We start from the raw sequence: 144,179 nt of genomic DNA on the forward strand, positions 1-144,179 counted from the left end.
ATAATCACGACAGTAGTAGGGCAACAAGGGCGTCACCCCAGGGTGGGCGTCACCCCAAAGTAGGTCACCCCGGGGACAGCGTCACCACAAATCCAAGATGGCGGCCGTGACGCAAGTACGTGACGTCAGCTGATGATGCAATTGACGTCAGCTGATGATACAAATACCGTTATCCAAAAATGGTGGGAAGACAGGTCAATTGGGCTACCTGCACTAACCTAAGTCACCCCATTCTACAAACTTATGAGAAGTTTTAACTTTGGTGGGAAGATAGGTCCATTGAGCTACCTATACTAACCTAAGAAAATGGTGGGAAAGAAATGGCAGTTGGACTACCTCCACAACCTAAGTCATATCGTCCTAAGAACTGACTGGAAGTTTGAATTTTGGTGGGGAGACAGGTCAGTTGGGCTACCTCTACTAACCTAAGAGAATGATGGCAAAGAAACAGTACTCAGCCTACCTCCACTAACCTAAGCCACCTCTTCCTAGGAACTGGACATAAGTCTTTCTTTAAACAATTACAAGCAGTACCATTGTGAATTATATTAGCCATTCTCTTGGAAAATTTAGTTTAGCAGAAATGGTACGGTGTCGCTCCACTAGATGCTGCTCATTTAATTCGAATATAATTTCTATAAATTTGTTTAAATTTGTAAAAAGTTCTTTAAATTTATTTAAATGTCTATAAATTTGATTAAATTTATTTAAATATGTTTAAATTTATTATCTACCTGCAGCATTAGTGTTGTGTTATCACCACAAGAGGTCGAGATATCAGTTTCTCAATATTTTAATATCTTTATTACATATACTGGACATAAGTCTTTATTTAAACAATTACAAACAGTACAGCCATCAAGTGTGTTCGCCATCCTCTTCGAATTTCGAGTTTTTTGCTCTAACAGCTTGCATTCAATTCGAATATAATTTTTATAAATTTCTTTAACTTCGTTTAAATTTCTTTAAATGTCTGTAAATTTGTTTAAATTTATTATCTACCTACAGCATTAGTTTCGTGTTACGACTACAAGAGGCTGAGCTATAGATAGCTGTATTACATACACTCATTCAGCTTTGGACATAAGTCTTTATTTAAACAGCTGGAACCACTACCACCATCAAGTGTGTCTGTTGTCCAAGATTGCGGCTTTTGGCGGGAAGATAGGTCAATTGAGCTACATCTACTAACCTAAGAAAATGCGCGAAATAAATGGCACTTGAGGTACCTCCACTAACCTAAGTCACCTCTTCCTACGAACTGGACATAAGTCTTTATATAAACAATTAGATGCACTACTACCAACAAGTGTGTTGGTCATCCCCTTAAAATTTCGAATTTTGCTCTAAGACCTTACATTCAATTCCAATATAATTTCTACAATTTTTTTTTGTTACCACCACAAGAGGCTGAGGTATCGATAGCTGTATTACATGCACTGGATATAATTCCTTATTTAAACAATTATATGCAGAACCACCATCAAGTGTGCTCGCCATCATCTTAGAAAATGTTCACCAATTTGTTCTTAGAAAATGTTCACCAATTTTACTCTAAGAGCTTACATTCAACTCGAATATATATTTTTTTTTAATTTACTATCTACAGCATTAGTGTCATGTTACCACAACAAGAGGCTGCACTTCATGAAATGTCACATTGTCCTCAGGCTCTATGTGTGTGTCGCTAGCTAATAATACGATCGACAGCCGACTAGCCTACTTTCACACCTGCTGACGTCAGCTGAACACAAACATTCTCATTTTCTCTAAGAAAACTCAGGCCCATCTGCGCTAGCCTTACGTGAGGCCAAAGTACCATAAAGCTTTACATAGGTAAGAAAAGGGGTTCGCTACACTTTCAGCCACCTAGTTTCAACTACTTTTCAACTACTTTTCAAGGTCATCCAACCACATTTCCCGCATACATCGAGGGACAGATGTCACCTAGTTTATTACGCTGATACAAAACACTCACCACACTCTGGAGGGAGGGAAAATAGGTCTGTAAAACGAACCGACCTGTTCTGAGACGCTGGAGAGAGGAAGGAGTGTACTTTATTTATTGTTTGGACAATTTATTTAGCTACAGATTTCACCTAATTTATTTATTACACTGATGCAAAACACTCACCCTAACGTGGTTGGAGTCACAGTATACAGTTTACAGATCTCGAAAGTACTCCTAAAAATGCATTACGCTGTACCATATCTGTACCATTCTTATCAGTTGACATACTCTACCCTTTGCTATCACAGTATTCCATGTCAAACCCAAGCCTTCCTTACTACTGGACATAGTCATATCCTTTACACACATCTCAGAACATAAGCACAGACTTTATAAACCAGATGCTCCCAATTTAGAAAATAATTCTGCTAAGGAACGTGTTATGAAACCAGTATTTTCAACCCCCTCACGCCACCGCAGCTAGATATTTATCTAGTATTTGTAAAGCATTCTCTCTCTCTATACCATGTCAGAGGTTCCGAGATATATTGTCTGGGCTATAGGCGATGCTTGATTGGGAGGGATTACAAACAGTGGATGATGTCATAAGAATTGTACACTAGCTTTTCAGATCTCTAGTACTACGCTATCCGCTAGAAATGCAGTATCCGATTTTGAATCAAGTCCTCACATTCAAGCACATACCTGCTTAGGATCCTATGGAGAAGTCCTTTATTACAGCCACTAATGAATCATATTTCTAACACTCTCGTATCTCGAAACGACTTACCTTTCTCGAGCCGACCTGCTACAGTTTTAGTTAGTCCCCATGCAAGTGCTGCCATTTCTCCAGCTTTACGAATCTATCGTTCCAACTTAAATCGAAACTGAGTAGGAGTTGGGGGAAAATGTCTCTACCATCTTCTGCAACCCATGTAGAAACAGGCTAAGCTGCGTTTCTGCGACAGGATAGTGTTTTAACCATTCGATGGAAACTGGAACTGCTACAAGGACAATGATTTTTCCTACCGCGCTGCGGTGCCCCCCCTCCCTCCCAACTACATATAAGTACTACAGGTCTGCGTCCATTCACATCTATCATCGTTGTTCTGTACCATCCAACAGAGAAATATTACCAACTATAAAAGCTCCACTAACTTCATCTGACAGGCAACTCAATAAGATTTTCACCGCATCTCTCTCCTACCATATGTCAAAAACAAAATACCGCATGCCTGCAGGCATCGAGCACATGTGATGATCCTATTAAATATACACGTCTTGATCAACTGCACACTTCAGTTTCAAGTTTCACCACCTGTACTGTAGGACAATGATTGTTTCCCGATGACTATACTGTAAGTCGCAAGAGATGCACCCTGTGACCCTGTCTCATTGTTTGAAACATTAATTTTTCTGCTCTAACATGCTTTGTACACTGTCAAACATTTTATTTATTTTTCCCCTCCATGACTTCGAAGTCTATGTCAAGTTCCAAACTGACATTAACACAGCCTCTCGCAGAAAACTAGACCTCCCCCAGTGACATGATTGACATCAGCTGTCAGCGTGAGTACTGCTACCCAAGATCACGGGAGAGTGCTGTGCCACCCTGCCAAACCCCCCTTTGTGGGAAGTTTGAATTTTGGAGGTGAGATAGGTCAATTGGGACACCTTTAGACTTTGCATGGTGTAAATAAATTTTTTACCATTGTTACTATAACACACACTCGATGATTTTAAATAAAATTCACTTGCAAGATAACGAAATTGGAATAGCTTTACCGCCTCTGCGTGGGTTTCCAAACTACAGTCCGAATCTGATTGCTATGCGTTCCATTTCGACTGATTCCTCATATTGCAGTCAGGTACGTGATCACTGTTTCGGTGCTAACATTCCCCAGAAGGTGTCGCCCCTCAACAAAACTGTTTCTCCAACTATAACAAGGGTTGTCTGTCAATCATTATGTGGTAACCAACAACGTGCCAGTGGACGACAAAGACACCGCCGATCTACTCAAATAATAAGCATTACAATTGATTATATGAACAATTTTACCAATTCTGAATTAATTTCAACTCCAACCAGTAATGTGAGAGCACGTATCATAGCTAAACCACCCCTTCTCCACTTTTGCGAATCTGGATAGATGACTGTGCAGTATGTCCGCACTGCAGCATCGGTCCGTATATACAGGGTTATTACAAATGATTGAAGCGATTTCACAGCTCTACAATAACTTTATTATTTGAGATATTTTCACAATGCTTTGCACACACATACAAAAACTCAAAAAGTTTTTTTAGGCATTCACAAATGTTCGATATGTGCCCCTTTAGTGATTCGGCAGACATCAAGCCGATAATCAAGTTCCTCCCACACTCGGCGCAGCATGTCCCCATCAATGAGTTCGAAAGCATCGTTGATGCCAGCTCGCAGTTCTGGCACGTTTCTTGGTAGAGGAGGTTTAAACACTGAATCTTTCACATAACCCCACAGAAAGAAATCGCATGGGGTTAGGCCGGGAGAGCGTGGAGGCCATGACATGAATTGCTGATCATGATCTCCACCATGACCGATCCATCGGTTTTCCAATCTCCTGTTTAAGAAATGCCGAACATCATGATGGAAGTGCGGTGCAGAACCATCCTGTTGAAAGATGAAGTCGGCGCTGTCGGTCTCCAGTTGCGGCAGGAGCCAATTTTCCAGCATGTCCAGATACAGGTGTCCTGTAACGTTTTTTTTGCAGAAGAAAAAGGGGCCGTAAACTTTAAACCGTGAGATTGCATAAAACACGTTAACTTTTGGTGAATTGCGAATTTGCTGTATGAATGTGTGAGGATTCTCTACTGCCCAGATTCGCACATTGTGTCTGTTCACTTCACCATTAAGAAAAAATGTTGCTTCATCACTGAAAACAAGTTTCGCACTGAACGCATCCTCTTCCATGAGCTGTTGCAACCGCGCCGAAAATTCAAAGCGTTTGACTTTGTCATCGGGTGTCAGGGCTTGTAGCAATTGTAAACGGTAAGGCTTCTGCTTTAGCCTTTTTCGTAAGATTTTCCAAACCGTCGGCTGTGGTACGTTTAGCTCCCTGCTTGCTTTATTCGTCGACTTCCGCGGGCTGCGCGTGAAACTTGCCCGCACGCGTTCAACCGTTTCTTCGCTCACTGCAGACCGACCCGTTGATTTCCCCTTACAGAGGCATCCAGAAGCTTTAAACTGCGCATACCATCGCCGAATGGAGTTAGAAGTTGGTGGATCTTTGTTGAATTTCGTCCTGAAGTGTCGTTGCACTGTTATGACTGACTGACGTGAGTGCATTTCAAGCACGACATACGCTTTCTCGGCTCCTGTCGCCATTTTGTCACACTGCGCTCTCGAGCGCTCTGGCGGCAGAAACCTGAAGTGCGGCTTCAGCCGAACAAAACTTTATGAGTTTTTCAACGTATCTGTAGTGCGTCGTGACCATATGTCAATGAATGGAGCTACAGTGAATTTATGAAATCGCTTCAATCATTTGTAATAGCCCTGTAACACGCGGCGGGTCCACACTCGAACGCCAACTCTGCTCTAGTGCGGATCCTGGAGGTCTTCTGTGACACATGCACGTACACAGTCATACAGAAAACAGGGCAAATGCTCTCCAAATGTGTGGGTGACTGGATACAATCGAGTACTGTGCTATACTATGACTCCCGATCAGTGCATTTGAGCTACATGTTGGCAGCTGTACTAATTTTAAAACCAATTCTAGAAAACAGAACGAGAGATTATTACACGATTGCATGGATAGAACTGCCATAAAATAGATAGAATTGCGAAAAGCGATGGGGGAATAGGTATAAATTGACAGAACATAAATGCTGCGAAATTGAGCAAGTACTTGCGCATCTTCTGGTTGGTGCAGAACAATTTGTACATCGGATCAAGTACGCTGCAGCAAGAGGAATCCAAGAATACGTCGGAATGGAAGCGAATGGAAGCAGTAAATTTTGTCTGTTGAGGCAGCATGATAATGTATGTCTATTGAGGTCTCAATGATGCACGCAGGTTGACTACTATATTTGACAATTTTCAGGAAGATAGGGAACCATCTATCTATAAACGTAAATATATCTGTGGTCAAGTAACATAGCCTGCATTCGACTTACATACAGCCGCGTGCTCTGTATATGATTTAAAGAGCTGTCTACTTGCAATCGTTCACTGTAAACCTATCCTGCATCAGATGATTTCCATCTCATGTGTGATGAAACGTGACACATTCCTCTAAACGAGTTATGATTTATGTGATGTACTTCACCCCTCCCCTGTCGCATCTTGGGTGTAAAATCGAGACTTCAGCTTCATAACTAAGTTAGTGATAGGTGCTTGTGAGGTACTGCAACGCCCTGTGTGTACATTTGCCTGACAGATGTGCTGTTAACAGAATTAGGAATGACTTGTTATTCGTGAGTGTAAATATCGTTTTAGACGTAAATGTGTTCGGAGAGGTGATGAGTTTCTAAGTCGAACGTGAAAAACTATATAGATTTTTCCTCATAAGACTGGATTTTGTCTATTTTCGTGAAAAATAGGACATTTATTGTGATCGGAAATGTTTATAGGAGCGAAGTTGATGTTAAATAAATAATAATCGAATGGTGAACGGTGACTATCGTCCGGCCCTGCTCGAGCATACTATGTGATGTAAAAACAAAGTCTGTGGGCACGAGGCATTGTGGGGCTGTGCCAGCGATGATTTGTGGGTATTAGGGACGAACAGGATGCACTTGAAGGTGAAAGCAGGGCTTTCGCGGTGAGGCATTTCGGTGAGGCAGGTGCCATGAGACTGTTAGCGTAGTAGCTCGATCGCGTAGTTTGTGATTGTATATGGATGAGAAGGCAGTCTTTTCAGACAAGGATCCCCGCTGGCTTCGGTTAGGGTGATTTTTTAGTATGTGTGTGTAGTGAACTCTGATGTCAAACAGGGATAGATGGTATATGCTTGGAGCTCAGTCGAATAGCAGGATCTAGTGAGTTTTCCCCTAGCTTGTAGGATTAGTGTAGAGTTTGAGAGTTTCTGTCGCTGGTTTCGAGTGGTACAATTTTTTCGCAAACAGGATAACACGATTAGTCAGTTTTCTGCACATTATTGCGGTTCTTGTGCAGTGCTACGCATATAGTTGTGTAATTATAGCATGATAAGGTGAGTTGTGTAGTTAGTTTTTGCTATTTTAAGCCGTCCTTATGCAGTGCTATGCACATAGTTATTTAATTAGGACCGATCTTTGTGATTAATTATGTAATTAGGATGGATATTTGGGTCACTTTACCGCATCTGGGAAGTTTCCATACGTTAGGCTTTCCATCCAGTGGAATGGGGGTTCGAATGGTTGATAAGTTTTACTTGCACTGAGTGTTTGTACATTGAATTATTTTCTTGTTTAAACGTTGTGAGCGTGTTTGCATGCATTATTTCAGTGATGTGCATTGTGTGTACTGGAGTATTTCGGTTGTGTTGTTTGAGGGAGGAGACCAGACAGCCTCATTGGATTAGGGAAGGACAGGGAAGGAAGTCGGCCGTGTCCTTTCAAAGGAACCCTTCCGGCATTTGCCTGGAGCGATTTAGGGAAATCACGGAAAACCTTAATCAGGATGGGGGTCGAACGCGGGTTTGAACCGTCGTCATCCCAAATGCGAGTCTAGTGTGCTAGTCACTGCGTGACCTCATAATTTACCAGTTGTTTGCGTCTCTACACCTCAGTGTAATACATTATTTAGGAGTACTTTCGAGATCTGTAAACTGTATATTGTGAGTATTTCTAAATAAATTGTTCAAAAAATAAATAAAGTACACTCCTTCCTCTATCCAGCAGCCCAGAACAGGCTGATTCGTTTTTCACACCTATTTTCCCTCCCTCCAGACCGTGCAGGATGAGTGTTTTGTATCAGCGTAATAAACTAGGTGACATACGTCCCTCAACGTACGTGGGAAATGTGGTGTAGGAGACACCATACCAACTCTACTCAACAAAATTTTCTAAGAGGATGGCTAACAAAATTGATGGTGGTACTGCTTGTAATTGTTTAAATGATGACTTATGTCCAGTTCCTACGAAGAGATTGCTTGTGTTAGTGGAGTACCGTTCTTTGTGGCCATTTTCTTAGGTTAGTAGATGTAGCCCAATTGACCTATCTCCCCACCAAAATTCAAACTTCCAGTCAGTTCCTAGGAAGATGTGACTTAGGTTAGTGGACGTAGTCCAACTGCCCTTTCTTTCCCTTCATTTTCTTAGGTTAGTATAGGTAGCTCAATTGATCTATCTTCCTGTCAAAATTCAAACTTCTCATGAGTTCGTAGGATGGTGTGACTTAGGTTAGTGGAGGTAGCCCAGTTGACCTATCTTCCCCCCATTTTTTGATAACGGTACTCGCATCATTAGGTGACGTCAATTGCGTCATCATCTGACGTCACGTGAAATCACGTACTTGCGTCACGGCCGCCATCTCGGATTTGGGGTGACGCCGCCCCTGGGGTGACCTATTTGGGGTGACGCCCGTCCTGGGGTGACGCCCTTGTTGCCCTACTACTATCGCGATTATCATTATGGCGAAGCATGTTCATCGGATTACAAGAACTACTGGCCCCCTTAATTCCCATTGAATTTGGCGCATTGTTCGTTTGTGGAGGCCTGTCATCCACGCCTTCCACAGTCTGTATTGTCTTGTTTTGTAGGGTTTGTGGTCTCGACTCGGAAACAGATTGATTCCAACCGTGATTTCTGTTCGGCGGATTCTTATTCTGTGGACTGTTTTGTCTCGATTGGTTACCATGGTTCTGCGTGATGACCACTGCTCTGCGTGTGACCCATTCCTAACATTCTGGTAACCAAGGGGAACCTATTATTCCGGTTTCTACGCTGGACTCCAGCACCGGTATGAGCTTGTTGTTATGGCTGCAGGAATGCACTGTTGGCGCGCATCGTTCCCGTTCGTGTATCGCGTGTCGTCATGGATTAAATCTAACGCTTCTACAACAGGCAGAAAACACTCAATGTCATCTTCGAGCACGTGGATTGACTTTTCACTTATGTCCACAGGTAATTTGCCTTTTAGTATTCCGATCATATCCTTGGGTGCGCAGGGATTATCCCAGTATCGCGTCTTATTAATGTACCACTCGAAATATTTTCAAAGGCTCCTTTGCTTAGTGTGGCACATTTCAGGATTGAAAACTTTCCATCATAGGTGGGCCTGTATGTGCGGTGACCATACTTGACCAAGAACGCATGCTCTAACCGATCGTATGTAGAATATTGTTCATCTGTTGCTTTGGCCCACAGTGCAGATTCGCCTTGCATATAAACTGCTTGAATTGTAATTTCTGGTGATCTGTCCATGATGTAGGCAACAGTCGTCTAAAACTTCTTATAAAGGCAATGGAGTGTGGAAATATCTTTTCAGGAATGAAAATCTGAACTTGTCGGTGATTCAGTAATTCTTCTTCCAACAACACCGCGCTTAAAGTTGTTGCTGCCTGGACAGGTATCAGGGGGGAATTTCCATACAGACTGTAAGTTCCAATATGTAGCAGAATAGTATGTGCTTTCTCTCGTCCCTGCCGAATTATCATGCGAAAACGACGGTGGAGATGTTGCCACAAGCGGTGACTCTTGTATGTGTCAGGCTCTTGTATCTGTCGGATTTTCCGTTTCAACTCATTGACTTGTTGCCGCCAGCCTGGAAGCTCGTTTGTTAAAATATTTTGCCTCTGGTCGAGATCATTACGAATAGATTCGCCTGATGTTCCCGGTTCGGACAATATTTCCGCACCGACAGCTTGCAATGCGGACCATATTTCCTTCTCCACTTTATGAAGTATGCCCGTATTGCGCTCAGAAAGCCATTAATAAAAAAAATTGATTCTGCTTGGTCAAATGTGTCGTTTTTGTCGCACAGAGGTGTGAGTACCTTTCAACTCTTACATCTTCAAACAGGCTTTTAACTTGAAGAGGAACTTCACGTTATGTGACCTGCAGACTCATGGTCTCGGTTCTCATCTGCGTGAGACTCGCATTTAATTGACCGTTTAAGTCTGTCACCACAGTATTAAAAATCACATGTATATTTCTATAGACGGCTTGATATTTCGAATCCAGTTCAGTGCTTTACTCACTAAATTTAGAATTTCATTCATTTCTTAAGTCTTTTGACACATTATCAAATGTCTCTTGAATATTTCTCGTTAAGTATTCAGATTTTGTATTTAACTCAGTAGTTATGTTTTCTGAGATCTTTGCTGCCAAGTCGGCACTATGTTTTGTAGTAACCTCAATCAACACATTTGCTAGCTTTTGGTATAAGTCATGATGCAATCGGTTGCTCAATTTAGGCAGTTGCTTCACTCGTTCCTGGTTGCATACTCCCTTACACAAATAGGTTGGAAACATTAAATGTTTTTGTGGAGCTCGTTTCCGAAACATACGTTTTGCAATCCGTGCTCCCCATTATTGGATCGGCAGCATTGTCGCCATCGACATGCGTTTGTCTTTGCGTTTCATCTTCAGTATTAATGTTGGAAAATTTCCGTATTTCGGCATTTACAATAGAAATGACATTAAAATTGATATTAAAAATGGTGATGAAATTAAACTACGTAATGACAACGTACTGATGTCTAAATATTAAGCGCAGCTGCAATAATACAGAGCGAAACATTAGAGAAATAAGTATGCCACCTTGTCACGGTGTAGTGCAAAGGTAAATATGTATGACAACTTTTGGCAATACTGAAAATTGACTTTATAAGGAAAAGTAACACTTATTACACAACTTCTTTAAAAATATACCAAAACATAAGCTACTGAGCAACTGCTTAAAACCATCAAACATGTACAACAGGATAAGTGCGTTGATTTCCCTCACCTTTCCCACAAATGTGTAATTTTGAAAGCCCAGAATTTTACAATATTCGTTTTTCCTTTATTGTTGGCCAAGCAGCTTCTAATCAATGATCCGATTTCTTCCAATTATAACAATTTTTCACCATTTCGGCTCTCGAAATATGGTACATGAAACGTAGAACACAGTACAGATTAGTATAATAGAAATTTTGTCAGGCCTCAAAGTGAGCGTCAGAATGACACGTTGCAACCCTTAAATAGAATCAAAAACACTAATTTCAATTATATATATGTTGTTGTTGTTGTGGTCTTCAGTCCTGAGACTGGTTTGATGCAACTCTCCATGCTACTCTATCCTGTGCAAGCTTCCTCATCTCCCAGTACCTACTGCAACCTACATCCTTCTGAATCTGCTTAGTGTATTCATCTCTTGGTCTCCCTCTACGATTTTTACCCTCCACGCTGCCCTCCAATACTAAATTGGTGATCCCTTGATGCCTCAGAACATGTCCTACCAACCGATCCCTTCTTCTGGTCAAGTTGTGCCACAAACTTCTCTTCTCCCCAATCCTATTCAATACCTCCTCATTAGTTATGTGATCTACCCATCTAATCTTCAGCATTCTTCTGTAGCACCACATTTCGAGAGCTTCTATTCTCTTCTTGTCCAAACTATTTATCGTCCATGTTTCACTTCCATACATGGCTACACTCCATACGAATACTTTCAGAAATGACTTCCTGACACTTAAATCAATACTGGATGTTAACAAATTTCTCTTCTTCAGAAACGCTTTCCTTGCCATTGCCAGCCTACATTTTATATCCTCTCTACTTCGACCATCATCAGTTATTTTGCTCCCCAAATAGCAAAACTCCTTTACTACTTTAAGTGCCTCATTTCCTAATCTAATTCCCTCAGCATCACCCGACTTAATTAGACTACATTCCATTATCCTTGTTTTGCTTTTGTTGATGTTCATCTTATATCCTCCTTTCAAGACACTGTCCATTCCATTCAACTGCTCTTCCAAGTCCTTGGCTGTCTCTGACAGAATTACAATGTCATCGGCGAACCTCAAAGTTTTTATTTCTTCTCCATGAATTTTAATACCTACTCCGAATTTTTCTTTTGTTTCCTTTACTGCTTGCTCAATATACAGATTGAACAACATCAGGGAGAGGCTACAACCCTGTCTTACTCCCTTCCCAACCACTGCTTCCCTTTCATGTCCCTCGACTCTTATAACTGCCATCTGGTTTCTGTACAAATTGTAAATAGCCTTTCGCTCCCTGTATTTTACCCCTGCCACCTTTAGAATTTGAAAGAGAGTATTCCAGTCAACATTGTCAAAAGCTTTCTCTAAGTCTACAAATGCTAGAAACGTAGGTTTGCCTTTCCTTAATCTTTCTTCTAAGAAAAGTCGTAAGGTCAGTATTGCCTCACATGTTCCAGTGTTTCTACGGAATCCAAACTGATCTTCCCCGAGGTTGGCTTCTACTAGCTTTTCCATTCGTCTGTAAAGAATTCGTGTTAGTATTTTGCAGCTGTGACTTATTAAGCTGATAGTTCGGTAATTTTCACATCTGTCAACACCTGCTTTCTTTGGGATTGGAATTATTATATTCTTCTTGAAGTCTGAGGGTATTTCGCCTGTTTCATACATCTTGCTCACCAGATGGTAGAGTTTTGTCAGGACTGGCTCTCCCACGGCCGTCAGTAGTTCCAATGGAATATTGTCTACTCCGGGGGCCTTGTTTCGACTCAGGTCTTTCAGTGCTCTGTCAAACTCTTCACGCAGTATCATATCTCCCATTTCATCTTCATCTACATCCTCTTCCATTTCCATAATATTGTCCTCAAGTACATCGCCCTTGTATAGACCCTCTATATACTCCTTCCACCTTTCTGCTTTCCCTTCTTTGCTTAGAACTGGGTTTCCATCTGAGCTCTTGATATTCATACAAGTCGTTCTCTTATCTCCAAAGGTCTCTTTAATTTTCCTGTAGGCGGTATCTATCTTACCCCTAGTGAGATAGGCCTCTACATCCTTACATATATATATATATATATATATATATATATATATATATATTTCAATTAAATCGAGTGCTGTCAGGCCTCACAGTGAGTGTCAGAATCGCGATGTGATTGACATGTGTAATCACACCTCCAAACTTATCAAGAGGTCCGAAACGAATAATACGGTCTGCTGCGATTACGGGCAGCATGGGGTTCACGCCTGAGCCTCAGGACGTGCGATAACAGCGCATGTCGGGTGTTTCAAGCGTCAACTTCGCGTCTTAATATCTCGGAATGTAATGGGAACATTGCGATGTAATCAACGCCATTGTGTATGTGCTTTGTCATGCTATGGATTGCTGAAGAAAAAATATTGGAGGTCCATTAAAAAAAACATAAGTTTGTGTTAAAAAACACATACGCTTTCGTTTTAGAATGTTTCCAAATAAGTGCATTCATGGGCCCCAGCCCTACATTGATACCGGTGAAAGTCGTTTTCCAATAGCTGTTATTGTTCCAAAGATATTTTGGGTGGACAAGATAGCTGGGACACCCTGTATATATATATATATATATATATATATATATATATATATATATATATATATATATATATATATATATATAAGATGAACATCAACAAAAACAAGACAAGGATAATGGAATGTAGCCGAATTAAATCGAGTGATGCAGAGGAAATTAGATTAGGAATCAGGAATTGAGACACTTTAAGTAGTAGATGAGTTTTGCTATTTGGGGAGCAAAATAACTGATGATGGTCGAAGTAGAGAGGATATAAAATGTGGACTGCAATGGCAAGGAAAGCGTTTCTGAAGAAGAGGACTTTATTAAAATCGAGTATAGATTTAAGTCTCCGTAAGTCTTCTTTGTAAGTATTTGCATGGAGTGTAGCTATGTATGAAGTGAAACACGGACGATAAACAGTTCTGACAAGAAGAGAATAGAAGCTTTCGAAATGTGGTGCTACAGGAAAATGCTGAAGATTAGATGGATAGATCACATAACTAATGAGGAGGTACTGAATAGAATTGGGGAGAAGAGGAATTTATGGCACAATTTGACTATAAGGAGGGACCAGTAGGTAGGACGAAAAAGGGATCACCAATTTAGTATTGGAGGGTAGTGTGGAGGGTAAAAGTCGTAGAGGGAGACCAAGAGATGAATGCACTAAGCAGATTCAGAAGGGTGTAGGCTGCAGTAGTTACTTGGACATGAAGACGCTTGTACAGGATACAGTAGCATGGAGAGCTACATATAACCAGTCTCTGGACTGAAGACCACAACAACATATATAAAGAAAGGGTAGGTGTCACCAGATGATGGTTGGGCATATTGTCGTCCACAGTATCTACGGCACATCGTGCTAATGCTTCGTACCTAGTTTGATATAAAGCTGGGGACGCAACATATAAGGAAAAGTAACCACCACCAAAAACTTTTAACTGGCCATCGGGTCTGTGTCCGACTGGTGTAGGCTGTACTACGACGTCATTTTTACAAGAAAAATGACCGAAACATTCTCTGCATAGCTTGCGTGAAAATCTTGCAAGATATAAATAAAATGACAAGGCCAAGTATCTCAGGGACGTGTAGCGTAAGACGCAATGAAAAGTAGTTACTGGACACGAAAAGTGTTCGGTCATTAATGTTCATTAACAATGTGCCGTTGACGCCTCTGTTCTAGCCGCAATCCTCTGAAAACACATCATACAAATTAAAAATCATATGAAAGTGACATGGTTTTTGTTAGAAATTAAAGGCAGAATGACTTTAACTTCATACTATTTCAAGAAAACCTGTCATTTACATAATAATCTTTACAATGAGCACAGCAGACTCCAGTGAAGAGTGTGAAGTTTTAGGAGTCGATACACTCACGTAAATGCGTAAATTTAGAGTAAAGGTGCATAATCGTTTACAGAATTATTTCACAAGCGGTTCATACATACAAAAGAGGATGAAACAAAAAGTAATAATACAAAGTTCACAGTACTGGAGCCCCCTTTTTTTGCAAATCAAGCACTAAAGAAAATGATAAGTATAGTCCAAAAAAGAGTGACTTTGTGGTATCCTGAGGTTAATAATAACGTAATCAGGATATAATTTTGGATCTGTGGACTGAAATCGCAGATGTATTGGAAACCACAAATAGGCAAAACCTTTACTGGAAATTTTAGGCATAGATTATAGCCTCAAAAAAAAATAGTTTGTTAAGTGAGAGGGGTGGTGTATCTAAGGAACTTGTAGGATTTGGGTAACGAGCACGATGTTCGTGTGTAATGTGTAATGACATGTGTAATGACTGTCGACGTTACCGATTTACATAAACAATATTTATTTATACACATTATACGGACAGATACAACTTAAACCCTTGGTGTCCCAGAACACACTGCCCATGGTCCAGAGATACTGTTTTTTTTTTTTTTTTTTTTTTTTTTTTTTTTTTTTTTTTTTGCAGCGATATCCAAGGCACGGAGTGCTGAAGCTGTGTTGCAGTGTGGTGCTGGTCGTCTCTGGGGTTGTTGTCTAGTTCGAACTCAAATAGATGTCTTGGTCGGTGCAGCGATCTGCCTGTTCTTACCGTCAGTACTGGCTAAGTAGGTGGTACTGGAGGTCCCATCGTTAGGTCACCTGCCGGTGGTTCTATGTGATCCTGTGGTGTGGCTGTAGGTTGATTCTGGTCCGGTTTTCCATGTTGTAGTCTGGGGCTGGCACATGTAGGATGCCATCCCTGGATAGCGTAGGTAACAGTTCAACTGTGTCGACTGACTGTGGTATCAGTGTGGAATGGTACAAAGATCGCAACATCGTTCTCTTGTCGACCTGTCGATTTTCGTACGTGGCAGATACCATGATCATCGTGACATCTTCTGGAAGGAAGTGCTTGACATCGACTGTGGCGGAAAATGGGATTGTGTCGTGGCGTGAGGTCAAAATGTCGGTATTGTTCTGCGGTATCTCCACTGAAGTCCATGCTGGCTTCAGTCTATTGACGAACACAGTAGTGGGTTTGCTGGCTAGCATGATTTCGAATGTATTGAGTCCCCATCTTAGTACTTTATATGGTACACTGTACGCTGGGTGCAGCACTGGCTTGGCAGCATCTGTGCATAGCATCATATGAATGCAAATCTGTAGATTTTTGTGCACAAATACATTCGGTGTTGTGTGGTGCGATGGCGGTGGGACTCTGATGCTGCGTATCCGTTCTCTGACCTGTCGTATGAGGTCTGGGAGTCCTCATTGAATTCGTCCGTTGTCTGTGTGACAAATTCTGCCAGGAGGCTAATCGCTTTGCCATAGGGGATCTCTGCTAGCGAGGTGTCGAAGTCCTCTGATACCCAGCAGCACCCAGAGTAGGACCTCTGACCATTCTTGGCATATCAAAGATGCTTTCAGTGTATGGTGCCAATGTCCCACTAGGCCATTTAACTGTAGATGGCAGGCTGTGGTATGGAATCAGTGGCAGTCGCAGAGGCGGCACAGTTCCGTAAACAGGGTCGATTCGAATTGTCTGCCCTGATCGGTTGTTAGCGATTCAGGGCAGCCAAACCTCGCTATCCATAGGTCGATGAACGATCTCGCCACTGTCTCCACTGATATGTCCCTGAGAGGAGCCGTCTGCACCCACCAAGTCGTGCGGTCGATGACTGATAGGGTACAACTAAATCCGTTAGATTCAGGTAGTGGCCCACTAAATCTACATGTGCATGACAAAAACGGCCCCTTGGGACAGAAAAGCTCCCTAACGGCGGCTGGTTGCGTCGTCCTGTCTTCGCCCTCTGGCAAGGAATGCACACTCGTGTCCAAGTGGCACAATCCCTCTTCATATTCAGCCACACACAATGCTCCGAAACTAGTTTCATTGTGGGGTGCACTCCGAGGTAAGCTAAGTTATGGAGCTCGTCTAATGTTGTTCAGTGATAGTTGGTCGGGACGGAAGGTTGGTGCTTCCCCGTTGACATGTCGCACCAAAATAGATCGTTGGTTCTGAGCACTGTGCATTGTCATAGTTGTAATCCTGTGTCGCTGCCTGAAAAGAGTCATTCCAGGTCCATTCTGATGCCTTTGCGTCCGCGAGATTATCGATATCCACTTGAGTGGTCACAACCACTAGACAGGACAGGTAGCTTGCAACCATATTGTCTGCTCCGAACACGTGGTGAACGTCTGTTGTGAACTGTAAGATGTGCTTCAAGTGCCTAAACCGGTATGGTGTGGCCTTGGCAGACGGATTCTTTACTGCATCAGCTAATGGTTGATGGTCTGTATAGATAGTAAGTGGTCTGTGTTCAATTTTGTCGTGGAAGTAGCATACCGCTTCGTATATGGCCAGTGGTTTGCAGTCAAAGGTCGACCACTTCCTTTGAGAGTTTGTCAGTTTCCTTGAGGAAAAACAGAGAAGTTGTGTCATCCCTGGCACTTCCTGCTGTAAATACACCGCTTATCGCTCAGTCGCTCATGTCTGATGTAATGATAATGTAAGTAGGCTGTTTAGGATTTTATATTGGCAACACCACGTGGCGCTCTGTATGAAAATCACTGGCTGTGCTGTGTGCAGTCTGTGGCTAGTTTGCATTGTTGTCTGCCATTGTAGTGTTGGGCAGCTGGATGTGAACAGCGCGTAGCGTTGCGCAGTTGGAGGTGAGCCGCCAGAAGTGGTGGATGTGGGGAAGTGAGATGGCGGATTTTTGAGAATGGATAATCTGGAGGTGTGTCCATCAGAAACAGTAGATTTGTAAGAATGGATGTCATGAACTGCTATATATATTATAACTATTAAGGTAAATACATTTTTTGTTCTCTATTAAAAGCTTTCATTTGCTAACTATGCCTATCAGTAGTTAGTGCCTTTCGTAGTTTGAATCTTTTATTTAGCTGGCAGTAGTGGCGCTCGCTGTTTTGCAGTAGTTCGAGTAACGAAGATTTTTGTGAGGTAAGTGATTTGTGAAACGTATAGGTTAATGTTAGTCTGGCCCATTCTTTTGTAGGGATTACTGAAAGTCAGATTGCGTTGCGCCAAAAATATTGTGAGTCAGTTTAAGCACAGTCATGTATAATTTTTCAATGGGGACGTTTCATATATTGACCCTTAGCCGAGGATACCTCACTGGAATCTTCTGATTTTTTCTTGTAGTTTGTGTAATTAGTGTAGCTTTAGTTTATTGCTAGCGCGTAATTGTAGAGAGAATCTCCTTTGTAGTTGCAGTCTTTCATTGTTGTACAGTAAAACAGTTGTGGCATGCATGTAAATTTGCACCAAGTATTTCGCAGCTGCGCTTGCAATTAACTAGATATTTTTTTCAGTGCTATGTTAATGTGTTCTCTTATTTTTGCTCTTCAAATTGTGCTTTTCTGTGTTATCGTGTGAAATATTGTGACAATAATGGCGTGTAAAAAACGTAACACTAGGCTCCAAAGTAAACTGAGAAATAATAGTGACGACGAGCGTGGCTTATCAGCACCACTATGTAATGAATTAACAGACATTCAAAGTAGTAATTTGGTAACTGTGCATAGGGAAATGGAGCGGGCGGCAAATAATGGTGTAGACAGTGAAACAAGTAGTGAACAGGGAAGCATTATCGATCGATCGGTCGGCAACAGCTCGCCTCGGGAATCCAAAATGACAGAACACAATATTGCAAATACTGTAGACTCAGGTTTTGGGTGCTCACCGTTTTCTCAAATAAGTCAAGACACATTTTCTGCTCGTCAAAATGTAAATGTTGCCGGTGCAAATGCACTGCCGAAAAGCATAGAGGAACAGATTCCAGACACTAATACATTATTGTTGCAATTAATGCAAAAAATGAAACAAAATCAGAGACAAACACAGCAACAGTTAGACACAATGGAACAAAATCTTGAAAAGTTAGACACAATGGAACAAAATCTTCAAAAGTTAGACACATGGAACAAAATCTTCAAAAGTTAGACACAATGGAACAACACCAGAGACAAACGCAGCAAAAGTTAGACACAATGGAACAACACCAGAGACAAACACAGCAAAAGCTTCAAAAGTTAGACACCACACTTGAACAAACACGTGAAGATTTAACTACTGAGTTACATAACATTGAATCGAAATGTCAAAAAGTCTGTAATGATGTAAAAACACAAATTTGTGAGCATTTTCAACCTATTTTTTTCGCGGCATGAAAATGCATTACAGAATCACGAAGCAGCCATAAAAGAACTGCAAACTATTGTTCATGAAAATCATGAGACCTTGCAAGCTAAAATTGACTCAGTTGCATCTACCAATTCGGTTACGCAACTTGCAAAAACTCAGGAAAACTTAAAGAACACAGTAGATACTCTGAAAATTGGTTCAGAAAGACACATGGAGGAAATTAGTTCAGAGAAAGTAGTGGAACTTTCGATCAGCTAAATAATTTATCTACGAAGGTAGATGATAATCTGAAGGACGCAAGACCAGTAGTCTTCAATGACACAGAAGAGTACGAACAAATTAGGAAATTCAAACAAAATCAGAATCAAATTAATACACAACACCAAAGAGAAATCCGGGAAGTACAAGATCAGCTGACACACGTAATACAAGAATTACGTATTTCAGAGGACACTCGCGCTCCAACACGGGAAGAGGGACTTAGAAATACGGAAAAGCCGCAAAATAATAACACAGCGCATTTCGGAAATTATGAAAGAAATTGGCAAGGGGCACCGAATATTGAAATGGAACCGCCGAAACGTCGCAACAATGACCGACATGCGACTCGCCGACACGATGATTTTGACTATAAGCTGTTCATTACTACACGCAAATTCAAAACATTTAAGAATTCTGGCAACGACGTTCATCCACAAGCGTGGCTTCATCAATTCTCTCATTGTCCCCCCCCCCCCCCCCAACTGGTCATTAGAGCACAGATTAGAATTTATGTGTGGCTATTTAGAGAATGAACCAGCTGTAAGAATGCGATCGGTCATTCGCGATTGCCACAGTGAAGGAGAATTTTATCATGCCTTCCTCTCAGCATATTGGTCTCAAGCTACACAAGACCGAGTAAAACATAGCATCATAATGATGAAACATTTCGAACAATCTGAATTTTCCAGTCTTGTGAAATATTTTGAAGATATGTTGCACAAGAATCAGTACCTGTCAAACCCCTACTGCCCCTCAGAACTCATTTGCTTAATCAAATTACCTGAACATTTACGACATATTATTTTGGCAGGACGTTGCAAAGACGACATTGAAGCTTTTCAGGGCCTGTTACAAGAATTAGAAATTGACACTGACAATCGCGGAACGCGAAAACAGGAACACAACAATTACAGGTCACATCCGTCGCAATTCCGCGATGAAAGGAATAATAACTGGACACGACAAGGCTATTCTCACAACACAAATCGCGACCAAAACAGACATCACCCGTATGACAACCGTTGGCAGAGTAGTAATAATTACAGGGAAAGATCACCTCTCCGCAGTAGTGACTATCACAGAGACAATCAGAGAAACAGTCAATATGGGAACCAAAATAATTATTATCAAGGGAGACAGAATAACTTTAGACGCAACGGTCCAGCGCGCAGTTACGATTCAGGGAGAAATTCTCCACCATGTGACCGACAAGAAAGAAACTATGGAATCTGCCGACATGACGACAGACGATATGATCTTAACGACAGACCTGAATTGCATCAGAACTGGCGGGATTCAAACAGGGCGGAGCCCTCTCGACAAGGTGAATTTGTAGAAGTTAGGTCTCCAAATCCCAATAACGACGCGCGCCAACAAAGAGACAATAGGCAATGACTCACACCGCTGGCAGCCACAAAACGTACTTCTGAAACTCACGACGCAGCTGTTGTAGCTATTAATTACGTAAAAATGGAAGACATTAGGGACATCTTACTCCAGGAACACGATGTAAAACATAACATCATTGCATATCCTGTGATTCACATTACAGTAAATGACGTAAAATTTACGGCAGTACTTGACTCTGGCAGTCCCATTTCAGTAATTAGTGAAACAGCCTTTAGCAAATGCAACAAATCGAACGATTGCCCTACACTTCCGTAAGATTAAATTACAAGGTGCGATCGTTGGAAAAAGTGTAGATGTACGCCAACAAACCAACGTAGAATTCTTTTGTCAAAGCCATAGCTTTTCTATGAACTTTCTTATTGTTCCATTATTGCCGACGGAAATTATATTGGGAGTAGACTTTTTGAATGAATACAAAGCAATCTTAAACCTTCACGATGCTGAAATAAGTTTAGAGAAAGAACTTAAGTCAATAGCTTTGAATTTTGAAGATTGGATCTCAAACCATGACGAGGAAATTAATCGGCTTTACCTTCTGTTAGACAACAGGTCGGAATTTTCTACGGAACTTGACACTAACAATCACTCTGCAAGTACTGACAGGGATGATATCGACGACATATTTGATACTAATGAGTTAATTCAGAATAAAATTCAAACAATTGAGAATTGTAATGACACTGATAGGCAAGACCTTTTTGAGATTTTACAAGCACATTCCACAGTTTTTACTCACAAAACAGGAACAATCAAGGGATTTCAATACCAATTTCGTGTTCGTGAGCATACTAAATTTTGTGTTAGACCATACGTAATTCCAGCACATTATATGGACCGTGTTAGAACAGAAATACAATCAATGCTTGACGAGGGCATTATTGCGCCTGCAGTAAGCTCATACAACAATCCATTACATGTTGTTGAGAAGAAAAATGGATCGATCAGACTTGTCTTAGATTCGAGACAAATCAATACTATCATTATTCCTGAAACAGACAGGCCGCAAACGATGGAAGAACTTCTTCAAAATTTTAATGGTGTAAAAGTGTTGTCTTCTGTTGATCTCAGATCCAGCTTTTATCAGATCGAACTTCATCCAGAATGTAGAAAATACACAGCTTTCCTTTGTTTCGGCGTTTGTTATCAGTTTCGGAAACTTCCTTTTGGTTTGAACATTTCTTCGGCAGCATTCATTCACGGGCTAAATTCCATATTACCTGAGTTCTTAAAACGTCACGTCACCTTATATGTGGACGATATTCTGATAGCAGAAGCCTCATGGGAACAACACAATCGCATCCTCAACAGCGTGTTACATATTTTTGCAGAATCTGGAATTACAGTTAACTTGGAAAAGTCTGAATTCAGTAGGACAAAGGTGAAGTTTTTGGGACATATTATTTCTTCTGAAGGCATTCAGCCGGATCCTGAAAAGTTAGAAGCAATCAGAGCCATTCCAGTTCCATCCACAAAAAAACGAGTTCGCAGTTTTCTAGGTCTCATAAATTTTTACCGTCGTTTTCTGAATATGCAAATTCTAGTTACACCAAAACTTAGTTCTCTCACTAGAAAAAATACTATTTGGAACTGGGACGAACAAGCACAGTTGGAATCCAATTCTTTGAAAGAATCGCTACTTATCGCGCCAATACTAGCTCATCCAGATCTGTCACAAGATTTCTGCCTTAGCACGGATTCTTCTAAAGTCGGTCTTGGTGCCCGTTTATTTCAAGAAGCCATAGAAAATGACACTACTGTTCAGAAAACCATTGCTTTTGCTAGCTGAGTGCTAACAAAATCTGAAAAAAATTATTCCAATACTGAATTAGAAGCTTTAGCTATCGTTTGGGCATGAAACAAATTCCGTTTCTTTCTTTCTGGTAAGCACGTAAAAGTATACAGTGATCATCATGCATTACAATTTCTTATGTCTTCAAAACTAAATCATGACAGGTTACAACGTTGAGCATTGTTTCTGCAAGAATTCCACTTCACAATAGTCTACATTCCCGGCAAGGAGAACATTGTTGCGGACGCACTGTCATGCGCACCGGCTGGGCTTGAGAAAAGTAACACAGAAGGCAACCTCGAGAAAAATTTCAGTATTCTTTACATTCAGAAAGTCGCCTTTGAAAACTTCATCACCACATCTTTAAAGGACATTGCTCATGAGCAAGATAAAGATCCGATTTGGAAAGACATCAAAAGTAAATGGCAGGAAAAGACGCACACTCAGATTCGGCATTATTATCTGGTTAGAAACAACATACTCTTCAAACGCTGCACTGTTGATGACAAGCTATGGGTACTTTGCATTCCAGACGATTTTGTTAATAAGCTCATTTGGTACATTCATTTCAGCTACGCACATTTTGGTCCACGAAAATGTTATCATATTCTTCGAACGACTTGTTATTTTAACAGTATGGAAAAGAGAATTCAAAGAGTCTTGTCTATTTGTAAACTTTGTCAAAAGGCGAAACCATCTACTATCTCACACCGTGCTCCGTTGTTTCCTATCATTCCTTCTTAATTAAAAGAATTTGCTGCAGTTGATCTCTTGGGACCCCTTATCAGAACATCGAATGGATTTTCGTACGTTCTAGTCGCTGTTGAACATACTTCAAAATTGGTTTCTTTCACCCCATTACGTAAAGCCACTGGACGGTCTGTATCCAACGCCTTTGTTAAAAATTTCTTACGTGAAGTTGGCCACGATGCTAAAGTCATTTCAGATAATGGACCGCAATTCAGATCTGCTGTTTGGTCACGCATGCTTCGGAACCGTAAAATCAAACCTGTTTTTATTTCATTGTACTCACCACATTGTAACCCCCCGTCTGAACGGATTATGAAAGAAATCAATAAGCTTTGCAGACTTTATTGTCACAGAAAACATCAGCATTGGGACAGATATTTACACTTATTTCAAAATGTGCTGAATGAAATGCCTCATGACTCCATTGCTTTACCACCTACTCTTGTACTGAAGAATGAAGAACCACCGAACAGAATCAGAGAGCTTGTACCTTTCCCGAATACACATAAATTTCGACACAAAGACATAATTGATTTGGCTATTAAAAATATAAAATCTGCAGCAGACAAAAGAAAAAAACTACACAGTAAAGCAAATGCAAAGAAATTATATATTGGTCAGAAAGTTCTCATTAAAGCTCATTCATTGTCACATAAGAAGAAACACTTGAGTCACAAATTCTTTCTGATTTACAATGGACCTTACAGAATCCGACATATACCACATGATAATTGCGTTGAAATTGAAAATCTGCGTACTAGGGAGAGTAAAGGATTGCACCTCATTTCATATGTAAAACCGTTTATTGAGAAATAATCCGTTTTTTTTTTAAATTTAGTCTTTACTATAAAATTTTTCACTTCACGTTACTAGTACTCTTTGTCACACTTAGAAACTGTTAACATGTAACTATGTTTTAAAATAAACTATCCAGTCTATAACCTAGGGAACATATTTAGACAGTAATTGCGAATGCATTGTTATAGTGAACAGACGACACAGTGTTATTGTGTGTGTACTTTCTTGCTTGTTAGTGGCATGATTACGTAACAACCATAAGGCTCACATACTTAGAACATGTACCGGTACTGCTAATGAGATTTTAATGCAACATTTTGGTTTATTTGAAAATATATTCTGGATTTAAAGTACTTTCAGAGAGATATCAGATGACACAGTGGTTAGTTTATTTGACAGCTACACAATTATATCACGACGCTACTAATGAGTGACACAATTTATATTATTGCTTTTGCGCTGTATCTGTTTTATATCTGCACAGTTTTTCTGTATTATTCTGGAAAGTAAAACATGTTTTAGTAGTAACTTTTGTGGTATAGCTACAATGAGACAGCCTTTCTCGTAGCACAACAATACGTTACATTATAGTACTTTCTTGATCACGGTAAGGTACGTAGTAACTACGATATCTATACGCAAAGCATTTCACTTTCGTTTATGATGAGGTAAGTACATTGACTTCAGCAGAACTTTGCTTGCAGAGGACGATAACTACGACAGTTCCACAGAATTATCTTACAGCAAGACGCACATTTAGCGCTACAGGACATGCATTTGAGTGATTAATTTTGTACTTAAACCAATTATTTTTCAAGATTTTTGAATTACAAAGAAAGTTTTCCGTGATACATTTCATTCCATTGCTGCAATCTGTAACACCTGAGGGTATAATTACATTTATACTCAGGGGGGTACACGCTTACTTTGTGTACCATGTTTTTGGCAAGCACAAGGAGCCCTAGCTAATATGGTATTTGCTTATAAAACTTTACACATTGGTACCATATTTCTCTAACACAAAATCACACAGCTATCTGATTATTTAACAGAGAAACAAACATATTTTTACTACGTCAGTGACACATGTTTACGCAATTACACCATTGGATAACTTCACACTTATGAAATTGTATTTTGTCTGTACTTTGTGAACTGTTCATATTTTTTCTGAACCATTGTGATAATATGAGAGCTTAGAATGATGTATTTGGTAAGGGATCATGATTTTTGAAGTACGTTTGAGGTAGATGACTTTATTGAAGGTCTTGAAATTATTGAAAGAAGCTGCGACGATTCTGAGATGTGATTGATCTGTTATGATGTTATTATTGCGATGACGATGTGTATTACGCTATTGAGGTACGTTTATGATCAATAAGCTGAGAATCGCACTTTAAAGAGTTATGAAATGTGTGTACATGCGTGAACGTATCACAATGCCACCCAAAATTTTTTGGACTCTGTTATATTGATAGGATTTTGTTTCTACACATTTGTAACGCAAATTCTCGACCTGTGAAATTTTTTAATGTGAGACTGTCACTGTAGCGGAAACTGCTGTCGTAAATATTTCGGTAAGAAAGGTAAGTGACCATGACGTAATGCGTTGTGAGCGGCCAGGTGTGCCAGCCGCCTTGAGAAAAAGCCATTAGGTGGAGATGAAAGAGGCTATTATCCTCGCTATTGACATTTCTTTGTAGAAAGCATCGCAAATACACACACCCAAACTTGAAAACATATGATTACACTGTGGAGCTCTTAATTTATGATATTTACTAAACTGCCTAATGAAATGATGAGAAACATTTTTATATCTATTGTCTTTCTAGTTGAGAGATTTTTTACTGCCTTTGGAGATGCCATATGGCTAGTGAATGACGCTTCACGCCTTGCTTTGCCTATTTTGTTTAATATCTAGTTTCTAGCTACACTGCAGCATTGGTTAAAATAAAATTTAGTGGATTTACTAATATAAATGTTTTCTGTCTACAGATCCAGTAAATAATAATTTTACGATCTACTTCCAAAAAAACGAGGGAGCACAAAACGAAATTTCCCTTCACAGGAACTGCATACATAATTTTCTATTCAAGTACCTGGTAATTTATTTTGTAGAATAAGTTGTGGTGCACCACTTTAATGACATAGATATTAAGATGTGAATATACATTTCCCTTATCTGCATTGTTGTCTTTAGTGTACTATTTTTTCTGCTTGACCTATGTCATGTTTAGATATAAGTTATTGCACTTGCTGCTGCTGTTTGCCAGGCATAGTGCTACCGAATTTCACTTTGCATTACTCTGTTAAGCCAGTTTTACTAATGATTTATTTTTGTTGTTTGCTGCGCATTGCCTTATATTAGATGTAATATTGCATTTGCTTTGCTAATTTATGCTGCTTGCTTTGCCAATTTCCATTTTTTATCATTGATGTTTGTGTTAATTGTTTTGCACTGCTGCATTATCTCGTCCCTTAGTTTAGCATTTGAGCTCAGTAGATTTAACTTAGCTTAAGAGGGGGTAGACTATATAAGAAACTAACTATGATGAATGGAAAGAAATGCATTGAGAAGCTATAAGAAAATGGATTGGCCAAAAAAAGAATTTTGAAAGAGGATATGAACAAAAAGTAGGGTTTAGGGACAACAGGTTTAGGTAGGATTTTCTTGGAAATAAATGATGAGGTAAGATAATGGAAAATAAATAATGAGGTAAGAAATATGTGAACATATAAATACAGAAAACATGCTTTGATAGGATTTTTTTTGGTGGAAACAAATGTTGAAATAAGACAAAAGATCTATGGAATGAAGTTTTGGGTTGGACTGCAGTACCAAATGTTACACTGAAAACAAACCCTGTCCTGTATTTTTGTGTTATTACACTATGTGAATTTATGTTTTTCCTGTCTGTATGTGTTTAGCTAATAAGATTTATGTTGTAGAATTCTTCTGATAATATGTTATTTACCTTGTAAAGATGCTTAGACATTATTTATTCTGTTTTGTTTTAATGCTCATGTGTGAAGTTGATGTTTCAAAAGTTATTCTGATCTTTTATATGTTTACTTTTGTCATAATTCCTGTAACACTGATGTATATGTTATTTCGATTCTTCTGTAAAGCCTGCATTACCACAAATGGTATCTGTATTGTTATGTTCTTTAATTATGTATTTTTACCTTTGTTATTGTATTCTTGTATTATAAAATTGTAATTGACACCAGTTCATCAAATTAAATAACTTGTAAGTTACATTTCACTGCACACGTTTCTGTTGGTCATAGTATATGCACAATATGTGAGAAGTAGGGACTGATAGTGTTTGTACGTGTGTTAATAATTCAGCAAGGGACTGGATAACAGCATTGCTGGTTCTAAGGACATTTCAAAAAAAATTTTGTGAGTGCACAAGTGGTGGTTCATGGACTTGCTATATTGTCCACAAGACTCCTCGATGGTGATTTTGCACCTGCACAGTCACAGCAGATGGCTGCTGGCCATCTCTACAAGGACTGCAGTGGGTCTGCACCTTTAATGACCCACCAATACCTTTACTTCTACAAGGACTGCAGTGGGTCTGCACCTTTGATGGCCCACCAATACCATACTCTCTACCAGGACTACAGTGGGTCTGCTCTGTGATGACCTACCTACGAATATTCTTCAAAACTTCGACTGACTCTGCTGTGGGTTTGCTCCGTTGTGGCCCATTACCTGTCTGCATATCAAGAGTCAGCACTGTCTTTCCGTTGGAAGGACAACACTACTTCTTCAAGACTGCATGGAAATCCACTACTTCCGTGTAAATTTTCTTTTACTGCTCAGACTTTGAGAAAAAAAAAACACTGCAATTTTACTGTGATGAATGATCAGGACTGTCTTTATGGACTGTGAGAAGATTTTAGCTTTTGACCAACATTGTATCAATAAGTGTGTGCATTTGATTTCTTTGTTATTGTACTTATGAAAATTTTTTTCAAATCTGTATTGGCCACTGCCCAAAACAATTTGTAAAATTTTTTGTGGGGAGCATGGGGCTATGTAAGTAGGCTGTTTAGGTTTTTTTATTGGTAACGCCACATAGCGCTCTGTATGAAAATCACTGGCTGTGCTGTGTGCAGTCTGTGGCTAGTTTGCATTGTTGTCTGCCATTGTAGTGTTGGGCAGCTGGATGTGAACAGCGCGTAGCATTGCGCAGTTGGAGGTGAGCCACCAGAAGTGGTGGATGTGGGGAAGTGAGATGGCGGATTTTTGAGAATGGATAATCTGGAGGTGTGTCCATCAGAAACAGTAGATTTGTAGGAATGGATGTCATGAACTGCTATATATATTATGACTATTAAGGTAAATACATTTTTTGTTCTCTATTAAAATCTTTCATTTGCTAACTATGCCTATCAGTAGTTAGTGCCTTTCGTAGTTTGAATCTTTTATTTAGCTGGCAGTAGTGGCGCTCGCTGTTTTGCAGTAGTTCGAGTAACGAAGATTTTTGTGAGGTAAGTGATTTGTGAAACGTATAGGTTAATATTAGTCTGGGCCATTCTTTTGTAGGGATTACTGAAAGTCAGATTGCGTTGCGCCAAAAATATTGTGTGTCAATTTAAGCACAGTCATGTATAATTTTTCAAAGGGGACGTTTCAATAAGATGAGCATCCAGTGAAAGTATTGTGAGTGTGACAATGCGGGATAGCTGAGCTTTAATGTTGTCAAATGCCATGTACATCTTGGCTGTCCGTGTTAGCTTCCTCTTCCCCTATGTATTTTTCCCCTGTAGAGCTTCTGTGATAGGAAGTAGAGTTTCAGCTGCATGGGGTAGGTGCCATCAGTAGAAATTGACAACACAGAGAAATTTACATAGTTATTGGTACTTTGTGGGAGGGGACCAGTTAGTAATCTGCTCAATTTTGTCCTGTGTGGGTTGTATGCCTGTTCCGTCGACTAGATGGCCGACGAACGTGACGCAAGGCTGTCGCAGTTGATGTTTGTCAGTATTAATTTCCACCCTGTGTTGCGACAGCTTGTCGTTACTCAATGCAGGTGTCGATCCTGTTCCTCTGTGGGTTTTGAGAAAATAATTAAATCATCTACATAGTAGTAACAGTGTGGCACATTGAAAAACAACCCATCAATGAATATTTGCCACGTCTGTACGGAATTTTTCAAACCAAATGTCATGAATAAGAATTCATATAAACCGAATGGAGTGGTAATGGGCGTTTTGTGAACGTCCTCCAGGGCCATAGATATTTGGGAGTACGCTATTTTACAGTCTGGTACGCTAAAGATGGTTGCCCCTGCCAACTCGTGTGTGAAATCTTGAGTATTTGGGACCGGGTAGCTATCTATAAACGTAATGGCGTTGAGTTACCGGTAGTCGCCGCAGAAGCGCCTTGTACCATCTTTCTATGGCCTTGTAGTGATAGATGATGCCCATTCACTGTGCAAAGGTCTGATTATACTGTCCTGGTGAAATTCTTCAATGGCTACCTTGGCCGTCTTGAGATTCTGAGGGGCTAGGCGCTGGAGGCGGTGGCATACGGGCAGTCTAAGAGTCGTATTAATTCTGCGGACGGTGCCATCTGTAAGTATGCTAACTGTTTTGTTTGGTGGGGATGGTCCGGGGGTGGTATCCTGTTGTCTGATCTGTCTGCAGGAGTGAGTAATTAGCTCGCTAGAGCAGAAACACTGTCGCTATTCGACTTGCTCCCAAAAGTGTAAACACTGTCACTGTTCAACCCACTTGCGAGAGCTGCGTCACAAGGTATAATAGTCACTGTACTAACCTATGTATTTTTGATAGTGGTTGTACAGTTATCCTGTGGCTCCCGAGTGCGCCTGGCCATGTAGTTGCTGCCAGATTCGTTGCTGTTGGCTGTCCAGTTCATGATGGTGGCTGAGTAGCTGCTCGTTCTCTGTACATATTTTGTTGTTCTCCTTGCAGATGTTCTCATAGGCCATGATCTTTTCATGGAGTTCGTCACACAGTGTTCCACACTGTAATGCAAGATCTGCTGTGGTCTCCATGTCTAAAGGTGGAGAGGGAGGGTTGGTGGTGGACGGCAGACTTTGACTGCAGATGCCCCCTACAGTGTGTAGCCTGTCACCTTATAAAAGCAGAGCTCTAGTGAGATGAGGCTGTAATGACAAAGGAAGTCTGCTCTGAGTACTGGTTCCACCATTTTGGCCACAAAGGACGTCCATGGACGTGGTGTGTGGCCATCTAGCCAGAGCATTCCAGAGGTTGTCCTCATTACCGATATTATTGAATCATTTGCCGCTCAGAGTTGTATGATTGAGGGCTTGTGATCTTCTGTGGTGAGATGTGGGGGTACTGTGCTGATGTCTGTGCCCGTATCGACTAGCAGGTACTGGTGTATCCAGCAGTCATAAACAAACAGTCGTGCGCCGTCTACCTGTTGTGTGGCTTGTTATGTGCTTTGGTATCTCTAGTAGGAAGGCAGCTTGTTGTAGGGAGCAGGCTGGTGTGCCTAGGCCAGTCCGCCGGTGTAGTTTGGGTAGCCACATGACTGTCGGCAGCAGCATGCGTCAATGCTGAATCGCGCGTGAAACCAGCAGTCGTTTATCGTTTTGTTTTGGCTGGGCTGTGTTGTGGTTCAAATGGATCAAATTGCTCTGAGCACTAAGGGACTTAACAGCGGAGGTCATGAGTCCCCTAGAACTTAGAACTACTTAAACCTTATTAACCTAAGGACATCAGACATATCCATGCCCAAGGCAGGATTCGAACCTGCGACCGTAGCGGTCGCGCGGTTCCAGACTGAAGCACCTAGAACCGCTCGGCCATCACGGCCGGCTGAGTTGTGGTGGTCCAGATGTTGACCGTCTCCCTTGTTTGTTTTTATCCAGCAGGAGCTGGGTCTGTACGCCGTGATTGTCGCGGCGATGCAGCGGCCGCGGCCTGCAAGGCGGCTGGGATCCAGTTGTGGGGGAGGAGGACGTTGCCCAGGGACTGCGCATAGTGTTCTGTGCTGTGTCTGCCGCTCTCGCCGTCCTTGTCTGTTATACGCCATATCTATCACTGGCATGGCAGTTGTAGATAGGTGTCCTGCACTGATCAGTGTCCGGTGGCATGCGAGTGCCAGCATCAGCCAGTTGTAGGCACGTTTCCAATGGTGTGTCCGCATGTACTAGAAGTGGTGACTGTATTTGCTCTGGGAACTTGAGTAACCACAGTGACCATAGGGACCGGTCTGGTAGTAGGTTGCTTTCAATTTTCATACGCAGTTTGCACCATAATGCTGATGGTGTGTCATTGCCCAGCATCGTCTCATTTATGGCGAAGTGCAGTTGTTGCTCTGGCGTGCGTGAAAATCGTTGCAATATTAGTGACTTCACTGTCTGATACTTGTGTGCAGTTGGAGTGTTTAGCAGTAGATCACTGCCGGGATCTGCTTGTTGAGAAGTATTAACTGCTTGCTCTAGTCGTGTTCAATCCCAGCTGTCCTCATCATACATTTGCATAAAGCAAACCACACTTCTGGTGAGTCTGGGTGAAGGGGCAGCAGGTGGAGTTTGATAGATGGTGGGTACCAGAATGAGATTTTCACTCTGCAGCGGAGTGTGCACTGATATGAAACTTCCTGGCAGATTAAAACTGTGTGCCCGACCGAGACTCGAACTCGGGACCTTTGCCTTTCGTGGGCAAGTGCTCTACCAACTGAGCTACCAAAGCACGACTCACGCCTGGTACACACAGCTTTACTTCTGCCAGTATCTCGCTTCCTACCTTCCAAACTTTACAGAAGCTCTCCTGCGAAACTTGCAGAACTAGCACTCCTGAAAGAAAGGATATAGCGGAGACATGGCTTAGCCACAGCCTGGGGAATGTTTCCAGAATGAGATTTTCACTCTGCAGCGGAGTGTGCTCTGATATGAAACTTCCTGGCAGATTAAAACTGTGTGCCCGACCGAGACTCGAACTCGGGACCTTTGCCTTTCGCGGGCAAGTGCTCTACCAACTGAGCTACCGAAGCACGACTCACGCCCGGCACTCACAGCTTTACTTCTGCCAGTATCTCGCCTCCTACCTTCCAAACTTTACAGAAGTAATGCTGTGAGTACCGGGCATGAGTCGTGCTTCGGTAGCTCAGTTGGTAGAGCACTTGCCCGCGAAAGGCAAAGGTCCCGAGTTCGAGTCTCGGTCGGGCACACAGTTTTAATCTGCCAGGAAGTTTCATACCAGCGCACACTCCGCTGCAGAGTGAAAATCTCATTCTGGAAACATCCCCCAGGCTGTGGCTAAGCCATGTCTCCGCTATATCCTTTCTTTCAGGAGTGCTAGTTCTGCAAGTTTCGCAGGAGAGCTTCTGTAAAGTTTGGAAGGTAGGAGGCGAGATACTGGCAGAAGTAAAGCTGTGAGTATCGGGCGTGAGTCGTGCTTCGGTAGCTCAGTTGGTAGAGCACTTGCCCGCGAAAGGCAAAGGTCCCGAGTTCGAGTCTCGGTCGGGCACATAGTTTTAATCTGCCAGGAAGTTTTAGATGGTGGGTAGTTCCTGTTGTGTTCATTTTGTGTTTGTCCCAGTGTGTTGTTGCTGTGCAGTAGTTGCATGGCGTTGTTTGGACCAACTGTGGTGGCCTGATGAGGTATGGCCACTGTTTGTTGCACTTGTCGGCATGATGTGGTGCAATATTCCCATTGGAGTTGTGGTCTGGCGTGTAGCGCGGCCAGCCAGGCGGCGACGTCATGCCCATACAGTGGCGAGTGTCGTGGCATGGCTGATATCTCTGTGCCGTCACCTGTGAGATGTATAGAGGCATCTGCAGACTGTGGAGAAAACTAGTTCTGTTGGGTATCACAGTTTTCTGGTGATGTTAGTCCGTGTGTCCACTGTGCACACTGTTCCGTTAGTCGCGTCATGGACATTGCAGTTGCTGATGTGGTGTTGGTGTAACAAAATGTAGCACATGGTGGGTGTTGTAGCAAGTAAGTCCGTGTTAATAACATCACACCCATCGGTTGTAACGTGTGTCGCGGTAGAGGGGATTAAGTCACGTTCGTTCACAGGCCATCGTGACGCTGGACATCTGTGCAGCGTGCCCATGGGATTGGCGGCGTGTCATGTAATCATCATCAGCTGGATAAATTCGTGGTAGATCGTCGGCCCACTCGGTATGGGGTTCACTATAGGCGTGGTGGTGATATCTGGCTCGAAATTGACGCTCTTCATTGTCAGTGTGGATGGTGTAGCAGTCAGGTTGTAATTGTGATATCCATCTTACGGTCGAACTGCTGCTGATGCATCTGTTGTTGCATCCTGGCAGCTATTGATGTGTGGTCGTTGTAAAATGGTCGTGTTGCGTCCATACCAGCACACAGCGGGCATCAGCATATCCCGGTTCGAGCTGGGGTGTGGTGAGTGGTGCGTCTGGCGAGCCCGTGACGCCACGCCCGATATGTACTGTGATATGTGGCACGGCTGCCGTGACGTCACCCACCTGATATGTGACTGCGAAAGCTGTTTGCAGAAATTTGCCATTCTGTTCAAAATCACTGTTAACCAGCACTATCTGACTGTGAGAGCACCAAATACACTGGCCTACATGTTGGTTTGTTGTCACTGATTGTTCGGCCTTTGTTATGTCACTGTGGTTGGTGTCTGTAATTAGCCTGTCAATGCCTGACATCTCAATAATGGTAGAGTCACTCGGCTGATAGGGAGACTTATGAGAAGCATTAGTACTAGCTGGATGTATATCAATTGGAATACTGCACTCGAGAATGGCGCGGGCGGCAGGGTAGCGCCATTGTTCATTACCGCCGATCGTCGTTGTCCCTTCATTATGTAGTCTAACGATGTTAGTGTCCACATAAGCACTCTTAGTACTATTTTCAGTGTTTGTTAAAGGCACTGTGGCTGATGGAATTTCAGTATCATAGTCCTTATGTGTGTGCTGATATGACAATGGTTGCATTGTTGTGTGGGTATTAAACACAAAAGTATTGCAATTTCCGTCTTGTAGCAGCGAGAAGTCGTTAGATAAACACTCACAAGACTTGCTATCGTTGACTGTAGCTAGCTGACCATCGACATGTGTAGGATCCACGTTGGCAAGGTGTTGGATTCTCACGTAGGGCGCAGGTGGAGCAATGGGTCACACGAAAATGTCGCGACGCGATTGTCAAAAAATTTGCGGTTACTAATGTAGGATATGCGTAATGAACACGATGCTCATGATCTGTAATGACTGTCAATGTTACTGATTCACATACGCAATATTTATTTATACGCATTATATGGACAGATACAACCTAAACACTTGGTGTCTCAGAACATACTGCCCAATGTCCAGAGATACTATTTTTTGCAGCGATATTCCTGGGGACGGAAGTCCATAGAGCTTGTATCCCCACATATCTGTTGCTACTGTACTGGATCTTTTTTGTGGTAGGTTGGTATTTGCTGTCTACAAATTATTATTACTGCTTACTGGTGTTTTAATGCCAGTAGAGTAGCGATTTCATTAATATAAGGTAGTGTGCAAATGTGATTGTACGATATTTTTGGGAACTGATGACCTCAGATGTTAAGTCCTATAGTGCTTAGAGCCATTTGAACCATTTTGAACGATATTTTTTTTGCACTTTTTAGTGCTTTAGGTGTTCAGGGTAAGTTATACTAAACTTTGTGCTTGTCTTTTACAGGAGTGATGAATAACAGTAATTGAAGGTTAATTGACCTATGTATGTACAACTTTAAATAAATACAGCGAAACAAAGTATTTATAGCTTGCTTTTCAAGGTCACTACGAGTTATCTCGAGTACATAACTGAACATTTCTTCCGCCCACTGTTATGTTTGTAAAAGTTGCCTGGTTATTCCGATAACGGAGGACAGAATGTACAGTACCCACCACGTTGTTTTAGAGAGAGAAACCCTCATTCATATGCATGCAGCGTGTTTTTAATAGCAAAACCCACTATGTAGCACTTGTCTCCAAGCACAGAGGCGTCATGGTATCCATCCCACCCTAACCTGCGACACAATAACAGAGTCTAACCTAATCTAACCTTCACCCCCTCCAAAAAACTGACGAATAATATCGGACGCTATGTGGTCATGATGTGGCTGTCCACCCCGATAACTGAGTGGTCAGCGTGACGGATTGCCGTCCTACGGGCCAGGTTCGATTGCCGACTGGGTCGGAGATTTTTTTCGCTCAGGGACTGGGTGCTGTGTTGTCTTCATCATCATTTCATCCCCATCCGGCGCGCAGTTCGCCCAATGTGGCGTCGAATGTAATAAGACCTGCACCAAGGCGGACAGACCTGTCCTACAAGGGGCCTCCGGGCCAATGACGCCAAACGCTCATTTCCATGATGTGGCCGATGACATCGGACGACCTCTGGGGCCGGTGTCTGACAACCTTTGTCGGTGCCTCTGTGAACACAGTCTTTGCTGTTGAAAGAACTACACTGGTATACTGTTGAAAATGAAAACTATCCTGAGAAAGTCTGTTAACAAATTTTCAAGTACTGGCTTTAAATGATGACTCTAGGAATATGCTACAACCCCTTACGTATCACTCCCATAGGGATCATGAGGATAAGATGAGATTAATTACAGCATGCACAGAGGCATTTCCCTGGCTCTATACGTGAACAAAACGGGACAAAGCCCTAATGACTGGTACAGTGGGACATACCCTCTGCTACGAATTTCACAGTAATTCGTAGAGTAAAGATGTAGATGTAGATTACTTCCAGAATAAGAAAAATATTGTGATCCAAAGTGAAGCGATTACTGTGTAATTTATTTTCTTAAAAACAACAGTGTAATTTATTTTCTTAAAAACAAAACATTTCTTTTAACAGCACTTGCTGTTTGCATTACCAATAATCTGCTGGATCACGAAGTGGACGTTTCTCGTATGTGGTGCGGTCAGCTGCAAACTCACTCTTAACTCTTACCTATTTCAGACTCCCGTTTCTGAATGCTTTAATAGTAATATAGTTCTGGTGGTGTATTATCTTACTTTTTAAAAATTATCAGTTTTATTGTAATTGTTAATGGCTGAAGGCAAAACAGAATAATTATTTGTGGCGAAATAGTGTATCAACACTGAAGGCCAAATAAATGAATAAAAGTACCAGGTCAACTGAAGAACGGGATACAACCTATCGGCTCTGTCCAATTATGTCATAGATTTCTCATAGTTATTAATGTCTTTGCTGTCGAGCCATAGATAATAAATCGGTTGTCTGCTGTGGATAGGCGCCATCATTGTAAATTGAAATAAATGAATGTGTTTTTAAAAGACAGCACTAGACATTGTGTGATATTTTTTCGTTTGCATTGATTTAAATAATCGGTTCTTTCCAATTCATTCGGTACTTAATTTCATTCTTAGTGAGTTTGAGGTAATTTGGAAGAATAGTTTTTCATTTAGAAGAATTTTTAGTCTTTGATTTTCGTTTGCAGTTATGGATTTTTCTATTCCCATGAATGATGAAGACTTAAAGCAGGCTTTGGGCGTAGGCATGATGGCAACCATTCGATTTTTGCAAATTCCTGGTCTTCTTGCTGATTACGTTTGTTGTCGCGAGTGCGGTGAACTTATGCGCCTGATAAGCGTGTCTGCTTGTCGTACGATTTGTTCATGTGGAGGTGTAGCGCTTAATTAGACGAGGAACTTAGAGGTCAACTGAAGTACAGGATGTCGTTATTTTCCCATTCGATAGTACTAGTATCCTATTCTTCAGTTGACCTATATAACTCAACTGTGGAATGGGACGGAAATTTTATTGTTGTCGGTTTTGCTGTCGTTACTAGCAAGGCTATAATAATTTTCAGTCCATACTACTAGTATCGAAGGCAAAAAAAGTATCACATATTTCACTTTACCTATATAGCTCAACTGGAGCATGGGATACAAATTTTATGTGTGTCTTTTGTTTTCGCCTTTGCGTAGTTCAACTGAGGTAGAAGATGCCAATGTTAAGTAAATCGATTTCTTCGTTTTCGTTTGCACTGTTATCCTATTCTTCAGTTGACCTACATAGGTCAACCAAAGTATGGGATAGAAATTTTACGTATGGCGGTCTTTCCGCCTTCGCTAGTAATACTGTCTACCTAAGAACAGAATGCTAGTAGTAGCGGAGGCCAAAAAACGAATACCTGAAAATTTTGTATCCTGTACTTTAATTGATCTATGTACAGGTCAGATGAAGAATAGGATACTAATGCTAACGAAAACGAATAAATTGACGTACGTTAAATTTATATCCAGTACTGCAGTTAACCTATACAGATCGACTGAAGTTCGAGATACAACTCATATATATGTCAACTGAGATATTTCATGCTAAAGTTACTTGTATCCTTTTTTTCTTTATTTTTTACAGAAGTACTAGGAATCAAACAAGCGATATCCTTAACATTATGTTCGAAATATTAACGCACATGATATATGTCTACCATCCGTTTTCTCCCTACTGCATCCCCTTCTTTATGAACACTTGTCTTTGCTGTTAAATCTGTGTAATAAATCATCTCTGGCAAAGTCTGACCTTATTACTCAAAGCCGACGGATTGTATCCCGTTCTTCAGTAGTCCCAAGTAGCCAGTATATATCTATGGTCTATGTCAGTACACAATATAGAGAAACAGTTGGTAGTTCCTGAGATATATTTTTTTCTGACAGTACAGTAAAGGTCTTTGGTTGCCGGCTGTATGTGATGTGTTGTAGGCATGTGAAATCTTTCCCGGAGAATTATTATATTTTTGAGTCTCTAGAGTTTGTAATTCGAAGAAGTTAAAAATGGAGAATGATATTTTAGACTCTTTAGAAGATCTAGGGTAACAGTTTTTATTGTCAATGTGTAACTTAAAAATGCTAATGTGATATTGATGACCCAACCCAATATTATGAATTGTTATGCAATTTATAGGTACACCGGTCCACTGCTTGACGATTCCTGCTTGGAAAAAGCTTTGGACGGTGGCCCAAAATCCGTCGAGTACACGGCCCTTGTGGAATGGATATCAAAAGAACTCCAGACACTTTACCATTTGGAAGAACATGTTAACGCTATCACAACGGCAGAGGATTCTAGTTCGTTCATGCTAGAACTCAGTAGTTTCTTGAAGGAGTTGGGTAAGCTCCTTTCATTTGGAACATTTATCACACAAAGTATCCAAAAGACTGTACTGATACTTTATAGTAAGATTGACGAAGTCAGTTGATTTGGGAGCACCTATCTCATCGCATAGTTTTCTATTAGAAAGTTAAAACAAATACTAGCATAGAGAAGCTGTTATATGTCCGACAACTTGTACAAAATGTATACTTTACATATTGTTAATGGCTTAAATACGGAAAGCAAATTTTGTTGTGCACATTGCAGTGGTCAGTGTCAGCAGCAAGAAAAATAAATTACTACCATGAATGACCCTTCTAAAGTGGCAGTCCTCCTGTAAGTGAAATATTTCCTTCAGTGTTCAGTTCAAAGCAATGGTTCCTTATTTCTTGTTCTCCTGTGTTTCTACCTCGAGGGACTGTGAGTGTATTGCAGTAAATTACCAGAAACTCTTATTTCTGATTCACAGTCATTGGAATTGCAGACTCCAAATCAAATTGACACTGCCCAACTCAACCTAGACCTTGGACTGTGCCACAAATGTCACCACAACCATGGTTTTGGAGCCGTCTATTGTTATATGAAACATATTATGATTACCTTATTTTTGCCTTTTCTGTCAATCTCCATTATAGAAAATACAGTGTAAATTCTCATCAGTGCCGTACGAGTATTATGATGTGTTTAGTTGGCAATTGTCAGAAAGATATTCACACCAAGAAATGCAAAATATTCACACCAAGATATGTAACTAATTGCAGGACATCTTTATAACAAAAATAACTTTTTGGCATGTATAAATGTTTGGTTAAGGTGGCATGCTGTAGTTAGTAATTCATTTCTGTTGATCGTAGCTGGTTAGGTGATGATAGGCTGTATGATAGCCAGTGAGAATCGCTGCATCTAATGACTTATTTCAAAACCTATGCCTTGCATTAACCGAGATGACCTGGTTTCGGAGATTGTGATTCAGGAACCTAAGAGAACAGTATAAATTTTAAGGAATATTTGTTTTCTGCCATCTTGTTTACTCTTTCAATTCAGGACTAGTTGTCATCGCTTCCCATAATTAGCTGAGCAGCAATGTGAAAGCTGCTGCCACAGTAAATGCACTTTTACTAAATTTTCAATGTTCTTAAAAAATTATAGGCCCAATGTTTTTGTCCGGGGAACGGGAGGACTTAATTTTGAACTCAGCTGTATCGTATTGTGTAGAGCATTGGTAGTCAACCTGATCCCTACCAACCACGAGTAGAACTTACAAATTTCATCATGGGTGACGAGGTGTTAGTGTTTAAAAGTATTTTCTTTAGATTTTAATCAAATTTTGACGAAGTATTTGGTATGTTATTTTTGTTATATATATTTACTTTGAGGAACTCTGCTTTATAAATTTTATTAAGTAGAGTTACTATGCTAGTTTCTAAATGATCATTATTGTGGAGCCAGTGGTCAGTGAGAAGATTTCACTAGTTAACAGAGATACAAAAGTGGGCAGTTGGTAAAAAAGGTTGACTACCCCTGGTGTAGTGTGTTAGGGTTCCCTTACTTGTGCTGACATCTTTCCTGTGTTGACAGACTGAGCCATAGTGCAGCCTGAGTATTAAGTTCTTCATTTCAAGAGTGAAATAGAGGGAAGTGGGGTCATTATAAGCTTCGAATTCTATCCATCTGCTTTGACCTATGACATAATGGTGTCATGGTGTGTGGCGTCACTGTGGTGCTGTGTTTGAGTTGGTTTGTGTTTGTGGATGTCGTGTTGTATTTGTCGGCACCCTCTGGTGGTGGATGTTGACGTGTTGAGTTTAATGTGTGGTATCGAGTTCATTTGTGTCTTGGTTAGCATTGTCAAATGTTAGTTCATTTGAGTCGTGGTTAGCATTCTCATAATGTTGGTTCATTTGAGTCTTGGTAGTCATAATATGGATTTGGAAGTGTCTGCTTTGTTTTGAGAGTTATGGATTCTTCCCTTTTGTTTATGTGTGTGGCGTTTTTGCTAGGTGTGATCAGTTTGGTGTTTGTGTGTGTGTGTGTGTGTGTGTGTGTGTGTGTGTGTGTGTGTGTGTGTTGTTGTTCTTGTTGTTGTTGTTGGCAGCCAACCCAAGTGATTTTGTTGGTAAGTAATTTTTGTTTTGATTTCATGTGTAGTAATTCTGATATTTTATCTGTTTTATATTTATGGTGTTTCAGTGAAACTAGTGACTGAGGGTTTTAGGGCTTTGGATTTGGTGGTGTTTTGTGGGTTATGTAGGTGTGTGAAGTTTGTGGTTGTGATTTTTTTTTTTTTTTTTTTTATATATTTTTTTTTTATTTATGCTATGCCAGTAGGTATCAAGAACTGCATTTGAGCTCCGTAGGTCAAGCGAAGTGTCCATTTCCTGTTTCTGAAATTTTAGGTGTTGGTTTTTTGGTATCGAGGACAGCATTTGAGCTGTATAGATCAAGAGAAACGAGACATTCTTGTGTCGTTTGTATTTTTGTTCACTTTTGTTGGCATGTGTATGCAGTGACGATATCATTGCCACTTTGTATACAGTGGATGTAGGCATTTCCACCATATTGATGACATGGGTCAAATGCCGGGAAGTGACTTCAGCATTTCTTGGCTGTCAAGCTACAGTTTAATTATTAAGTTTTGTATAATTTTCATTGCTTTCACACATTTTTCTCCCCATTTGATGGTGGTTCTGTATTTGTACCCCAACCATGATTGCGGAGTAACTGTAATTACCAATAAAGTGTTACTTTTTGTGGTATCCTGGTTCTTAACTAGAAATTACTTGTAGAAATGTAGGCCTGTAGTTATAACAAAAGTTTGAAATTAAGGTAGGAAGTCAAAATAGTTTTTACCAGAAAAGGTTAGAAAATACGTACTACTCAGCTTACATAAAGCAGTTACAAATGAATAGTATATTTTTAGCTTCATAATTTTCTTTGAAGTGTTAACTGCTCTTGTGGATAGGATTTGTCAGATTCAATATGTATTACATCAATAAGAATTTCATAAAAATGCTGTATCTGCATTCTGTAATAGGATGCGCATATAGCCAACTTACTGGGGGACATATGAGTGAAAGACTGGGATCGAGGAAGAATCGGATGTTACTTCTGGACTTTCTTCTGACTGAGCTACAGGCAGCACGGATGATCCAAGTCAATAAACCAGATGACTCTAAAACGATGCAAGTTGAGTTGGTAAGTTTGATTTTGAGATGATGCATTCACACATCATGCAAAAGTAATTTTCATTATGTCATGGCTGTGTAGTAGTTAATGTATGGGATGTTTAAGAATATAACAGTTCTTCTAGCTAAATGGAACTCACTTGAATGTATCAGTGCTTTCGTTTATATCGAATATCACACACCCCTTACTGTTCAGTGAAAGATATGACATAGCGTAATTAATCTTAAAATTCTTTTATTGACTTTTGAAATCATCGTACATATGAGTTGTTGTATTAAAATGATCTAAGTTCACAGCAGACAACAATAATTTTTTGTAAAAGTTTTTTTATAAAAAAAAATGTTTGAAACATGTTTAGCTTACATTTATATTGTTACAATACACCAGTGGGTACTTGCTATTTCACACTTTAAAATTCTTCAATCAGATGAAGTCATTTTACAACTAAAAAAAGTTTTTTTAGCTTTGATTTAGACAGTCTCATGTTACCTGTTATCTAAGAGACTGGCAACTTTTTACACCATATGAGCCTATTAATGAGTGGACTCTTGTCAGTAGTTTGTGTTTTTTCTTCTTAGCATGAGGTAGTTACATTTGGACCTGATGTGATCATATACGTACTACATTTAGCCTACTTACTTAAAAGTTCCTTGATGAATAAAAAAGTAGTAGGACCTGGCTTTGTTGTCATGTATCTTTTATTTTAGTTTTCTGATGGACAAAGAAAGTGATAAATTTATGCAGGTACAGCAAATGGAGTGAAGTACCTGCATTGCACGAAACCTTCGTGACAAAATTCTCTTGACCCTAAGGTTTGTGTAATCCTTATCACTCTCTTGTAGCTGCAATACTTCTAATTATGAAAGTCTGCAGCACAGCCTCATATTTCAAAATAGGCATAGAATGTCCCATGGTCCCGTTTTCAGCATGCGTATGGACACTAGTTTTGACAGCTGGGTAAAGAGATACCATCTGTTACCTCAACATTAATGTGGTTTAGAGTTTTTAGTTTTGAATCAAAATCGACATTATTGTTATCGCATGAAACAAGAGACAGAGCAGCCAGTCACACAACTGTATAACATCACTATTGAAGGGCTAGAAATGAGTCGCAGGCAGCAAATACGTGGAATAATTATTTCGTAAATGTAGTAAAAAAAATATAGGGACAAATGGTTAGAGAGAGAAATAATGGCAGTACATTGAAAGACAAATCTCATAAAATCCATTGTAGGAACATATCATCAACTTCTCCTTCCAAATTTAATAAAATTATATATTCTCTCAAAAATTAATTCTCCTGAGGTATGTAAACTGCTTTAACATACACATCTTCAGTGCTGAGCTTTGTGTGCATCAATGGTGCTATACTGGTTGTACTATACAGTCAGGGTCACCCAAGCCAGACAGGCCTCATTGGAGGGGCCTTATGAAGTCTGTCCCACAACTTAGGGAATGAAGGACTCTATTTTTCCCACGGAACTCCACCACCAGTGGTCGGGTATGGTTGTGGCGTCCCAAGTTTTCCCGAGCTGGGAACTGGCTTGTGCTGCTATATCTCTTCTGACATAAACTCTGAGCACTATTCTTCGCAGTGTGGACCACAAGGAAGGTACACTCCTCTTAAAAGAAAACAAACCCTCAATAAAGGTGTGCTATGTGCTGATGAGGTGAGTAGATGTTTAGGTAAAACAGTCTTTAGTGGGCAATCCCTAGTTGTGTAAGATTTGCTCAGGCACGCCCGTATCTGTCAGGGTCGAAATTTGTATCCCTTGCGGTACATGGGATCCCTGTGGAGCGATCTCAATTCGGTCTACTCCATATGAGACAAGTGTACCATCAGGTAGTGCCTGCACCCAACCAGCAGAGACTACATGGTCAGTCTTCTCCTTGTGTAATGAGGTGGTCTTCCATTCTGCACAGCTGGAGACACTGCTCCAGGAATGGATCAGATTCATTATGCCATTCTCTGTCATCTGTGTCATGGAGTCAAAGGAAAGCTCCTATCTTGGTCCATCAGATCTCGTTTTATGGAAAGTGTCCCCCAGTTGGATATTCCATTGTGGAAACCAGGCAAGGACCCTAACAGTTACCCCAAGTGTATCCTTTATCAGTTGTCGGGTAAGACTGTCAAGCGCACGGTCAGCCGCCGCTTCGTCTGGGTCCACGAGTCCCGGGGTCACCTGTGCCACTGCTGGTACGGTTTCAGATGCTATTGTTCTGTCCTTGACAATTTATTTCTGTTGGAGATTGTGATATAGGATTCTTTCTTACTCGAAAACCGTATGGTTGGTGTGTTTTTTGACCTCAAAAAAGCATATGACACCACTAAGAGGTGCACGGTCCTTCACCAGTCGTGAATGGGGACTACATGGACATCCGCTAGTTCTCACCCGATCCTTTGTTGAGGAGAATGCATTAGATATCGTGTTGATGATGCCTCGTCTTATCGCTATATTCAGGAGAATGGGGTCCCCCGAGGCAGTGTACTCACACTGTATGCAGTTGCTATCAGTGGCATCTCCTCCACATTCAGAAAGCATATTAAATGCTCTCTGTTAGTGGATGACTTTGTAATCTTCTGCTCTTCCTCCGACCTTAAGGCGACAGTGAGACTTCTACAGCTGACAACTGGGAGGCTGGAAGCTTGGGAAACTAAAACTGCTTTTAGATTCTCACAAGAGAGGACTGCAAGTCAATTTTTACCATGCTTGTCACAATTTCAACCAACCAGAGCTCACAAGGGGGACAATATTGTACATTTCAGGGAAAATGTGCAGGTTTTGGGCACACTATTTGACTCAAAATTATCCTGGCTCCTGCATCTGAGAGACCTATGAACAAAGAGCTTCAATTCATTGAATGTTTTGAAATGCCTCTGCAGAAAGGCTTGGGGAGCCAACAAATCCCGCCTGTCAAATCCAGTTAGATTGTGGTAGTGTGGTTTATGGATCAGCCGGTATTTCGTACTTCAGGACGCTAGTTGCTGTCCGCCACGAGGGCCTTCATATTTTGATCGGAGTGTTTTCAGCTATGTCTGCAAACTCGTGTGCCGAGGCTGGTGAACCACTGCTCTATATTCAGTGGCACCTTCTTCTGGTTTGACACCCTGGAAATCTCAGTGTTGCCTGTCATTGGCATCTACAGGGTGATTCAAAAAGAATACCACAACTTTAAAAATGTGTATTTAATGAAAGAAACATAATATAACCTTCTGTTATACATCATTACAAAGAGTATTTAAAAAGGTTTTTTTTCACTCAAAAACAAGTTCAGAGATGTTCAATATGGCCCCATCCAGACACTCGAGCAATATCAACCCGATACTCCAACTCGTTCCACACTCTCTGTGGCATATCAGGTGTAACAGTTTGGATAGCTGCTGTTATTTCTCGTTTCAAATCATCAATGGTGGCTGGGAGAGGTGGCCGAAACACCATATCCTTAACATACCCCCATAAGAAAAAATCGCAGGGGGTAAGATCAGGGCTTCTTGGAGGCCAGTGATGAAGTGCTCTGTCACGGGCTGCCTGGCGGCCGATCCATCGCCTCGGGTAGTTGACGTTCAGGTAGTTACGTACAGATAAGTGCCAATGTGGTGGCGCTCCATCCTGCTAACTAACCTTTTTCGTAGGACTCTCCATACAGTTGATTGTGGAATTTGCAGCTCTCTGCTAGTTCTGCGAGTCGATTTTCCTGGGCTGCGAACAAATGCTTGCTGGATGCGTGCTACATTTTCACCACTCGTTCTCGGCCGTCCAGAACTTTTCCCTTTGCACAAACACCCATTCTCTGTAAACTGTTTATACCAACGTTTAATACACCACCTATCAGGAGGTTTAACACCATACTTCGTTCGAAATGCACGCTGAACAACTGTCGTCGATTCACTTCTGCCGTACTCAGTAACACAAAAAGCTTTCTGTTGAGCGGTCGCCATCTTAGCATCAACTGACGCTGACGCCTAGTCAACAGGGCCTCAAGCGAACAAATGTACAACTAAATGAAACTTTATAGCTCCCTTAATTCGCCGACAGATAGTGCTTAGCTCTGCCTTTTGTCGTTGCAGAGTTTTAAATTCCTAAAGTTGTGGTATTCTTTTTGAATCACCCTGTAGTGTGGTGATCCACCCCAACTTTGAGCAGCTGTTCGGGAATTGTCCCCATGCAAGCATCCCGTTCGGAATACGTGCTACTGATTGAATCGAGAATCTAAATATATCAGACATCTGAATAGATGGCTAGTGATGGAACAAATTTACACCTTGGCGTATTGAAAAACGAGAGTTTGACACAGTACAAGAAAAGTTGGACTGCAGATTATGTTTTTACAACTGTGTTTTCATTTTCAAGTACATGCTGTTACCACAGTTTTATGTTTGTTTATACGGATGGATCCCAGCAAGAGAATGCCCTCAGTTGTTAAGCTGTTCTCCCTGATGCAGTTTTCCGGGATAACTTACAATCATAATGCTGAGTTATATAGTGTTATGATGGCACTGGAGTGGATTCATAGGCATCATAGACCAAGGTATCTCTTCTGTTCTGATTCGCTTATTGCACTACAAGTGGTCCACAAAATGTATCTGGTAGACCAGTTGATTCGGCTCATCTTTGACTGCTTACTGTGGCTCCAAAGCTATGGGAAGGAGGTGGTCCTTTGCTGGGTACCAGGAGACTTATCTATACAGGGAAATGACATAGTTGACAAGCAGCCAGCGAAGCATTTTGGGATGGTACTGCATGCCTGTGTGCTGTCCCCTTGCATGCCGTCCTCTCATAATCTGACAGACAAATTTTGCAACAGTGGAAAACTGAATGGTTGGAGGTGTTGGAAAACAAACTGTAATCACCCAATTCGACCACACAGGCGTGATGGACTCTGTGCCAACCTTGCTAATGTGCGTATGACACGGTTTTCTCCTCTGACAGGAGAATTGACCACTGTGTGAAGTTTGTGGTATGCTACTTTTGGTTCAGCATATTTTGGCTGTGTGTGTCTTGTGTGCTGATGTCAGAGCAATGCTATGTTTGGCTGGAAATCTCCCAGCCATCCTTGCTGACCCTGACAGCAGTGTTACACGGGTTCTGAAATTTTGTAGACTCAGTCCTCATCGTTAAAGTGCTGGGTAGGAAATAAATGGATAAAAACTACTCTTCATGTGAGGAGTCTCTCCCACCAAACCCTACAAGAATGACATGCTGAGTTTTCGTCAGGACGGTGATGACCGTGATGTTGAATGTCTTGCTTCCAAAATAATCATCATGATAAAAAATAAAAACATCTGGATTTCATTGTTTCAAACAGATTATTAAACATTTTTTTCCCAAATAGTAAGCCCTGTCTTATCAGAAATATGTAATGCATCATTAGCTCTGGGCATTTATCCACAGAAATTGAAGTATGCTGCTGTTAAACCCCTATTTAAAAAGGGTGATAGGAGTGATATCGACAACTACAAACCTGTTTCACTGCTGACATCACTTTCCTTAAGTTTTGAAGAGGTGATGTGTTCTAGGATAGTACCTCATTTGAGCAGTTGTCAACGGGTGCTTGTTGCAGTTAACGACAACTCTGCACTTCGTCTCCACGTCACCAGTGGAGGAATTACTGGTCTGCTGATGTCTTTGAAACAGTTTACCATACTATAAAAATATAAAAACAATTCCAGTTTGGACTTATTGTTTTTGTTTGATTACACTACAAGACCACTGATGATCCATCTAAAAGAGTTCAGAATTTACCCCACCAGTAGCTGAAGATTCCAGTTCTTTTGAAGAGAAAGAATCTAATAGAAGCAGTGATTGTTCTTAGAGCTTTAGTGTTATGACTCCAGAAGTATTTTTTCTTGAAGACAGGAAGATTAGTTATAGTGGTCTATAATTTCCAACTTCTTCTAAACTCCTTTTTTATCAGCATTGAAGAAACAATACTGCATAACACACACTGTCAATTTGCTGCTTAATTAAAAACTATGCACAGTTACAGCAAATTTGTTGCAGCTAGTTAACATATCTCTTCGCATTCTACTGCAGCTCAAGTCAAGACTTCATTTGACGGAAATGGACAGTGTTTCAAAGGAAAATCTTTCCACTAAGAAAGAAATCATCTCTCATTTGAAAGAAAGTGGAGATTCGTTCTTGAGTGTGATTTACAGCATCAGTCGTCAATTCTGTGCTGATCTCCCTGCGGCATTTTTCTACAGTTCTGGCATTGAACACCTTTACTGCAGCAATATTGCCTTTAGCCTCAGTATTTCCAGTGCCTCAGCTATGCAGTATTTCATTCTTTTACAGTTACGTGAAATTCAGTATTTTTTTTCCTTCTTTTATCGCTGTATTCTTTCAACTTCATTTTCATTGTACAGAATTGGAATTTCATTATTACCACGGTAACAGCAGATGCGCCAAGTCAAGTGTGCCAGCTGATTGAAATGCAGAAAACGGAAGAATCAGTAATGTAGTACTGCTTTTTCAATGTCACTGTACACAGGGTGAAGCATTTAATACTGTTTTTTGGAAATATCTGGGCAAAAATACAAATCATATTTAAAAAAATGTTGTAAGAAAAATTATTCATCTCTGAGGACACCAAACTCGAGCTCCTGTACCACTCCCAGGGGGTGGAAAGGGGCTCAACTTTTGAAATCTTAAATAGGGCACCACATTCAGAATCTCCGGGAAAACATTTAACATTTTTCGTTGGGTGAAAGGTGGTGACCTAATGAACAGAAATCAAAATGGGTTAAAAACTGTTGAAAAATATCTCTAGAAATACACATCAGATTAGAATCCCAGGAGGTTAGAAAGGCAGTTATTCCAAAGCTTTGACCAGAAACTGGTGTTTATAACAAAAATCTCGAGTCTCACAACTTAATAGGAATTAGGAATGAATCGGCCTTATTCAGCATACTTTGAGAAGTGCTACATATATTTGATCAAATTATTAGATTTTGGAGAACACAAGAAAACTGTTAGTGCACTAGGTAATTTGACACTTGAATGTTTTCATGGTGGTAGAATGGAAACTGCAGTGTTCCATCCAAAATCAAAATAATTATCCTGCAGAATGCTTTTGTCTTATGAAAAATTTACCTGTCTGACAATTTAATTACTTTTGTTGTATTATTTGGAATCTGTAGTATCTCTACTACTTATTTGCCATGGTGAGCTTGAAATGCGGCTGTTCAGAATATTTTTGGCCAGATGGAGTATCCAGAAGAAGAAGCAGTTTACTAACACAAAATGGAAGCAAAGCATAACACCTGAAAATGTAACATTTCATTTCCCATATTTTCCAGACTGTGATGTAGCTACCTCAAGATTATCTGTATAGAATGAGCTGTCCCAACTTTTGTGCCCACTGACAGGCAGCCGGGCAGATATGGGTACTATTGTGGATTTGTGGCAAATGGCCGGTGTGGTCAGGCAACTTGTGCATGTGCAGAATGCGTGCAATATGGTGTCCTCGTTGATAGCCTACACTATTGTGCCTGTCAGTGAGCACAGTGAGAGGCGGGCACAGCCACTGTTGCCCCAGGGGGGCAACATTGGAATAGCCTGGTGAAGAAGATTGATCTTCTTACAAAATTTGATTCTTGAATACAAACGTATACCATAGGTAACAGTAAACCATCCAGAGTGATTATTGTGTATAAAGCTGATAATGCAGGAGTGGAGTGCTCATGCTTCTGTATCCATTTCCATTTTGAATGGCCGTGTCATTTTAGTGCACATTTCGTTTTCAAAACTTGGTGTTCTGCATTGTAAATGCAAAATTCACTAAAACTAGCAAATTTGTGCCTTCATTTGTCCTTAAGAGCTTCAATCATTTCAGCTTGAATCACTTCATTTTCTTGAAAAAAGTTATTTTTCTTGTGAAGTTTAATGCTAATTTTTTGAAGCTTTTAATCCAACTCTGACAAGCTGTTAATTCTTCTTCGCATCTTTTGTTAGTAAAGCCCAGCCACACAAGATGCTATCACTGACACCAAATGACTTTAATCTACCGTCAGAAAAAAAAATGAAGGCACACATTTAATGTTATCATAATTTCTAATTGGTCTTACAACTGCAACATCATTTTTCCATCTTTACAGTTCACATTCAGAACAAACAAAGTTAAATTCCTTTTGAACAGTGCTCTGATGTTGGTGTTTTGTACTGCTCTTACCTTTTGTTCAGTACACCACTGCTTTTTCCTTGTCCGGTAAGGTTATTGGCATTTCTTTCAAGGTTATCAGTTCATTAAATGGGGTACTATCATTTAAAGATTCTGTACAAATGTAACTGTATCCAGTTTTATCAACGTAAATGAATCCACAACTTGCAGTGTCTAGTGTTTGTTGGTTCTAACTGTTCCTACACTACTTAAATGTGTGTCCAAAACTTAGACCAACATTTTTGAAAATCACATAATCTTCACACACATTTTGTGTGTGTGTGTGTGTGTGTGTGTGTGTGTGTGTGTGTGTGTGTGTGTGTGTTTTTTTGGGGGGGGGGCACACTTACTTAACTCTGTGTGTTCTTTCCAGCATGATTTCATCAGTTTCTTAAAATGACACTTTCCAACTCCAAAGCACATATATTGCTGTTCAGACGGATGTGTTGTCAAATACAAAAACAAAAAGAATTTAGTGAATTGTCTCACGACCAGGATGATTTCGATGTTACACAGAATGCCATTTATTTGCTACAGCACATTGTTAAGGACTTCATTATTGGGATGCAGGGACTGTAAAGAGATTAGCGGCACTAACCAGCCTCAAGTGACATCAGGAAAAGCATATCTTGACACCATGACAACTGTTTTAGCGATGCAGAGAAAATACTGCTTCAGTGTTTTCCTCCATACATCAGCTTCCCATGAAGACGACGACATTGTGCAACATTCCAAGCAGCTAGCCCATTAAGTTGCGGCTGTCTGTGACTGGCAAGGTGCCATGATGCGATTGTACAATATGAGTCAGGCATGGCTTGGGCAGAGTGGCCGGGTGGTTGCAGCAAGCCTTAAGTGCAGGGTGGGTGGTGGTGGCAGTAGCAGCAAGCCAGCAGTGGGAAATCCCAGTAGTGATGGAACTTAGCCAGCCGGGGTGGCCGAGTGGTTCTAGGCACTACAGTCTGGAACCGCATTACCACTACGGTCGCAGGTTCGAATCCTGCCTCGGGCATGGATGTGTGTGCCGTCCTTACGTTAGTTAGGTTTAAGTAGTTCTAAGTTCTAGGGGACTGATGACCTTAGAAGTTGAGTCCCATAGTGCTCAGAACCATCTTTTTGATGGAACTTATGTGGTGTGCCCACTGAGTGAGTTAAGATGGCCCCAGTGAATTGTAATATTTCATCATCATCATCATCATCATCATTTAAGACTGATTATGCCTTTCAGCGTTCAGTCTGGAGCATAGCCCCCTTATGAAATTCCTCCATGATCCCCTATTCAGTGCTAACATTGGTGCCTCTTCTGATGTTAAACCTATTACTTCAAAATCATTCTTAACCGAATCCAGGTACCTTCTCTCCTGTTGGCCTCTGCTGCTGAACCCATGAGTCTCTTCGGTAACCTTGCTTCTCCCATGCATGTAACATGACCCCACAATCTAAGCCTGTTCGCCCTGACTGCTACATCTATAGAGTTCATTCCCAGTTCTTCTTTGATTTCCTCATTGTGGACACCCTCCTGCCATTGTTCCCATCTACTAGTACCTGCAATCATCCTAGCTACTTTCATATCCGTAACCTCAACCTTATTGATAAGGTAACCTGAATCCACCCAGCTTTCGCTCCCATACAACAAAGTTGGTTGAAAGATTGAACGGTGCACAGATAACTTAGTCTTGGTACTGACTTCCTTCTTGCAGAAGAGAGTAGAGAGTAGATAGTAGCTGAGCGCTCACTGCATTAGCTTTGCTACACCTCGCTTCCAGTTCTTTCACTATGTTGCCATCCTGTGAGAATATGCATCCTAAGTACTTGAAACCATCCACCTGTTCTAACTTTGTTCCTCCTATTTGGCACTCAATTCGTTTATATCTCTTTCCCACTGACGTTACTTTCGTTTTGGAGATGCTAATCTTCATACCATAATCCTTACACTTCTGATCTAGCTCTGAAATATTACTTTGCAAGCTTTCAATCGAATCTGCCATCACAACTAAGTCATCCGTATATGCGAGACTGCTTATTTTGTTTTCACATATCTTAATCTCACCCAGCCAGTCTATTGTTTTCAACATATGATCCATAAATAATATGAAAAACAGTGGAGACAGGTTGCAGCCTTGTCTTACCCCTGCAACTACTCTGAACCATTAACTCAATTTACCGTCAACTCTAACTGCTGCCTGACTATCCATGTAAAGACCTTTAGTTGCTTGCAAAAGTTTGCCTCCTATTCCGTAATCTCGTAGAACAGACAATTACTTCCTCCTAGGAACCCGGTCGTATGCCTTTTCGAGATCTATAAAGCGTAGATACAATTGCCTGTTCCACTCATAAAACTTCTCCATTATTTGCTGTAAGCTAAAGATCTGGTCTTGACAACCTCTAAGAGGCCTAAACCCACACTGATTTTCATCCAATTGGTCTTCAACTAATACTCGCACTTTCCTTTCAACAATACCTGAGAAGATTTTACCCACAATGCTGATTAAAGAGATACCTCTGTAGTTGTTACAATCTTTTCTGTTTCCATGTTTAAAGATTGGTGTGATTACTGCTTTTGTCCAGTCTGATGGAACCTGTCCCGACTCCCAGGCCAATTCAATTATCCTGTGTAGCCATTTAAGACCTGACATTCCACTGTATTTGATGAGTTCTGACTTAATTTCATCCACCCCAGCTGCTTTATTGCACTGCAACCTATTGACCATTTTCTCCACTTCCTCAAATGTGATCCTATTTCCATCATCATTCCTATCCCATTCTACCTCAAAATCTGAAACATTACTGATTGTATTTTCACCTACATTGAGCAACTCTTCAAAATATTCCCTCCATCTGCCCAAGGCATCCACAGGATTCGCCAGCAGTTTTCCTGACCTGTCCAAAATACTTGTCATTTCCTTCTTACCTCCCTTTCGAAGATTGCTAATTACACTCCAGAATGGTTTTCCAGCAGCTTGACCCATAGTCTCCAACCTGTTTCCAAAGTCTTCCCAAGATTTCTTCTTGGATGCTGCAATTATCTGTTTGGCTTTGTTTCTTTCTTCAACATAACTTTCTCTGTCTACCCGAGTTCTAGTATGTAGCCATTTTTGATACGCCTTCTTTTTCCTTTTACAGGCTGCCTTGACTGTGTCATTCCGCCAAGCTGTTTGCTTCATCCTACTTTTACACACTACTGTTCCAAGACATTCTTTAGCCACTTCTAGTACTGTGTCCCTGTTCCTTGTCCATTCCTTTTCCAGTGACTGTAATTGACTACATTCAACTAACTGGTACCTTTCTGAGATCGCTGTTATGTACTTGTGCCTGATTTCCTTATTCTGAAGTTTCTACACTCTTATCCTCCTACATATGGACCTGGCCTCCTGCACTTTTGGCCTCACAATCCCAATTTCACTGCAGATTAAATAATGATCAGTGTCATCAAAGAATCCCCTGAATACACGTGTGTCCCTAACAGCCTTCCTGAATTCCTGATCTGTCATTATATAGTCAATGACAGATCTGGTTCCCCTGCCTTCACAAGTATACCAGTGAATGTTCTTATGTTTAAAAAAGGAGTTTGTGATTACTAAGCCCATACTGGCACAGAAATCCAAGAGTTGTTTCCTGTTCCTGTTGGCCTCCATATCCTCTCCAAATTTACCCATAACCTTTTCATACCCTTCTGTTCGATTTCCAATCCTGGCATTAAAATCACCCATGAGCAGAACACTGTCCTTGTCCTTTACTCTAACAACTACATCACTGAGTGCCTCATAAAAACTATCCATCTTATCTTGATCTGTCCCTTCACAATGCGAATATACTGACACAATCCTAATTTTCTTGCTAGACACTGTCAAATCTATCCACATCAGTCGTTCGTTTACATACCTTATTGCAACTACGCTGGGTTCGATTTCTTTCCTGATGTAAAGCCCTACACCCCATTGTGCTATTCCTGCTTTGACTCCTGACAGGTAGACCTTGTATTCTCCTACTTCCTCTTCTTTCTCACCCCTTACCCGAATGTCACTAACAGCTGAAACGTCCAGCCCCATCTTACCTGCAGCCTCTGCCAGCTCTACCTTCTTCCCAGAGTAGCCCCCATTGATATTAATAGCTCCCCATCTCATTACCGTTTGTTTGCCAAGTCGTATCTTAGGAGTCCCTGGTTTGTCAGTTAGAGGTGGGACTCCGTCACCTCCAAAGGTCTGAGGCATTTTGCTCTGATTATTGCCAGCATCATATTTAAAGTACCAGGGAAGCAGGTTGCTAGCCTTACTTGCCCCGAGTCCCATTGGGTTTTACCCCTAACAGCTGAGGCACTAACCGGTGGATTTGATAGTCTTTGCCGTATGAGCACAAAGGTGACCACGACTCGGAATATGTCCGAAATGCCCAGCCTTATTCCAAAGTAACTGGTATCCCGACTGTCGGGACCACTTACTTGGCCACTCATACGTTGCCCGTGGTTCATGAACTAGGACATGACTACAGGAACCCACACCGTGAACCACGTTGTAATATTTACTGAAAATATTTTAACATGTCCTACAGATGTGCTATGAGAAAAGTAGACACCTTATGATTTGTTGTGGTGAGACAACCTCATTGCAAAAGTCATAAAAATGGTTACAGTCATGCAAAGTACTTGAATGAGGCACTGTTTAAAAGCTCTTGATACCAGCAATGAAGATAACAAGTTGTGTTTATTGCCAAACAAGTTAGTAAATATTTATAAACAATTTATTTAATAATATGCAGAAATGTGCCTCAAATAAGATTAATCCACATAAACACACTTAATTAAAACTAGTACGGAAATCTCAGTTTGACTCCATTGATTTCTATGTTATTCAACTATAGTTTGACATTACATTGTATTTAAAACTGTTTTGACTAGCATCAAACTGCACTGCCTTAGTATGTAAAAGTTGGTGTTTTGACTGGTTGGGTTTCAATGGCAGGTGTGGCGAGTAAATACCTTAATGTTTTATTAGTATAAAATCTGGATTTATATATTTTTTTATAGAGTCTCAAACTGACCGTGAATATTTATCGTGTATTGTAAAATGTGTGTATGTAAAGGTTAAGTACAGCTTTCTTGAAAGGTGGTCATGTTATAAGACAATGTATTGATTAAAATTGTAGTCAAGTGACAAAGGTTTTAAATAAGCATGCTGAGCAGAGTTATGGGTCTTTTGTGAAGTTGTTATTGTCTCTAAATGCTCTGCTTGCACAATGTAATTACATTTTACTTTGCTACTTTAAATTCAGTTAACTTATTTTGATGTGAGGCCACCATTCACATACAATTGTGTTGTTATTGTGAATAAACTTTCGATGAAAAGTCTAAAGAAATCGTTGTACACATTGTCATCCTATGTTCTCGTATATTTACCTTCAGTTTTAATTATTTATTGACTATTTGGTGTTTCATATAGCTACTGCTGATACTTGTAAAATGGCTTCATGGTTATGTAGTGCTTCAATTTGGGCTTAAAAGCTACAGTGTAAGACCAGCTCCTATTTCTACAGCTAGCGACACTGTAATATCAGGTTGTACAGTGCCCACAGCGAGCTATTTGTCTGATCCAGTGTATAATAGTACCAAACAGCCAGTCAGGTTTACAATTAGCAAGCTGAACCAAAATTCCAACCATAGATGGGCAATTCCAGGTACCCATAAGCCATAATAATGTCAACGAATGTATAGTGAAGGAGGGCATATTCTATTTCGTTAATGAGTAGAGCTGAGCCAGTGATTACTATGGTAACAAAAGGCATTTAACAGTCATGCATGGATTTGTTGCCTGTATGTATGACAATCATTGGTGGGTTGCACATGTCTTACAAAGGAACAAATGGACAGGCCAGCATCTCCATCTGCAAGGACCGTCACCATCATTTGTGTTACGCACTAAACCAGACATTTGTGTTATCATTAGATATGACATTATCACAAGATTCGATACAATGGCACCAACTGGAAAGATACTTAATCACCTTGCAACAGATATAGCGAACATTAACCATTTAACGTGTGATGTTTTGTAGCCACTTTTTATTGAGTCTTCATGGAAGCTGCACTGTAGATGGTTTATAATACATTGCAGTGAAATAAACCCTATTTTTATACAACATTACTTACAATTCATACTTCTCAATAATTTGGTTCATACTTATGAGCTAATTACCAATTTTTGAAATGGTAGTGATATAGACAAAATAAATTTTTGGGCATGGTGACTGTGGTGTGCCATCTAGATATTTACTATTTTTATAGTGCCACCCTTGAGGAATACAATAAAATTTTTTGGGAAATTGAAGGTGGGTTGTTTCGAGTTATTCAAGACCAAATGTCAATGATTGACCTTGGATATGAAAATCCTTAGAAACCTACCATGCCACGTTTCTATATAAAGCTCAACTCATTAGCTTTTCAGTGATATAAGTTTCATTTCTGTATCTGGATTAGACACGCAAATTGTAGTCATTTGTATTGAGACACATGTGCACATTTCACAAAAGTTCCGAACAGAGCTGGACAATAACTTTATTCGCAGTTGTCATATACCTCTGCAAAGTTTTTGTCTTTTATCTGATTATTGAATACACCGAATTTGGAAGAAATCCAGGATAGTCAGGTTGAAAATGTTAGTTTTCTGTATTGAACTGGCATTGAATTACTCTGTTGTGACATTTTTTAGGTAACTCCCAGTTTATATCAGCACTGAAATTTAGTATGTGGCAACTACAAATGGAAAAAAAATCACAGCAAATTTTGAAATGACAAGTCTGATCACTCCATTATGAGTGAGGAGGCATAGAGGTAAGACACTGGACTAGTATTCAGAACAACAGTGGTTCAAATCCCTAACTGGCCAACTGTATTTAGGCTTTCATTGGTTTACCTAAATTCTAAGAAGGTTCATCCTCACCCAATCCAAGTCTGAACTTCCTCTATAATGACCTAGTCATTGGCAGGACGTTAAACCCTAATCAGTCTTACGTCTTTTGGTTGTTCTTTCCTTCCTTATCTAGGTTTCAGAGGACAATAGGGTTTATGCAAAAATAAAAATCAAACCGAAGAAAATTAAAATCATACCATATTTGTCACTTAGCTTCAAATTCTCTTTACCTAGATTAAAGGGTTGAAATTTGCTTTTAGCTACATTGTTAGTTGTAAACAGCTCTCACACGGAAACATCACCAACTTATACTAAGATTTTAAGGAAGAAAAAGAGTTCTCTGCTCCAGCAATCTATCCCATGTGAAAATTATTCCAACCTCAATATTTTAATAACATTCTCATATTGATATTCTGCAGCTATATGGGATGTAATTGAAAAGAAACAGGAATTGTTTTTAATTTTGCAGGTTTTATATGTCAGATTTAATTTTTTTTCTATCTTATTGGTACACATGTTTCTGATGACTGTTTGCATTTACAGCTGTTTTAAATGTTTGGTTTATTGCTGACAATCAAAAAGGTTATTTGTGTTTTGAGTGCTCAGTGAATTTTTAGTTTAGGAAAAGAAGGATCAAAGAATCTGTATTAAATTTTACTTGAAATGTGGAATAAGTGCAGCACCACATTCAAAATGTTGACTGTGGCGTTTGCTGAATCTACTGTGAGTAAGACAAGAGTTAATAAGTGGTGCAGACTTTTCAAAGAGGGTCAAGAAGAGGACGACCGCCCTGGACACCCTAGCACATCATTTACTAAAGACAATGTGGAAGAAGTAAAAATATTTCCAGAAAATCACCACCAGAGAAGTTGCTGATGATGTCAGCATATCCTTTGACTTGTGCCAATCAATTTTTTCTGCTTTTTGGGCATGAAACATGTAACAGAAAAGTTTGTTCCTAAATTGTTGGATTTTGACCAAAAACGATATTGTGTAGAAATCACTCAGGAATTTCTGCATGAGGTTGACAGTGATTGATAATTTCTAAAGAAGATTATAACAGGTGATGAAACATGGGTATACAGGTATGACGTCGAAACCAATCCCCAATCATCCCAGTGGAAACTGCCTGGAGAGCCAAGACAAAAAGGAATTCAAAAAGTTCGATCACATGTGAAGGTTCTTATCGCTGTTTTCTGTGATTGCAATAGGATAGCACACCATGAGTTCCCACCTTATGGATGTGTAATCAATAAGGAATACAACCTGGAAGCTATGCACCATTTACATGAAGCTATTATAAGAAAACAACCAAACTTGCGGCAAAACTACTCATGGAAATTGCATCACGATTGTGCTCCAGCTTAACCTCAGTGCTTGTTCGTGATTTTTTGGCAACAAACAAAACCATTATGTTCCCCTCGCCACCATTTTCACCAGGCATGGTGCCCTGCAACTTCTTTCTATTCCCAATGCTGAAGAGAACCACAAAAGGACGTCGTTTTGCCACCATTGATGAGATAAAAACAGAATTGCCGAAGATGAACACCATAACAAAAATTTGGTTCGAGAAAGGCTTCCAAGATTGGAAAAAGTGCTGACAAAAGTGTTTTATATCTGAGCGGTGTTACTTTGAAGGGGAAAAAGTTGATGTTGATTAATAAAGATTTTTTAAGAAAAACAATAATTTCTGTTACTTTTTAATCAGACCTCAAATATATGCCTCAAAATCAAAATGAATAAACTTAACCAACTGAAGAATTATTATGAAACAAAGTTAATGATTTTGGATGTATGATCATGTTGAAGAATAGCACATCTCCTTGAAATGTGCTTCATTTCAAAAGCACCAGCTTTAAAATCCAATGAAAATAATATACAACAGTGATGTTAGTAATACTTCGACGCCACATCTTGAGTGACACTTGTTCATTTAATTCACTTACACTGCATTTGTAGATTCTAACAAACATTCAGTGCAGAGAGATCTCTGAAAACAGCTACACTTAGAAACCATGTGCTTGGATGCAATACACAAGACATACTACAAGTGTTAAAACATATTTCATATACCTCTTACTCAATCCGCTGTACAGTACTTCAAGCTTCAATATTAAGTGGGTGCAGTGGAGTGGAACGAATGTCAACCAATGCGTGGGCATGCTTAAAAGCAGTCCTTTCAGAAGTCATAACTGTGTACTATCAGAGTTAAGGCCTAAATTTTCATGCAATATCGATTTCTATGGCTAATACCTTGCAAGTGTTACTTTCTTCTCCTCAAAATGTGAGGTCTTGTTGGGATCTTTCCTTGTCAATTCTTGTCATGGATAGGTAACTACTGTGATTAATGATGGTATTAGAATGCAAGCAATAGGAGATAAACCTCAGCAATTTAATGTAACTGAGGATGGAGCAGGTTTTCCTACACAGTCATTCCTCCTATTTTACTATGTTAAACATGACTAATATAAAAGAGGCGCACACACACACACACACACACACACAGTTTTAACATATGATTTAGTCAGTCATGTATACTTTGACTTATTCCCGTCCCTGAAGAAGGGAGCCATAGAAAATAATGGGTATGTGAGAGAGTGTATGAATTAATTAATTAATCTATGTACTTGTAAGAAAGTTGCTTGCATGTACTTTTATATGGTGAAACATGGTTGCTGTAAAAAGTTGTTGCATACATGACCAATGGATTAATGAACCAAATACTTTTTGTTTCAGAGTGAAAGTTCCACTGCAAGTGACCTGAAAAACATGCTGATAGCATTAAAATTTCCAAAACCTCCAGCAAATATTACTCCAGCCCTTTTATTTGGAAAAGTTGAAACAAAGGTATTTCTTTGAAATGGAACCTTTAGTTCTTACATAATTTTTGTCTGCACGTTACTTGAGTGGATGTTGCAAGATGGTTGTATATCAGTTACTTTTTGAACAGTTATGACAGGCATATCAGTATTGTTCAGTTGGTATTAATACACCATATGTCAGTTTTCCATTAGTTAAATATGATGATTTTGTGCAGTGACCAGCTATCATTATTGCTGTTTCACCAGTCAGTTTTCAGCTGTTCAATTCTCCATTAAACTGAAAGGGATTTAACCTGGTGAAAATGTTACTTCATCTGTTACTGTTACCAGGCAAAGTGAAAAACAGAAAGTTGATTTGCTAGCTGTGATTCAATTGGAAGAGGTATACCATTACTTAGCTCCAATCATGATTAATCAGCCAGTTGCAGGGGAAACTACAGTTCAGTGGACTTTGAACCACAAAGTGCCTTGTCTGTTTTCACTATACACGTCATTGCCAGAGGTGGAGGAAGTGAAAACTGGCGGGGGGGGGATTGTTGTGCCAACCAGGGATTGAATCCCAAGTGCATAGATTTGTAGCCTGGCACCCTTTGATCTGATCTACCAAGCCACGCATTTAATATAGGCCTAAACAAAATAAAAATTGAATTAGATCAATGGAAATGATATTAATACCCCCTACACAAGTGGTCATATAAATCAGGGATATTAATGCCTGCATGACCAAGTTTTTTTATTTTTGGGGAGGGGGGGGTGGGGGGGGCGAAGAGATTAGCATATCTCCAGTCTTATGTATAAATCTTGCAATGGAAAGTAAGTAGTAGAAGAGGTTGATGGTTGCCAATGAGCTACCAAAGCCTAGATTGAGATTAATTAGTTTGCTTACAGAATGCATCCATTAATACATGTTGTTTCCAATCACCAATGTATGCTTAATGTTATCATTCTGAGAGAATCTCAGACTTAATGAGACTCAACAACATCATTTTAAATTTCATGAATAAAACTTCTTAGTAGAATAGTTATTTATTGATGGTCGAAGTAGAGAGGATATAAAATGTAGACTGGCAATGGCAAGGAAAGCGTTTCTGAAGAAGAGAAATTTAACATCGAGTATAGATTTAAGTGTCAGGAAGTCGTTTCTGAAAGTATTTGTATGGAGTGTAGCCATGTATGGAAGTGAAACATGGATGATAAATAGTTTGGACAAGAAGAGAATAGAAGCTTTTGAAATATGGTGCTACAGAAGAATGCTGAAGATTAGATGGGTAGATCACATAACTAATGAGGAGGTATTGAGTAGAATTGGGGAGAAGAGGAGTTTGTGGCACAACTTGACAAGAAGAAGGGACCGATTGGTAGGATATGTTCTGAGGCATCAAGGGATCACAAATTTAGCATTTGAGGGTAGTATGGAGGGTTAAAATCGTAGAGGGAGACCAAGAGATGAATACACTAAGCAGATTCAGAAGGATGTAGGTTGCAGTAAGTACTGGGAGATGAAGAAGCTTGCACAGGATAGAGTAACATGGAGAGTTGCATCAAACCAGTCTCAGGACTGAAGACAACAACAACATGCTTAATGTTATCATTCTGAGAGAATCTCAGACTTAATGAGACTTAACATCATCATTTTAAATTTCATGAATTAAACTTCTTAATAGAATAGTTATTTATTGTTTGAAAATAAGTCTTATACAGTTCCAGAAAAGAGCAAGGCATAGCAGGAAATTACAACTCAGAAATTTTCTTTCCACCGCATGTTGTTCGTCTTTTTGACACACAGCTCACTGATCTTAGTTTCTGTAACTGTGGAGTAGCTTATTAGTCAATGTCTCTGTTTACTATCCAGTGTTGATCGTCAGTAGCAAAGTCCTCATGTTTTCTAATAATGTATGAAAAAGCAGTGACCCTTATTAGACAATTAGTTTCATCACTGTTTATTGTAAGCTAGTACCACGAGGTTGTCCCACAACAAAATACTGAAGTTCAGACTGAACCATCTAGAATATATGGTAAAAAATGTTTCACACTTTGTTACAACATTGGGGGAAATTGTAGGTAAATACTTGTGAACAGAAATTATTATTCTTAACCAGGTATTTATCATGCATGTATACGACATACATTCAACTGTAATTCTTTTTGTGCTAAGTTACCAAAATAAGATACAGATTACTTTTTTGCTCTATAAAATCTGTAAGAGTTAAATTCAGTAATAGTTCCATTTGCAGCTAAGTATACTGATAAAGTAATCCACCTTCTAGGGTGGAGGTTTTAATGTGTTGCAGAGTGGCTGCCTTCTCCATTTTTATTTTCATGGTCAGCCAGCCATGGTAACCTGCTTTGTTGTTTTAATCTCTTCATCCCGTGTCTTGTGTTTCTGTGGTTTTCTTGTCCCCTTTTGTCCATTTACAAGTTTTCTGCCCTTCATCGTTCTTGCGATTTTTCCTTTCATTCCATTTTGAGTTGTCAGTCTCTTTTGTTTTATTCTCACACCTGTGGCATTGTTTTATTTGGAACAAGGGACTGATGACCTTGTAGTTTGGTCCCTTTCCTCCTCTTTTCATCCAACCAACCAACTGTAACTTGCAAATTTTTGCATTGAAACATACTATCAGGCTTCACTCTATTCAGGCATAGACAAAATTGTGAAATACAATATAACATATTAATATAACAGAGGGAAACATTCCACGAGGGAAAAATATATCTAAAAACAAAGTGATGTGACTTACCAAACGAAAGCGCTGGCATGTCGATAGACACACAAACAAACACAAACATACACACAAAATTCAAGCTTTCGCAACCAACGATTGCTTCGTCAGGAAAGAGGGAAGGAGAGGGAAAGATGAAAGGATGTGGGTTTTAAGGGAGAGGGTAAGGAGTCATTCCAATCCCGGGAGCGGAAAGACTTAACAAATGTCTGCTTGTGTCTGTGTATGTGCGGGTGTGTGTGTGTGTGTGTGCTGTGTTGTGTGTGTGTGTGTGCGCGAAGGTAAGTCTTTTCATTCCCGGGATTGGAATGACTCCTTACCCTCTCCCTTAAAACCCACATCCTTTCGTCTTTCCCTCTCCTTCCCTCTTTCCTGACAAAGCAACCGTTGGTTGTGAAAGCTTGAATTTTGTGTGTATGTTTGTGTTTGTTTGTGTGTCTATCTACATGCCAGCACTTTTGTTTGGTAAGTCACATCAATATAACATATTATGATGCCTTGTGCAAACTTGAGGGAGCCATTGGAATTTCGTTGTAAAATTCACCGCTTAACAAATATATTTCAATGTGTACCTTCACTACGACCTGTTGCTGCAGATAAGGCATGACTAAACAGTGCTCCATTAGTTTGTGCTCTCCAATCATGTTTCTGTCTGGTACACCATGTGCGGAATGGGATGAGACTAGAGGATGAGGGGGAAAGAATACTGTGGCCTTGTCACATGCTCACAAGTTTGCTGGCTATATGAATTGGTGTATATGTGGTGGCACAAAAGTCGCTGGACACAGAGAACTGATTTAAACAAGATTTAATTTAGGTTTCATTACAAATACAAACAATACTTACAATTATTTTATATGTTCAAAGTGTTTTCCATCTCCATTAATTCATCTTTGAAGTCTGTGTGGAGTACTGTTACACACTCTTTGGCATAGTGATTTATCACTGTCCAAATTGTGAAATGCATTGTGTGTAGATCTTTAGTTCAACAATGGTCTGGGAGTTATTGAGAATAAACAGAGTCCTTGGTGACACCCCATAGGAAAAAATCCGTGGACGTGATATCTGGTGAACATGGAGGCATGTCAATACCTTCCCTTCGACCAATCACTTTTCTTTGGAAAGTTTCGTTTAAACAGTCGTGGACAGCAGTGGCATAATGTGTTGAAGCACCATTGTGTTGAAAGTAAATTTCTTGAGAGTTTTCAGCACGTCGTCATTACGTAAATGTGGAATGTAAACTTTAAACTTCTGTTTGGTAACATTCTTTGCACTGATCTTTGTGATAAATCCAGGTCAGTTGCTAATTGTCTGATTGATTTTCACTGGTTCACAGTTAAACATACTGGCAATTTTCCTCTGCTGTGACTGTTGTTGGCTGGCCAGATCTTGGTGCTTCCATAACTAATCCATGTTCTTCAAATCTATCTCACATGTTGTACACTTTTTGTCTCGACAGTGGTTTTGATCTAAAGTGTAATCCCCAATCATTAACAACTGCAGTAGCACCACTCTTATAAAAGGTGTTTAACGCAAAAATCCTTTCTTCTTTCTTTAACGTGACAGTTCGGAAAACTACAACTGTAAACGTGTCTCACAGATCACGCATTCAACAACTCACTAGTCTGATTATTGTAACAAACTGTCCACCAACTTTTTCACCACCCTGTATAATATTTATATTGTGTGTTGGCCTTACTATTTTGTCTATGAACTTGTCCTTATTGTTACACCATGCAAAATGCTTAGTATGTGTAGGAAGAACACTCATGGAAATGCTATTAGTGTACCAGGCACAAAAGTGGTATGTTGGGTTTCTCTTGCAATTTTCAGTGTTTCTGGAGATGACCACAAAAGAGGACAAGCATCTCTGTAGTCCTTGGTTTACTGTTAAACAGGCTTTTATAGTTGGTGTTGTCAGTTATATGAATTCTGTAAATCTCAAAGTGTGCAAGAGGTGAAACATTGAACCATAGATATGAAAGACAAAACTGATACTTCCAGTGAAAAATCAAACCTATTGAAAAACAAACACTCAGGATGTGTAACACTTCTTGGAAATCACTCTCTATTAATGAGCACAGCAAAAGGATCCATCTCATACATTGAGACTCCAGAGGACATCAATAACAACCATGAATGGTGTATCTGGCTTGGTGGACAGGGGTTAAATAAATTAAATTTTAAGATATTATTTCTAGAACAAGGAGTTAATGAAGAGAACCATTTTTCCTGTGCCCTCCGGTGTCAACAGCAGTAAAGCAGTAATTATAATCACAAGCAGGTTCAGGTTTTGACAGGTCAGTCACACTTCTAATTATGAAACAATGATCACACTTGTAATTATAAAACAATGAGCTGGTTTGTTTTGGATGAATAATTCACTTGCTTTCTATTAATTGAGCCTACACAATTAAGGAAATTAGCTACTTGGGTAAGCCAACAGCTGTTGTTTCCCATTTTTCTTGTTAAGCACTTATTTCATAAAGTGTCTCATGTTATCTTTTAGGTATTTGCATACAGTTTGAATTATTCCAGGTCAGGTCAAAATTCCTATCCAGGACATGTATTCCAAATCAGTAAGAGTTGCCTCCATTCACATGTCAGCAGTTTTACATAAATTTTGAAAATTGACATAACATTCTTGGGGAACAGATCTGCAATTACTGATTTTAAATGGAATATTATTATCTATCTTGAGTGCATTAATTTTTAAAAGGCCTAATCTTGGTTCAACATGAACCATCCTCTGTGATCTGTGGGCAACAGTAAGATAAGTTGTATTGCTTAATTACGGTCTTTTGCAACTGTAATGAAAATCTTAATAAGACCAAACCCATTTCGCTTTATTCTAAAGCACCTTCAGTGGTCACTTTAACATCATGGTTTTTTCTCTTACAATTTGTTTGCTAGGATCATGAACAGTTTACACGCTTTACGTACTATTGTAAAAGTGTTAATTCGTTTTCTTACTCACTGTTTTTTGTTGTTTCTTTCATTATTCCTGTTCTTCCTTGTGTCTGTGTTGGATCTTAGCACACAGCAGTTTCAACTGCACTAAATACATTCACGTTTTTTTGTTGTGAAGAAAACTGTGCTTGCTATTATGTGTGTTTTGTTTTGCTGCTGTGGGGTGCGTTCATCTTTTGTTTGTTTTGGTAATTGCAGGAGTGTCTGCTATTGTTCTGCGAGTGTTTATATTTTCCAACTACAGCAATAGCAAAACAAAACACATGAAATGGCGAGATGACAGTACTTCTTCACAGTGGAGAAATGTGTGCTAAAATCCAACACATACATGTGGAAGTAAACAACAAAAAAACATGGGTAATGATGAGAATTAACACTGCTTATAGTAGTAAGTAAAGCATGTGAACTGTTCACGACCCTAGAAAACCAAATTGTAGGAGAAGAAAGAACATTATTATAGTAACTACTGAAGGTACTTTAGAATAAAGCAAAACACACTGGTCTTAAGACTTTCCTTACAGCTACAAAAGACTAAACAACATATACAACGTGCGTATCTGCAAGTGCAAAAAGGAGGCTAAAAACAAAGAAGACAGCACGTACTGTAAAATTACTCTATGAAATGCGAAAATGTTGCCATGGCATGCCAACATCAAACATCACATGCACCAGAATGTACCGTACTGTATCAATTACAAGAGCAACCCATCCTTCTGTCAATAAATTCACACGTACATCACGTAATAAAATAGTGGTTTTGTAGAATCCATGTTCTTGAAATATTCCATAAGGCTACTGCTTACAGGTGGCATCTGCTATATTTGTCACATTTAGATCTCACACACACACACACACACACACACACACACACACACACACACATTGAGTCAATAATAAGTTTTGCTTGTTTGATAAGAATGGAGATAATAAAATTATGAAATATTTCTAATTTAAGAGGGGGGGGGCGGTGTCCACATCCTTGGCGTTGCTGGAAGCCTGACATCATGGCTAGCTTCCTCATGTGATGGCCAATTTGGTGTTGTGCTGCAAACAGACCAGTTGTCTGCTGACCATCCCTATTGTCAAAGGGCTGCACAGGAGGGCCCCTTCACCAATGTCAGGCACTGCACATGTCCAATTGTTCCACCACACACTTTCTCTCACCAGTTGACTTAGACACATGTAAGCAATAATCATAACACATTAGTAAGTAATAAATATTTAAATAAACGTGATATAGTTCAGTGTGCTTATTCAGGATTACATTCAGATCTTGCTTTTATGAGTGCAAATCTCAAGTTCCTTCAAACCGTCAAGGAATAATCCCTTTTGAGCCATATGTAGGATGTCCATATTTTGCTCAATGTTCCAACTGTACGTGTGCTATCTCGTTTGCCCTACATACTGTTTACTGCAGTCGTTGCATTTGATCCTGTACGCACCTGAATCCTGAAACTCAGTCCTAATATTACAGATTATATAACAGAGCTCGAATGTTAACATGTTATTTGTATGAAGACCAATTTTGATATTTGTGGTATGGAAACATCTCTCTGTGTTGTTAGAAATAAGTTAAAGCCATATACTCTTTGTCGTTGTTCTTTTCTGAAATGTGACTTACGCTTACTTGTTTTAGGTGCTCTTCTTCATTTTATTATAAATTTTCACCACGTCCTTGCTCCTTTACCCATTCTCTATGGCCACTCGCTTTAGAGCTCTGTTTTTCCTGCTTCCTGCTGGTGTAATAATAATCTTAATAACCTGTCCACAATTGCATTACAACATGCCCAATTGTAGCATGGAGTGTGGTATGAATGGTCATTAATACTATCTGTAGATGTATGTTTTCTGAACATGCTAAATTCATATTTTCTATGATTATTAGTGTTAAATCAAATAATTTATTGTGATTATCTTCCTCAGTCCAAAGTAAATTTAATTTTTGGTACTGAGAACTTTTCATGTACTTTGTTTTCAGTTCATTTTTGTCTCCTCTGTGTCATTAAATCAAATCCTCTCCATACTTCCTGTAATCATGATTTCCTCTTTAATATAAGGATCTTCATCATAGAATTTCTTTTCCAAGGAAAAATAGTTAAAGGAGATATGTGGATGATTAGATTTTATTACACAAAGGAGAAAATGTAGCACATAGAATGAGTCCTCAGCACCCAAAAATTAAATTCTCTGTGGACTTTGAAGAGGATAACGGCATAAAATACTTAAATTTAACCCAACAAAGAATGACAGAAAACATGAATTTAGCCTAGTCAGGATATGTACATGTGTAGATGTTGTTATTAATGGGCACTCATGCCACCCTCCATGATGCTAGTGGGTGTACTTCAATGCAGTGATGTACAGGTTATTAAGATTGCTGCTAGGCCAGCAGGATGTAAAATAAGAACTGAATGTTTTAAAGCAAGTGACTGTGGCAAATGAGAACAGGAGCAAGGACATGGTGAAAAGTTATGAATAATAAAATAAAGAAGCAATTAAAACAAGTAGGTTTAAGTCATTTCACAGTTAAGAATAACAACAAAGGAAGGTATTTGGCTTTAATTTACAATGGAAGGACTTCTGACAAAATTGTGATATGTTCTTGTAAAGCAAATTTTAAAATTAGTTTCCATACAAGTGACATGTTAAAATTCAAGTTTGCCCTGAAATCTGTAACTGTAAGAACAAATTTCAGGACGCAGATGTGTACAGGATCAAATGCAATAACTGCAACAATAGTACATAGGGCAACTGGAGAGGAGCTTTGGAACAAGGTTCAGGGAGCACATAAACTCTTGGACCAAAACATTATTTGGGGCACATAGTGCAACATGAAAGCACTCTGTCATGAATGTTGAGCAAAATTTCGACATCCTACACAGGGCTCAAAAGGGACGGTTCATTAATGTCTTGGAGGAATTTGAGATTTATACTCACAAAAAGGAAGAACTGAATCTAATACTGAATGATCAGAGAGAATTCAGTCACTGCACTTATTTCAACATTTGTATTGATTTACTAATGTGATGATTGTTACACACGAATCTCCAAGGCTGTTGCACATGAATGTCCAGGGCAACTAGTGAGAGAACGTGTGCGGTGAAACAAGTGTGCTGTGCCCAAGATGTGTGAAGACACTTCTACACGGGCCTCTGCCCCACAGTGGTGATAGCAGATGACTGGTTGGCTCGCAGTACAACACAAAAAGAGCCATCACATGAGGAAGCAAGCCACAATGAAGATAGGCCTACAGTAACACCATGGATACAGACGCTGTCTGTCTTTTAAATTATATGTATATATAAAAAAAAAACACAGACAGACACATACATACACACAAAATTCAGCTTTCGCAACAAACTGTTGCCTCATCAGGAAAAATGTAAAAACAAAGATGATGTGACTTACCAAACGAAAGTGCTGGCACGTCGATAGACACACAAACAAACACAAACATACACACAAAATTCTAGCTTTTGCAACCAACGGTTGCCTCGTCAGGAAAGAGGGAAGGAGAGGGAAAGACGAATGGATTTGGGTTTTAAGGGAGAGGGTAAGGAGTCATTCCGATCCCAGGAGCGAAAGACTTACCTTAGGAGGAAAAAAGGATGGGTATACACTCGCGCACACACACACATATCCATCCACACATATACAGACACAAGCAGACATATACAGAGGCAACGAGTTTCAATCTTTGCCTCTGTATATGTCTGCTTGTGTCTGTATATGTGTGGATGGATATGTGTGTGTGTGCGCGAGTGTATACCCGTCCTTTTTTCCTCCTAAGGTAAGTCTTTCCGCTCCCGGGATTGGAACGGTTCCTTACCCTCTCCCTTAAAACCCAAATCCTTTCGTCTTTCCCTCTCCTTCCCTCTTTCCTGATGAGGCAACAGTTTGTTGCGAAAGCTTGAATTTTGTGTGTATGTTTGTGTTCGTTTGTGTGTCTGTCGACCTGCCAGGACTTTCATTTGGTAAGTCACATCATCATATATGTTTCCCTCTATTATATATATATATAATAGAGGGAAACATTCCACGTGGGAAAAATTATATATAAAAACAAAGATGAGGTGACTTACCGAACGAAAGCGCTGGCAGGTCGATAGACACACAAACATACACACAAAATTCAAGCTTTCGCAACAAACTGTTGCCTCATCAGGAAAGAGGGAAGGAGAGGGAAAGACGAAAGGAAGTGGATTTTAAGGGAGAGGGTAAGGAGTCATTCCAATCCACAACCACAATATGTTTAAGACCGAAAACATGGCCAAAGCAGGCCTTTATCTATTTATTGTCTGTGCTGTTAGCTAATTTCAGCCATTGGTCATTTTCAAATACTTGTCACAAGTCTCGAGCTTCATATATTATTTCTCTAAGTAGTCAGTACATATGTAACAGCACACATCATTTTCGTGTGCATGTGTAGTACAAATACAATACAGCACTTCTGGATTGTATTGATGCTACATATGCACATGAAAACGATGTGCCGTAACGTATGTACTGGCTATATGTGATGCTTGAGTTTTGTGATAAGTGCTTGGAAAAGACACAATCAAAATTAGCTAATAGAACAGACACTAAATAGATTAGAGTCTTCTTGGACCGCATTTTCGTTCTTTTAAGAACATATTGTATTACAAGCATTCCGTATCATCTGGCACTTACGTATAAGCAAAGATGTTAACAAAGTGTGTTTTACAATAATGTAGGTATGGAAACAATGAATTATATAAATTGCTGATGAATTTACTTCTTTGTGTACATGCAGTTACATAATTTCTTTCCCTACAGATGAAGGAGGTATTGGCGAAAGCATCTCCTGAATTAATTGGGAAGCCGTTATTCACAGGTGTTCTATCGGACAAACAGTGGCACATCCTAGCTAACTTACAGTCTGAAATGCAAGACGAGTATCGTGTACGGAAAGAACTCCTAATAAAGAGATTAGATGTGACTATACAGTCATTTCAGGTTGGTTCCCTTTAATAAAGAGCAATGCTCTATTCCTTTATGAAGTTTGTAGCTGAACTATATCTAAATTTAGTTAATATCTACAGAAACAGTGAGGAATGTACTAATTATGATTATTTTCAATTTTTAAATCTCAGTTTGATGTTCGTAAATAATTGAAAGTAAAAATTAGTGAGAAATAATTAGTTTTATACATAAGATTTAACATACGTTACTAGATTTGTGCTTCATAATGAACTGTAAAATACTTCATATCATTATCATGAATGTCATATCAAGACTCACTTGTGAATGTTTCAAAATCTTGAAAGTTAACCATACTTTAAGGAATGGCATATTGAAGCAAAATTTGCTGCTGCCCTGTACTATTTTTGTGTAATGCGCTCGAACTCTTTACTTTTATCTTCAGTTTAGTGTATGACTATTGACTTCATGTCGCAGTATATATTCTGAAAGATGGCAGTCATCAATCTTGCGCCAAAGTTATTACCAGTCACTTTACTCAACACAGTTTAAACTAATCTGTTTTGTCGTTGCTTAGTTGTTACGTAGGACTGCACCACACATTTGAAGCTTGTAAATTTCCAGTTTTGGCAGTTGAAACATCTTTTTTTTCACACATCACTGAGTGCTGAAAACTTGGTGCCATAAAACATAACAAACATGATATTGGAAGACTACTTAGTCATTATCAGGGAGTGATAGGTATATGACAATTTGTCAAAAATCTGATTTTTTAAAAATCTACTTATAGCATTTAAATATGGTGGAACGTGCGTTGTGGAATGTAAATGGTGAGTTGTTAACTTTACTGTACAACACTTAAGATACATTTTGGGTCATAGGTCCTTCATCAGAAATGTAAACATGAGCTACAGGGTATCCATAAAGTTCAACTATCATTTCAGAAAACCATAATTTGAAAACAATTAGAGAAGAGAATTGTGATTCATTGTAAAATGTTCAGTAGCTCTAAAAGTTTTTCTTTTCTGTTACACCAGAATTTCAGTGTGCGGCGAGAGATCAGCCATAGAAAATCGAGGTGATATTAAGAGTCCTGTCCATGTATGAGTCAGCATTGCAGCATCAACAGTTCAGATTGCCTCATTGCTTCATACACAGACTGTAGCAATGTCATTGACTGGTGTTGTGTACACATGATTCTTGTCATAACCAGACAAAAATAAATCTAATGGCATGGCATCTAGAGAACAGGGAGCTGTACATTGTGATCTTAACAATCAGTCCAACTCTCAGGAAATGTATGTAAACAGACTGTTTAAATACATGCTTTGCCAGTGGTGCCTTTGCAGACTGGCTTCAATAATTCTGCAGTACCACTGCCAGACTTGAATTCTGTATACCAGATGACAAATTGCACTTTCTCCTTGTTTTGTCATCATTTTCATGCACTCCAAGTAAAATCTGCAACAGAAGAGAGAGGAAAAAAGCCTTTGAGAACTGCAAAATGGTTTATAACAAACCATGAGTCTCTCTCTAATAGTTTCCAAGTTGAGATTTTTTGAATGACAGCAGACCTTCATAGATGCCCTATCTACATGTAAGTTCATGATGGAGCAGTTAAGTTAGATAACCAACAAAAGGATAACGTTCTACGGCTCAGTGTATGGAATGTCAGAAGTTTGAACATGGTAGGTAAGCTAGAAAATTGGAAAAGGGAAGTAATATGGCTCAATGGTGGGGGTTAGTGAAGTGAAATTGGAAAAAAAAGCAAGGATTTCTGGTCAGATGAGTATAGGGTAATATCAACAGCGCTACAGAAAATGGCATAATGGAAGTAGAATTCATTATGAATTGGAAGGTAGGAAAGACATTGAGTCACTGAGAACATTTCATTGAGATATTTGCTGTCATCAGAATCGACAACAATAGTTCAGGTATATATGCCAGAGTTGCAAGCATAATATGAAGAGATGCATTATGTGAGGATATTGAGCGGGGAATTCAGAACATAAAGAGAGATGAAAATCTAATGGGGACTGGAATGCAGTTTAAGGGAAAGGAGTAGAATGAGAGATGAGACAGACAGTTCTGCAATGAACTTCAGCTAGTAATAGTGAATATTCTGATCGAGAATCACGAGAGGAAGAGTTATATTGGGAAAAGGTGGGAGATAGGGGAAGATCTAAGATTACATCATGCTCTGGCAGAGGTTCCAAAATCAGATATTAGATTGTAAGGCATACAGAGGAGCAGACAGAGACTCGGATCACAATTTAGTAATGGTGAAGAGTAGGCGAAGTTCAAGAGGCTAGTCAGGAAGAATCAGTGTGCAAGGAAGTGGGATGCAGAGATACTAAGGAATGAAGAGAGATGCTTGAAGTTTTCTATGGCTATAGATACTGCAATAGTGAATAGCTCAGTAGGCAGATTAGTTGAAGATGAATGAACATCTCGGAAAAGGCAAACATGGGTACAAGAGAGGTAACTGTGAGGAAATGATGGTTAACAGAAGAAATACTTCAGCTGACTGCTGAAAGAAAGAAGTACAGAAATGTTCAGGGAGATTGACGAATAGAGAGAAACAAGTCACTTAGAAATTAAAGAAATAGGAAGCACAAGGAAGTTAAGTTGAAATGGCTACATGAAAAATGTGAAGGAGTTGGAAGGACCGACTCAGCACATAGTAAAATCAAAACAACCTTCGGTAACATTAAAAGCAATGGCGGTAACATTAAGAGTGCAACGGGAATTCCACTGTTAAATGCAAGGAAAGAGCATAGAGGTGGAAGGAGTACATGGAAGGCCTCTATGAGGGGTAGGACTTGTCTGATGATGTGATAGAACAAGAAACAAAAGTCGATAAGGAATCCAGTATTAGAGGCAGAATGTAAAAGTTTTGCAGGGCTTCAGATCAAATAAGGCAGAAGGGATAGATAACATTCCATCAGAATTTCTAAAATCATTGGGGGAACAAAACAACTATTCAGATTGGTGATCAGAATTTGAGAGTCTGGTGATAAACCATCAGACTTTCGGAAGAACAAGTCCACATAATTCCAAACATAGCAAGAGCTGACAAGCATGAGGATTGTCGCACAATCAGCTTAGCAGCTCGTGCAGCCAAGTTGCTGATAAAAGTAATATACCAAAGAATGGAAAAAAAAATTGAGAATCTGTTACACATGGATCAGCTTGACTTTAGGAAAGGCAAAGGCAGCAGAGAGGCAGTTCTGACGCTGCGGTTGATAATGGAAGCAAGACTGAAGAAAAATCGACACACATTCACACGATTTGTCGACCTTGAAAACGTGTATGTGAATAGTGTAAAATGTTCGAAATTCTGAGAAAAGTAGGGTTGAGCTATAGGGAAAGATGGGTAATACACAATATGTGCAAGAACCAAGAGGGAACAATAAGAGTGGGAGACCAAGAATGAAGTGCTTTGATTAAAAAGAGTGTAAGATACGGATGCAGTCTTTCACTTCTACTATACAGTCTGTATATCAAACACGCAATGATGCAAACAAAAGAAAGGCGCAAGAGTGGGATTAAAATATATCAGTGTTAATGTACGCTGGTGATGTTGCTATCCTGAGTGAAAATGAAGAATTATTGCAGGATCTGTTGAATGGAATGAACACTATAATGAGCATATAATATGGATCAAGAGTAAACTGAAGAAAGACGAAAGTGATGGTGGTTAGCAGAAATGAGAATACCAACAAACTTGACATCAGAATTGATGATCACGAAGTAGATGAAGTTGAGGATTTCTGCCACCTAGGCAGCAAAATAACCCATGGTGGATGGGGCAAGGAAGACATAAAAAGCAGACTAGCAATGGCAAAAAGGGCATTTCTGGCTAGGAGAAGTGTACTAGTATCACACATAGGCCTTAATTTCAAAAAGAAATTTCTGAGAATGTAAGTTTGGAGCACAGCATTGTATGGTTGTGAAACATGGATTGTGGGGAAAACAGAACAGAAAAGAATCAAAGCATTTTAGATGTGGTGCTGGAAGTTATGTGGACTGATAATGTAAGGAGTGAAGAGGTTCTCTGCAGATTTCGCGAAAATATGGAAAAAACTGACAAGGAGGAGGGACAGGATGGTAGGACATCTGTAAAGACATCAGGAAATAACTTCCGTGGTGCTAGAGGGAGCTGTAGAGAATGAAAAGTGCAGAGGAAGACAGAGATTGGAATAAATTCAGCAAATAATTGAGGATGTAAGTTGCAAGTGCTACTTGGAGGTGAAAAGATAGGCACAAGACAGAAATTTGTGGTGGGCCACTTCAAACCAGTCAGAAAACTAATGATTCAAAAGAAAAAAACTCTTGTTTGTTGATTGAGATATTATTACTTTGCTCCCGCACGTAAAAATCTTAATAGGAATTCTCTGATTTCCTTTAGAACCACCAAATTGTTTTCAACCATTGTGATGAAGAGTTGAATATATTCAGAATGTTCGATTGTAATGTACTTTTTCCTATAACATATTGTTTAATTAGAGTAAAAGTTTCAAATATTGCTACAACCTAGTTTTCTTAAATGAACATTATTACAAATGTACATATGGTGTGCATTAGATTTATTACTGTTGCAGTCTGTCTAAATCTTTTTGTAGATGAAAATACTTGTATAAATAATAACGATCTGAGGAAGAGATACAGTGCTACATACCATAAAGATAACAGATTAAGTTGCAGACATGCACAACTAAAAGACGCATATTAGCTTTCAACCACAGGTTTTGTCAGAAAAGTGAACTTTACTCATGCGCGCGCGCGCGCGCGCGCGTGCACACACACACACACACACACACACACACACACACACACACACACATTCAGGGTGTACACAGTCTGGAACAACTGGGAAAAACCCGGGAATTTTTTCACCTAGTAGAAAACCAGGCAAAACCCAGGAATTTTTCATTGTTTCTGTTTTCAGTTAAATTTTTATAATTTTGACTGGTAAGAACTGATATTCCAGTGAAAAATTTTACTTTAGCCTGCTGCTAAAAAATAATGCTGCTGCAGTAAAACATAAAGAAGGGAAAGAAAACCAAAATAAACGTGAGTTTGCAAAGGAAATGCGCCATCTCCAAAAACAAAACACAGTGCACACATAAGTGTGCCAACACAAAAATGTGTCAAAGGCCTTAGGACAAAGACTACACAATACTTCATAACAACAAACTGCTTTTGGTGACCATGACGTCACAATGGCTTACATTAGTTTCCTTTGAGCAGTTGCCAGCGGACTTGGGCGCAGGCACAATTGAGTCGCAAGTGAGCAGTACCTGCTCCTGCTTATGGCTACTTGAAGTACGGCTGTTAGCTGTAGTAGTAGCAGCAAGCAGCCAGACACTAGCCGGAAAAATTCTTCTGGTGAACACAAGCTGCCAGATTCGGGCATGCGCAGAGCAGTCTAAGTTGCAGTGGAGAGAGGTGATAATCTCCACGTGACCTGTGTTTAGGTTTAGCAATTTTGCTGTTTCTTCTTCATTTACAACTCTCATGTCAAATGAAAACAAAATGGATTTCTGTATCCAAGAGCTAACAAATGAATTAAAGTACATTGACATACTTATGGAAAGCTGAAATATGTTATTAGTTTTAGTTTCCTGATCTTATTTTACTCCGAGGTTTTTGGAAGTCAAGCATTAATTGCCTTGCAGAACACTAAAGTTATTTTCCTTGATTTGCTAAAGAAATTTGGCTTATATTAATCTTTTCCACACAGGCAGTCAACGTACTTGAAGTGGAGTGTTTCATTCCACAGTGTCAACTGTTTGCTAAATTAAAAGTGCCCGTTTTTATCACATGCCACATGTGGCGTTATGCAGTAGTAAAGAACCAAGCCTGAGAGAATACAGTACTGATACTCCGATAAAATTTGCAGCCCTAAAACCACAATGAGAAGCTTAATATCAGGTCGGTGCTTGCTTCTTTGTGAATCTGGACATACAAATGTGCACTTTCAGCCAAATTATGCATTTTGGTCTGGTTTACGAAATTCAGATGCTCTTGGAGTACCCTATGATGATCTGTTTCGTTTACGGTGTAATGCAAGATCTCTTAATGCTGTAAAGGTATGAATATGTGGCCTTCTTATGTCATCATAGCTGCGCACGCGCAGTAACGCCATTTTATGGCGCACTCTGACAACTGCTGAAATGATTATAACAGGTTTCAGGAGAATATTACAAAAGGTGATTGAAAAGTGTTACTTTCAAAGTAAATTTCATTTTACGCCAGATGAATTACGTTACATGTGCAAATGTACTTTGAATTTCTTAAATGATTCTCATGTAAAGCTTAACACTCTGAGGGCCAACCACTTAGAAGAATTTCGAGCGTAGATGTTTAGGTATTTAAAATTTTATTGGCACATTTGTGTGATGTTTATGAAAGTGTAACACATGCAAAACAGACCAATATTATATGTGAAAGCTTAGCTTTTCTTGTAGCTACACTATGTATATTAATTTAAACCATTAACTTTCCTGTTTATGTGTTCGCACTATCGAACAGTGACTTTGGTTGCTCTTGGCTGACTGTGTCACGTGTCCTATGTCCTGAATATCGGCTATCATCAGCTGGTGAGATCACGTGACATCAGCTATGATTGCCTTACTAAAGTGCATAGCAATCTCGATTTCAATGCTACGGAAACTAACGTGCTGTGTGTGGTGGAATTCAATCATTTACTTTTGTAATATACAGCGTATGTTGCTGCACATCAGATCTTTCCAAAATGCCTGTGGTTTTTTTTTGGGAGGAGTGTTTGTTTTCTAAAGTTTAAGGAAGTTCTACGCTGGTGTATAAAACCTTAACCGTTCAAAGGGTGGATAAGTTTTATGGTTCTGTGAGAAAGTATTCTGTCACTTAACACAGAAAAACTATATTTTTACCCGGAAAAAAGTATATTTTTAACCGGGTCATCCGGGAAAACTCTGGGATTTTTTTTCCCCCCCTTGTCCACGTATACACCCTGACATTCATTCACGCAGGCATGCACACCTCACACTTACGACCACCATCTTCATAATATTAATAGGACAAATAACCATCCTTAATAACTTTGAATTGGTGGCTCTGTTGTGACTATCACCAGATATTTGTGAAAGTGCTACGTTACACCTGTACATATTCATTTCTCTAATTGGCCACCCATATGAATTCCTTCCTGTAATTGGCTGCCCATATGAATTCCTTCAGTAGCACATTACAACACAAATTATTAAGGACTTAATTGATGACATTTCGTGATGGGTCACAAAATGTATTATTTATTACTAGAACTGTTCCTCCTCCAAAAGACAGTTCAAGCTACACTATGATTTAGAAAAATCCCATATGCCTCATCACATGATCAACTTCTTCACACTGAAACTTCAGATACAATGGAAATGAAGCACAATTAATTAGACCGACATATACTATCGAGAGGGATGTAATTTTGCTTCTTCATATGGAAACACCCATAATTAAACACGTCTGTATCTGAAGCGCTCTGCTGACCTGCTGGAGGGTTCAAATGTTATATCCAGTGCTTGTGCAACACAATAATAATTCTCAAACTAAAAAAAAAAATTTTTTTTATTTTACTGCTAGATACAGCTTAATTAGCTGCATGACTGTTGACACTCATTATGTAGTAAAATTAAACAATGAGTTCAGCAAATGCTAAAAAATTGTAAATATGATGATGTGAGCAAATAGTATTCTCTCACTACACTTCTCTGTGGATTTCTATAATGGCACCGAAAGAAGGATGGCGTCACAGCACTCTGACTACAGACTGGTTTGTTTTCTTCCAGTACTGCCCAAGGCTTTAAAATATATATTTCGTGACTTGTTTGGCAACTGCGTAGTTACAAACAGCCTACTAGACTAATTACAGTCACATTATGGTGAACATTTGCTTTATTTCACAAGGAGACGGCACGACCATGGGGTCGGGGATTTGTCCGAAATTTTGTGTGGTGAAAGAGGACCCCTAACACCTCATGTGGTTAAAATATTAGGACGCACTACTCAGAAAATCCCGAGAAAAATTGATCCAAAGTTTCTTAGGTGCCTTATGGGTATAAAATGTTAGTCCATTGCCGAAGCGCCATATGGCCTAGATGGTTAGGGGTCGGACTCTTACGCCAGAGGTCTCGGGTTCAATGTTAGATCCAATACTCTTCTCGTTGTACATCAGTGACATACCTGTTCTGTGTAAATACCACATAGATGCTGGTGACTTGGTTTAAAGCTCAGTCCATCCATTACCCAAGCAGACATGATTGGTCATTCTAGGTTCATTAATCTGAAATTTTAGGTATCCTAAATGGGGATAAATATAAATATGCCTCTATCAGTAAAGAAAACATTAAGTAGGCTGAACACACAGCTATAACATCCAAAAAGGCATTAACATCTCTCCACACCATACAAAAATATAAAAAGCTCTTCCCATTTGAACTGAAAAGGAATGTTTACAAATATATGTTCTTCTGGTGTGCGCGTGTGCATGTGCATGTTCTGTTAACATGTTTGCCAAATATTTTTTTAAAATTATTGTACATTTTTCTCAGAAATAATTGCTTAAATAAATAAGTGTTTAACAGTCCTCATTTTATTGACAGTGGTCAGAGCGGATGCGTGGTAGAGAGGACGAGATTGCATCTATTTTTCTAGTTCGTCGGAAAGCTTTAGACTCTGAGCCAAATGTCCATCTTGCTGATCTTTTAGCAGCTCGAGAAGACCTGGCAGTCATCGAAAAGACAAGCAGTGCTTCAGTCCGCAAGAACACTCAGTCTTCTATCAATAAAGTCATCATAGGCAGGGTGAGTTACGCTTCATGCATACAGAAGCCTATAACATTCAGGTATCATAGTCTCCTGTTTTGTATGCTAAGTTTTAAGTGCAAAATATTTTATGATAAAAAGATCTAATTTTAATTTAGTATTTTTGTCTTAGAAATATTTTTAACATTAATTCATTATTTTAATGCATATATTGAAGTTTACAAAAGTCTGAGCATTCATTTTGTATAAATATAAAAATTTTAATTCATGAATTTTCAGTATCTGTTCTTGTTGTTGTTGTTGCATTTAGTAGACAAGGCAGATTTACAGGCATACTACGTTTTTAACAGTAAACAAAGCTTATGTAGGTCAGCTGACAATTCCTTGGACCTGAATGGTTTGCTTGATAACATTTCTCTTTCTTCTTTTTTTCATATTAGCTAAAAGTAAAGAAATCATTGAACAGTAATTTGAATGTGACTGTTCAGCCTTTGATGTGTGCATATTAGGGTAGTTGCCTGCCCTTTTCAGCCCAGTGAACCAGCTATGTGGGACTTACAATCAGATGTGTAGCTTGGTTGTTTTAATACACCTTCAAGCACTGCCAGGAATTAAAATAACTATAAATAACAGGAAAAGTCCTTCAACTAAATGGAAACTGAATTGTAAGTTGTTGGACATGTAATCAGTACAAGTACATAGAGACACTATTTCATATCTGTATTCCATAATGTTATCCTTATCCAGACAAATGTGTTTCTGGAAGTGCCCAAAGGAATGTGTATTAACACTGCTCCAGCTTGTTTCTGGTGCTGGTGCTTGAAAGAATAAGAAACAGTCTAATGCACACATGTTCCAGAATTCCTTCTGTCCAACATATTGACCATAAAAACCTGTGTTTCTTGCTTGAATTAATCATTCATGAATCTCGATTTTATTTTATTTTATTCCCCCCCCCCCCCCCCCCCCCCCCCACCCACCCAAAAGGAAATATTTTATTGAAGTGAGAGGTCAGAAAAACCTATTTTCAGCTTTTATTTGTATAACTGCCTTACAGATATTTGTGGGACTTGTATTTTTGGTGATGTGTTAATACTTTCTCAAACATTCCTGATGGTTGATCTTTGTTGTGCCCTCCAGGTTCCAGATAGAGGAGGCCGCCCAAGCGAACAGCAGCCACCCCCACCAGAGATGCCTAGTTGGCAGCAATCAAAACCAGGTACATAAATCAATAAATCAAAGTTTTTGTACATATCAGATTAATTAGGTAAGAAATGATTGAAGTTGATGGCATATATATTTGATGAAAGCTGTTTAAATTAATTTTCATCTCTTCATTGCAACATAATTCACAATAATCAGTGTGAATTGGCAGAATATGGCCTTCCACTGTTTTCGGGATCCCTTGAAAAATAGAAATAGCACATTTTTACTTGATTTATTTGGCAACAGGAGCTGCTGTTTCATTTGTCTTTGTATCATCCATTTATCTGGTTCTCTCTCTGTCTCAAACTGTCTTTAATTATCTGGGAAATTTTTGAAATACTTACACCATATTATGATTATGTATAATTCTGATATTGTGTTGCACAGAAAAGTATCTTTTGCAAGATAGGTTTGTTGTTTGTTTGAACAGTTGCTACTATTTCTTTACCATTAGCTGAGTACACCGTTTTTCTTTTTTCATACTTTCTAAATAAATGATGGCATGTGGACAATCATTACTGAAATAAGTCCAAGCTTTACTTTTTTACCTAAGTCATGTGCATATTTTCGTGCTATCAAAACCAAATCTCTCTTATGTAAAAAAAAAACTTGTATTATGAAAAGTTAATTCTTATGTTCCTTGTGTTCTATTGACTGTTGCAAATTTTTTCTTTTCTTGACGTAAGTCATGACAAACAGCTACAGTTTCTACCCAATGGACAACTGTCCCACTGATCACTATTAGAACAGAAGTCCTTGTCTAACGTGTGTTCTTAGTTTTACCATAAGGGTTCACATCACTTTTCCTCGTTATGTGTGAGAAATCATGATTCACTAATTAAATAAATGCATGGAGTAGCTGCTGCTGGAATCTCAAGAAATGCTACTTTGAGTTGATGTATTTTCTATATGTTACATAAGTGGAGAAACACTTTAATAAAAGTCACTTTCATACTGCTGCTACCATAGCACTGGTGTAACGTTTCTGCACTTTCACACTAGTCTCTCTGGTTCATTGTCTTTCCACTACTGCCAGTACAGCCAGATTGTTTGTGTTGTTTTACATTTGTTAGTGATCACTGAAAATATTTTCAGTAATTTGGTTAGGAGCAGTTGGATTACCCACCATACAGCCTTGATTTCACACCTTCTGACTACCACTTGTTCTTGAATTTGAAGTGCATTTTGAAGGAGGACACTTAGACAGCAGTGATGATGCAAAAATGGTATTCAGCAGTGGCAGTCTTCATTGGTGGCATCTTTCTCTGTAAAGGGCTTAGAAAAGTTGGTTTCCACTTCGACAAATATCTAAACAATGGTGGCAACTATGCAGAAAAATGGTTTAAGAAGTACTCGTTTTTGTTAAAAAAAAAAGTTTGAAAAAATGTTTTAGAGTTTTTTCCAAAACAGTAATTACTTTCCCCAGGCATCCCTCATACATATTTTGCAATTTCCATCTCTTCCACAGTAATAAGCCATCAATAAAACCTATGCAGAAAGGTCAGAGTGTGGGATTGGAGCCACTTACACATACAAAGTAGGTCCATGTAGCACGTTTCGTAGAAAACAATGTGCACAAAAATTTTAAGTTTGTAATTTTAGCACATCATGGCGACCTATTTAGTTATCAAGTCTCACTCACGACCACCTCTGACAAAGAGAGTACTTTTCTAAATTTTTATTCATGTAAGGCAGTTGCATCTCATTGCCTAAAACTGGGAAAATGACAACAATGTTGTTGTTGCAGCAGTGGCACCCTTCACTCAAAAGACTGGTTTGATGCAGCTCTTAGCACTGGTCTGTGCTATGAAAGTGTATTCACCTTTGCATAACTATAGCAACTGATATCCAATTGAATGTGCTTACTGTACTCAAACCTTGGTCTCCCCCTTCAGTTGTTACCCCTACCCCTCTCACATTTCTTCCATTACCATACTGATGATTCCTTGATTGGTCTGTATGACCTGTCAACTGATTCCTTTTTCTAGTTAATTTGTGCCACAAATTTCTATTCTCCAGTTGAGCTCAGAGTCTTCATTAGAAATGTGATCTCCCCATCAGATCTTAAACATTCTTCTGTAGCACTACACTTCAGAAGCATCTATTCTCTTCTTGTCTGAATGATCCTGTCACTTTTGTACAAGGATACACTCTACACAAATACCTTTGGAAAATAGTTATAAACGCTTAAATATTTACACAGTGTTAACAAATTTCTCTTTTTTTTTTTCAGAAATACTTTTCTTGGCAGTGCCAGTCTCCATTTTATATGCTCTTTTCTTTGACAACAAGAGGGATTTTGCTGCACAAATTCCAACACTCAGACTATTTCTAATTCTATCAGCATCACCTGATTTAATTTTACTGTATTCCATTACCCTCACTTTGCTTTTGTTTGTGTTAATCTTGTAACCACTTTTCAAGATATTATCTATCCCACTCAACAGTTCTTCCAAGTCCTTTACCATCTCCGACAGAATTAAAATATCATTAGTGAACATCACAGTTTTTATTTTTATGAGACAAAAGAAACATGACTGTTACAAATAAAATAAAATCAAAGAAACAATATGCTTCAAGGTATATTAGATACAACAAAGTTGTTGTTGTGGTCTTCAGTCCTGAGACTGGTTTGATGCAGCTCTCCATGCTGCTCTATCCTGTGCAAGCTTTTTCATCTCCCAGTACCTACTGCAACCTACATCCTTCTGAATCTGCTTAGTGTATTCATCTCTTGGTCTCCCTCTACGATTTTTACCCTCCACGCTGCCCTCCAATACTAAATTGGTGATCCCTTGATGCCTCAGAACATGTCCTACCAACCGATCCCTTCTTCCTGTCAAGTTGTGCCACAAACTTCTCTTCTCCCCAATCCTATTCAATACTTCCTCATTAGTTATGTGATCTACCCATCTAATCTTCAGCATTCTTCTGTAGCACCACATTTCGAAAGCTTCTATTCTCTTCTTGTCCAAACTATTTATCGTCCATGTTTCACTTCCATACATGGCTACACTCCATACGAATACTTTCAGAAATGGCTTCCTGACACTTAAATCAATACTGGATGTTAACAAATTACTCTTCTTCAGAAACGCTTTCCTTGCCATTGCCAGCCTACATTTTATATCCTCTCTACTTCGACCATCATCAGTTATTTTGCTCCCCAAATAGCAAAACTCCTTTACTACTTTAAGTGCCTCATTTCCTAATCTAATTCCCTCAGCATCACCCGACTTAATTAGACTACATTCCATTATCCTTGTTTTGCTTTTGTTGATGTTCGTCTTATATCCTCCTTTCAAGACTCTGTCCATTCCATTCAACTGCTCTTCCAAGTCCTTTGCTGTCTCTGACAGAATTACAATGTCATCGGCGAACCTCAAAGTTTTTATTTCTTTTCCATGAATTTTAATACCTACTCCGAATTTTTCTTTTGTTTCCTTTACTGTTTGCTCAATATACAGATTGAACAACATCGGGGAGAGGCTACAACCCTGTCTTGCTCCCTTCCCGACCACTGCTTCCCTTTCATGTCCCTCGACTCTTATAACTGCCATCTGGTTTCTGTACAAATTGTAAATAGCCTTTCGCTCCCTGTATTTTACCCCTGCCACCTTTAGAATTTGAAAGAGAGTATTCCAGTCAACATTGTCAAAAGCTTTCTCTAAGTCTACAAATGCTAGAAACGTAGGTTTGCCTTTCCTTAATCTTTCTTCTAAGAAAAGTCGTAAGGTCAGTATTGCCTCACGTGTTCCAGTGTTTCTACGGAATCCAAACTGATCTCCCCCGACGTTGGCTTCTACTAGTTTTTCCATTCCTCTGTAAAGAATTCGTGTTAGTATTTTGCAGCTGTGACTTATTAAACTGATAGTTCGGTAATTTTCACATCTGTCAACACCTGCTTTCTTTGGGATTGGAATTATTATATTCTTCTTGAAGTCTGAGGGTATTTCGCCTGTCTCATACATCTTACTCACCAGATGGTAGAGTTTTGTCAGGACTGGCTCTCCCAAGGCCGTCAGTAGTTCCAATGGAATATTGTCTACTCCGGGGGCCTTGTTTCGACTCAGGTTATTCAGTGCTCTGTCAAACTCTTCACGCAGTATCATATCTCCCATTTCATCTTCATCTACATCCTCTTCCATTTCCATAATATTGTCCTCAAGTACATCGCCCTTGTATAGACCCTCTATATACTCCTTCCACCTTTCTGCTTTCCCTTCTTTGCTTAGAACTGAGTTTCCATCTGAGCCCTTGATATTCATACAAGTCGTTCTCTTATCTCCAAAGGTCTCTTTAATTTTCCTGTAGGCAGTATCTATCTTACCCCTGGTGAGATAGGCCTCTACATCCTTACATTTGTCCTCTAGCCATCCCTGCTTAGCCATTTTGCACTTCCTGTCGATCTCATTTTTGAGACGTTTGTATTCCTTTTTGCCTGCTTCATGTACTGCATTTTTATATTTTCTCCTTTCGTCAATTAAATTCAATATTTTTTCTGTTACCCAAGGATTTCTACTAGCCCTCGTCTTTTCACCTACTTGATCCTCTGCTGCCTTCACTACTTCATCCCTCAAAGCTACCCTTTCTTCTTCTACTGTATTTATTTCCCCCATTCCTGTCAATTGATCCCTTATGCTCTCCCTGAATCTCTGTACAACCTCTGGTTCTTTTAGTTTATCCAGGTCCCATCTCCTTAAATTCCCACCTTTTTGCAGTTTCTTCAGTTTTAATCTACAGGTCATAACCAATAGATTGCGGTCAGAGTTCACATCTGCCCCTGGAAATGTCTTACAATTTAAAACCTGGTTCCTAAATCTCTGTCTTACCATTATATAATCTATCTGATACCTTTTAGTATCTCCAGGGTTCTTCCATGTATACAACCTTCTTTCATGATTCTTAAACCAAGTGTTGGTTATGATTATGTTGTGCTCTGTGCAGAATTCTACCAGGCGGCTTCCTCTTTCATTTCTTAGCCCCAATCCATATTCACCTACTATGTTTCCTTCTCTCCCTTTTCCTACACCCGAATTCCAGTCACCCATGACTATTAAATTTTCGTCTCCCTTCACTATCTGAATAATTTCTTTTATTTCATCATACATTTCTTCAATTTCTTCGTCATCTGCAGAGCTAGTTGGCATATAAACTTGTACTACTGTAGTAGGTGTGGGCTTCGTATCTATCTTGGCCACAATAATGTGTTCACTATGCTGTTTGTAGTAGCTTACCCGCATTCCTATTTTCCTATTCATTATTAAACCTACTCTTGCATTACCCCTATTTGATTTTGTGTTTATAACCCTGTAGTCACCTGACCAGAAGTCTTGTTCCTCCTGCCACCGAACTTCACTAATTCCCACTATATCTAACTTCAACCTATCCACTTCCCTTTTTAAATTTTCTAATCTACCTGCCCGGTTAAGGGATCTGACATTCCACGCTCCGATCCGTAGAACGCCAGTTTTCTTTCTCCTGATAAAGACATCCTCTTGAGTAGTCCCCGCCCGGAGATCTGAATGGGGGACTATTTTACCTTCGGAATATTTTACCCAAGAGGACGCCATCATCATGTAATCATACAGTAAAGCTGCATGCCCTCGGGAAAAATTACGGCTGTAGTTTCCCCTTTCTTTCAGCCGTTTGCAGTACAAGCACAGCAAGGCCGTTTTGGTTATTGTTACAAGGCCAGATCAGTCAATCATCCAGACTGTTGCCCTTGCAACTACTGAAAAGGCTGCTAACCCTCTTCAGGAACCACACGTTTGTCTGGCCTCTCAACAGATACCCCTCCATTGTGGTTGCACCTACAGTACGGCTATCTGTATCGCTGAGGCACGCAAGCCTCCCCACCAACGGCAAGGTCCATGGTTCATGGGGGTGGACAACAAAGTATAGAGTAATAATTTTACAAATTCATAATCATATCCCTTGCTTTCCAGTATTTCTGCCCAACTTCCCCCATAGTGACAGACAGATTTTTGCCCAAAATCAGTGACATCAGGCCTCAACCAGAGCAAGCAGTTTTAATTGTCAGGGGAGCGTAGCAGATGAAGGCAATTCTGCTGTTGTGCATTGAAATCTTGCAGAAACTTCTTCTCTGGACCATTCGAGAAGATTGGATTGGAGGGTGCCTTTGCAAGGTTTTTTCCTTTATTTGAGGCTCAAGATAGCATAGTACTAATTACCTCACTCAGACAGGTGCATTGACACACAGGATTGTATTGAGTTGCCCATTGTATCTGCAAGTTTATTACATAAAATTTAATAATGAAACAATATCCATTGCTAACAAGTGTTATTACAGGCCTTTCGTTACCTTCCATTATTTTGCCAGGCAGTACTGCTGACTGAAGGCACCATATACTTAGAGATCACGAATCTGACTGATTTGAGTCACTTTGGATTAGTGCATTAGTGTTGACACTTACCTGTAAGTAATTGTAGTTAAAGCAATTGTATGGCTCAGACTTCTCCTTCAAGAAGTGTGTGATCTCCTCCTAATGTGAAATATGTGAGTATTTTGCAGCTCCAGTCATTCCATTTTTGTCTGTTTATGACATACCAGTGCAGAATGTAGTAATTTATGTTGTGAATATTGAAACTTAATGGTTTCCAGTCCAGGTACTAGGAATGCTTATTAAAATTAACTTTGTACTCGCCCATTGCTTTGGATCTAGGTCGCGACAGATGTAACTCACATGCTATCTGGTGATATATCTAACTTTTCTTTTGGCTATTAGTTACTGGAAAAAACCTCTTTCCGTAGTAATGTGTGGTCACAAAGTAAATTTGGTATGCTGTGTGTGTGACACCTAATTTCTAAACAGATTTGAGTGTTTCAGAACTAAGCAATATTTTTAATATGATGAAGAAGAGTGTTAGCTGGTATCATTGGTTCTAAACACACTTTAATTTCTTAATGGTTAACTGTGATGCAATTAAGTGCACCACACAGTAGTTTTCCGTAACAGGTTTTACATACAGTGCGTATGTGGAGTTCAAAGTTGCTGCACATCCCTATTTTGTGCCTGTAAGCATCTTTAGGGTGTTTTTACAATTGTAAAGTGTTTGCAGGTTTTTTTATTTTTAGTTTATATTTTTTGATGGTATGAAAATGAAAAATTGCCAGTTTAAATTGCTGTCTGATCTGCATTTCATTTCTGTAAGTACTTACTAAAACTTCACACTTTCGTTTTGTATTCATTGTCCTAGAGCCTTCATGTAGTTGATAAATATTATTATTTGGTATAGAGCCCAATTTTTCCGGGCAGGTATCGTACTACACACTTGTTGTTAGTGGTCTTGTATTTTATTTTTATAGCCTCATAGAAATTTTGCAGATGTTACCAGTATAACACTAGAATTATTCCTGTTTTTCTTAGGACCACAGATTTTGAATGTCATAAGCGGGAAAATGTACTACTGAAAATACCTACATTGGTAATAATTCGATTTTTTTGGTGGTTAAAATGCAGAATTAGCCCTTTAACTGACATGGATGTTGATACACATCCCACTACGCAATTCCCTGGGTGCTGTGGACATGTACATGTGTTCCACTTGGGTTTCACTACCATGCTATGGATGTTTGTATGCTTCCTGAGCTGCTGACCTGTCACTGCTGCAGACATTTTACTTCTATACCTCAGTAAATTACAAAAACAACTTTCAAGTATGTATTGTACAATATATGTGCCTCATTTCATTCTATCATTTGCCAAAAACCTTGTTTCAATAACTTGAATCATTTGTGAAATTTACAATTTATGACCACAATTCGCTATGTGCAAGATGTGAATGGGCGTGTCGCATGCTATCGTATATCGGATATAAACCCAAGTACTTGAGAATAATTTGAGATTTAGTTCTGCTCTCAATTTTAAATAAAATTTCAATATCTTAACTTCATTTCATTCACTGCAGTTTATGAGCCAAAATCAACCATATACAGTTTCTGCAGTGTGTTTTTATCTCTGCAAACTCTTTAAAATTCATACACTGTTTTACTTAATTTGATGCAGTTCAGTAAGCATGACACTCAATGAATAGAAATTCAGCTCTTTATCAAGCACATCTGTAAGATGTGCAAAAATAAAAGTTTTTGGCCAAATGTATTGTAAGAATCGGATTGTAAGTATTTCGTGTCAACCAGAATGCTGTCTCACACACATGCACCAGTCTTCGTGGCCAGTACAGCCATAACAAAAGACGCCATCAGCTTGGAATGCAGAGCATGTCTGTCGCAATGAAAGGTTTTAAGGGGATTGTGTTTGAAGTAATATGTAATACCATAATGTCACAGTTGCTGGCATGCTACCTCAGTAAATTATAATTCAAAATGTGCCTTTTCAAGATCATATTCAGAATATAACATGCAGAAACACTCAAAATTTCATCTTATTAAACAAGAAGCAAAAATATTGGTGACATCGGCTAAATCAGTATGTCAGAAATGTACACTTCTGCCATCAGCCAGTTAGAATATAGGGAAGTCATGTGACACAAAAGCATAACCTGTAGCATCCAAAAATATGTACCTTATATGTTATGTAGAAAAAATAAAAACACCCTAAAACTACAATTTTTATTACATTTCGGAGAACAAATGAGTGTTGTTCATTTAGCATCTCTCCGTTAATGAATCACTACTGTTAGTATGACAATATTATGAAAAGGATAGTTGCTAATCACCATGTAGCAGATATGTCGAGTCGAGATAAGCACAACAAAAAAACTAAGCAGTCGAACAGTGGAGACTCCATGTACAATTGTAAGAAAGACTAAGTAGTCTTTTTGTTGTGCTTATCTGCGACTAAGCAGCTCCACTATATAGTGAGTAGCAATTATGCTTTACATAATGCTGTCATTATTCCATCCTGATTTTTCATTGTTTGATTTTACCTAACTACTATTAGTATATTGTACATCTTGTTAATCTAACTACACTGTGACACACCCTAGAAGATAAGGTAGTCAGTGTTTCTTCTTGCCGCGTTATTTGCTGCCATTTTTCAGCTGCAGTTACTTTGTTTTTTTGGCATGATGTCTTTATTAAGTGTCTCATGAAAGCCATCTTTCCTGAAACAGTTTGAGATTGTGCTTTTGTGTGTGGGATGCCAGGCACTTCTTAAAAAATGGATATAACCTTCATCAGTATGAAGACAGGCCAGCCTCTCATACAAGAATCTTCCTGCATTTTTATTTCAGGCATTTTGTAATACCTTGGTCAAGTGACTTGTACAGGTGAGATGAAAAAACACTTCTCGTATATTGCATAGGTGGCCAGCTGCTGTGGCCGAGCGGTTCTAGGTGCCTCAGTCCGGAACCACGCTGCTGCTGCGGTCGCAGATTCGAATCCTGCCTTGGGCATGGATGTGTGTTAGGTTTAAGTAGTTCTAAGTCTAGGGGACTGATGACCTCAGATGTTAAGTCCCATAGTGCTTAGAGCCATTCGAACCATTTTATTGCATAGATGCAACATGTCTTCGGGATGCACTGCACAGTGGTGCAAAAAAAAGGTGATGTTTCCGGTTTCTAATGCCCAATCTTGCATCAGAGACATGCAAGAATTGTTTAAATATAGTTGTTGTTATCCATGTATTCACATTTGGTGTATATTTACATGGAAATATCTGCACATACCTTCAGCAACATGGACTTTTCGCCTTTCCAATTACTTGTGGCACAAATTTTTCTGTTCCACTTTCATAACTACATAGTAAAACAGTCAGCCTCCTTTTACTAAATTTTCCACCATGGCATTTTTCTCCCCCCAACTCAAAAGAGTTTTGTCAGGAAAAAGGTGAAAACATAAGCCTGTTCCTCTGCATTAAAACCATCGTTGGGGCTATACTTTTCTATGATGGAAGAGTGTTTTTCCATAACTGAACAGTGTTGGTGTTCACACTTTCAGCCTCACTTTGAACACATTTATACACCAAATTGTCTGTTACTGAACCTTTTGATCCAACTATTGGGTGCTTCGAAATCTGCAAGTCCCAACTTTTGTGCCAAGTATATTGCTTTGGTGCAATTATCAGTACCATCAGTTGCAATGTTCAAAGCTAGACCTTGTTTCATGCACTTTATTAGCACGTTTTCCAGTTCTGTAAACTGTCACACACTTGCTTTCATTTGCCATTTCCTCCCCCCCCCCCCCCCCCCTCCCCCCCCCCGTTCATGTGTGAATTTTTGTACACTCCCTGAATAATGTTCCAATTTTCTTTGTTTATTAACTGTCTCTGTCTTTTCACCCATGATGTGCTGGTGTACTGTAGAACACAAAAAACAGTCACAGGCTGGAAGCCAAACACTCAACAGAAACAAAGGAGCCCAGTGACTGAATTACTTGCTGTTCAGTGTGTTTGGCAGCTACAGAAGTTTGAAGTTGTCAGAGGTGCTGCTAACTTATACAAAGTACTTCTGCACATCATTTCTAGAGAAACAAATTATCTGTATTACTTGCAATGTTGCTGGCATTGAATGACACTGTCCCTCTGGGTATTTCCACCCAATGCAGCTGCAGATGCCCTACTCCCACCATTCTCTCAACTATCTGTGTCAAAAGTTGCAGTGGCCTAACAGTACTAATACTGTCAAATTTGAACACACTAAGCGGGGAGGAACAATACACAAATGAGTCAGTTAAACACGTAATTAATACAGTTAACAAGATTCCACTGTAATATAATTTAAAGAGCAATTGTCTACATGGACAATTTACCATATTTAAAGTTGCGTAAAATGTTCAATGTGGGTTTCCCAGTACAAATTCAATTAAGCTATATATTAGTTATGACAATATCTGCTTGCATCTTTCAGAATTGCTCATATTGTAAGTAATATCTGTAGAGACTAGAAGAAGATCAGGATTATTTCTTTTATAACCAAGAAAAATGGAGGTGTCTCGGTTTTAAATTTATTTTTTGCATGTGCTGCTTAATTTTAAAGAGCTTCTCCAGAGGGAATAGTGGTTTAGTATGCGTGTGGTGAAGTTAGAGATACTGCCATTCTGCTTTGATGAGTGGTGTCTCTATCAGTACTAGTTTTAAAATTAAGGTCAGGTTGACAGACTAATGTACAGCTGAGTCCAAGGTCTTAGGTTATGTTGGAAGATTATGGTTTGATGGTAAGTTGGCAAATCCAACATATCTGTGACGACAGTGTTTAATTTTTTTATGCATTGCACATTTTGTAGTTACAGATACGTTCCCAATGGAAACCTCCATATTCCCAGTGTAGTCTGATAATTTTAAATATGTTTGAAGTCATTAAATAACAGAAATGTCCTTGACCCAAAATCTCCTTAGTTTGATATTAGTCCCAATACTTTGATAATACATTACGCACAATTGTATGACATCCTCCTGAATGTGATTGCCTTGTTGATAGCATCACTAATTAAGTTGAGGGGTTGGATTATATTCTTTACTGTTTTGTTATAGTGTTAATAAGTTTTTGAGGAGCCAGTTGACAACAATTACACTATTATTACTGGCGTGTATATCAAGATTTTGTTTGTATGGTGGCGGAGTGTAGCATGCAAATCTGTTGAATTATTGATTTTGAACATAACTTTAATAATTTTGAAAACATGTAGAAATTTTTCTCTAGCATCAACAATAATTTACGTAGTTATTTATCTGTTTTTATCATGCAGATACAGGGTGATTATAATTGAGCTTTCACTGCTTGACCAGTTGTCGGCAGAAAACTATTCACCTTATGTGTACTAAACTTCATTGGAATGATTGTGCACTATAGAATTTGCATTGCTAGTAGTGTTAGCGTCATGACTTGCCATTAGTTGCCAGTAGTGGTGCAGTGATATGTGGTTGAATCACAAGCATCAGTGTGTATTACAGTTGCAGTCAGTCATCAGGGGTCTGGAAAAGGTGAGCAGGGTTCTACTCGTAAAGCTGTTTTATCAGAACAACAGCAATAGTGCTGCTGCTCTTCACGAGTATCGCTGCATTAAAGGAGTGTGGAAATGTCCTCTTTCCACACAGGCTGATGGCCAATTGTGCCTCCAGTTGTTGAAGTTACTATTGCCATGGCTGAGAATGCTGCATGCAGTGCACGATCTTCAAGCAGTGTACAAGCTGTGTCACAACAGCTGAATGTTCCGTAGCCACCGTTTGAAAAGTGCTGCAAAATTTGTGAAACGGTATCTCTAGTGCTATTCCAGGCCGTCATGAATGCAGATGTTCATCTCATTCAGCAAAACGTTTGTAACCTAGGATGTAAAGACAGTTTGCAATTAACAAATGTTACCCTCTCATATGGAAATTAGTGTGTCTTTCTTTCAATGATTTATTTGTTATTTCCCTTCCACATGTCTCTACAAATGTTTCCAAAAAGTTTCATTGTCCCATGATACTTTCTGTGGGAGCCCTCTAAGCAGCAGAAGTTTAATTATAATCATCCAAAGTTTGTGAGACCAGGGAACTTGCATTATTATTATTATTTTTTTTAATTTTTTTTGTATGTCTTATCAGTTAAAGATGTGTATTCTTAATAATTTGTTTGTATGCTCCTGGTAATGGTAGTCTTATTAATCATAATTCTTGGTAGACCATGTAGCCATCCAATAGACATGCAAGAGAGAACAGTACCTTACTTTAGAATTCAACTTTCACAAGGCATTGACGGGGCTGCCTTTCTAGATACCTAAACTGCAATGTGTTGCTGTTTGGACTTGTCACTATTTTAACACTAATTTCTAAGCTCAAGTCAGCAATAAATAGCCACGAAATCAATTCTTCCACAGCTAACAGTGACTAGTTTGTGTGAACTGTGCAATTGTAGCTAATTGTTTAAGTGATGAATATTTCTTCTCAGCCGTTCAAATTGATTTCTCACAAATAGGGTGTAATTTTTCTATGGTAGCTGATGACCTCCTTTAACATCTGCACAAGTTTTAACATAGAAACTCTGCTTTTCTTTTGCGATAATATATTGCAAAGAATATTCATATCTTACTATATACAAGTCTGAAATAAAGTAAAAATGTTTCTAAAGTGTGGTCCATTTTCTGTTCTTCACAAGTCTGCAACAATTTCCATTGAATTACTGAACTGCAATGGTTGTTTTAGATATTTACTGTAATTTATTGAAACTGCTTGCAGGATTCAATTAATCCCGCTGTGTTTGTTGGAGGGGTGGGAGGTGTTAAACACTCTTAAGTTTTTTAGTTAATTTTCTCTCTGAATGAAAATTTCAGTTGTATAGGTTTGATCTCTAGTGGAAGATGTTATGCGAAATATGTCAGTTATCTGACATTTTTATTTTTCTCAAATTTCAACGTATTTTTCTCAGTAACATTAATATGCTGTTATTGCTAATATTACTTTTCACTAAATTTTGTATTACCTGGCAATAGTGCACTTTGTATGATTTTTTTTTTTTTTTAGATTGATCATTGCATTGCAATCGTATTGAAAAAGTCCCAATTTTGAACCATTTCCGTTGTATTAAATTGTAATAAATGAAAAGAAAAAATGTGGTGTTTGGTGGAACAAACATCAAAACAGTATTTGCGAAACATGATTCAAAATCAGTGAAGCTTGCGATAAGGCAAAAATCAACCAACCAAATAATGTAAGAATGATGAGAATTCCTGGATGGAAAAATACCTAAAATAAAGAAAGGCAACCACTCACCCATAGCACATAGTCTGTGTGGTTGTGTGAATGTATGTTTTGTTAGAAAAAGAGCAAGAGCTTGAAAGTTAGTGCGAACACTATTTTATATTATTCATATCTATGCACTGCACATCAGTTTGTTTATAAATGAGTGGTTGCCTTACCCTTGTTTTAATTACGTAAGCCATATACAAACAAAAATGACTTAATGAGAATAGAAAACTGTATGAAATTCATACGGTTATTATAAGATCCACCACGACAGCTTTTTTAAATTTTATTTGTCATTGCAGGTTGAGCGAAGGCTCATTCTCAGGTATTAAATGTGATCATATTTGAAAAATAAAAAAAAAGCAGCCCTGGTAGTTCTTATTACAACAGTATATGTTTCATACATTTTGATGAGGCTGTGGAACAGAATAAACAAGAAATATTCAAGACTAGAATATTGTGCTTCTTCAAATGTGTTTTCTGTGCTATTTTTGAATTGGAATCACTTCGCCCTGTAACTACAAACTGATTACTATGTAAAGAAAAGAATTCTCTATTGGAATTTCATTCACAATCAAGAAATAAAAACAAAGACCCTTTTCCTGATAAAGAATTCAGATTAAGTTTTGAAATATCATGTTTCTCAGATTTAAATATCAACAATAAGTAGATTTGGTTTCGTCCTATTTCCCCTGTAACAAAATTGGCACCACTGCATTCACCTCTCCTTATCAATTTATCATTGCTGAAGTGTGTGGCAGGTTTTGTCTTCTCCTTCTTACATTGTTTTTAAAGACCCTTCAACATAAGCAAATGTTTTGTCCCAGTAGTAACAGAATGTAGGCACAAGGAATGTTGTATTGTTGTAATCTTTAGTCCGAAGACTGGTTCAATGCAGCTCTCCATCCTGTGAAAATTTCTTTATCTTTGCATAAGTTTTGCAACTTACATCCATTTGAACCTGCTTACTGTATTCATACCTAGCTCTCCCTAACAGTTCACTTCTCCCCCTTTCCCCCCCTCCCCCCCTTCCCCCCCCCCCCCCTTCCCCTCCCTCAGTTGCCAGACTGATTATTCCTTGATGCCTCGGGAAGTGTCTTAGCGAGTGACCTCTTTTTTTTGTATACTCAATTTGGGCTGTAAATTTGGTTTTTTCTCCAATTCAGTTCTGTACATCCTTATACATTATTCATTCATGCCACCTGATCTTTAACATTAATAATAGAGTTTATTAATGACTAAAGCAAAATTCGTTATAGATGTTCTTGACGAACTTCAAATGGTAAATTGTCCACCCTCGTGAGGAGTGGAGGAATAGGAAAAGTGTTGTCCAAACAGTTCAAAACATCTATATTTACTTGCTCGGGAAAATATTACTTGCAAATCCATCAAACAATATTTAAAAGGTAGTAAGCACTGCCTTTTTACTTTATCCTTTCTATCTTGTTTCATAGTGCCAAACAATATAAAAAAATTATTTTTCTCATTAAATAAATCCAACTTTTTCGCTGTGGAAACAATTTATCATTAACAACATGTATCTATTTATGTTGTTACTCATGCGTAGTGTAGGCTTTCCCTTTGTCCAGGTATTGCTTTCAAATATTTTGTCTCCGTTTGGGAGAACACAAAAATTCCAGACACTCGGGCGACCTTTGCAATCTGTGGAGAAAACAAAGCATAAAATAACATAAAAATTAATGAGGCACAAAAATACAAAATCTATTACTGTAATAGGAGAGAGCTTGGTGAGTAGTAGTTAACTTTTGGTGTTAACGAATGATGCCATCATGTCGTTTCTGCCCATGTATTGGCTGCTGCATACTTAGTGTTTGATAACTCCACATGGTCAGCTGATCATTGGTGCCACTGACCCAGTCGCACACATAAAACAGCCTTGAAATGATTGGTGATATTTTGGCTCACAAGAATAACTATTAGTTCCTTTTGGAAGCAGCACAGAATAGGTTGAGGAATGTCAAAAAAAGAAGGGCAGGTCACTCAGACCTCAGGATGAGAGGGACTCGCATGGTGTCTGTCTATTCAGTCTTCCCCAGTGTATCCCTCTCACCTCCCCAGGAAAAGAAATAATAGTTTCAAAAGGTACGACAGTGTCATGTACTTTTATATTTGTCTGTCAACAGTACTAAAAATTTTGCTTACTGATGTACTGGCAAGTAATTTTGTCCCACAATTTCATAGTTTCCTCCAGTTGATTTTCCTAAATACAAAATATTAAAAATCCCAATTAAAAACTTAAATGTTTTTAATTTTTAGGTGGCGGAGGCCGAGGTGGTTTTGGGGGTGGAGGTGGCGGTGGGAGGGGAGGAGGTGGTGGCGGTGACAGAGGTGGTAGAGTACAAGGTGGATGGAACACAGGCAATGCAGGTGGTGGCCGTGGTGGTGGTGGCGGCGGAGGCGGTGGCTACCAAGGTGGTGGCGGCGGAGGTGGTGGCTACCAAGGCGGCGGTGGTTACCAAGGTGGTGGTTACCAAGGTGGTGGTGGTTATCAGGGAGGGGGTGGATACCAGGGGGGCGGAGGTGGTTATCAGGGAGGAGGTGGTTACCAGGGGGGAGGAGGTGGTGGAAGAGGGAGAGGAGGACGTGGAGGTGGTTGGAGTCGAGGTGGTGGAGGAAGGCAAGATGGCTACCGATAACATTTTTGGCTCATCATGCATTTACTGTTGGAAGAATGATTGTTCTATATTTTACCTTTAGTCATCTGCCTCATCCTGAAAACAATGTGCTTGCTATTGTGATGTAATCAGCATCTAAGTACTTAAGTTGTGTACATTATGCATTTTGTTAACTGACATTGAAAAGCATATGTGAATTTGTTTTCTGGTTAACAACCTGTTGAGTAGAATGCTAAGCTTGCTCACACAATGGGTTCATTTTTTTTAATGTTTCACATTAATGTATTTTCCATTTGAATGTATTAGTTTCTTTAAAAAAAAGTAATGTCTCAGTTGTGTAGCATGATGTATCTGCTCTATTTGTGTATTAAATTATTTAGCATTATTTTGAACCCTCACATGCTTGTTAATGCAAAGACATAATCAGAATATGTTTATCCTCCTTATTTGTAGCAAGTAATTAATTTATTTATAAATGGAAATACATTCTAAAATCATTGTCAAAGTTGATCTGAGAACTTTATAAATTTAAGGCAGTTAATGAATGACAGTTGAAATTTGTGTTTTCTATTGTATTCATGACAGAACTATTTAATTCTTCATATTTATAAGCAATGAACATTGTAGCAACTTTACTTCTGCATTAAATATTTATATATGTGAAACTGTCTGCAGAACAAGATATTTGCTCCTGATCAAATGGAGTGTGTACTTTATGTTCGTGTTGAAACCTTAGCAGCTAGTAACACTATATATTGTATTGAATATTGTAAAAAAAAATATGACAATGTGGGACTGAAGGAAAATAGTGATGTGAAGCATGTGTTTGATAAATGTTGAGTAATTGTAACATAATTTGTGATTTAATACAGTTGTGACTGTGTGTGCGTGTGCAAATTAACTTAATTTAGTTCCCGTAGCAGTCTTCCAGCATTCATTTTGTGAGCATTCTACATATGTATGTTAAATTATTCCACACAGCTCAGATTGCGTGCATTATTTCTGTTTGTGCTATTTGTGCAGTGAATTTTCTTTTGAAATGCCAGATATATGGTCTAATGGAAAAAAGGTGCGCGACATGAGAGGGTTATGGCATATCAGTCACTAAGATATGCAGTACTAGTTCAATTATTTTATTTACTCTTGTGCATCTCAGTGGAAACTTTGTTTCCAAAGTATTTTTAAAGAACACAAGTAATAAAAGACAAAATAAACATGTGCAACTGATTTATTAATAAAATGAGCATCAGTGTACAATCATTGTAATAGTGATTTCAGTATAATAATGTAAGTGCTGTCCTATATTTATTATAACCTTTGAGAACCTTTCCTTTTCTGACAATGTAATGTCACTTTTCCCCCTGTGAGAGAAAGGGTATTCTCTCGTAGTAATGTGCATTGTAAAATTCAGAACAATTGTATTCAAGGAAAAATATTAGTAATGTATGTGTGTGCATATCTTTAATAATTAAGAAAACATATGCTCTGTTTGACACAGAAAATGGCTCTCTCAGCACCTGAATGTCCACTAGTCTGCCGTTTATAGCTTCGACTGATAGTTGTGTGTGAGAGTATGATCTAGGAAGAGTCATTGAGGTGACATAGACCATAATAATAAAAAAGTTTTATCAAAATAAAGTAATTAATTAAATGCTACATTATGAAAATGTGTGAATATTTGCAATACATGTTTCTTCTGTCTTAAGAAATTTGACATTGATTCGGTATATACTGACCCGGAGCATTGCTGTCTGCAGTAACAGTTCAGAAAATCAGTTTTCTAGTTGTTACTTCGTGTACACCGATGATGATACTGTGAAAGTAGGTTTTCTGTCAAGGAAGCTGTTTGTGTGTGCTTGCATGGTTTAATTTGAAATTTTTTGCTTGTTTTTGTATTTGAGAGGGTGGTGTCAGATTTTAATATCTGCATAGTGTAGAGTTTCCCACTGTGTAGCGCATTTGTCGTTTGTTCTGAAAGAATAGTTAGTGTTGATCACAACAGTCGGCCACTAGCCTCCATTCGAGTACCAAGTCACATATTTAGCTTTCTCTGTTTGTTTTCATAGTTTAATTCTTAAGAAAATATCAGTAGGATGTATAAGGTGTGCCATGCGGGATTAGCCGAGCGGTCTAAGGCGCTGCAGTCATGGACTATGCAGCTGCTCCTGGCGGAGGTTTGAGTTCTCCCTCAGGCATGGGTGTGTGTGTTTGTCCTTAGGATAATTTAGGTGAATTAGTGTGTAAGCTTAGGGACTGATGACCTTAGCAGTTAAGTCCCATAACATTTCACACACATTTGAACATTTTTTTTGTATAAGGTGTACGCATGCTGTGTGCGGCCGCAGGAGGAACTGGCCACAGTATGTGAGGAGCTGAAGATGCTTATGCCCATGGTCAGTCGCCAGTCTGCTGACTGCTGTCTCATGGGGAGCAGTGGCAGAGCATCTGGCACTTTGTATGGGACATCTCAGGTGTCGCTTGTTTCGCCCATTGGCTCTGCTGCCTAGGCAACTTGCAGTGTACCTGTCACAAAGGGTCCTCGCTCACTGCAGGGAGAGTGGATGGTTGTAATGTGTTTGCATTGCTGAAGTCAATGTGGAAGATGGAAATCTGCCCTTGCCCATTCACAGGCTGAATGGGGACACCTTCAGCCCCTTCCAAGCAGGTACAACAGTGGGAGGGGGGTTACTGGTTATCAGAAGGTCCAGTGCTAGCATGTTGTGGAGCCCTTTAGGGAAGTGGTGTTGGGGACTGAAAGAAATCCAATGGGCACTCAGAATGTCTGCCAGGGGGGTCTCATCCAAAATGTGGAGGAGCTTCTACCTGTGGCTGCCAAGCATGAAGGATGCAATCGTCAGCTTATGGAAGCACCAGTGATGTCTGTTCCTTGGGTTCTGAGGCCATCCTCAGTTCATACGGTCAGCTTGCGGAAGTGGTGAGACTACTGGCCTCATAAGCAGAGCTTACAGTTTGCAGCAGCATTCTTAGAATTGATCAGGGACCTTCAGTTTGGAGCCGAGCAGAACGTCTCACTCAAAGGCTCCGTTGATTTTGTGATGGTCTTGGCTGCAGATTTCCCCCCCAGGGGGCTCATATCTCTCTTGTGAGTACGTCCTTGGCCATCCTGGGGCCCCAGCCCTTGCAGTGCTACTTCCCTTTTCCATGCTACAGGTCCATCTGTCTGTCATTATTTTTTCTTGGTGCTTGGATCTGGTTTGTGATTTTGTACACTTTTTCTTCTCTTCTGGCATTCAACAGCTTTTCATTCAGAGCTATATGGTCCTCTTGTTGGGTTTGACGTGGGATGCTTTTCAAAATGTTACAGAACTGCTGATCATGGAGGGAAGGTCACCCAGTTCTACATATATTCCACCTTTTGTGCCTCTCTCTCTCTCTCTCTCTCTCTCCACCCTTCCTTTCTTGCGTAGGTACTATGTCCAAAACCGTACACGTAACAATTATCTTGTGGGGTGGTCATCAAGTACTTGCATAGTGGTGGCCCCCCAACCAAGCAGATTGCACTGATGGTGCCCAAGCTGGAAACCCCACAGCAAGCCGAGGAGGATGTGCACATCATGACTGAGGCACGGGGACTCCAGGTAACGGTTTACTGGCCAGGTGATAGTTGCTGTGGCTGGGTGGTGCCAATGAGGAGAGCCCTCGTGGTACCATGGTGGAAGATTCACACGTGAAGCTAATTAAACTTTCTTCTGCTGGTGGCTGCAAGACTCCAGCAGTCTCTTATGACTGGGAAAATTACTATAATGTAGAGAGATATGACCCAACGTCGTGTCCTTCCCTGGCTACGCCTTGGGAAGAGGAACGGGCCGGACTTTTGGAAGTAAGATGCTTCACTCGATACTTAGTATGTACTCAGACTGATGGGGATACTCTTCCTGCCACAAAACCATTATATTTTGTCACAAACATTAAAGACAAATTTGGGGAAATTGAGTCTCTGGGAAAAATGTTCATTATTAATTAAAACTTCCTCTGCTGCCCAATCCATAGCTCTTAAGACATGGAACTGTCTAGTGTATAAAAGTACAGTTAACGTTGACGAGAAAGGTATGACGATAGTACATTACTCAGCAGCACCTGTCAATTGATAAAGTTTTTTCTTTTACACAAACACCGTGCAGGATATAACAATAGGTACTGCATCTTGCTGGATCGCACAAAGTGCCGTCCAAGAATTTTCTTTTATGCAAAATTTAATGGAGACGGGTTGCTCCTCTAACTCTGCCATATCGAAATTCACAAACTGTGCGACACAACATTCTACTCAATACAGCAGTGAACAATAACTAACAGACATACAACAGTGAAACTTCTGGCATTTAAACATTAAAGACAGATGTGTGCAGTGATGCCAACTGCATTTTGCTCCAACACACCATTAGTGTGAAATTACAAATGTTCCTGAATTTTTTGAACCGACTTCGTATGTACAGTCTTAGACATAAAAACTGGGCGCCACAGAGACTAAAGTCCGAGTCGTTCACTTAAGGTGGCCAATAAAACTGACCACCCCTGACAACTCTTAAGTTCGGCTATCTGCACAATCTGGAAGATGCGGAAGTGTTGGAGGAAGTGTTGTCTCCTTCGGTGTTGTTCTCGGACGAGGTGAGCCCGTGGTCTAGTGGTAATCGTCGTGCATTCTAAACTTGTAGTCGCATGTCCGCGTCCAGTGTACTTTTTTTTTTTTTTTTTTTTTTTTTTTTTTTTTTTTTTTTTTTTTTTTTAAACCACATGTCGGTCTAAAGTTATGAGTCTGATTGAACATGGAAGATAATACACTTAACATTCTACCCACCAGCAATAACAAGAATTCCACAAACAATTCCGCGGGACAGCTCGTGGCTGCGTCGTGATCAGAAGAGCTTACGCTCGAGCGTTTCCTCGCGCTGCAGGGGCCACCAGCCAGACGGCACCCACAGCCTTAAATCCGGCGCCGCCAAAGTGAACGCGGCACGACGCTGTCAGTGTATGTATCAACTGTCATTTTCGAATTTGAAGTTCTAATTATCATCTTGCAGTTAAGCACTGGATTTTGCGTACTTGAAAATCACACACTACAGTTAAGCATTGTAAAATTGAGTCGCATGTGGAAAAAGGTGTAACATCTGCAACACAATGTTTACTTTTGGTATAACAGAGGGTTGAACGCAGAGGAGGCAGCTAGAAAGATTTGAACTGTTTGGAGCGAGTGCTTTTGGGAAAACACGCCAAAGACCGTTCTGGCATGAATGATTTTCCACATTAAGGAAGTCTCGACTACTGAGATATGTGTTAGATTACCATTTTACCATGATGCGACATTTGCATTCAACAGGCAAATTTCAGAAGTCTGGTGTAGGAATACTGCATGCTCTAATTCGAAACAACAAAAATCAACGGAGTGACTATTATTGAACGTCATCAGGTCGCTCATTGAGCGTTCCTATGCAGTACTGTTACTGGTGACGTGTTGTGATGCCTTTATCGTTAACTACGTAAGAAGAAATGAAAGGATGAGCACCACCAAAAGACGTAAACTCGAGAAAAGAGTAGTGTGAACATAATATTTTACATTTGATAGTTCCAAAAGTGTGTTTTTGGCTACGAATTCTGCCCCAAGGGGTGTGTGCAACACAGCTGAAATTTGTTGCCAACAACATCCAGGAGATTGATAGGAAAGTCGTCTCTCAGGCACTTGAATCGATAGGAAAGTCCTCTCTCAAGCACTTGTCCTCCTCGTCATATATTCGTAAAATTTTACCTTTCGCCCTCTTGATCGATCAACCGTCGAGGCCATTCATTTCTAGATGAAAATACTCTTAAAACTACTCTGGTTTAATGACATCGTCAGAACCAGTAGAATTCTACGGAAGTAGAATTTGTAAACAACTTTAGCATTGTCAGATTGTTTTAGATAATGTGAAAGAAAATTCTGCTGCTGATTAATTTCTCTTTGATGATTACTGTTGCGTTTAGTAAACTATTGGAAAATGCAATTAAAATATTCACTGTACTAATACAAATTAAATTCAGCTTACTACAGAAACATCACGACAGCGGTCTATCTTAATAAAGCGTTAAATGTCAGTAAGATGATTGAGCCTATTTTAACAGGAATTAGTAGGATATTACCGACTTTTGACTTCGTAAAGATTTGTATTTACGTCATTTCCTGTATCATTCGCAAGTATTATGAAAATGTGGCATTTCACAGATAAATTATGCATTCACAAAGCCGGCCAGGGTGGCCGAGCGGCTCTAGGCGCTACAGTCTGGAACCGCGCGACCGCTACGGTCGCAGGTTCGAATCCTGCCTCGGGCATGGATGTGTGTGATGTCCTTAGGTTAGTTAGGTTTAAGTAGTTCCAAGTTCTAGGGGACTGATGACCTTAGAAGTTAAGTCCCATAGTGCTCAGAGCCATTTGAACCATTTGTATTCACAACAACAACAAAATATGTCGGACGAAACAAAAGTGACATTATGAATTTGGCAGTAGCGTACGGTTTTCGCTCCGACACCAAGGGTTACTGAAAGTAGCAAGACGAATTTTGCTAGAGCGTTGTCTTATGATTCCCTTATTGAGTTTCTATCTGCCTGCTTGTAGCTCGGCTACAAAACAATTAAAATTCTGGCTTTCAGCGAGTCTCGAAAGGCGAACGAAAGCAGCTTGCACCTGGCAGCCAAGCATGTTAGCTGGGAACTGATTTTTTCCTAAAGTGGGAAGATATCCTTTTGTGGTTGAATTGTTGGCAGATGTCAGTCTGACGTGTGCCGTTGGTCTAAGCGTTTCGGCGTGTTGAATTTGTACCAATGATTTTTCTATACGTTTTTTTTGTCCCAAATAGAGAGTTGAAGTCTCCCATTAGTATTATCACGTCATCTTGGTGAATTTTGCTCATAGTATTTTCGAGTGTGTTCCAGAATTTTTCGACATTTCCGGTGTTTTTCTTATTTTCGATGTTGGTGGGGGCATGTGCATTGATGAGTGTATATTTTTTACTGGGGCTCTGAATGAGCATAGTCATAAACCGACTGTTGATGGGTGTGATTTCTTTGACAGAGTTGATGATAGCTCTGTGTTCGAGAAATGCAATGCTGAAAATTGGTACGCTTTTCGCTACCTTTTGTTGTATTTTGCTCTTGAAGATACAATGGTTTCCGTAATCCAAGGATTCATTGTCAGTTAGTCGTGATTCTTGAAGAGCAAGGATGAGAATTTTTTGTCGGTCGATTTCTTTTGTGAGATTGTTTAGTTTTCGTGTTTGGGTCAATGTATCGATGTTTAGTTTTCAAATGCATGTTTTCTGTTGTAGGGAAATTTACCAGAGATCTTCGATATTCTCTGCCGTGTTGACCTGGACTCCCCAGAATCCGAAAATTGAACTGCCGCCTGTCGACAGCCGGGTTGTGTACCACCAAGGGTAAAGTTGACTTTGCTTGCACAGTTCATGTTTGTTTGTGTTTCATTGGTTTGGCCTGGGTGATTCCAGGACCGGACAGGACCAGAGGGTGTTGAAGCTTTGGAAGTAAATATTTTCAGCCGAGCTCATTGAGCTAACAGACGGTGACCAGAGTAGCGGTGATTTTCACTCACAAGGGGAGGCCGCCAATTGTGAAATTCAGATTCGATTCATACTGCGCATAATAAAAGCTCATGGCCAGAGGTGTAATGTGGCAAAGCACCAAGATGCACTTCTCAGCCGTTGTCGAGAAAATCGACAGTTAAAAGAAACCGTTGCGGTGAAATACTCTCTACGATTTACTATTTTGCTCAGCGTCGTGGCGCAGCGGTAAGCGCTCGGGTTCGTAATCCGAAGGTCGCCGGATCGATTCTCGCGCCATGCAACTTTTTTTTAGTATTTGTTTTTTTGTAATTCAAATATATATATATATATATATATATATATATATATATATATATATATATATATAAGCAGATGTAAATTGGTGAGTTTGCTCTCCGACCATATTCAAATTAAGATATTTTAGTGGTGGGCCGCATATATATATATATATATATATATATATATATATATATATATATATAAATTCCCGGCAATCAGTTTGCAACAATTATGCATATAATAAGTTGTTGAAAGTCGTTTGTCGTGGAAAAACTGGCGACTTCGAACATGATAATTTTTTCCGCAAACAGAGTTGTATTTCACAAATGTTATTAATTGTCTTCATAATGTTTACACGTGTACTTAACGGAAGACGTAGAAACGATATTTCGAAACAAATACGTATAGTGTAAGTCAAACGTTCGGATTAGAGTAGAGGCCCCACTATATATATATATATATATGAATTACAAAAAACAAATACTAAAAAAAAAAAGTTGCATGGCGCGAGATTCGATCCGGCGACCTTCGCATTACGAACCCGAGCGCTTACCCCTGCGCCACGACGCTGTCGGAAATTATAAATCGTAGAGTATTTCACCATAACGATTTCTTTTAACTGTCGATTTTCTCAACAACGGTTGAGAAGTGCATCTTGGTGCTTTGCCACATTGCACCTCTGGCCATGAGCTTTTATTATGCGCAGTATGAATCGAATCTGAATTTCACAATTGGCGGCCTCCCCTTGTCAGACGTGTCTGGATTTTGGGTTCAACAGATTGAGTAGCCGTTCAGGATTGTGTTAGTATTTGGTTCACCCCAAGTATTTGATTTCAAAAGGTTCAAATGGCTCTGAGCTCTATGGGACTTAACTTCTGAGGTCATCAGTCCCCTAGAACTTAGAACTACTTAAACCTAACTAAACTAAGGACATCCATGCCCGAGCCAGGATTCGAACCTGCGACCGTATTGGTCGCGCGGTTCCAGACTGTAGCACCTAGAACCGCTCGGCGACCCCGGCCGGCAGTATTTAGTTTCCTCGGTACCACCCATAAGGCGTAGGGTTTCCCCTATCCGCCACACGGGATTATTATTATTATTGTTGTTGTTGTTGTTATTATTATGTCATCAACAAATCCGATATGGTGTATCATCCCACCGCTGAAATAGATGTGTATTGTTCGATTAAGTATTTCCATCACATACATATGGGTTATAATTAAGTTACATTGCTGCTAGTAGACATATTTCTCACTTTTTCTTAGACAGTTGCTACCTGTTACTCCATCATAGGAATTTATGTGCGCAGCATTGTTGCAATACAGATGTTTAAATTATCCGATTTCTATAATTTCATTTTGATACCAGATCGTTCTAATCGGATTCAGCCAGTCAGTCTTAATGTGGATATCCGGCTACGACTCTCATCATATCATAGGCTGGGTAAACCACATTCTTAATCGGACTGTAGAAGCTAGATCACTTATCTATGACAGGGCCTGAATTCTTAAACACTGTCGAAAATAATAATCGAATATTCTTATTACAAACACGTTACTTAAATATAAATAGCCGGCCGCGGTGGCCATGCGGTTCTAGGCGCGTCAGTCCGGAGCCGCGCGACTGCTACGGTCGCGGGTTCGAATCCTGCCTCGGGCATGGATGTGTGTGATGTCCTTAGGTTAGTTAGGTTTAAGTAGGTCTAAGTTCTAGGGGACTGATGACCTCAGATGTTAAGTCCCATAGTGCTCAAAGCCATTTGAACCATTTTTGAATATAAATATATGAACTAACGAGATAACAGTTTATTTACAGGAGCAGAGCCCCATCCATCATAGCAGAGCAGTGCGAGATTGGTTTCAGGGCCAAGAGAGGATAAAGTTGTTGCCGTTTGTTCCACAATCACCGAACATCAACCAGATACAGAATATGTGGACAGAGGTAATAAGGTCATTGCCATGTGGACCTACAAATGCAAGCGACCTTTGGACGAATATAGAAAATGTATTGTGGGAAGTAAACCATCACGCTACACTGTCGACGGCTTAATGAAATCAATGGCCCTACGCCTTCGAGAAATCTTACGTAATGATCGTGTGTGGGGTGGTTACTAAAAGTAAACTCGTCCACAAAACCCATGTGTACAATTATCTGATAATCGGTCAAGCTTTGCTTTCTCTCAGCTCTTTAGCATACAAGTCCATTTACTTTCAGTCCCCTCCTTACAATTCTTGCAATGCAAGGTAACTGAAAAATCTTATTGACTGGTGCATGTGTTGTTCAACACACAGTAGTTGTCACCCTCACTGAAATCAATGACTGTTTGTGTGTGTGTGTGTGTGTGTGTGTGTGTGTGTGTGTGTGTTCACGCACAGTCTGAATCAATACTATTAACATTAGAGAGACAATCAACAATAAATATTGCATCAAATATGACTAAAGTATTTTAATGGGATGGGAAGTTACAAACTGAATTTTTACCCAACCCACGTCCTGCATATTACGTTAAGTAAGATGTATTAACTCCACAGTATCGTTAGCAGAGACTGCGCTCTTGTTGTCGAGGCTCGCGACAAGTGCAGCGATTAGCAGTGCCCAATGCCGCCGCGATTTGTTTATGTCGGCTGAGCGTGGACACTGCAGCAGACGCTTCGCCATAAACAGAAAGAAATCACCTTGGCTCTGACTGCAGTGAGCGGATATCACTGCCTGCGTGTTCTTATAGTAACCAACGTGAGACTCTACTCACAGGTGCCATGGAGCAGTTGCAACGGGCATCATGCCATTAGTCATTAGAATATTAACCAGTGATGAAATGTCCACCCTATTTGAATCCCAAAAAAATAGAAGCCTTCTCACAAAGGAATGTGAGGTGATATCAAGATTTATCCAACATACAAAAATTAACTGCAGGGCTTTCATGTATGCAGCAGTAGCATACAAGGAAATATTATGTCTTGGAAGCGTATATTTCATTTCCTCTTCTCATATTAACGCCCTTGTTTTAGTATGAAGTGAGAAAATAAACACGAAAAACTAAAGTTCCTGAGAAGCATATAAGTCATTTCCTCTTCTCATATCATCACTTTTGTTTTAGTATGAAGTAAAAAAAAATAAACAGTTTAGGGTTGTGAAACATATGACACCAGATTCTTATCGTAGGCGCTAGGAAACGTATAAAGCAGGGAGCTGCCCATTATTTTGTCCAACAGTCTGTTTCCTTTCATGCATTACTCCCGCTAGGAGATTCTTATTTAAGGGCTTGTGGGCATCAAGTTCTTCAGCAGAATAAGCCTTGTGTTATTGTGCTAATTACTGTATGAAAAAAATGCAACAAAGGCTAGTTCCCCTAGAGCAGCGAGGATATTTGCTCATGTCTGTATTCAGCAATGACTGCTAGCTGCCACAACACTTCACAGAATCCATGCGGCAGGCAACACAACTGTGCGTGCACTTCAGAATTCATTCAGTAAGACGCCAGGTGATGGATGGAAACGTCAAATTAACGTCGTTTTCCGAGTCGTATTCAATATAGAATGAGGTGTTATTAAGATAGTTGAGCGTTCTAGCAATTACACTTTTATAATTCCCATATGAGTATTCCGATAGCCAAAAGAACCCGTTTGTGTGAAACCATCGGGAACTGCATTAATATCAAACTGCAAGAACTTGAGACAATACGTGGACTCTTCTCTTCGCTGGGTGACCTATTACTGTTATTTAGGATTCTCTCCGTCCTAGTCGTAATGCAAATGGAACTTCAGAGGTGCTTTCCGCTATTCTTGACAAACGTCAACAACTTGTAATCACTGCGAGTCACAACTGCGTGATGATAATGGTTCAGGTTGTCAGTAGTTGTGGTGGTGTTATGCTGTCAAACTGCGTTCAGTAACGTTAATGGCGGCGCGCATAATTTAGCACTGACCACCTACTTAAGTAAAGATAGTGTTGTGGCGTCGTCGCTTCTCTTTATTTGGCCTCAGCTTGAGTAATCCGATTTAACGAACATAGTACTCCATTCGCGGGCTGCTAATGTTACAGTATGACGACAGAGATCATCGTTGGGTTATTGCATTAATTCTGCAATGAATTGCTTTGCAAATATTACCCTCAGCTATGCAGCTGGAATTACTCATTACACAGGTACTCTATGTTGCACTTGGTTAAGTGATCATTCACTGCAATGCTGCTTCTACTGTTCGTAAATACTTGTATACTTCAAAAATGGTTCAAATGGCTCTGAGCACTATGGGACTTTACTTCTGAGGTCATCAGTCCGCTAGAACTTAGAACTACTCAAACTTAGCCATGCGGGATTAGCAGAGCGGTCTTAGGCACTGCAATCGTGGACTGTTCGGCTGGTCCCGGCAGAGGTTCGAGTTCTCTCCCTCGGGCGTGTGTGTGTGTGTGTGTGTGTGTGTGTGTGTGTGTGTGTGTGTGTGTTTGTCCGTAGGATTATTTAGGTTAAGTAGTGTGTAAGCTTAGGGAATGATGACCGTAGCAGTTAAGTCCCATAACATTTCACACACATTTTTTTTTAACTTAAACTTTAGGACATCAGACACATCCATGTCACAGACAGGATTCGAACTTGCGACCGTAGCGGTTGCGCGGTTCCAGACCGCAGATCCTAGAACCGCTCGGCCACTCCGGCCGGCATACTTGTCCACTGACCATTCGTTATTTGACTAAATATGAACTACAATCTGATTCGCATATACACTCCTGGAAATGGAAAAAAGAACACATTGACACCGGTGTGTCAGACCCACCATACTTGCTCCGGACACTGCGAGAGGGCTGTACAAGCAATGATCACACGCACGGCACAGCGGACACACCAGGAACCGCGGTGTTGCCCGTCGAATGGCGCTAGCTGCGCAGCATTTGTGCACCGCCGCCGTCAGTGTCAGTCAGTTTGCCGTGGCATACGGAGCTCCATCGCAGTCTTTAACACTGGTAGCATGCCGCGACAGCGTGGACGTGAACCGTATGTGCAGTTGGCGGACTTTGAGCGAGGGCGTATAGTGGGCATGCGGGAGGCCGGGTGGACGTACCGCCGAATTGCTCAACACGTGGGGCGTGAGGTCTTCACAGTACATCGATGTTGTCGCCAGTGGTCGGCGGAAGGTGCACGTGCCCGTCGACCTGGGACCGGACCGCAGCGACACACGGATGCACGTCAAGACCGTAGGATCCTACGCAGTGCCGTAGGGGACCGCACCGCCACTTCCCAGCAAATTAGGGACACTGTTGCTCCTGGGGTATCGGCGAGGACCATTCGCAACCGTCTCCATGAAGCTGGGCAACGGTCCCGCACACCGTTAGGCCGTCTTCCGCTCACGCCCCAACATCGTGCAGCCCGCCTCCAGTGGTGTCGCGACAGGCGTGAATGGAGGGACGAATGGAGACGTGTCGTCTTCAGCGATGAGAGTCGCTTCTGCCTTGGTGCCAATGATGGTCGTATGCGTGTTTGGCGCCGTGCAGGTGAGCGCCACAATCAGGACTGCATACGACCGAGGCACACAGGGCCAACACCCGGCATCATGGTGTGGGGAGCGATCTCCTACACTGGCCGTACACCACTGGTGATCCTCGAGGGGACACTGAATAGTGCACGGTACATCCAAACCGTCATCGAACCCATCGTTCTACCATTCCTAGACCGGCAAGGGAACTTGCTGTTCCAACAGGACAATGCACGTCCGCATGTATCCCGTGCCACCCAACGTGCTCTAGAAGGTGTAAGTCAACTACCCTGGCCAGCAAGATCTCCAGATCTGTCCCCCATTGAGCATGTTTGGGACTGGATGAAGCATCGTCTCACGCGGTCTGCACGTCCAGCACGAACGCTGGTCCAACTGAGGCGCCAGGTGGAAATGGCATGGCAAGCCGTTCCACAGGACTACATCCAGCATCTCTACGATCGTCTCCATGGGAGAATAGCAGCCTGCATTGCTGCGAAAGGTGGATATACACTGTACTAGTGCCGACATTGTGCATGCTCTGTTGCCTGTGTCTATGTGCCTGTGGTTCTGTCAGTGTGATCATGTGATGTATCTGACCCCAGGAATGTGTCAATAAAGTTTCTCCTTCCTGGGACAATGAATTCACGGTGTTCTTATTTCAATTTCCAGGAGTGTATATGACATGGGCTAGCGTTGGCACAAAGCAGTGACTAAGGGTTGGATGCCGTTACACTGATGGCAAGACAAATATTCGCAAATCACCTCTATTGCCTCAAAAAACAATTGCATCTTAAACATCGAAGGACCGACGTCCACACTGTCACAGCGCGTTGAAATACAGCAACGACGGCAGATGAAAATTTGTGACCGACTGGGCTTCGAACCTGGACCTTGCTTACTAGACACACGTACTGATCACTGCACTATTTTTTTTTTTTTTTTTTTTTTTTTTTTTTTTTTTTTTTTTTTTTTTTTTTTTTTTAGTTGAGAAGACTTTCAGCACCAGGTAGGCGGAGGCGAAGAGAGGAGGGGTCGAAGATCCGAGGCCTAGCCACAATGCCTCCCCCATACCTATCACTGGGCAGCTGTATTACTCCCATGTATTCCATGTTTGCATCCACATATTACTTTAAATTAAAGAACAAAATTGATGTAGTTATTAAGGTAAAATAAATTACAGATTGCAGCCTCCAACGGCGTGCGTTCCTTGTAGAACATAACTTATAACAGTGAAAGGGGTGACGGAAAAATACATAGCAAACATTCATTCAGAAATATATTCACAGTTTAAGTTATTATGCACTGGATGCATATGAGGTCTGTAACGAAGCCATTTATTTTTCAACAAATGAAAGAAATTTAGGAGCCGGAGGGGTTTTGCCAATTAGAACAGTTCTGGTTTTAGAACCAACGTAAAAGAATATTCCAGGAGTAAAAAAAAAGTGAAAGAATAGTATTCTGCTTCTAACCAATAAAACTGTCCACCTCTTTGTAGCCTACATAAAGCAATAGATAAAAAATTTTGAAACCATTCCTTATATTTGTTGTTCTTCTTCAGCTTAAAATGTTCTTCTGTAATACAAAACATGTACTCTTCTAAGTTCTAAGTTTTGTTTGTTACGACGTAAAACAGAAACTGTTCCAGAAGCCACGAGTAACTGTTATTCTTAGCGGACGGGTAACATTTCCAGTCGGGTTGTAAAGCTTCAGTTATCGGTATATGACTTTCTGCGGTTCTGTTGATAGTGCTAATTTCTTCCTAGTCCAGTTCCAAATTCTGATTCTATTTTCACATAAGAAGATGTGCACTACAGCTTCTACAAGCCGACATTTGTCGTAGTAAGGAGATGGTCTCAATTTGATTTTCCACAATCGTTCCGCGGTGGGTATGATTTCGTTTACAACGTCGCACCATACGGCACTGACTCTAGTTGGTAGAATTTTATTGTTGATATTTTTCCAGACGTTCCTCCAGTTTTTTTGTAGGTTAATTTACCGGGATTGGTTTGTGAAGACGATTTCTGGTAATACAATTATAGACGATTCTAGTGTTGGTTTGTGCTGGTGGAAGCTCAAATCGCCATAGTACTTTCGGACGTAATCTAGGCTGGCATGCTACGTTAACAGGAGCGTTCCCATCCCCAGGATTTAACGAGTGGAACAGAAGTTTCGTAATGCCTGTCTTAGTGGCATGTATTAGTTTAAAAGTACGTCTTTAATTCCAGGTCCTCCGTTTTGCCTCCGCAAAGTCGCCGTGTGGGAGGATACTTTGAAGATATTTTGTTTCCACACATACCAAGAGGCTACAGCTAATATTTTATGTGCAGTGACCTGTGGTATCGGTAAGACTGCTACGACATGATATATTTATAAACTGAATTTTCTGCAGTCGGTCTAACGATCGCGTGCCATGCTCCTTCAACAAGGTTCCGATGACATTAAGTTTCCGCTCCCAATTGTTCGTGGCCATGCGCTTGGGATTCGCCCTTAACCACAATCCGAGTTGAGGTCTCTCATCAGTTACGTCTAACCAGTGCGCACCTATTGCACTATTGGAAGAACCGAGATGCAGTATTTTGGATTTAAAATTTTGTAAATTTATAGTAGGAACTTATGAGGCCAAGCTGCTTAGGTCATCGGTCCGTAAGCTTAGACACTACTTAATCTAACTTAAACTGACTTACGCTGTGGACAACACACACACACACACACACACACACGCACGCACGCCGGAGGGAGGACTCGAACCTCCGACGGTGGGTACTCTCGGGACACAGCAGCCAACCTCTCTGCAGCACCTACTACACACGCTCCTCGTCAGACTCGAATTCCCATCTTTTTCATACTTTTTATACCTAATTCTATAGATAACCATACTGTTACAATTTCAAATCAATAACTTCAATACTTTTGGAGACATAAATTTTTACCTAAAACACACAATAACCGTGCTAGCATTCTGAAATTGAGTTAGGAACTGTAATATAATCATATATAGTATCAATTGAAACTACAAATAAGAGGACAGGTTCGTATAATCTAATTGTATGGAATTTTCTTTGATTTCACTTAACACAGATTTGTGAACTAATTAAAAATACTTAGGAAAATTATTGTTTCATTATGTTTTGGTTGTGTATGTTTTTTGAAAAAACTGAAAGAGTTAATGGAGGACATACATAAAGTGAGAACGTGGTATTTCATTAAAATTATGCAAGTGTATGTGTGAGACAGTTGTTGTGCAATAGGGGTATTTGTGACGTATGTCTGAGTAAGCTTGATTTTGTAAATGGCAACCAGGAGGGGCATTGAATGTTAAATTTATTAGTAATTTATTTTGTGGAAGGGAATCGTATTTTGTTTTCATTAAATTTTATTTGGTTTTGGAATTACGAGATTTCTAGTCTAAATTGCTTGTGGTAACCTGATTGGGTGACATTAGAAATACTGCGAGTATAAAAGTGCTTGAGATGATTCGATTGGCTGCTTAATATACTAGCCAATAGGATTTCAGCGTTTCCCGCGCATTTGAGTAGGGCTGTGTGCCTCACATCTATGACTGGAGATAGTCACTTGGCTGCAGTCTTCTGGAAGACACCTATGTTAAATTGCGCTAGGTTGTTTAAAATATCGGATTGGACTAAATATCGTCTGGTTACTTTTGGGTGTGAACTTATAACAGAGACAATCAGTAACATGGTGTAATTGATATCAGGATATTAAATACAGACTAGATAACCATTTTTCTCCTTTTAAAGACAATAAACCAACTTAATGGAATTTTTGTAAATTTTTTCAAATGACTCATAAAAGAATTCCGAATGTTCGATATTTTAACCAACTTTCAGTTACTGCCCAAGGACTGGAGTTATGTGGCTCCTTGCATGGTAGGTATTTAGTAGAATTTTCCCTAATGCTGCATTTGTCAGCTATACCTGTGGTCTAGGGGTAGCGTCTTTGATTCATAATCAAAACGTCTTCGGTCCCGGGTTCGATCCCCGCCACTTCCTAAATTTTGATAAATAATCAGCATTGGCGGCCGAAGACTTCCGGCATAAGAAATCAGCCTCATTCTGCCAACGGCCTTGTCAAAGAGGGCGGAGGAGCGGATAGAGGTTCAGCGCACTCTCTTGTCCTAGGGGTGGGAAATTGCCCCTAAAGGCGGAAGAATCAGCAATGATCAGCGACATGAGGATGCAGAGGGCAATGGAAACCACTGCATTAAAGACACGTAACGTGTATCCACAGGACATGTGGCCTGTAATTGAAGAAGTGTCATGATGATCTCTCCATTGGCAAAAGATTCCGGAATAGTCCCCCATTCGGATCTCCGGGAGGGGACTGCCAAGGGGGAGGTTACCATGAGAAAAATATTGAATAATCAACGAAAGGATAACGTTCTACGAGTCGGGGCGTGGAATGTCAGAAGCTTGAACGTGGTAGGGAAACTAGAAAATCTGAAAAGGGAAATGCAAAGGCTCAATCTAGATATAGTAGGGGTCAGTGAAGTGAAGTGGAAGGAAGACAAGGATTTCTGGTCAGATGAGTATCGGGTAATATCAACAGTAGCAGAAAATGGTATAACAGGTGCAGGATTCGTTATGAATAGGAAGGTAGGGCAGAGGGTGTGTTACTGTGAACAGTTCAGTGACCGGGTTGTTCTAATCAGAATCGACAGCAGACCGACACCGACAACGATAGTTCAGGTATACATGCCGACGTCGCAAGCTGAAGATGAACAGATAGAGAAAGTGTATGAGGATATTGAAAGGGTAATGCAGTATGTAAAGGGGGACGAAAATCTAATAGTCATGGGCGACTGGAATGCAGTTGTAGGGGAAGGAGTAGAAGAAAAGGTTACAGGAGAATATGGTCTTGGGACAAGGAATGAAAGAGGAGAAAGACTAATTGAGTTCTGTAACAAGTTTCAGCTAGTAATAGCGAATACCCTGTTCAAGAATCACAAGAGGAGGAGGTATACTTGGAAAAGGCCTGGAGATACGGGAAGATTTCAATTAGATTACATCATGGTCAGACAGAGATTCCGAAATCAGATACTGGATTGTAAGGGGTACCCAGGAGCAGATATAGACTCAGATCACAATATAGTAGTGATGAAGAGTAGGCTGAAGTTCAAGACATTAGTCAGGAAGAATCAATACGCAAAGAAGTGGGATACGGAAGTACTAAGGAATGACGAGATACGTTTGAAGTTCTCTAACGCTATAGATACAGCAATAAGGAATAGCGCAGTAGGCAGTACAGTTGAAGAGGAATGGACATCTCTAAAAAGGGCCATCACAGAAGTTGGGAAGGAAAACACAGATACAAAGAAGGTAGCTGCGAAGAAACCATGGGTAACAGAAGAAATACTTCAGTTGATTGATGAAAGGAGGAAGTACAAACATGTTCCGGGAAAATCAGGAATACAGAAATACAAGTCGCTGAGGAATGAAATAAATAGGAAGTGCAGGGAAGCTAAGACGAAATGGCTGCAGGAAAAATGTGAAGACATCGAAAACGATATGATTGTCGGAAGGACAGACTCAGCATACAGGAAAGTCAAAACAACCTTTGGTGACGTTAAAAGCAACGGTGGTAACATTAAGAGTGCAACGGGAATTCCACTATTAAACGCAGAGGAAAGAGCAGATAGGTGGAAAGAATACATTGAAAGCCTCTATGAGGGTGAAGATTTGTCTGATGTGATAGAAGAAGAAACAGGAGTCGATTTAGAAGAGATAGGGGATCCAGTATTAGAATCGGAATTTAAAAGAGCTTTGGAGGACTTACGGTCAAATAAGGCAGAAGGGATAGATAACATTCCATCAGAATTTCTAAAATCGTTGGGGGAAGTGGCAACAAAACGACTATTCACGTTGGTGTGTAGAATATATGAGTCTGGCGATATAGCATCTGACTTTCGGAAAAGCATCATCCACACAATTCCGAAGACGGCAAGAGCTGACAAGTGCGAGAATTATCGCACAATCAGCTTAACAGCTGATGCATCGAAGCTGCTTACAAGAATAATGTACAGAAGAATGGAAAAGAAAATTGAGAATGCGCTAGGTGACGATCAGTTTGGCTTTAGGAAAAGTAAAGGGACGAGAGAGGCAATTCTGACGTTACGGCTAATAATGGAAGCAAGGCTAAAGAAAAATCAAGACACTCTCATAGGATTTGTCGACCTGGAAAAAGCGTTCGACAATATAAAATGGTGCAAGCTGTTCGAGATTCTGAAAAAAGTAGGGGTAAGCTATAGGGAGAGACGGGTCACATACAATATGTACAACAACCAAGAGGGAATAATAAGAGTGGACGATCAAGAACGAAGTGCTCGTATTAAGAAAGGTGTAAGACAAGGCTGTAGCCTTTCGCCCCTACTCTTCAATCTGTACATCGAGGAAGCAATGATGGAAATAAAAGAAAGGTTCAGGAGTGCAATTAAAATACAAGGTGAAAGGATATCAATGATACGATTCGCTGATGACATTGCTATCCTGAGTGAAAGTGAAGAAGAATTAAATGATCTGCTGAACGGAATGAACAGTCTATTGAGTACACAGTATGGTTTGAGAGTAAATCGGAGAAAGACGAAGGTAATGAGAAGTTGTAGAAATGAGAACAGCGAGAAACTTATCAGGATTGATGGTCACGAAGTCAATGAAGTTAAGGAATTCTGCTACCTAGGCAGTAAAATAACCAATGAGGGACGGAGCAAGGAGGACATCGAAAGCAGACTCGCTATGGCAAAAAAGGCATTTCTGGCCAAGAGAAGTCTACTAATATCAAATACCGGCCTTAATTTGAGGAAGAAATTTCTGAGGATGTGCGTCTGGAGTACAGCATTGTATGGTAGTGAAACATGGACTGTGGGAAAACCGGAACAGAAGAGAATCGAAGCATTTGAGATGTGGTGCTATAGACGAATGTTGAAAATTAGGTTGACTGATAAGGTAAGGAATGAGGAGGTTCTACGCAGAATCGGAGAGGAAAGGAATATGTGGAAAACACTGATAAGGAGAAGGGACAGGACGATAGGACATCTGCTAAGACATGAGGGAATGACTTCCATGGTACTAGAGGGAGCTGTAGAGGGCAAAAACTGTAGAGGAAGACAGAGATTGGAATACGCCAAGCAAATAATTGAGGACGTAGGTTGCAAGTGCTACTCTGAGATGAAGAGGTTAGCACAGGAAAGGAATTCGTGGCGGGCCACATCAAACCAGTCAGTAGACTAATGGAAAAAAAAAAACAACCAGTATCTACCATCGCAAAGTGAAGGGGCAGACAACCTGTATCCTATCCAAATAGGTGGACAGATTGTTTAAATGATAGTGAGAGAACGTATCAGAGGCAGTTACCCAAGTAGCGGACTGTGTGTTTTTTAGATTAGGCGACTCTCTATCCTATCCAGATTAAACGATAGCTGTAAAAAACGCAGAAGAATCAATGTAAGACCCTAAGAAAGGCCTTCCATGGATGAGAGTAGGCCTATTACAATTGTAGTGGTCAACCACTGAAGTGTTTGTAACAAAATGCGAGATTTTGAAGTGCTCCTAAAATGAACTGAAGCTCACATAATATTAGGCGCAGAAAGATTTGTACAACCTGAAGTTGACAGTAGTAGTGTGACACCTGAGATCAAGAAGTTAAATATCCGTTATTGTAGACTTGCATCATTTTCATGTATACTAAATGTGCGAAAAGAGATGTTGCAATAAAAGTAAAAATTGAACACAAAGCGAATCAAAAAGTTTTTTTTGCTGATGAGAACCTAGAAGAGTGTGCTTGTGTGTGTGTTACTGCAGAAAATTTCTCTGATAGTTGTAGCAGTCTACAGATCCCCTCTATGAATCTTCCAGCTATTTATGGGAAATCTAGATGCATTATTGAACCACCTGTCAGACAAGAAGAAACTGTTAGTAGCTCCAGAAGATTTCAGTACAGATTTCAAAAACTATACATACATGAAAAATGAACTAGAATTATAATTTAGGTGTTTGAATTCAATTTCAGTAGCTAATTTTCCAACTTGTGTGCCGCAAGATAGTAGGACACTGTGACTCTTCAAGCTTTCCCGGCGGATGTGTCGTAAGTAGTCTTCTCGGGTTTGCCGCCGGATCACGTTGTGCAAATTCCACAATATTTCCTCGTTGCAACTGTTCGACACCTTCAGGTGGTTCAACCTTGCTTGTGGCCAGGTACGACTGAAGGTATCCGCACACCGACGCCCCGTTTTTAGAACACGCGCGCGAAGAATGCGCAATCGCGGAAATCGCGCATGCGCAGTGATTTGCCATATTCAAACTCCCGCTGCCGAAAATAGCAGAGCTGCTCTCCTGTGCGTGTACTGTACGCTGCGTTTGGCAAGTGCGGCCAGACCTTACTCACCAACGGCTGTACTAGGCTATGACGGGCCTGTTAGTGAAGAATCTTGATTTTCACGTCGTGATTTAATAGCAGCCAATGCAGGATTCCACGCTGTGCTCAGTTGAAATCCCGTATCCTTGTAGATGGATCAAATTCATGTATAGGACAGAGTAAGTTATGATCTCACATTGCTTTCATATTACAAAAAATACTATATTATTTTAAGGGAAATCTTTAAAATGTCCAGAAGAATGCATATACTGACAGAATTAAATAAAGCAGATAATAGGATTAAAACTGTATGGGACATTGTCAAATGGGAGACAGCCCAGCCAGTCAGTGTACAAGATTCCATAACAATGGAATTAAATGACAATCATATGAATGATAATTCACCAAATGCAAGTACTTTTAAAAGTCACTTCCTAAATGTAGCAGCTAATATAGGGTTGAATGGTTCAGTTGAAAACGCAGAATATATTAAAAATGTCATTCACTAAATTTTAAGCAACTAGAAATAGATGAAATTAATACAGTTATAAAAACTCTAAAATATAAAATCTCTTTTGTGTTGGAATTTCAAGCAGAATTCTGAAAAGTTGTTCCAACTTAATAAGTAATGTCGTTAGTGATATATGACCACTTCATAAGAAAGGTGACAATACAGATGTAAACAATTGCTGTCCAGTTTCCTTCCTGAAATCTTTTTCCAAAATATTTGGGAAAGTTCTGTACTCAAGAGTTGTCACACATTTAAGTAGAAACAATTTACTGAGCACATCACAGTTTGGATTCCAGAAAGGTTGCTCAACTGAGAATACTATTTATAGATTCACTCATCAAATAGTGCATACTTTAAATAACTATATATCGCCTGTTGCTATATTTTGTGATCTCTCCAAGGCTTTCGATTGTGTAGATCATGACACTCTTTTATAAAAACTCAAGTTTTATGGAATTGATGGCTTTATCCACAGTTGCTCTGAATCTTACTTGACAAACAGAATGCAAAAGGTTGAGCTGAATACTTCAGACAATGTCACAAAGGATGCCCACAGGTTACAATTCTGGGTCCACTCATATTTCTTATATATGTGAATGACTCTCCACTTGACTGTCATATTTTCTGGGGTAACTCATCACTTGGAAACAAAGAACTGATTGCACAAGAGCGAACAGTGAGAATAATATATAGTGTTCACCCATGGATGTCATGTAGCTACCTCTCAAAGGAGCTAGGCATTTTAACAGTGGCATCGCAATATATATTTTCGCTAATGTAATTCATCATAAATAATCCATCACAATTCGAGACGAACAGTGATCTACATACCTACAACACTTAAGTACACATGTTAAAGCTGTCTGTGGCCCAGGGAAGAGTTCAATATTCAGCAATAAAAGTTTTCGACTATTTGCCCAAAAACATCAAATATCAGACAGGTAGCGATCAAGTTTTAAATCTAATTTATAAACATTTCTTTTGGGCCATTCCTTCTATTCCACTGATGACTTTCTGCTTAAAAACTGGTAGCCAGTAAAAAAAAAACTAAAAAAAAAACACGTTTTTAAGTGTAGTTGTATAAGCACGAATAAAATGATAATGCGTTCATTAATGTTACCATTAATCATATGTACATATCCTGTAACTCGTTCCACATCATTTCCATAAAGGAATTGTTGAAATGATCAAAGGAACATGTAACTAACTGACTCTTTGGAGAAAATTTAAATAAAAACAGAAATGATAGGGAAATGAGAAATGGAATTGGTATATTTGTTGCAGTAGGCAAGAAACTCAGGATCACTGGGATAGAAATTAAAGCTGCTTGTGAAGTTGCTTAGATAAGAGTCAGTATCGACGGTAGGAATAAAATATTAACAGGGTCCTTCTATCGATTACCAGGCTCATGTTCTGATGTAACTGAAAAATACAGAGAAAACCTCGGTTCGCTAGTATGCAAGTTTGCTAATGATAGTGTAATCATTGGAGGAGACTTTAATCGTCCAACAGTCAATTGGGATGGTTATAGTTTTGTTAGTGGTTAGCATGACAAGACATCGTATGAAACATTACTAAATGTCTTCTCTGAAAACTACCTAGAACATGTAATTTGGAACCCATCTCATGATACATTAGCTCTTCCTCTTTGAGGAAGTCCACAGCAGAACTGGTTTCAGTGACCATAAGGAAGCTATAGCAACAATGAATACCAAAACACAAAGGGTAACTAAAACAAGTAGAAAGATTTAGATTTTTGGCGAACTGGATAGAGAAACAATAGTGTCGTACTCCAATGAAGAACTTGAAACTTTTTGCTCAGGACAGGAATATGTAGAGGAACTATGGCTAATGTTTAAAAGAATAGTTGACAATGCACTAGATAGTTATCCATACAGTAGGACAGTTCGTAATGGGAGAGATTCTCCATGAAATATAGTCACTTTAAAGAAACTTCATAAGAAACAGAGGCTACTGCTTAGTGGGTACAAAACAAAGCACTGGCTATAGACAAAGAGGTGCTAAATGAAACATGTTTTGCAGCCAAGAGCTCAATGATTGAAGCCTTCAATGACTACCGCAACAGAATGTAGTCAAAAAATCTCTCACAAAACACAAAAAAATTTGGTTATAATTAAAGTCTGTTGGTGCCTCCAACGTTAGTATCGAATCACTCATGGACATGGCAGGAACTGGAATTGAGAGCAGCAAAGCAAAAGCAGAAATGCTCAAGTTTGTTTTCAAATGTTTCTTTACAAAAGGAACCCCAGGAGTATTGCCCCAGTTTAATTCCCATACCACTGGAGAGATGAGTAAAATAGACATTAGTGTCACTGGCGATGAGAAACAGCTGACATTAAAGTTGAACAACGCCTCAGGGCATGATGGAATCCCTATGAGACTCTATACCCAATTCGTGGCTGAGTTAGTGCTTCTGTTAATTATCATTTATCGAAGATTCCTTGAACAGAAAACTGTGTCCACTAACTGGAAGAAAGCACAGGTCACACTTATCTACGAGAATGGTAGCAGAAGTCATCCATGAAACTACTGTCCATTGTCCTTGTGTACTTGACATCAGTTTGTTGTAGAACCTGAGCTCAAACATAATGAGGTATCTTTACAGAACGACCTGCTCTGTGCCAACCAGCATGGCTCAAATGGTTCAAATGGCTCTGAGCACTATGCGACTCAACTGCTGAGGTCATCAGTCGCCTAGAACTTAGAACTAATTAAACCTAACTAACCTAAGGACGTCACACACATCCATGCCCGAGGCAGGATTCGAACCTGCGACCGTAGCGGTCACGCAGTTCCAGACTGAAGCGCCTTTAACCGCACGGCCACACCGGCCGGCTCAACCAGCATGGATTACGAAATGCAGATCATGTGAAATCCAATTCGCAATTTTCTCACATGATGTCCTGAAAGCCATGGATCAAGGCAGTCAGGTAGATGCAGTAGTTTTCGATTTCCAAAAAGCATTTCACTCAGTACTACACTTACACTTATTATAAAAAATACGATCGCATGTGGTATCATACGAAATATTTGACTGGATTGAGGAGTTCATGACAGGGAGGACACAGCATGTTATGTCGGATGGAAAACCATTGACAGATGTAGAAGTAACTTTGCTTGTACTTAAGGGAAGTGTGTTTGGACCTTGCTGTTCATGTTGTATATTAATGAACTTGTGGACAATATTGATAATAACTTCAGACTTTTTGCCAATGAGGCAGTTATCTACAGTGAAGTACAGTCTGAACTTGTGGACAATATTGATAATAACCTCAGACTTTATGCCAATGAGGCAGTTATCTACAATGAAGTACAGTCTGAACGAAGCTGTATAAATATTGAGTCAGATCTTGATAAGATTTCAAAGTGGTGCAGTGACTGGTTGTTTGATTTTAAAATTCAAGAAAATAAAAGTGTGCACTTAGCAAAACGAAAAACACAACGAGTCTCAGTTGGATTCTGTAAACATAAAAATATTTTAGTGTAACGCTTAGTAAAGACGTGAAGTGGTGCGATGACATTGGCTCACTCATGGGTAAAGCAGGTGGCAGACTTCGATATAATGGTAGCATATTATCTCCAAAGGAGACAGCTTACAAATCACTCGTGTGAACCATCCTAGAACATTGCTCAAGTGTGTGGGGTCCATACCGAATAGGACTAGCAGGAGATACTGAATATACACAATTAAGGGCAGCACGAATTGTCATAGGTTTGTCTGACCCAACTGAACTGGCAGACTCTTGAAGATAAAAAAAATTTATCCAAATCTACTAACAAAGTGTCACGAACTGGCTTTAAATGATGACTCTAGAAATATATTAGGATGCCCTAAATATCGCTTTCATAGGGATCATGAGGAGAAGATTATATTGATTACAGCGGTACAAAGGCATATAAACAACTATTTTTCCCGCGTTTCATATGCGAATGGAATGGGAAAATATGCTGACAACTTTTACAGTTGATTGACTTCAAAAATGTAGTTTCACATCACATAGACATTGAGCTTATTAGAAACAGATAATTAGATCAAACTGAGAAGAGAAGGAAGCAGGAAATGTTCATGACATTAAGTAAAAGGAAGAAACCCAGTATGGCTGCATTGTTTTAGAGAAACCATAGGAAAATCCAGATAATAGGGCCAAACCGGAAAGTGAAAATGTCTTCTTCCTAATGGAGTTTTAATACCTTATTCTATGCAAAAGAGACGTCGGGAAATAAGTGGAACTTTATTTTTGGTGGCAGTAGGTGAAGTTGGAAAGAGACAGGAATTTGGCTCTTCGCCAGTGATTGCTAAGTTGTGTTCTACAAAATTGTTGGAATGATAACATGTTCACTTCGTATTACTGCAATCTGGCCATATATCATTAAAATCGTTGAGTAATCTCAGGTACATTTGTATTGTTAATGATGCAGACATTGGATAATTTAGCAACTTTATCCACTCCGCAACGCCCTCTGTGAGAGCACGTGTACTGTGCGAAGTACATATATATATACAGGGCGTTTCCAAAGTGGTGGTCAATATTCAGGTAGGTAAAAGGAATGATCATTCGAAACAAAAACTCAAGTAAACATGGGGTCTAAAACGACCTTAAGAGCTATGAGCACTCTTGATCTTCGATACTGTGAAACAAATCTCTTCTATTGCAAGGTCTTTGCTTTCCATATTTTGGGAAGTGGTAATATGCACCAAAACAAGAAAAAATGTCCAGTAAACATGTGCTCGAAAATGCTTACCTTGAAAGTTATGAGCACTTGTTCATTAGAAGAGTTGTGTTTCAAAATAGCGAAAATGAACAAGTGCTCATTGCTCTTAAGTTATGCGTTTCAGGGTACATGTTTACTGGACTTTTTTCTTGTCTTAGTCCATACTACCACTTCCCAAAATATGGAAAGCAAAGAGCTTGCATTAGAAGAGATTTGTTTCACAGTATCGAAGATGAAGCATTGTTCATATCTTTAAAGGTATGCCTTTTAGACCCCATGTTTACTTGACTCTTTTGTTTCGGATGATTGTTCCTTTCATATCCTTGAATATTGACCATTACTTCTGAAACACCCTGTATATACAGGGTGTTTCACTAAATGTGTTTGTAAGTTACTAAATGTGTTGTGTAAGTTACGAAGTAATAGGCGACGGAAGTATTTATTGTGGTAGGTCACCATAAAAACGTTACACTGTCTGCGGAGCTATGAACATAGTTTATTGTGTTATTATCCAAACAGTAACAGAAAAGATACAATTTTTTAAATGGAACAATAGTTGTTTGTATGATGCACTGGAATCAGTAACACCTGCTGTGTATACATCAATTGGAATTACATTCCTATCACTTTTAGTTTGGGAGCTACAACTCTTCAGATTTTTTGGGGCAGATACCACACACGCTGAGCATAACGCAATGCGCTTTCCGAGTTGGTAACGTCGCCGGTGTCACGGAGCGAGAAGCTTCCTCGATACGCTGTTAGACTGCCGACTGTCGCCGAACACGGCCGTATAACCGACAGTTCGAGCCCCACAAACAAATGGGGCTCAATATACCATAGTTACTGACATCGGATGAAGTTGGCATGCACGAACAACGAGTATGTTCGACATGTTGATGCTCGGCGAGTGCCGACACGATGCCACTGAAGCAACCATGGCGCACACCGTGAGATATCCTAGACGAAGAGCTCCAGCAGCCATTACATTCTTATGTGCCGAATAACGACTTCGAGAAACAGGCAGCTTGATAATGCGCCGCAGCAACAGACGAATAACTGCAAGAAATGAGGAGACCAATGTGTGTGTTTTAGCTGCAGTACACCACGATCCTCATGTCAGCTTGCAAGCCGTTGCTGCAGTCGCTGGTGTCAGTCTCACATCTGTGTGGCGTAAAATATACGGCCACTGGTTTCAGCCATTCCACCTGTCACTGACCCAGGAGCTGCACGGGAACGATTTCCGTGCGAGAGTTACATTCTGTGAATGGGCCATATATAATTTCACTCTGGAATCTTTACAAGGTGTTATGTTCTCTGATGAGTCCACGTTCACAAATTATGGTGCAGTGAATCGCCATAACGCGCATTACTGGGCCGCTGAAATCCTGAGTGGTTACGACCTGTCGACCGTCAATGTAGGTGATCTATTAATGTATGGTGTGGAATCCTTGGGGATGAAATCATCGGTCCACACTACTTCCCAGGTTCACTGACAGATGAGTTACATCGCCCGTTATGGTCGACAGTTTGGGTGGTCTCCTTGAACATGTGTGTCTACACATGAGAGTCCAAATGTGGATGCAACACGATGGTCAGCCAGCCAATTCTGCACGTGCTGTTGTGGAAGAACTAAACAACAGGTTTGCAGGAAGGAGGTTGGGGCGCCATTGACCTCATTCATAGCCCTCAAGGTCGCCTGATTTAACACCATTAGATTTCTTTTCCCCCCCATTACCCATGGACCTTGCCGTTGGTGGAGAGACTTGTGTGCCTCAGCGATACAGATGGCCATACCGTAAGTGCAACCACAACGGAGGGGTATCTGTTGAGAGGCCAGACAAACGTGGGGTTCCTGAAGAGGGGCAGCAGCCTTTTCAGTAGTTGCAGGGGCAACAGTCTGGATGATTGACTGATCTAGCCTTGCTGTGCTGGTACTGTGAATGGCTGAAAGCAAGGGGAAACTACAGCCGTAATTTTTCCCGAGGGTAGCTTTCCTGTATGGTTAAATGATGATGGCGTCCTCTTGCGTAAAATATTCTGGAGGTAAAATAGTCGACCATTCGGATCTCCGGTCGGGGACTACTCATGCGGACGTTGTTATCAGGAGAAAGAAAACTGACGTTCTACGGATCGGAGCGTGGAATGTCAGATCCCTTAATCGAGCAGGTAGGTTAGAAAATTTAAAAAGGGAAATGGATAGGTTAAAGTTAGATATAGTGGCAATAGTGAAGTTCGGTGGCAGGAGGAACAAGACTTTTGGTCAGGTGAAAACAGGGTTATAAATACAAAATCAAATAGGGATAATGCAGGAGTAGGTTTAATAACGAATAAAAAAATAGGAGTGTGGGTACGCTACCACAAACAACATAGTGAACGCATTATTGTGGCCAAGATAGACACGAAGTCCATGCCTACTACAATAGTAGAAGTTTATATGCCAACTAGCTCTGCAGATGATGAAGAAATTGATGAAATGTATGAGATAAAAGAAATTATTCAAGTAGTGAAGGGAGACGAAAATTTAATAGTCATGGGTGACTGGAATTCGAGAGTAGGAAAAGGGAGAGAAGGAAATGTAGTAGGTGAATATGGATTGGGGCTAAGAAATGAAAGAGGAAGCCGTCTGGTAGAATTTTGCACAGAGCACAACTTAATCATGGCTAACACTTGGTTCAAGAATCATAAAAGAAGGCTGTATACATGGAAGAATCCTGGAGATACTGGAAGGTATCAGCTAGATTATATAATGGTAAGACAGATTTAGGAACCAGGTTTTAAATTGTAAGAGATTTCCAAGGGCAGATGTGGACTCTGACCACAATCTATTGGTTATGAACTGTAGATTAAAGCTGAAGAAACGGCAAAAAAGTGGGAACTTAAGGAGATGGGACCTGGATAAATTGAAAGAACCAAAGGTTGTACAGAGTTTCAGGGAGAGCATACGGGAACAATTGACAGGAATGGGAGAAGGAAATGCAGTAGAAGAAGAATGGGTACCTCTGAGGCATGAAGTAGTGAAGGCAGCAGAGGATCAAGTAGGTAAAAAGACGAGGGCTAGTAGAAATCCTTGGATAACAGAAGAAATATTGAATTTAATTGATGAAAGGAGAAAATATAAAAAGGCAGTAAATGAAGGATGCAAAAAGGAATACAAACGTATCAAAAATGAGATCGACAGGAAGTACAAAATGGCTAAGCAGGGATGGCTAGAGGACAGATGTAAGGATGTAGAGGCTTATCTCGCTAGGGGCAAGATAGATACCGCCTACAGGAAAATTAAAGAGACCTTTGGAGAAGAGAGAGCCACTTGTATGAATATCAAGAGCTCAGATGGAAACCCAGTTCTAAACAAAGAAGGGAAACCAGAAAGGTGGACGGAGTTTATAGAGGGTCTATACAAGGGCGCTATACTTGAGGACAATATTATGGAAATGGATGAGGATGTAGATGAAGATGAAATGGGAGGTACGATATTGCGTGAAGAGTTTGACAGAGCACTGAAAGACCTGAGTAGAAACAAGGCCCCCGGAGTAGACAACATTCCATGAGAACTACTGACGGGGACCGATGACCATAGCAGTCTGGTCCCTTTAATCTCCCAAACCAACCAACCAACTACTGACGGCCTTGGGAGAGCCAGTCCTGACAAAACTCTACCATCTGGTGAACAAGATGTATGAGACAGACGAAATACCCTCAGACTTCAAGACGAATATAATAATTCCAATCCCAAAGCGAGCAGGTGTTGACAGATGTGAAAATTACCGAACTATCAGTTTAATAAGTCACAGCTGCAAAATACTAGCACGAATTCTTTACAGACGAATGGAAAAACTGGTAGAAGCCGACCTCGGGGAAGATCAGTTTGTATTCCGTAGAAATGTTGGAACACGTGAGGCAATTCTGACCTTTCGACTTATCTTAGAAGAAAGATTAAGGAAAGGCAAACCTACGTTTCTAGCATTTGTAGAAGTAGAGAAAGCTTTTGAAAATATTGACTGGAATACTCTCTTTCAAATTCTAAAGGTCACAGGGGTAAAATACAGGGAGCGAAAGGCTATTTACAATTTGTACAGAAACTAGATGGCAGTTATAAGAGTCGAGGGGCACGAAAGGGAAGCAGTGGTTGGGAAGTGAGTGAGACAGAGTTGCAGCCTCTCCCCGATTTTATTCAATCTGTATATTGAGCAAGCAGTAAGGAAACAAAAGAAAAAATCGGAGTAGGTATTTAAATCCACAGAGAAGAAATAAAAACTTTGAGGTTCGCCGATGACATTGTAATTCTGTCAGAGACAGCAAAGGACTTGGAAGAACAGTTGAACCGAATGGACAGTGTCTTGAAAGGAGGATATAAGATGAACATCAACAAAAGCAAAATGTGGATAATGGAATGTAGTCGAATTAAGTCGGGTGGTGATGAGGGAACTAGAATAGAAAAGGAGACGCTTAAAGTAGTAAAGAAGTTTTGCTATTTGGGGAGCAAAATAACTGATGATGGTCGAAGTAGAGAGGATATAAAATGTAGGCTGGCAATGGCAAGGAAAGCTTTTCTGAAGAAGAGAAATTTGTTAACATTGAGTATAGATTGAAGTGTAAGGGAGTCAAATGGTTCAAATGGCTCTGAGCACTATGCGACTCAACTTCTGAGGTCATCAGTCGCCTAGAACTTAGAACTAATTAAACCTAACTAACCTAAAGACATCACACACATCCATGCCCGAGGCAGGATTCGAACCTGCGACCGTAGCGGTCACGCGGTTCCAGACTGAAGCGCCTTTAACCGCACGGCCATGTAAGGGAGTCGTTTCTGAAAGTATTTGTATGGAGTGTAGCCATGTATGGAAGTGAAACGTGGACGATAAATAGTTTGGAAAAGAAGAGAATAGAAGCTTTCGAAATGTGGTGCTACAGAAGGATGCTGAAGATTAGATGGGTAGATCACATAACTAATGAGGAAGTATTGAATAGAATTGGGGAGAAGAGGAGTTTGTGGCACAATTTGACAAGAAGAAGGGACCGGTTAGTAGGACATCTTCTGAGGCATCATGGGATCACAAATTTAGCGTTGGAGAGCGGCGTGGAGGGTAAAAATCGTAGAGGGAGACCAAGAGATGAATACACTAAGCAGATTCAGAAGGATGTAGGTTGCAGTAGGTACTGGGAGATGAAGAAGCTTGCACAGGATAGAGTAGCATGGAGAGCTGCATCAAACCAGTCTCAGGACTGAAGATAACAACAACAACAACAACAACAACAAATTTATTTTCGTGGGGATATCTAAAGGATCGTGTTTATGTCACTGAACCCACATCCTCAGATGATCTAAAATGGCGCATCGAGGACGCATATTGCTCCGTGACATCGGCGATGTTACATCTCGTATGCAGATCCTTTAGAAGGTGCATTGCATTGTGCATTAAGGAACATCGACACACATTTGAATATCTCATTTAAATCAACTTCCCACCGCCAGAACATCCGTCACCTACCACACAGCTATGTATTATCTACAGCATGTGGTATCTGGCCCTGAAACTTTGAAGGGTTGCAGCTCCCAAACTAAAAGTGATAGGAATGTAGTATATATTGATGTATACACAGCTGGTGTTATTGATTCTAGTGAATGATAGAAACAACTATTGTTCCATTTCAAAATTGTATCTTTTTGCTGTAACTCTTTGAATAATAAAATAAACTATGTTCATAGCTCCGCAGACAGTGTAATGTTTCTTATGGTGGCCTACCGCAAAAAATATTTCCGTCGCCTATTATTTCGGGCGAAGCCTGTTTTTGTATTAACATCAACACACAAATTTTGCAGAGAGAAAAGACAGGATGAGTCAAAATCCCCCTGAACAACTTTGAGTTTCTTGCTGGATATTATTGTAATGTTTGTAAGGTAATTCAAAATGAGACCATATTTTGCAGCCCAGAAAACGTTACCTGCAACATTTCTGGCAGCTGAAATCGCTTTGCGTTTTCTAATGCAGAATCATAACCTACTTCATACTGCTAGAGCTATTCTTCGATTTTGGTGTGGAATGGTGGACCCACGTTTGAAGCCAGAATTCTATATTTAAAAAAGTGATGATACTACCTGTGTGATGATTTCGAAAGGAGTTCCTACTCCCTTGCAGTGGCACACTTTTGAATATTACATCAAGTGAAATGGAGAACCATGTAAGAAAAGGAAAGTGCAGATTTCGGCTCTCAGAGAGAATTTCATGCAGGAACATTTGGAGTATTAAACATTTACTAAAGAAACAGTACCTGAAAGCAAAGATTCAGTTATGCAGAATTTTGTGCTACATTTTGGAAGAAGAAATAAAAATTTTGTGGATTGTCAATGACATTGTAATCCTGTTAGAGGTAGGAAAAGACTTGTCATAGCTTTTCATTGGAATTGATAATGTCACTGAAAGTGATCATAGGACTAAAATAAACAAAAGTAAAATAAATGTAATGGAACACGGTCAAATTAGGCTATGCTGATAGAATTTCAATAGGAAACAGGACACTGAAAGTGGTCTATAAGTTTTGCTATTTGGGCAGCAAAGAAATTGATGATGGCCAAAGAAGAGAGCATGCAGCAAGCACAAGAAAAACGTTTCTGAAGAAGAGGGATTTGTTAACATTGTATATTAATTTAAGTGTTAGGAAGTATTTTTCTTAGGGTATTTATATGAAGTATATTCTTGCGCAAAAGTGAAATAAGGTGATATACAGTTCAGACAACAATAGACTTGATAATTTTGAAATTTAGTGCCATAGAAGAATGCTGAGGATTAGACGGTTAGGACAAACAACTCACAAAGAGTCCTGAACTTAATTGGGGAAAAAGAAATTTGTGGCACAACTTGACCAAATGAGGGATTTGTTGATACGACACATCCTGAGTCATCAAGGAATGGTCAGGATGGTAATGGAAGGAAAGAGGGGGCCAAAAATTGAAAACAGAGAAGCCAAAGCCTGAGTGCAATAATTAGGTTCTCCTGAATGTAGGTTTCTACAGTTATAAAGAAAGGATGATGTCTGCACAGGAGAGACTAGCATGGACAGCTGCATCAAAGCACACAACAGCAATAACGTTTTGGAAAAGCTAAGACATATTTCAAATATTTTTTTGAATTATCTCTGACATACATTTAGAATTAAGGATATTTTTCGAAGAATCGGTGCACATCGGAGTTAAAGACCCACTGCGAACGATATATGTATACAGTGCATGTACTTTCTCGCGTCGCGACAAGGAAGCAATCCATATCCCAAAAAAATTCCAAACATTTTGTTGTATCGCTTAAACGTGGAATCGACTCCTTCCATACAAGAGAAACTGATACATTCATCAAGCTAGTCTCTCCCAATACATGTACCTCCGTCACGTAACGTTTTATTGCTCTCTGCGGACGTTCCGCTTCAACACTCAAGAGAATTGAACGGTATATATATATATATATATATATATATATATATATATATATATATATATACCGTTATATATATATATATATATACCGTTCAATTCTCTTGAGTGTATATATATATATATATATATATATATATATATATATATATATATATATATATATATACCGTTCAATTCTATTGAGTGTCGAAGCGGAAATGAGGATATTGTTTTATACATTGACAGCGGAACGTCCGCAGAGAGCAATAAAACGTTACGTGACGGAGGTACATGTATCGGGAGAGGCTAGCGTGATGAATGTATCAGTTTCTCTTGTATGGAAGGAGTCGATTCCACGTTTAAGCGACACAACAAAATGTTTGGAATTTTTTTGGGATATGGATTGCTTCCTTGTCGCGACGCGAGAAAATACATACACTGTAGCGCTGCAGATTCAGTTACTCCGTGCAAGAGAAAAGTCGAACTTAATTATCCTTATCAGCTCATCTTCCAAAAATGCAACAGAAGAATTAGAAAAATCATCAACACATGGTTTCAAAGTGCCAAATTAAGGCCATTTCACACTGTCTGTCACGTCACGTCCTGTCAAAGCATTGTGCAGTGCATTTCAAATGGCGGCATCCACACTGGCCGTCCTATCACGTCGCGTCATGGCACCGTCCACACTTCTCGGGAAGAAAGTTTTGAAGCTCATTTCCACCTGATACACGACCATATGCGTGTTTCCATATTTCGTTTCGTCGTGGTTTTCATGGTTGATATCAGTTGTTTGTTGTTCGTTATTTGTTATAAATTTTTTGTTTCGCTATTTCTTTTGTTAAAATTTACAATTTTATAATAAATGACGAAAGATTAATTGAAGCAATGAGGCAACAATCTGAACTGTGCACACTAAATTACTTGCCATCTACTACATTTATAAAGTTCATTTTTATACATACCGGTACAGTATTCAATATTTTACAATGCGATAGATTGCAATTTAGACGCAACCTGAAGTGAAAAAAATTACTGTAGGTAGAATCAGACTGATTAGTAAGTGTAATTTATTTGTATGCTGTCAGGCATTTGTGATGTTTCATAAAGAATTGCGCTAAAACCTTCAGACGCTGCATGAGTGGCACAATGCCTATTTGTAAACTGTGCATCAAATAACGTATTAGAGTAGTTTGTTTAAATATGTGTTCGTGGCAGGCTTGCTTATTGTTAAGTAGCTCTCTGGATTATTTATGAGCTTTTACAAGCATCAGTGTTCAATATTTATATGGTTTCACTAGCTAATCCCAGTACTATTAAATTCAAATCAACAAATAAAAAACCATGTAAATCTTGAAGGGATTGTGGGAGATATGACTATGAAACAAAAATTTAGATTGGACTGACAACTAAACTTATTCTTAAAGAAACCAATTTTTCACGGGATCTTGTGGTAGCTCGTAACACTTCGTTGTTTATAGTGATTCTGGTTGCAGTTTGATGTAAAAAAGAAAAAAAAACAACTGATGCTTCGACTTTCTAAAATACTTATAAAATGCAGATTCTTCTTCTTCGAATTCCTTGGATAATGAGTGAAATTCCACTTCAGTACCGTAATGACATTTTTTGGACCCGCATTCTTTTTTCCTATAATTTGCCGTATTGTCTTCCTTCTCTAATGTACAAGCTGTACCTCCAAGCTGAACTTCCCAGTAAAAACAGTTGATAATAGTCTTGCTAAAATCGCAATTCCCACGAAGAACACTTGAGGACAACCATGCGAGTTGAGATCATATGTATTGAATTGACTTGACGAGCCGTGACGTGACGGTGGCGTGAAGGTCAGTGTGAATTGGCCTTTAAGTATTCAGCGAAGCATCATAGTTGTTGCATGTTGGATAAAAAACAGTACATTGGAGGAGACTGCGGTGGAGTCTGCTTTGTCAATGAAAACCATCTGTGAGTATTATGGATTTTGTAGAGAAGTCTGCTACGGTGGCGTGACCAGTGACAGTGTTCCGATTAGCAGTCAGAATAATGTGGTGGAAGTTGACGAATCACACATGGCTACACGTAAATATGGAAGAGGGCGATTACTCAAGAATGAAAAAGAACATGTCTGGGTTTTTGGAAGGATCGGACGAGATGCGTGGAAGTGTTTTACATGGCATTTGTATTCGAGAGGGAAAAAACATTAGTACCACTAATTAAGCATTCGAGAGGGGAAAAAACCCTAGTACCTCGAATTAACCACATCACATTACCCAGTACGAAATTCGTCACAGATGGATGGAAGGCATATGAAGCTATGAAGGAGGAGGGTATGGAACACGATTTCGTGAACCATTCCATAGAATTTATTAATTGAAGACAAAGTCTGTAAATGAGCCCGCAATCAGATTTGTCACTTTATTTTGAAACGTCCGTCTTGATCACACAGAGTTCTTACTTTTTATTACCAGTTTCGGCATACTGCCATCCTCAGATCTGTTACAAAGATAATTATTGTGTAAGCGACAGGTTCAATAAGTTAACGCTAAATCTAACAAGTCTTAGTGAGACATAAAATATAAAATTATAAAATATTTGTAACGACATATAGCAACCATACATACGATTAAAATATTCTGATGTAAATCATCATCAAGATAAACGTGTGAGTACATGGTACGTGCTGGTAATACTCAGATTGCGTCTGGTATTTATACAAGAGACTAATGCCAGCAGACGGCACTTTAGCGAGAGCGCATATTAAACCAGTGTCGCCAATGTGACGATTAAATATTAGTCAAAAATCTCTTAAAATTACTTCCCATAGCAAAACGAGCGTCTGACAATAAAACAGAACTGATATGAAATTGGATTAATACTTACAGTACCATAAAAAGTCTAAATACTAATATAATACAGCCACTAGGCTGACTAGGTAAAACATACAACTTGTATAAGCTAGTATAAAAAGCGTAACAATAAAATATAACATCTAAAAAATCTTCCAGCCTGAAAGATCAGTTACCATAAACGTAACTGGAATACAATTAATAAAATAGTAACTATGCATTAGAAGTCAAAAAATCGATAGTCGATATTGATGTGTTGGTAAATGTGCCAACACCTTGTAGATAGAGGCGGCCTAAATGCACGCTATCTAAGCAGACGGGCGTGAATTCTGGAACAAGATAAGTAGTGAATGCTAATAAGAAAAGTATGCAGCTCCTCGAATACTTAACTTTATTCTATCCTTGTGGTACATCGCTCTTAATACAAATAAGACTATCTTCAGATACGGTTAATGGCGCCTTGCTAGGTCGTAGCCATGGACTTAGCTGAAGGCTATTCTAACTGCCTCTCGGCAAATGAGAGAAGGCTTCGTCAGTGTAGTCGCTAGCAAAGTCGTCGTACAACTGGGGCGAGTGCTATATCGTATCTCGAGACCTGCCTTGTGGTGGCGCTCGGTCTGCGATCACACAGTGGCGACACGCGGGTCCGACATGTACTAAATGGACCGCGGCCGATTTAAGCTACCACCTAGCAAGTGTGGTGTCTGGCGGTGACACTACATTCCTCCCCCGCAAATCGGCGAACGGTCGTGTTATAAGGCTTCCGCCCGCCGTGGGGAGGACCCCATGTTGCCGTATGCGATGAGGCGGGGAGCCTAACAACAGGCGAGGCTGTGCCACCCGCACTCGGCCATTCGGTCCGAGGGGAGCTAGGAAACGCCTGAAAACCTAGTCCAGGGTGCACGTCAACATGCGGTGTATGCGCCCGTAAAGAGTCAGGAGGGGCCGAAGGGTCGACCTCCATTGCGTCGGGGTATCCGACGCGCGATGACGTCATGTGGTCCGAAGCGGGCAAGAGGTCCATGGCGGAGGACAGCTGGTCCCGGGAAGCGATCGGCGGCGCGTGACCCACGGAGGCGCTTGGCGGCTGCAGCGAAGCGTCGAATGCGGGCGGCGCCGGCGGGAGAACAGGCGGCGGCGGCGGCGGCGGCTGCGGCGGCGCGTCGCCATGGGGCAAAATGGAAGGCATCGTCGGTAACACCTGGGGATGAGGCGAGCCAGTAGATGGGTCCCCAGGGCGCTGACCGGACGGCACCGTCGCTGAAAGCAGACGGGGAGCGGCAGAACCCGTGCGACGACAGAGGCGCAGCTGATTGAGATGCCGACGCACCTCACCAGAGGCCCCCAAAACCAAATACATCGCGCGGCCGAGGCAGCGAAGAATGCGCCCTGCGAGCCAACGCCGTGAACCTCGATAGTTGCGATAGAATACAACGTCGCCTGGAGCAAAAGCAGGAGTCTGCCGCTGCACAGGAACCTGATGCGGCGGATGCAGCAAAGACATCAAGGTTCGATGAGGACGACCGTGGAGCAACTCAGCCGGCGGGCGACCATCTCGGGGCTGAGAGCGATATGAAGACAAAAAGAGCAACAATGCGTCCTCCCGAGAATGCGATTCTTTCAACTTCAACATCTGTGACTTGAAAGTCCGGACCAATCGTTCAGCGGCACCGTTTGACTGAGGCGAAAACGGCGCGGAAGTCAGATGTTGAATACCATTGCCCTGGCAGAATCACTGAAATTCTGCGGACATGAATTGTGGGCCATTGTCGGAAACAATAGTCTGCGGAAGACCTTCAATGCAAAAGATAGCAGACAATGCTTGGATGGTGGCAGAGGACGGCGTGGAAGACATCCGGACAACAAAAGGAAAATTACTGAAGGCATCTACCAGAACCAACCATCGAGCATTCCAGAATGGACCAGCAAAATCGATGTGCAAGCGTTGCCAAGGGGAAGTGGCTTTTGGCCATGCAAAGACTTTCCGCGGCGGTGCGGATTGTTGTTCGGCACACGCCATGCAAGAAGAACACATATTCGTAATCGCAGCATCGATTCCGAACAAAGTACAGTGCTGACGAGCAAGTTTTTTTTTTTCGCACTACACCCCAATGTCCTTGGTGAAGAAGCCGTAAAACAGAGGACTGTAACGAACGTGGGACCACGACTCTGGACTGATCATTATCAGAACGTAACAACAAAACACCACGTCGAACAAAAAATCTCTCCTGGTGAGCAAAAAATCGGCGAACCAACGGATCCTCGATCCGAGACTTTGACAAAGGCGTAGCAACAAAACGCAAAACGGTAGCAAGGACCGGGTCAGCAGCTGTAGCTGTAGCTACACGACGAAAATCAATCGGAAACGATTCGACCACGTCATCGATTTCCGAAGCAGTGAACATGCAAGCAAGTTCGGAAGAATCGAATGCTTTATCCTCAGCAACAGGCAAACGGGACAACGCATCGGCGTTTCCGTGCTTAGCAGTGGACCGATACAAGATATCGTAGCGGTACTGCGAGAGGAATATAGACCAGCGAATGAATTTCTTCGCTGTACGCGGAGGTACAGGCTTGTCCGGATGGAAAAGCGACGTCAAAGGTTTGTGGTCTGTGATGATGGTAAAGTGACGACCATATAAGAAATCATGGAACTTTGTAACACCAAACACGAGAGCTAAAGCGTCTTTCTCTATCTGTGAATAATTTCTTTGCGCAGACAAGAGCAATTTTGACGGAAAGGCAATAGGGCGATCATGCGAGCCAACTTTGTGCGCAAGCACAGCACCGATCCCGAAATCCGATGCATCTACCATCAACAAAAGGGGTTTCTGGGGATCGAATGGCGTAAGACAAGTATGTGAAAGCAACGCCCATTTCAACTGGCGAAAGGCGCGTTCGCATTCCGTCGTCCAGAGAAACGGAACACCTGTACGGCGTAAGCGATGAAGAGGAGCTGAAAGAGAAGAGGCATTGCGCACATTCACTCACACCTTGTGATGCTAAATCGTTTAATGTTTCTGCAACCTCATCACGCAATGCGTGAGGAACATTGCGCGCTCTGAAAAATTTCGGTTGCGCGTTGACTTTCAGTTCCAAATGTGCTTCATAATTCTTAGCGCAACCAAGGCCCAGTGCAAAAATGTCTGCAAATTCTTCACACAGACGAGAAACACTGTCTGAAGGCACAGTCTGATTCACTGATAGGACCCGATTGACTATAGACATGTTAAACAATTGAAATAAATCTAAACCAAACAAGTTCACTGCAGTAGAAGAACGAAGAACGTAAAATGACACAAGTTTTGTTTGTCCCTTGTATGTTGCAAGAAGAGTGCACTGTCCTAACATAGGGATCTGCTGTCCTGAATAACTTTTTAACTGAACATTTGCGGCACGCAACGGAGGTTTGCCCAGTTGTTTGTACGTGTCGTGATTGAGCAATGAAACAGTAGCTCTGGTATCGAGCTGGAATGGAATGACCTTGCCATTAAAGTCCAAATCTACAAAAAGTTTATTGTCCTGCTGACGACAAGAGCGACTGTCTCGTGCAATTTGAACTGGTACAGGTACAGCATCACTTGCTAATTGACGTGATTTCCGGCGACGTCGGCGCACACTTTGTGGGACGAACACAGTCACTGTTAGAGAAAGTGGCACTGGGTGGAGTGGAATTAACTACATGAATGTCCATGGGCGAAGGTCCACGAGCCTGAGTATTCTTGGTTTGATTCCGGCGCGAAGCAAAGGGCCTGGAATGATTAAGAGTGTCTGATCTGAGCTTTTTCTGGCAAACACTTTGAACATGTCCTTTCTTATTACAGAAAAAGCAAATAGCTTGGCGTGATGGGCAATTTTCACGCGAATGTCTAGTAGCACACCGCGGGCATGATTTCACTGCATTTGTGTGCTGGCGCGGCACACCTGGTTTAGAGCGTGGCGGCAGCTGCATTGGTGTGCGCGAGGGCAGTTGACCGGGCCACGCAGCGCACCCGGCAGGCCGGTTAATGTTACACACGGCTGGCGAAGTTGCAAATGAGTCCTGAGCACAGTCAAGTGTGTCTTGCCTATCCAATATGTCTATCACTTGTTGAAGGGAGGTATTAACTAGTTTCAAAATTTGCTCCCGTATACGAACATCAGAAACGTTCTGTGCTATTGCATCACGCACCATAGTATCTGAATAAGGAAGGCCACAGTCACATTCAAACGCACAATCCCTAGTAAGGCCTTGCAAAGTTGCAACCCACTCCCTATTAGTTTGACCGGCCGTACGTTTTGTACGAAAGAACGTATACCTCTTTGCAAATACATTAACTGTTTCTTTGAAATAGGCGTCCAATGCCGACAAAATGTCTTCATAGGACAGAGTTGCTACGTCGCGTCGGGGAAACAATTTCACTATCACACGGTACGTTTGCACCCCTACACACGACAATAAATGAGGCTGCCGCTCGTTACCTTGAATTCTGTAGGCGGCGAGATGAAATCCAAACTGGTGGGACCACTCGGTCCACGATTCCACGTCTGGGTCATAGGGCTTAAAAGGCGGTGCAACTGCATGTTGTGGCTGCGGTAGCGGTGAAGCGGCGGCTGCCGCATCGGTTTGAATGGCACGTTGACCCTGGACGAGCTGTCCAAGGGCATCCAATAACGCCTGCGTCTGCTGATTCTGCAAGTGATAAAAATCGGACAGTACATCTGGAGATTGTGGCGAAGCCATGACACAAGTAAATCAGAGCAAGTTACTACCAAAATGACGGCAACGTGGGCGCGTCACCAATACTCGGCGCCAATGATGTGTTGGTAAATGTGCCAACACCTTGTAGATAGAGGCGGCCTAAATGCACGCTATCTAAGCAGACGGGCGTGAATTCTGGAACAAGATAAGTAGTGAATGCTAATAAGAAAAGTATGCAGCTCCTCGAATACTTAACTTTATTCTATCCTTGTGGTACATCGCTCTTGATAATACAAATAAGACTATCTTCAGATACGGTTAATGGCGCCTTGCTAGGTCGTAGCCATGGACTTAGCTGAAGGCTATTCTAACTGTCTCTCGGCAAATGAGAGAAGGCTTCGTCAGTGTAGTCGCTAGCAAAGTCGTCGTACAACTGGGGCGAGTGCTATATCGTATCTCGAGACCTGCCTTGTGGTGGCGCTCAGTCTGCGATCACACAGTGGCGACACGCGGGTCCGACATGTACTAAATGGACCGCGGCTGATTTAAGCTACCACCTAGCAAGTTTGGTGTCTGGCGGTGACACCACAGATATTATATCCAGCGTGTGGTCTCAATACAGACATGCCGTAGTATCCTTGTTTTCCTGTGGTGGAGCTTACGGAGGAAGGCCGTCTCTTCGTCGTCGACGGCCGGCGCACGTCGACCCGCTGGGGTGCTCTACGCTACTCAAGACTAGTAGGTCTCCGAATATATCAAGATACGCCTTTAGACTGAACTCATTCTGTTCATTCAGCAGTACTTCCGGTTGCCATTTCCTGTGCACATAAAAACTCCATTTCTTCGAGTAAGTTCAGTAACTGGCCCTTTAGCGCCCTATGCAACACCTTCATATTGTTGTCTATGCTTCCTACTAAATGTCTTTCTCTGTCTAAATGTATACCAAAAGTGATATTGTTTTGATTACACGTATGTCCTCTAAAACGGGTCAGGAAATTCCTTCCTGCCTGACCGATATAAAAACTGTCACCATCTTTGCAGCTGATCTTATAAACACCAGATCCCATATATTTATTGCTGTCGTTGTCAGCTTTGTGCCGTAGCTTACAACCAATTGAACACTTAGTTTGAAACCCAATTTTTATTTTTTCTGAAGGTCTGCGCAATTCTGTCGGAAACGCACCATTGTGCGTCATAGCAACAAACTTCTTGCCCTCTGGTCCTATTGACTCCTTCCTGTCACACATTTTTGCTTTTAGTTTGTAATAAAGTTTAATTACATCACGATCTTTATATCCGTTTGCCTTAGCTGCTTGTCTAATTACGCTTAATTCTTCCACTTCATCATTAGGACAAGTGGTAGTTTTAGCATCATGTTGATCATAGCGCTGAAGTATGCCCATTTATGCTTCCTTGAGTGACAGCACTTCGCATTTATAGTAGTGTCTGTGGCCGTTGCCTCCCTAAACATGCTAATCTTATGTCTTCTGTCTCAGTTAGTTAACCTAAGATCAGAAAAACTTATACTTCTCTCTTCTTAAAATTCCACTGTGTATTTAAGTTTTTCATACATCTCACCCATTCTTTCCGCTATCTCGCGTATTTCACTTTCGTCACCTTTGTACAGTAGTATGATATCGCCTGTAATAGACAATTTCGTTAGTGCGGGTTGCCTACATCAGGGGCAGGTATGCACTCGGAGGCAATCCTATTGTTCTCCTTTGATTGACATTTACTTAACATATTATCCTGTTAAGTGATTTTCCATGTCACTGCACTTAACCTATTGCCCCCCCCCCCACTCCAACACCCCTGCCCCCCTCACTGGTACAGGTACACTTTCAGGTCTGAGTTACTGGAGTAGCCCCTGTCACTACTATTAGTTTAATTAACTACTTAATTAACCTCTCCCCCTCAAGTAAACACCCTACCCTCCCACCCTCTCCTCCTCCCCCAGAAAATGGCGGGAAAAAGACGTAATTGATCGGTCGTTTGGAGGGAAATCGATTGCTGTGTATGGAACATTGTTCTAGGGGATTCAAGGCTTTTCAGGTCTGAGTTATTGGAATACACCCTATCACTACTATTAGTTTGATTGACTACTTAATGAACCTCCCCCTCCACTCTGGTAAACATCCCTCCCCTCCCACTCTCTCCTCCCACCCGGAAAATCGCGGGAAAAAGACTCAGTTGATCGGTCATTTGGAAGGAAATCGATTGCACTGTATGGAATATTGTTATTTATCAATTTAAACAATGTATGGAATTTATGGAAAGGGTATATTGTTTATTTATAAAAAAACTCAGTTTTTGAGGGTTTGCTTTCTCTTGCTCTTCATTCTCTGCTGTTTGGAAACATCTAAGTTGTGCAAGAAGCAATTACATGGGGCAAACATGTTGCATAACCTAATGTTCGTCACTGTACTCTGGGTGTCTTAACCTAATCTTTGGCCCTTTGTCGGCACTTAACCTATTGTTCTATTAAGTGGTTTTCCATATCACCACACTTAAACTATTGTACCGCCTTTGATACGAAATTAAGTAATTAGTTATCTCCTCTCACCATTTTCTGGTACACTTTTCGAATTTCACATGTTTTTGAACGCCATTTCTGGCGCATCCTTCTGTGTCACCCACGCCCTTAACCTATTGTACTGTTCTGCTCCATGTCACCCGCTCACACACAGTCTCCCCTTAACTATTGTACCGCTGACACTACCCTGATATAAAAAATTTATGCAAATTAATTAACTCGATATTCTTCACATGTATGGGGTAGTTTTTTTTAATTTCTACATCTACATCTACATGATTACTCTGCAATTCACATTTAAGTGCTTGGCAGAGGGTTCATCGAACCACAATCATACTATCTCCCTACCATTCCACTCCCGAACAGCGCGCGGGAAAAACGAACACCTAAACCTTTCTGTTCGAGCTGTGATTTCTCTTATTTTATTTTGATGGTCATTCCTACCTATGTAGGTTGGGCTCAACAAAATATTTTCGCATTCGGAAGAGAAAGTTGGTGACTGAAATTTTGTAAGTAGATCTCGCCACAACGAAAAACGTCTTTGCTTTAATGACTACCATCCCAACTCGCGTATCATCCTATTGGTCTTAGAGTATTGTTCGTCTGTATGGGGGGCCCTTGCCAATTGGGTCTGATTCAAGAGATTGAGAAGATCCAAAGAAGAATTGCAAGATTTGTGACTGGTACATTTAGCCATGGCGAGAGCATTACAGATCTCATTGAAAGTTTGATGTGCGACACACTTCCAGATAATGATGCGCTAAACGGAAGAGGCTGCTCACTAAATTGAAAAATCCTATCTTCGCTGGGGATGTAGAGCATATATTATTACCACCAACATTCATATCACGCAATGACCACCATTCAAAAATAAGGGAAATTATAGCTCATACTGAGACGTTCAGGCAGTCGTTTTTCCCTCACGAGTGGAACAGGAGGAGGGAAGTATGACTTTGGCATAAATAGTGACATCCACCACACACCACATGGTGGCTAGCAGAGTATATATGTAGCTGTAGCTGTAGATGGAATATAATTTAAACAAAAGATCGCTAATAATAAAAAATACTTCCCACGACTCGACACTCGATGCTGACACTGGAGTCCGGGTGTACCTAGGTACCGTTCCTGGTGCGATGATGCATAGTACCTAACTTACCTAAGGACATCACACACATCCATGCCCAAGGCAGGATTCGAACCTGCGACCGTAGAGGTCACGCAGTTCCAGACTGAAGCGCCTAGAACCGCACGGCCACACCGGCCGGCTTGCAATTCAATCCACAGCCTAGAGATGTTGCAATGTTTCCAGAATAGTACAATGTGCATTGTTCCTCACATTCTTAATCTGGCATGCGAGAGCCATGTGCGAAAACTTATGTAACAGGTCTAACTTCGAATGCTTTCTCCCTAGCAATCCTGATGGAACATCACTTCTTCCCTTCCCGCTATCAGCAAATACACAAACGTTCTCACCACTAAAATCCCTCATCATGCCTGTCCAAGCACGTGAAAACACCGTTCTTGTTGTTTGTGAAAAGATCACTGTCTAAGCACAGACAGGGGAAATCAAAACAACTACACAAACAGAATTCGAAGCACTATCCTACAGTAGAGAAAAACGACGCGAATTTGCGCTATCTCACAGCTACAGGTCTGGAGGTGTCCTAATGGCACAGTGCTGGATGGACGCATCCAAGCCAGAGATAGTTGGTCTGCTTCAACTCGTCTTTTAACACTTGCTTTCTTCGAACTTTTCGTACATACCTTACCTCCATTCTTGTTCAAAACAGTTTGTAGACACTCCTACGTCCCGGACCAAAGGATGTCTTGTGAATTAAGAGAGCATTATAATTGTGTTTTGTACAGATCACCATATTGCACTGGCAATTAAGCCCTGAAAAGTGCCCCTACACATCGCCAAATACAGAAAGACTCTTACTCAATTACACTGCTCTCCGACTGAGGACAGGAGCTTGAATATTAGAGCACGAAACCGATCTCCAACCGTGTCAGTGTAGTAAACATGCAAAAGTGCCCATTTTACATCATTTGCACATATACCATGAAGACAGACAGCACTGTATATACTCCTCACAGCACTAGATATTTTTCTACAGCCGACGATCACAAGTCATTCACCCCCAACATGTGACCAGAGCACCCTCAGTGGACCAAAGTCGCTCCCAGAACTGTTCTATAAATTCGTGCTCGTCTCCCCTCGGCACAAACTCGTTACTGTTTCTGGTCTGAACCTCCTTCCTAACCTGCTCGCTTTACTACACTCATCTCCAGACTCGGGGATTACAAAAACAAATATATTTTCGCATGGTTTGACATAATATTATACCATTTTCGCGTTACTTCTCGACATCAAGCACTCGGCAGCATCCTACCAATCGCTCGCACAATATAATTCCCAAGATATGGTCTGGAAATTATTTCTCTAGAAACCCGTAACTTTAGCTAGGTGGGACATGCTGTAAACCACTGACTAACTAGGAACTTGTCACGTCTGCAAAGACATTTACTGGGCAAGTCGAAACAAAAATAGAGAAATCTGATATTTCCACTCACGAATACCGATGTTGGTGATGTAACAGATTCGAAATCATCCCAATAATTTACAAGGTCAACTAAAGTGTTTCTCATGTCTAGAGAACCAGCAAACGTGTCTTCCACATGCTAAATACACTTGCTACAGTCGATTTTCCCTCAACTAAATAAAGGCGCGAAATGTGCAGAAGCAGTCAACGGGACAATTTATGTAGGAGGGAATAACGATGCAGTGCAAACACACGTCCATTTTGAATCGTCTCACATTTTCACGCGATCATGAATGCTATCCAACACATACTAAGTATTAGTTCGCTATTCGGCCGTCTAGAAGACAACACGTTAATTCATCTACATTCCTACATTCCAACAGGCCTTTGCATTTGGAAGGCTCCTACAGTTAACGGAAACATGAATCATTCCCGCGACAAGTCACCGGCGCTGCACGCCAAGCAAGCATAGACAGAATGATCCTGCAAAATCGTTCACATATATATTTGATCGCTATGCTTACAACTAAATGTTACGATCACGGTCTCAGCTGAACGACATTCGACAATGAGCGAAGTATCGAAAATACACCCTGTTGACGGCTGTGGCTCTGGAAATAGAAATATCAGTACCATTCTTATGACCTGACATACTCTTCCCTTTGCTTTCACAGTACTCAACATCAAATCCATACCTTCCTTACACTGGACAGTTATTTCCTTTGCATATGTCGGAACAGAAACACACACTTTATAAGCCTGATGCTCAAGGTGAAGCTATCACGCAAGCCCTGCTACTAAGTACAATACTTCGTCAGTAACTGATCGCTGGCGAAACAAAATAATACTGAGAGAAAATCAACCATGGGTGGATATGTTTAATAAGTTTTTCTTGTGAGTGATACCACTGTGTCTTAGAAAGATAGCTGTAATCGTCTTACAAACCGCCAGATGTTAAAAAAACCGATCCTAACAACTACCGTATGTTACTGTCGCAAGGGGTCTTGGTTCTGCATGTGCACACAAGTATCCATGTTAAATGTTATTACGGCTTTATAAATCCACGTATGGCATTACATCTGAATGAGGTGGCTTTTTGTCCGGACAAATACCGTGACGGCGATCGCA

General features: G+C 40.2%; 2 protein-coding genes across 2 annotated transcripts; one reads left to right on the plus strand and one right to left on the minus strand.

Annotated features, from left to right (window-relative positions):
* Positions 1 to 15,530: 15,530 nt before the first annotated feature.
* Positions 15,531 to 16,004, minus strand: LOC124594118 (heat shock protein beta-6-like). Its single transcript, XM_047132475.1, has one exon. The coding sequence runs from the start codon at positions 16,002 to 16,004 to the stop codon at positions 15,531 to 15,533; it is 474 nt and encodes a 157-aa protein (XP_046988431.1).
* A 21,608-nt stretch (positions 16,005 to 37,612) lies between these two features.
* On the plus strand, positions 37,613 to 96,588 carry LOC124594119 (protein FAM98B-like). The gene is made up of 9 exons (XM_047132476.1): positions 37,613 to 37,859; positions 37,952 to 38,157; positions 41,175 to 41,335; positions 59,122 to 59,232; positions 69,695 to 69,874; positions 78,478 to 78,678; positions 79,780 to 79,858; positions 95,766 to 96,047; positions 96,578 to 96,588. The coding sequence occupies exons 1-9, from the start codon at positions 37,822 to 37,824 to the stop codon at positions 96,586 to 96,588; spliced, it is 1,269 nt and encodes a 422-aa protein (XP_046988432.1). The 5' UTR covers positions 37,613 to 37,821.
* Positions 96,589 to 144,179: the final 47,591 nt, after the last annotated feature.

The sequence above is a fragment of the Schistocerca americana genome, chromosome 2, assembly GCF_021461395.2.
Source record: "Schistocerca americana isolate TAMUIC-IGC-003095 chromosome 2, iqSchAmer2.1, whole genome shotgun sequence".
Classification (NCBI taxonomy): Eukaryota; Metazoa; Arthropoda; class Insecta; order Orthoptera; family Acrididae; genus Schistocerca; species Schistocerca americana.

Excerpts from the sequence above, each read along its gene's own strand:
- LOC124594119 (XM_047132476.1), top strand. The coding sequence starts at position 37,822 with ATGGAGAATGATATTTTAGACTCTTTAGAAGATCTAGG. Across the intron at positions 37,860-37,951 it reads GACTCTTTAGAAGATCTAGG|GTACACCGGTCCACTGCTTG; the intron begins GTAACAGTTTTT and ends TGCAATTTATAG. Across the intron at positions 79,859-95,765 it reads TTGGCAGCAATCAAAACCAG|GTGGCGGAGGCCGAGGTGGT; the intron begins GTACATAAATCA and ends TTTAATTTTTAG.
- LOC124594118 (XM_047132475.1), bottom strand. The coding sequence starts at position 16,004 with ATGCTATGCACAGATGCTGCCAAGCCAGTGCTGCACCCAGCGTACAGT.